The sequence below is a fragment of the Hibiscus syriacus genome, unplaced genomic scaffold, assembly GCF_006381635.1.
Source record: "Hibiscus syriacus cultivar Baekdansim isolate YM2019G1 unplaced genomic scaffold, ASM638163v2 tig00110847_pilon, whole genome shotgun sequence".
Classification (NCBI taxonomy): domain Eukaryota; kingdom Viridiplantae; phylum Streptophyta; class Magnoliopsida; order Malvales; family Malvaceae; genus Hibiscus; species Hibiscus syriacus.
In genome coordinates this window covers 398,685-542,863 of record NW_024062888.1, presented here as the reverse complement: position 1 = coordinate 542,863, position 144,179 = coordinate 398,685, and the positions used below count along the sequence as shown (strand labels likewise).

At 34.3% G+C, this 144,179-nt stretch overlaps 6 protein-coding genes and 2 pseudogenes across 9 annotated transcripts; 4 read left to right on the top strand and 4 right to left on the bottom strand.

The window, feature by feature from the left end:
• The first annotated feature begins 35,147 nt into the window (after window positions 1-35,147).
• On the top strand, window positions 35,148-39,912 carry LOC120143453 (mechanosensitive ion channel protein 6-like). 2 transcript variants are annotated; one of them, XM_039157773.1, is made up of 7 exons: window positions 35,148-35,207; window positions 35,334-37,104; window positions 37,341-37,464; window positions 37,978-38,271; window positions 38,368-38,570; window positions 38,741-39,034; window positions 39,721-39,912. In XM_039157773.1, exons 2-6 carry the CDS (start codon window positions 35,366-35,368, stop codon window positions 39,027-39,029), a joined length of 2,649 nt encoding a protein of 882 aa, XP_039013704.1. In that variant the 5' UTR covers window positions 35,148-35,207; window positions 35,334-35,365; the 3' UTR covers window positions 39,030-39,034; window positions 39,721-39,912. The 2 variants fall into 2 exon arrangements, with proteins under 2 accessions (XP_039013704.1, XP_039013703.1); XM_039157772.1 differs by having other exon boundaries at window positions 39,712-39,911.
• Window positions 39,913-40,234: 322 nt separating this feature from the next.
• On the bottom strand, window positions 40,235-41,526 carry LOC120143454 (peroxidase P7-like). Its single transcript, XM_039157774.1, has 3 exons — window positions 41,274-41,526; window positions 40,985-41,176; window positions 40,235-40,901 (listed from the first exon to the last, which is right to left on the bottom strand). Exons 1-3 carry the CDS (start codon window positions 41,490-41,492, stop codon window positions 40,350-40,352), a joined length of 963 nt encoding a protein of 320 aa, XP_039013705.1. The 5' UTR covers window positions 41,493-41,526; the 3' UTR covers window positions 40,235-40,349.
• Window positions 41,527-53,234: 11,708 nt separating this feature from the next.
• LOC120143450 (protein FLX-like 1) lies at window positions 53,235-77,627 on the top strand. 3 transcript variants are annotated; one of them, XR_005517938.1, is made up of 7 exons: window positions 53,235-53,338; window positions 53,721-54,370; window positions 54,550-54,716; window positions 55,424-55,512; window positions 55,978-56,100; window positions 59,384-59,447; window positions 77,557-77,627. XR_005517938.1 is itself a non-coding variant. In XM_039157769.1 (5 exons), the coding sequence occupies exons 2-5, from the start codon at window positions 53,763-53,765 to the stop codon at window positions 56,062-56,064; spliced, it is 954 nt and encodes a 317-aa protein (XP_039013700.1). In that variant the 5' UTR covers window positions 53,235-53,338; window positions 53,721-53,762; the 3' UTR covers window positions 56,065-56,148. The 3 variants fall into 3 exon arrangements, 1 of the variants encoding a protein (XP_039013700.1); XR_005517937.1 differs by having other exon boundaries at window positions 55,421-55,512; XM_039157769.1 differs by lacking the exons at window positions 59,384-59,447; window positions 77,557-77,627 and having other exon boundaries at window positions 55,421-55,512; window positions 55,978-56,148.
• A 6,054-nt stretch (window positions 77,628-83,681) lies between these two features.
• LOC120143449 (bromodomain-containing protein 1) lies at window positions 83,682-85,209 on the top strand. The gene is made up of 2 exons (XM_039157768.1): window positions 83,682-84,930; window positions 85,088-85,209. Exons 1-2 carry the CDS (start codon window positions 83,743-83,745, stop codon window positions 85,130-85,132), a joined length of 1,233 nt encoding a protein of 410 aa, XP_039013699.1. The 5' UTR covers window positions 83,682-83,742; the 3' UTR covers window positions 85,133-85,209.
• A 680-nt stretch (window positions 85,210-85,889) lies between these two features.
• LOC120143448 lies at window positions 85,890-94,723 on the bottom strand (annotated as a pseudogene).
• A 6,092-nt stretch (window positions 94,724-100,815) lies between these two features.
• LOC120143458 (polyadenylate-binding protein-interacting protein 9-like) lies at window positions 100,816-122,893 on the bottom strand. Its single transcript, XM_039157776.1, has 13 exons — window positions 122,432-122,893; window positions 121,801-121,908; window positions 121,657-121,701; window positions 121,260-121,332; window positions 121,058-121,170; window positions 120,839-120,898; window positions 120,663-120,710; window positions 120,507-120,575; window positions 119,499-119,560; window positions 119,274-119,397; window positions 107,803-107,810; window positions 101,606-101,612; window positions 100,816-100,827 (listed from the first exon to the last, which is right to left on the bottom strand). Exons 1-10 carry the CDS (start codon window positions 122,693-122,695, stop codon window positions 119,340-119,342), a joined length of 900 nt encoding a protein of 299 aa, XP_039013707.1. The 5' UTR covers window positions 122,696-122,893; the 3' UTR covers window positions 100,816-100,827; window positions 101,606-101,612; window positions 107,803-107,810; window positions 119,274-119,339.
• LOC120143359 lies at window positions 111,028-114,497 on the top strand. The gene is made up of 4 exons (XM_039157701.1): window positions 111,028-111,151; window positions 111,515-111,610; window positions 113,965-114,081; window positions 114,274-114,497. The coding sequence occupies exons 1-4, from the start codon at window positions 111,028-111,030 to the stop codon at window positions 114,495-114,497; spliced, it is 561 nt and encodes a 186-aa protein (XP_039013632.1).
• A 1,986-nt stretch (window positions 122,894-124,879) lies between the features above and the next one.
• On the bottom strand, window positions 124,880-130,393 carry LOC120143456 (annotated as a pseudogene).
• Between the last annotated feature and the right edge of the window lie 13,786 nt (window positions 130,394-144,179).

The following is a 144,179-nucleotide window of genomic DNA, read 5'->3' as shown; positions in this document are numbered from 1 at the left end:
ATGATAAGTAAGTTTTAATGGTAGATTTCATGTTTGATGTTATTAGTATTTTTCAAGCCTTCTTTATGGCATTTTTGTACCAAAAAGGGTATTTTTAAGGATTGGTATCGATACTGCATGAAGCAGTATCGATATTATTCTTGAGAGAAGCTTAAGATTGAGTTTTTGAGAAGTAGTTATGATACCCCTTAAAAGAGTATTGATACTGAGGGTTTGGTATCGAAACCAAAGGGCTTGGTATCGAGACCGAAATTCCAGTAGCCATTTTTTGTATCGCTACTCAAGGGAGTATCGATACCCAAGGTCCCAATATCGATACTCCCAAGGTCCCAGTATCGATACTCTAATAAGAGTATCGATACATCCACTTTTCTTAACAAGTAATTAAGCATTAGGGTATTGATACCTTGAGTAAGATATCAATACTGTACATAGGGTATTGATATTGTAAGAAGGGTTTGTTGAGGGTTGTGAAGAAAAAAAGATTTGTAAAGGCAAGTGAGGGTATCAGTACTGTAAGACCAGTATCGATACCAAAGTTATGTTTTGGGCTTTACAACAAGGAGAATTATAAAGGCAATAACAAAGCTATAAGGTCAGTATAGATACCAAGGCTTTATGTTGAGCAGTAAAGAAGATATGTTTAGAGTAAGTAAGGTTTCCTAAAAGATTATAACTACTTCAAAATAAGACTACAAGTGAGAACAGTAATTGAGTAATTTTAAAAATAGAAACGAAAATAAAGTAGGATGAAATAAGATAGCTTTGTTTGAATGCTCGAGAAACGACTAAGACACCCAACTTTATTTAGAAAGCTAGTGAAGTTGAAAGTATAGATGCAATCCATATATATCCTTAGGGAGTGCGCGAGGTACTTTAAGTTGACTAACTAAGACCGAGGCCTAACACTTGTGAGGGTTGGGTTAGTCGGGGGTATGGTGTCCGATGCAGAGATTCTAGGGGTCATATCCTCGGTAGACTTGAGAGGTGTGTTATCACCAAGATGTATCCCCTCAACCGCACCATGATGTCTACCATTAAGTAGAGAGTGAATATACAAGTATACTCACTAAAGTAGAGCAGAGCAGAATAGTGGACTTGATAGCATGAGCCTTTTCAGTGATCCACTTTTAGTATGTTTTAGTTGTTAGTGTGGCGCTGAGCTAGTTTGCTCAGCCTTCGGATGTTTCCGTTAGCAGGTTAGTAGATTGAGAAGTTTGAGAAGCATTAGAGAGACCGAGGTCCAGATCCAGTGTAGAGTACGTCATCAAATTTTGATGTGCATGTATATTCATAAACCCAATTGTAAAGTTAAGTTGCATAGTCAGTTAAGAGTTGGTCTGTAATAATTTGAATGTAAATGTTTTATTTTTTGGGGCTCCAGTGTAAAGTTTTAGTTATATTTTATGAGTGATTTTATTATGAAAAAGATTATTAAAATGGTCTTTTTCAAGTAAGAGATTGAGAAGTTTGGTCAGCCACTCTGGTGGTTCCGTGTGGCACTCAGATCAGTCGACTTTGTGTCGTACTGGTCTAGGGTGTTACACAAATAATTCAATATTAAAACAAACGAGTCTTTAGGGTTATAGGTCAATTATTGTGGGAAATTTGCATAATTCTTTTCCATTAATATTTGTGGGTGATTTGGGGATAACAACTTGACCGCATATACTTCGGTTGCATTTTAAATTTGAGTCGAGTTATAAAATAGAAGTTGAATAATAACTTGAAGACGGACACAAGATTTCATGTTATGGGACAAATTTCTAAAGTTTTATGAGGGAACAAACTGATAAAATTCTAAGAGGGCAAACACAAATTATCAATAGAGAATATAAAGAAAAAATCTAAAATATATGACCATTTGAAATTTTCAAGAGGGGCAACTGCATTCAACTGCCCCCTTCGATCCATCCCTGACTCAAATAACTCAAAAATTTTAATAGTTACTGGAATAATTTTTAAGTTTGAGTCGAGTCCCTCAACTTTGTATGATATATGTATATCACATATGAAAAAGTAAGAAGAAATATATATGTATTGTATATGATTATAGAAAGTCATTTAAATTGGAATCAAATAATTCCATAATATTATAAATATTTACAATTAAATTTAAACATAAACTTGAACAATTCAGCTAAACTCAAATTTTATAAACTTAAATCGACTCGAAAAATAAATCAAATAAAATTTGAGTTATAAAATAAGACTCATCAACTTAAATAACTCAAAAAAAATTTTATTCAACTTGATATCATAGTTAATATAAGACGAGGGGTGTGGTACATCCCTTTTCTACAAACAAATCCAAGCAAATTAATTAGCATTTCTAATATGAATTAATGAAGACTTGTCAAAGTGGGAATATAACAATATCATTCCCAGTAGGCTTAGAATTTTCTCACTAAATTTCCAACAACTTGACATAATTTCACAATCACAATTACTTGCATCCAAGACCACACGATTTTCTATTTTCTACCTAATTCCATATATATTTATTTATTTATTTTTCAAATGAAGACTGATAGTGAATTAATTTTTTTTTATAAATGCATACCCGCTTTACTTCAACACTATTTTTAAAACAAAATTATTATTTTACTCTATCAAAAGAAATTGTACTACTAAAAATATCATATGCATCCCTTATAAATTTAGTATATGTGTTAAACACCTACTAATATATAAACTTTTTATGGGAATATTATATATTAAAATTATGCTTAAGAATAATAATACTATTTTCTCAAAATAAAAAATTAATAGTTAATAAAAAAATAAGATAGAGTGATATAAAATAGTGTGTAAGAATAGTAGATCATACCGATATTTGTAAGAGAAATATCTTTAATATTCATTCAAAATTAAATAGAGATAGATAAAGATTATCCCTTGGTGGATTTATAGTCATAAACTGGAATCCTGCAACCAGTCTGTTGGACGGCTAAATATGTAATTGAATATTAGTTTGTTGGAGGACTAAATATGTAACTGAATACAACGTTTGATGAAATGTGTGTGCGGTTCTATTCATGTTCATTTATTAAGTTAAAAAATATTATGAATTGTTTGGTTCGTTTATGTTTATGAACGAGCTTATTTATTGACTCATTTATAAATTCATCTATCGACTCGTTATTGGTTTGGTTCTTCTTTTTCTATTATCTTTTTCTATTTTAAGGTTCACAAACGTTAAGCGAATATGTTCACGAACGATAAACGAACATGTTCATAAACGTTAAACAAACATATTTGTAAATGTTAAATGAATGCGTTCATAAACGTTAAACAAGTCGAATATGAACACTTTCAAAAACAAATAAACGAACACAAATACACTATTAAAATTTTAAACGAACATAAATCAAATATAAATATTTTTCAAAAAAAAACAAACAAACAAAAATATAACTACTCGTTCAAACTCAAATCATTTACATTTGCACAAAACATTCCTTTCTCTAAAAGGACGGGCCACACAAACAAGTCAATTTTAAAACAAACAGGGTTAATTATTGAGGGAATTTTCCACAATTCTTTCCCATCAATATTTGCGGGATAATTTGGGGATAACAACTGGACCGCATATACTTCAGTTGCATTTAAGACCACATGCTTTTCTTTTTTCGTTTCAGTCTTATCATATTTTTTTATTAATTTAGAATAAATATAAGGTAGTAATTATTTAAAGATAATTATTAATCTTTTAAGAATATTTATATCATTGATATTTATGATACTCGAACTTGAATATTTAAAAAATAATAACAATTCATTTACTTCGAATAAGAGACTACTTGATTCATGTATTATTCAATTCCGAAAATTCTGTTTGACACGTCCTTTTTATACGAACGATTACAAGGCAAATGAATTAGCATTCAAAATATGAATTAGTGAAGACTTGAAGGCTTTGAGAGTCAAGTCTCCAAATCAAAGCGGGAATATCACACCCATCATGGAATTACTTGCCATACCCCATTGGCTTACAATTTTCTCACTAAATTTCCAACGACTACACATAATTTCTTGATCACAATTACCTGCATTCAAAAAGCTAAAATTAATATTTTATTTTATTTTTAATAATAATATAATATTTTTATAAATAGAATATATTGACATTTTATAACCCTATTTCTTGAGAGAGATATTATAACAGCCCAGATTTAGAATAACCAACACATTTGTGAGTGTCATATTCAAATCGTCAAATTAGACCCATGCATACTAGTCCAAAACTTGACTAAAGCCCGATCCAAGAACTTTTACGACTAAAAGATAATGTGAAATACTCATTAAAATATGGTAAATTATATCATTGATCATCTCCTTATTTAGTTTTTTACTTTTGTCACCGATCTTTTAATTTTATCAATCAGACTACATAATTATTTAATTGTAGTCAATAAAGCTTCTAAGAGTTAATTGATGAAAATACTTATGTGACAGTTAAATATTTTGGTATAAGTACACATATAATCCCTTTTGTTTACATATTCTTTCAATTTTTCATTTGTTTATATTGGTCTAGTTGATAATATTTTTTCATTTGTGATTTTGAATATGAATATCTTCAAAAATAAATAAACGAATGAATATAATATTATAAATTTTAAAAAATACGAATTAGACATACTTTTAAAAATAAATAGACGAACATAAATATTATAATTTGATTCAAAATTGTTAGAGTTTTACAATTTAACCTTTAATAAAATTCTAAATCGTTATAACTCTTTTACCTTAACAAAAAATTTCATCTTTGAAATTTGTCTTAATTAAATAGGTGCCGCATTGAAGTTTCATTGTGCTATTCAACTCTTATGTGGCCTTTTACTGATAATACTTTGCATATAAATTAGATATATAATTATACAAGTATACACGTTCAACAATTAATAAATAAAATTGTCTTCACAATGATTGATTGAATGGCTTTAGTCTCATGCGTGCCAAGGGGTTTACCATTTTTCTTCTTCTTTTTTGGTGGTTGGGCTTAAGGGTGAGCATTCGATCGAGTCGAGTCGTGTCGAGTCAAAAAATTTTGAGTTATTCGAGTTGACGAGTCGTATTTTACAATTCGAACTTAACTTGAAATTTTTTCAAGTCGAGTCGAGTTTAAAAAATTCGAGTTTCTATACTACTTTTATTATAATTATTTATAGTATTATGGCAATTATTTGTTCCAATATTTTGACTTTATCTAACCATATATATATATTCTTTCATATTATAATGTTATTTAATATATCAAATACAATCTAAAATATGAAATATATTCATAATATTATATTTTAAAGAAAATATTTTGAGGGTAAAATATTGATGAGAGTAAAAATGAGTCAAAGAAAGAATTTGTAAACAATTGTAGTCAAAAGACCAAATTGAGTAAAATGCAAAGTTAAGAGACTAAATAAAAAAGTGAGTACATCTTTAGTAAAAAAAAAATTGAAGTTACATATGTTTTCTATTGTGGTATATGAGCACGTGGTTCAAATTTGATAAAAAAAAGGACTTGAAATAAATTACAAATTGAAGGAATAAAGAGATTATGAAAAATTGAAGACTACATTGAAAAATAAAAAATTTGTTATCAAAAAAGAGGAATTAAAAGTACACATGTGCTCTACTATGGTTTAGGAGCATGTGGCTCAAATTCGGTAAAAACGGACTTAAAATAAATAAAGAATTGAAGAAATAAGGAAATTGTGAAAAATTGAAGGACTAAATTGAAAAAAAACATTTTTTATCAAAAAGATGAATTGAAAATACACATGTATTCTAATATGTTTTAGGAGCATATGGCTCAAATTTGGTAAAAAAAAAAAGGGACTTAAAATAAATGACGAATTGAAGAACTAAGGAGATTATGAAAAATTGAAGGACTAAATTGAAAAATAAAAAATTTGTTATCTAAAAGAGGAATATAAAGTACACATATATTCTACTATGGTTTAGGAGAGTGTTTAAAAATTATTAAAAAATGGACTTAAAATGAAGGAGCAATTGAAGAAATAATGAAATCAGAGATTAAATCGTAAAACTGTCAAAATACTTAGTCAAATTTTTTATTTTTCGAGTAACTCGAAAATTCAAAATCTAAACTCGACTCGAACTCGAAAACCAAATTTATAATTCGAGTTGACTCAAATAATTTGAAATTTAAAAAAATGGATATTTTGAGTCGAGTTTTGCTCACCCCAATTAGGCTAATAAGTATAGAACCCATTTTGTTCGACAAAGGATCCTTTGTGCTTCCCTTACCATACGGGAAATCACAAGGGATTAACACTTGAAATATCTAAAGGATAAAAGAATAAACAAACTATTTAAACGGTATTGAACGTGTCGAGACGTTTATTTGCCCGACGAAAAAGACAAATAAAAGTGTACACATAAACGTAGTTGTCTCGAGAAAATATAAGTGTTTATCTTATGGCATAAAATAAAACACTAATTTGAATAGTCGCCACTAATCATTTAATGAGATGTGATTGGTCACCAAAATATTATGTTATTTTAATAAAATTCCTGAGAATAATATTAAAATAACACAACAAGGGTTTGCTTACCCGAGAATGAGTTCGGGAGTCGGTTACGTGTAGGGAATGATTAGCACCCCACAATGCCCAAAATTGGTATCTTTGTTTATTAATTAATTTGTCTTTGCAGTAAACTAATAAATTTGCATTTAATTTCAATTTATTATCCCATAAAAAACATTAGGAATATTATTTTATACCAACAAATCATTTAAAATATTTTCCTAATCAGTTAAGGAAATATTTATGATTTATTGTATAAAATAAAATAACCTAAGTATATGTAATAAATTTAATGATTAAAACATAAAAATACCAAAATTCTATGTTATTATTGCAAATACCTAATATATTAAGTAATATAATTGTAAATAATCCTAGAATAATATTAAATATTAAAACTTGGTGGTTAAATTATAAAATAATAAAATAATAGGCTTAGTTTGAAATATTATAAAAACTATGTGTTATTAGTGTAATTTTACCAAATATATATATAAGGATTAAAATATAAAATACTAAAATAATAGGGACTAAATATATTATTTACCATTAATATATGTAAATAGGCTGGCATGGACTAAAATAAAAATAAATAAAATGCATAAAAACTTGATTTCATGAAAAAATGTGAGATTACAAAACCAAATGGACCACAGGTGTAATTTACTCATTCTTGAATTACACATACAGTCCCTCCCCAAAACGATGTCGTTCGGGGAGGGTATAAATGGCCCAAAACCGGGATAAAGAGGTCATTTATCTCATTTCTCTCAAATTGCTTCTTTCTCTCTTAGAGAGAGAAGCTCTCACCTCTCTCTAGGTTTCCCTCACCGGAGGGATGGCCAGTTACCGGCCGGCCACCATGCACCGTAGTCAATGACGGTGGCCGAATTTCACTAAAATTTCCCAAAATTTATATCTAAATACCCTAAAGCCGACTCCGACCACCTTTTTTCCTAAAAGTCCCCAAAATTCTTTAGATCTAAATATATGCCTTCGACTTTTAGATTTTCCAACGACGATGAGGACTCCGACGAAAATACGATAAGCCTTCTTTCCTTTTCTTTTGCTTTCAGCTTGCTTTGGTTGTTGCGTTACTCTATTGATGTGTGTAGTTCTCTCTGTCTCATTGTCTCTTGCCCTCTTCCTCCATGTTCTTCTTTGCTTGCAGGATCGAGGTTTATATAACCCCTAAAAATCGATCGAAATGATGACCTTTCGGTGAGTCATCGGACCTACGGTGGTGACTCACCCTAGAGATGATGAAGTGTGCGACTACTATTCACCTTCTGGAGTCTTCTAATGAGGCGGTGGAGGCGTGGAATCGGCTGGTTAGAGCAGCTGGAGGCGGCAGCCGAAATAGGCCCTAAGGTGTAATGAAACCCTAGGGTTTCAGCTGGCTACATTTGGGTCGTCCATCTTCCTCTTGATCAAACGGCTGAGGATTGCTGACAGCGCTGAAGTTGTGTGCTGGAAACCCTAACTGGGTCTTGGCCTTTTTGGGCTTGTCTTAAGATGTTGGGCCTAGATGGTTATGGGCCTTCGGGTCTTCATTTGTAACTGGGTCCCAGTTTTGTAATATTTGTAATAATAATAAGAGCAAAGATAAAAAGAAAAGAAATTTTCGTCCAGTGGACTTCATACTTTGATCAGAAATTCGTTCCACTACTCTTCCGTGAATGCTGAATTTGAATTACTTCACTACTCTTCCGTGAAGGTTGAGATGCATTACTTCACTACTCTTCCGTGAAGGTGAGATGCATTACTTCACTACTCTTCCGTGAAGGTTGAGAATGATTTACTTCACTACTCTTCCGTGAAGGCTGAATTTGAATTACTTCACTACTCTTCCGTGAATGTTGAAATTGATTTACTTCGCTACTCTTCCGTGAAGATCAAACTTTGTATTACTTCACTACTCTTCCGTGAAGGTTGAATTACACTGAAAAGAATATGTTTCACTATTCTTCTGTGAAGATCAGATTTGAGGTTGATTTGCTTCCACTACTATTCCGTGGAAATCTTATGAATGTCCCTAAGGACTTATCATCTGGCTTGAAAGACTAACAGATGACCCGAAGGATTTAAGCATCATGCTCGAAAGACTGACAGATGACCCGAAAGATTTACAAATTACCCGAAGATTTTACAAATGACTCGAAGGTTTTACAAATGACCTGGATGTTTTACACATCATGCTCGAAAGACTGATAGATGACCTGAAGGATTTACAAATTACCCGAAGCTTTTACAAATGACCCGGAGGTTTTACAAAAATGACCCGGAGGATTTACAAATTCATGGGAAATGACTTACTAGGTAAGAAACTTCTTACTTTTCAAAAATTTCATCTTCTTGAAAAGATTAAATGAGAAACTTTGAAAATCGTTTTCTCATTTTTTGAAACAACTTGTTGATTGGGTAACATGCCCCAAAAATAAAGCTTCCTTGTGGATTGTGCCCATCTATTCTTCAGATGTTTGTATGACTCATGCATTTTTATGTGAAAATTGGTAATCTTGCTAGTCAAATGCAAGCCAAAGGACTCGTTGGTTTCACGTTAATGAGAGCTGCTGGAAATGTAGTTCTAATGGTTTTTGAAGACTCTACTTCGTTTGTATGGCCTTTCTTCCACCAATTATTAAAATCGATTCTCCCAATTCTTGCTCCTTCACCAGACTTGTTACCAGAACACCCCTTTGTGATTTAATCCTTGGTTCCAGCGCGTACAACATCTTCGGCAGGTTAAGTTGTTGATGTCTCTACTAAAGATAGATTTCCATTCCCATAATTCATTCCTTGAGAAGGAGGCATACCTTCATGCCTAGATTTATTATCTGCCTTTTTGCTGCCAAAAAAAATCTCCTTATTCGCCGATAGAAAGTCCATTCGGGATCTCGTATACCTGTCCTTACTCGATTTCACCTTATCACCTCCCATTCCACTACCTTGATAATTTCCGAATGTAGAAACACTTGCCGAATGCTTCAGATTACCACCATAACCACTATTGACAGTCTCCTTCACAACAGCTGGATTCTTCCATACACGACCCTCAGCAAGAGCTTGCATACGATCACAGTAAATACTCGCAGCAGTAATGTTATACTTGGTAACGATATCAATTTCTTTAGGAATACCATATTGTGCCAAAAAAGCATTGAGCTTATCTTTACTACCTGATTCTATTTTCTTCATCTGAATATCTGACCATGAATCCATGTTAACAGATTGAACGAACGAGATATGTACACCTAAGCCTTGGTGTTTGCAGGAACAGTCTGAGTACATGAAAACACCATAGGTTACCGAAGCCCACTGTGGATTTTTATTTTTACAGTCCACACAAATTTTGTTACTCTGCCGAGATTGTAGGAACTGTAATTTGCTTGTTGCTGCCAACCTTGAAGTAGTCGACCTTGAAGAAAAGTTCTCGGACCTGCTTGTTGTTGCCGACCTTGAAGTTGTCGACCTTGAAGCAAAGTTCTCGGACGGAGCCTTCAACCTTATTCTTGCCTCTCGTTTAGCTAAACCCAAAGGTGAGTAGGCGTAGAAAATCCCCTAGAACAACATACCTCAGATCCAAGACAATCCAATAGCTACCGAATGAGATCAAAACATTCTATGCGGAAATGATCTCAGAGTTTTTTGTTAAGATAAGTGTCTTTTTTGACGAATTCACGTTCAGATTTGCGTTACCAGTTTCGGAACGAGTCCACCAAGTGTTCTTGTGGCTCAACAACCACCGGTGATGACGGATGAGTCTGTGGGTGTCGGCGTAGATCTACTGTGATGAAGGCTCTCCCTCATGAAACAAATCCTATAACCTTGTTGTTGGCGTCGAGGCGAGCAAATCTTGACGATTCGGTGGTCAACGGCCACCGAAGGTGATGGCCGACACGGCTTCTGACGACATTGATGACGGTGGTGCGGCCACCGAAACTTCCAACCCAGAGATGAGGGAGAGGGAATCGGGTTTGAAAAATAGAAAACACCAAGAGAGACTAGCTTTTTGACTTTTTTATTTGGTCATGTTATCTTTTTGAAATACATATACAATAAGAAACGAATAATACTTACGAACTGCTATCTTCTGCGGTTGAGGAACCAGATCAAAGTTCCTGTTAAGTGATAATGAGATGATTTTGGAGAACTCAGAAGATTGCCACATTCAACTTTAAACAATTACTAAATTCTACAAAAATATTAAGAGGCTTACACATTTGCTTGTCCGCAACTTGTTTGAGACGATGTAAAATTGTTGTGAGACAAGTCTCTGCAATGAAATATTTATAGAAAGAATCAGTAAGTTTACGAACAGTCAATAAAAAACAATTAACATTCTTAACAAGGTCGATCAGAGATGAACAGACATGGTGTTATCGCTATTTAATATCCAAGAAGGCACTTCTCCGCGCAACGAATTGTTAGTGAGAAAATCATGAAACATGAACATCTCAGTTTTTGGTCATACATGAAGATAAAAGATATCAATGTAAAATAGCATAGCCTTACTGAAAATAAGCTTTTCAATGCTATAATCATACTTGAAGTTTTTGTTTATCGACTTACAAGTAATCTAAGCTTTCCAGATCCTGAAATGTCCCTGGAATTTGACCAGTTAAGCGGATGAAGCTCAGGTCCCTATGATAGAAATCAAAAGTAAAAAGTGTTTTATTAGTAAGCGTTAAGCATATGAAGATATTTTAGGAATAATTATCATCCAAACATCTTGCAGACATCTCATTGTTTACCTATGTTATCCAGACACGGAAGAGATATTTCGGAGATCATATCTCGACACCTATGTTGTTACAACCATTTTTTTAGAGCTTCTGGTTTTTGAAAAAATGGGACAAAATAAAGATAACACAATTGTGATGCCTTATCCCAATACAATATATGTCTGATAAAGGTTTGGTTAGATTTTTCTATATTTTTCCATGTATTTGCAGTATCCTTGAGGGTCATATCCCCATACCCATATGTCGAACACGTGCTTCAACAAAAACAAAGTCGTACGAGTAATCAATAGGTATGCAACTTACAACTTTTTCAATGAAGCCATTTCCCCTACATAGGCAGGGATTGAACCAATAATCAAGCAATTTCGTAGCACCCCTGAGTCACAAATTCTCTGATGAGCTCAAGATAATTAAAACAATGAAACATACGAAAAAAATCTTACAGCAACTCATTGTCAACTCACAATTCTCTCATATCTCTCATTCCGTCCAAATTTGGGAAAGCTGAAAACTTGCCCCACTCAAATCAGATATCCTCCTGAAAGAAATGATGAGATATTAGAAAATTAACAGTTAGTTGATACCTTTATCTTTGATAAATAATCTCTGTCATTACTCAAACATTTCATCTTTTTTTTTTACTAAAATACTCTTGTTTGCACTTTGGTATGACTGTAATCCACTAAATATATGAAACACTTGAAAAAGAAAAAAAAAACTCAGCGAGCTTCTCTGGTTTGATCAGCCTCGTCCATATCGATCTTGCTACAGGACATTCCCGGAGGATATGCGTTGTTGTTTCCTCCGTTGTTAAAATTGATGCTTCTCCTTGGTCGGAGAACTTTTAAGGTAGGTTATAGATTAGATAAAAACAACTTTTTCAAGCAAATCAAAGCTTGGTTCTAATATAATTGAGTTAATTGCACCACGTGTCCTCAAAGTATGACCTTTATTTTAAATTGGTTCCTAAACTTTTAAATATTTCAAATGCATCCATGAACTATGATTATTATTCTAAAGTACTCATCAAACTTTTGAACATTTCAATTTCATCCCCAAACTACGATCTTCATTCTTAATAAGTCCCTAAACCTCTTGAACATTCCAATTTCATCTCAAACTATACATATACACTAATCACATTCATTGTTAATAAAATCGTTAGGCCAAGTTATATTATTATATGTTTGTAAAAAAACAAAATTTAGGTTAAACTATGGTTGAAACTAATTACATATTTTTAATGAATTTGGGGATGAAATTGGAATATTCAAAAGTTAGGGACCAATTTAGAAAGAGTCATAGTTTAGGGATAAAATTAGATTGTTCAAAAGTTTAAGGACTGGTTTAGAATAAGATTCATAGTTTGAGGATGAAATTGGAATATTCAAAATTTTAAGGACCAGATTCAAATGAGGGTTATAGTTTAGGGACATATGGTGCAATTAACTCAATATAATTCACACTTCTCTATTTTAATATATATAACGCATATTATAAAGCTAAAGAAACGCTACAAAATGTATGAAATTATGCAACTGATAAGAAGCTTGCATGGTGAGACCACAAACCACCCATATCCCCTTTGAATATTCATAAACCCTTTCTCACCCAAATATTCTCCCCCATGAATTCTTGACTATCCATTAGTTCAAACCTTCTTCACTAATCCCATGTACAACAATGGTGAGCACATGGTTTAGATCAGTGCCACATTTTCCGATAAACACCAAAAATGGATCGAGGAGATTAACAGAAGTGGTCGCCCTTTAGACATTTTAAATTTACTTAGATATTTTCTATCAATAACCTATTTCCGATAAACTCTATTTCCGATAAACTCACATTTCCGACATTATTTAAGTTCTCCATACCTTCCAAGTTCTCCTTGAATATATTAAGAAGTTTCTCCTCCTATTCACTCTCATATTTATAATTCAATCTTCAAGCATGCTACAAAACCTGCTCGTAATCAGTTCATAGCACAGCCACCAATACTGAACAATTTTTTAAAGCCTAAACATGATTAATGCAAACTAGAAAGAGAAAATGCAACCCTTTATAATTTTTAGTCCTTCTCATAATTTCTTTTTGGCTCTTGATTTCTAAATTAGTGTATAAGTATTCGGGTTTCGGATAGTTACATGGTTATAGGGTAAACAACTCCCATGTAATTTGATTCTCTTCTTAATTATTTTGATCAATTAAATAATTTAAAGCTTAAAGGAAGTAATATACTACACAAGTTTAGTATTTCGTGGCGTTTTTAGCGGTATTTAATACACAAACGTTGTTAAATACATTAAGATTATAGTGGAAATCAGCGGCGTTTTTAGGAAAGCGCTGCAGTAGCCATCTCTTTGCAATAGTTTGTATGTAGTAAAAAACGCTGCCATAGAATAAAAAGGCGGCGTCTTTAAGAAAACGCTGCTATAAACTCCTACAATAGTGGCGTTTTCCATTCATTAGTAGCGGTTTTAGGAAAATGCCCTCAGAGAATCATATATTTCCAACTATTCTCCTCCCCGATCCCTAATTTCTTTTTAATCTCTTCTTCAACCTAAGTTCTTCCTCCATCCTTAGCAGTAGCACCTTCATCAAATGAGCACGCCAGTCACCATCGTTGCACCACCCGTCACCACCTTCGCGCCAATCGCTACGCCGGTCACTCCTCAAGACTCAAAATTCGGGTACTTTTTGAGTCCTCAGTTGTTGTTTGCCGCTGTTTTCTGCTATTTTTTCTGGCGTGGAGCCATTTTTCCTAGCAAATGACTGCAGTTCTCTATTTGCTTTTTGCTGTGTGATGAAATGGGTACCTAAACACAGTAGCGTAGGAAAGGGGGGAAATTAGGTATTTTAGTCAAAATAAAATTGCTGAGAAATTATAAATAATATTTACATAAAATTGATTATCCCACATTCAACAAGCCATCCGCTTGCGAGCTATGTTCAGATTCTGGTACGTTCTTTGTTGTTGCCTCTTTAATCTCTTTTCATTTGTTTGGATAATCGGATTCTATTTATTCGCTCTTTTGTTCTTTTAATGTTCTGAAATTTCGATTCATTTTAATTTTGAGGGATTATGATTTCTGAATTTGTCCAAACTCTCTTCAGACTTCATTTGTATTACTGTAATTGTGGGTTTGCTTGATATATATATGTTTGTCTATTAATCTCTTTAAGAGCCGCCATTTACTTCCTTATGGGCGTATTACAAGGCTGTTTGATCGTCAAAGAGACTAAAATTTATGCTAAATGGGAGTCAGGCTATTGTACTTTAATAGAAATAAAAAGATGTTTTAGTTGGATGAGAAATTGCAGCCAACCAAAAGTGCTCGTTCTTCTTCTTCCATCTTGTTGTTTAAAATAAAATAAATGAGAGGTGCTCTGCACACATGTCATAAATGGAACTTGCATCAGCAGTTTTGAGTAAGCATAATGTCGGATTTCAGTTGCTAACATCTATTTTATGGAATTGGATTTAAGGATGAGATGTCTTAATTGCTTATCAGTATTCATTTTAGGGTAAGTCTAAAGTGTAGACATGATTCATGTGTTTTTCTGCTATCACCTGGTTGCTTTAATATGCACCGGCAATATTTGCACCTTATGTTTAAAGATGGCAATTTAACCCGAATCTGACGGGTTCCAATTTGACTTAACTCGATAGGGTCGAATTGTTTTAAAAAATTTGGTTCGAGTCGGATCTTTTAAGAGGTGAGGTCAGGTCGGATTTGGGTGGAGAGTAAAAAAACTCCGACCTGACTCGACTGAGGATAATATTGTAATTTCCTTAAATTTTTTATTACTTTTTAATTAAGTCTTTAATTTATATCAGGTCTGATCAGATTTATACTCTAAAAATTCAGATCAGGTCAGAGTCAGTCGGAGGCATATATTTTTCTGATCGGGTCAGAACAGGTGGAGGATATAAAATTTTCGGGTTGGATAAGGTTCGAGTGGAGTGTGCATATTTTCGAGTGGGTCGGATTGACCAAAAACCCGATCCATTGTCATCTTTACTTATGTTGGATTTCAGTATGGGTTACTCTTTCAAATGGTCCAGAAATTGTATCGGTTTTAAAAGTTGTGAACGTACTTAAATCGTGTTGTGATCATATTTCTAACTTTAGTTGGAGTTATTTGTGCGATATTTGAACAAGCATTCTTCTTTTTAACTGGTTTTCTAATTTGTTTTTTATTAACTAATACTAATTTATATTTAATTATAAATTATGTAAATATTAATTAAAACCTTATTAGGTCTGTTGTACTAAAACTAATGTTTATTGCAGATATTATGCCTAGAAGGAAATTAAGTGATTTGTGGATTGTTTGAGCTCCTCAAAGGGAGGAAGAAAGAAATAATGAAGAACCGATTGATGTTGGATCTTCAAAAGTTTTGAATACAGATGAAGAAACTGTAGAAATTGAAGGTAATGTTCGACACTTTATTTAAATGGTGATTAATTTTTCATATTGACTTGATTCCAAAAATTTACACTGAATTATTTCTTATGTAGCTGAAAATGGTCAAAGGCGCAAAATCAGTGGTCGCACGATAATGAAGGAATTATACCAATTTTCTCTTAGGGATCATGTGAAAGTTTCAAGTAACTATTGGGACAGAAACACGTGTTCTATCAGGTTATTTAGGCGTGATTGCACGCAATCCTAATCTTCTTATGTTTATTTCTTATAAATTCTAATTTATATTTACTTTGAACACTTGTACTATTTGTAGGAGAAATTTTCTCTAAACGTCTCATATGATTATTTGAAGCATGCATTAGGAAAGAAATGGAGAGACCACAAGAGTTTCTTAAAAAAAATATTTTAACAACAATTTCAGCCTTGGAGAAAATATGCAAAATGTCCCGCTTGGAATGCTCAGGTATCAATGGGAATATACAATCAGGTTTTGGAGTTTAAAGAAAGAAGATGAATGATGCACTTTAAAAAAATAATATTATGTCACTATAATATTGACTTTATAAGTCATGTAAATTTTAAATTGTAGGATCGAGAACACGTTGGTATTAGTAATATATAACAACAAAAGTTTACTCATACAATTGGATCGAAGAGCTTTGCTCGTGTAGCTCATGATGAGGTATTCTTTTTTTTAATTATGATTATTCACATAGTAATTTTAAGTTCGTAGCACATAGTAATGAATATTTTTCCTATTATTTATTATTTTTTGTATGTATTAATTTATATTTTACATTGTAGGAAATTACGTTCGACAATAGAGTTGGACGAATAAAGCTCTTCAAAATGACACATACAAAACAGATGGTTCTCCTATGGCTCTTGAAACTGCATAAATTATGGTATATTTATTGAACATAAAATTTGAATTATGTTTTATTTATAGTATAACATTTTTATAATAATGTTTGAATTAGTTTTACATTTTTAATTGATTATTAGGGAAATTGAGTAATAAAATGGTGGAGTATGAAGTTACGTCTTCATCTCATGGTTCTATTAATGTGGACGAGATTGAAAATTAAGTTATTGTTGAAGTTTCCGGTCCTAAAAGATATGGTCGAGTTCGTTGTCAGGTATCATTCGTTACTGGAACCAAATATTATGGATTCAACTTGTCTCAGTACATGTCATCACACAATCATTCTTCTCAATAAGAAGTTAATCGATTAAAATAGAAGTTGAATCAAGTGGATGAAAAATTTTCTTGAATGAAAGATGAAGCTGAAGAGATAGAAGGAGCATTTCAAAAAATATATGAAGAACTTCAAAATCAACTTGAAGCTATGAAGCAGATGATGCAGCATAATCAAATGCGAAATTCACCATCATAGGTGATTTCTTAGGTTAATGCTTTGTTTATTTTATTGATCTACATTTCATTTCACTTGGATGTTTGTAAACTTTGATTTATTATTGTTTTTAAATATTTTTATTAAATTCGAATCATAATTAAATTTTAAGGTTATATTAAATATTGTTAGAGGTTAAACTTGAGTAATAAAGAGAAGGAAAAAATTTTAAAAATTAGTTTCGGTTAGTGGCGTTTAAGGAAGAAAAACGCCACTAATGGAATACATAACTTGCATTGTATATAACCTAACTTTTTGCGACGTTTCTAGCTACAATGTATTACGTATATATCACGACATTTAGTGGCGTTTTGTAACATAAAAGGCCTCTAACATTTGCGACGTTTGTTTTAACGACGCTTTCTACGATGTTTCTTTTTTCGACGCAAGGGTTTAACAACACTTTAAAACGTCATTATAGGACTAAAAAAGTATTATGTTGTATATGATAATGATTATTGTATATTTTCCATATTTTCACTATTGTGAATCAGTGTTAATGACACTCTATAATAATGACCAGATAAACCTAATTGATGATCGAGTTGACTAATGGTATGTCAAATATTTAAGAGGATAAATAAAATATACTATGTCCGGAAAAAAATACATGAAAAGAAATATTTTTTTAAAATATAGATTAAATGACACGGGATGACAATTGAGTGGGAAAAACTGAAAATCGTGGGGATCCGAACCGATGTGAATAGGGAATAATCGAAATCTTAACCTATGAGAATGGGGATGGGGGAAGTTTTATCTCTGAAGCTTAAATGGGAATGGGGACGGGGATTGCTATATCTAAATCGTGGGGATAACCGAACCGTACTTGTGTGAATAACCTTGAAGATCCCCGAAAAATAACTCTAAGGATCCCCGATATTTTACAAAAATAATCGTGGGGATCCCTGAAAATATCTGTGAGATTATGTGTTGTCATTGTTACATCTCAAAGGAACTAAAATTGAAGTTTAGATATTTTCTCATTTAATATACATTGATTTGTTGAGATTGAAAATGGTTAAGATTGTACATATATATTGAGTGTTAGATGAATAATGACGTTTGAAACTTTCGTATTATAGATAGAGACCAACTTGAAACAATATGATATATCTTACAAGTTTTATGTGTTTCATTGATTTCAAAAATATTTTTCTTTTTTGGGATGGGGATTAACCGAAACCCGCGATGATCCGTAAGAGATGAGTATGAGGACAAAAAATATCCTCAAAACATACAATGGGGACTCCCTAAAATCATACCCGCAAGTGTTGATGACGGAATTGGTAATGCAAAACCGTCCTCGCCCCGCCCCGTTGCCACCCATTTGAATCCGAATTCGAATATTCATAAATCCAACGTAATCCTATTTATTTTAAAGTTTATGATACGTTATTTTTTTATTTTATGTATTATGTGTTTTATATTGTATGATCTTTTTGGTAGTTGCCTTTTTAAATTGTATATTAAATTTCTTAAACAATTACAAAATAATCATTAATATTTATTAAATTATTACAAGATGGTCTTTAGACTTATTGAATTATTAAAAAATATTCTTAAATTTATCAAAATTCATTGTTATTTTAATGTTGTAAGAGACCATTTTGTGACTGTTTACAACATTTAATGGCCATTTTATAACATTTGAAAGATTTCCGTCTAAAAAATTAATTTAAATGCTATGCATACAAATAACGTTTACTTTTGAGGCTTAATAGTTTATTGTGAATGGGCTAAAAGATCCATCACGGACGACTCTTGTTGCCCAAAATAGTCTTGTTTTTTTACATCTTTTGGATTTTTTTATATTAGGATCGTATTGTCTTTGTTGTATCTTATTTTTTATTTTAAAAATATAATTTTATTTTTAAAAATGTTAATATTGATAAATAAATAAAAAAATTTGATTTAATAAATTATCCTCCCGAGCGTTAATTTTATTGAAATAACACTCATCCAACCATTTTCCGCGATGGTTTTGTTCTTCCTCTCATTTTGCTTTTGCAGTAAAGTGGTATTCAAGATTTGAATCCATTAAATGGTATTTGTAGAGGGTTCGGTTTTCGGACATTATGATTTTGGTTTTTGACTTCGGTTACCTATTCTGACCACGAAACTCCAAAACACATCTGTTACTCCAGGTGTATGTCTCATCAATTATATCCGACACATCCACGCCACTTCATCGTTGATGCGGATATTCCGCTCTGAGTCCCCACTTTAGGGGCACTACACATTTAAGGCTAAATCTATCGTGATAAATACAAATATACAATATTAAATAATAGAATAAACTACGAATTTAATATATAAATTATCAATTTTTTAAAATTATATCTAAATTTTATTTTATTTTATTTTAATATCTAAACTTTAAAATTTATTTCTTAATGTTCTTTTGAAACAACATAACAAGCATCCAAAACATATCATACCATCGGTGCATAGCATACTTTCCTGTACAAAGATTAATCCAATTATCAAAATTATAATTACACAAACCCTAACATTTACATATATTAACATGTACCTTGCGCAAATTTCTATCATATTTATAATAAACAGCACTATGAAAGCTCTATAAATTGTCGTCTTACGAACACATTTTCCACGACCGAAAGTACAAGACACTAATCCTTTCTTGATAAGAATAAACCCGGCATGAGCTGGGTACAAGCAAACTGAAAAGCTGGCCGAACGCAGACATTTTGGAAATGTTCATATCATAAAACAAATAACACTGATTAAATATCATATCACGCAATAAATTCTAGGGTAAACTATGTATTTAGTCATCTTATTAATCTTATAGTTCTATTTTGGTTTTTCAATATTTTAAATCATGCCTAAAATTAAAATTTTATTTCGTTTTAATCAGCCATCGTTAAAAATAAACATAACTATTAACGCGATATTTTTTCTTTATTTTTTCAATAATGAGCAGCATTACCTTGTGGTGATACATTAGCGTCACCTTTAATTTTATAAACGATTGGTGACCAAAAAGAAATAAAATTGTAACTTCATGTATAATTTTAAAAAAATAGATGACTGAAACGGAACTACGAAAATAATTGGGTGACTAAATACAAAGTTACTCTAAATTCCAGTGTTATTGTTAAAATATTCAAATAAATCTTCTTGGTTTTCACTTTTCGTTCCGAGCAGCTGCACCTCGTTAGGAATTGAAAATCCAGTAAGATGTGGCCACGTATACATTACATTAGCTGTCGTGATCATAAATGATATCATCATGTGGGGGCTTGGCTGTGGTGCAGTTGGATTTGTGTCACCCGCGGGTCCCTTGCTTTGTGCGTTTACAAAATCTGCTCCCATTTTTGTTTTGATTTGGAGGTGTAATGAAAATAGAAGGCGTTGCAACATCGGTGTTGGGGACCCAGAGATTGTTTAATTTTTAATTGTTGGTTCGATAAAAATATCATCATTGAGATTGAAAAAGATACTCTCAAACATTTATTACAAAAACTCTTGAAACACATATTTTCAAAAGTTGTATATTAATAAATACATTTTAAAATTTCTAAACGGTAGAAATTTTTTCGTTAAAAATAAATATTTAATGTTTTTTTTATGCTTTTAAGTGTATATAGTTAAAAAATTGTTAAGTGATAAATATTACATTTAGATTTAAAAAATTACTTTTAAATAATATTTTATTTTTGAAAAAATTAAAAAATATAAACGTGACACATGTCACTTAATATTTTTTAACGGTGTGCACTTAAAAATATAACAAATAAAATATTAAGCACATATTTTTAACAAAAAAAATTAAACACTAAATGTCAATTTAAAATATTGTTTAAGCATCCACAAGGCCAAAACTTTATTGAGTCTATTAATAAATATTGATTCTACCCTGAATAAGATGCCATTAATTTGATATGATAAAATGATAAAATTTTAAATAAAGTTTGAATTTTAAATTATAATATTAAAATAAAGGGTAAACTATATTATTGTGCACTTAACTATTTAGTTCTTTTACTTTAATCATTGATTTTTCAAAATTATCAATCAGACAGCCTAACTATTTAATTGTATTCAATCAGACCATTAGACGTTAATATTTGACAGAGACATTGATGTGATAACTAGCCGTTAATATTTAATAGAGACACTAATGTGACAGTTAATAAAATTAGTAAAATTATACATTTAATGTTCGTTACTTACATTTTCATCAATTTCACCAAGCGGAAAATTTGGTGCACCTAAACCACTGGAGTAAACCAAACATAGATCCTTTATATATCTGTCATTATTATTTTGTTTTTGAGGCTTACCAAACATTGGCCGCTTTTTTCCTCTAGAATTTTTTTAAAAAAAAAGCTTAACGCCGTTATATTAAAATAATCATGATTTTAACTTCATAATATTAAAATAATCATAATTTTAACGTCATTATATTTTTACTAAAATAATTTTTATATTTTTTATGTATGAACTTAGCAGCTTTTAAATTTATCTTTTATTTTTTTAATAATTTTGGTTTAAAGTATTTAAAATTATTTTTTTATAATCAACAGTTTATTAATAGATTAATTTGAATCAAATATAAAAAATATCATTTAATCATATATTAATTTGAATATAATATATTCACATTTAATACTATTTTATAATTAATCATATGAAATAAACTTATACATTTAATTTGATGTCATTAATGATGATTTTATATTTATACTATAATCAATCTCATCATTAATGATGAATAAACTTTATTATTCGTTGTCAGTTGTCAATGTTTTATAAGTTCAGAATAATAAGAAATATATAAAGGTTCATGTAATACAATTGTAGAAGTTGGGTTTACCCCAGTGGTTTAGGCGCACCCAACTTTCTCACTCGACCTTGGTTTTATCCCGGATCATCATTTAATTATCAAATCAATATACTATGATAAATTTAATTAAATCTTATAATTGAAAAATTAAATTAAATGTATAACAAATTTAAAAGATTTCATTGTGTAGACACTAATTTTCGTCCATATTTTTTATTATTATTTTATACATATATACCTATATATATTATATGGTTTGCAAACGGTTTTTGAAAATATATATATAATATATAGTTTTTAAAAAGAAAACATTTTGAAAATATGGGTAATATATAGTTTTTTAAAATATTTTTGAAAACTATATAACATATAGTTTTTAAAACATTTTAGAAAATATATATAACATATAGTTTTAAAATCATTTTAAAACCTTATATAATATATAGTTTTAAAAACATTTTTGAATAAATTATATAGTATATAGTTTTAAAAATATTTTTTAAAACATTTTGAAAACTATATAATATAGTTTTGAAAACTTTTTTAAATATAATATATAGTTTAAAAAATATTTTTGAAATATATGTATTATATAATTTATATTATATCAGTATTATTATTATTTATTTTCTTTTTATTATTTTCTTTTTATGTTTTTTTCAGGGTCCAAACAGTCCAATAAGTCTCGAGGGCCTGATCCAGCCTAGAGTTCAAAGTTAGGGTTTCAGCATATGTTAAGGCACCGCACGAATCAACGGCAAAAAAGGGAAAGGGCACAGGTCAATCTGGACCGTTGGATCTGACCCAATCCAACGGCCAGAAAGCAAGTCAACATCCAGAAGCAATTTCAACGGCCAGAAGCATCAGTCGTCACCGGAAATGAAACCGGTCAAACATGCAACAAACACGTTCCATAACAGAACGCAAATCTCGCAAGAATCGAGTCACAACAGCTCAGTCTCCCACAGGCCGAAAATCGCGCCACCACACGGGACTGACCCATCCCGTGAAGTTCGGTAACGCTCACCGGCCGAGAGAGTATAAATACCCCCAGACAGAACGGGACGAGGGAAGGAAAAAAAGCCAACAGGGGGGGACCATCATCGGTACTACAACAGATCGTCCACAGAAAACCAGAATCATCAAACCACATGACCAACACGGTCAAAAACATCAACCATCACTGAACTTACGAGAGAACCAACAAGCACAGTAACCAAACAAGACTCCATCGAGTCAACAGCACATCAAAAACCCGAAAACAACCCAAAATAACCAAACACAAAACCAACCAAACTAAGTCGTACACACAACAAAACCGACACAAAGCAACAAAAGAGACCACCAAAACAGTAAGGACGCCGGAAGTGGAACGGTCTCGTAAAAAAGGGGTAAAAAACCAAAGTCTTTTCTGTAGATCTACGCCGGAGGGGGTATCTTTTGGGTGTTTGGGTTTCGGTTTTGGGTTCGCGAGGCTGGGAGGAACGATTTGGTGAGTTTCAGTTTTTTCGCCGCCGCTTGCGGCGGACATCGACGGCGGCGGGAGGTCGGAAATCGCCAAGGGAGAGCCTGAGAGTGTTTCTCTCGTTTTGAGAGATGAGATTTCTGAGAATAAGAGAAATGAACTGAACATTGGTCTTTTGGACCTTTTATATACGGGGGACCATTGTGCAATTATAGGATTGTTAAACTCTCTCCGCCATCCCTAAGAGTTTGAATCGCTTTAGAATCCGGTCACTACATGCAATTTGGCCTTTGGATTTTCGAGTTGTTCAATTTGGTCACCGTTTATGCTTTTTTGCATTTTGCAAATTAACCCTCTGATTTCTGGTTACTTCAATTTGATCCTTTTTATATGTTTTGTTTTGTTTTGTTTTATTTTACTTTTGTTTTTTTTATTAATGTTATGTATATATTTTTTTCTCGTTTTTAAGGTTCAATTTTGTTATTATGTATATATTTTATTTTATTTTATTTTTTTATTTTACTATTTTTCATTTTGGCTTTTTTATTATTTGTTCTTCTATTTTTCTTTTTGGTTTTTCTATTTGTTTTTTTATTATATTTTATATACATTTCTTATTTTTTTAGAATATATATATATATTATCTTTACTTTTTTCCTTTTTATCTTATTTTTGTTCACGTTTGTCTATTTTAACTCCATTACTTTTTCCTTTGTTTTTTATTCTGTTTTTGTTTATTATTTTCTTTTTTTATGTTTTTTGTTGTTTATTTTATCATTCTATTTATTTTGTTTATTACTCTTTACTTTATCATTTTTTTATTTTTTATGTTGTTTATTTATTTCGTATTTATGCATTTTCCATCTTAAGTTGATTTTGCACTTCTTTACAAATCTAACAATTTCATCTTTTTAAGGGTCTTCGTTCAATCGATCAAAGGTAAGTAATTTGAATTGGGTTTTTAAATTTCAATTTAAATTTTTAATTTTCGCCATTAAAGACAATCGGTAAATTAATTGGTACCGAAAGGGCGGTTCAAGTGTGCTAATCCTTCCTTGACCGTAACCGACTCCCGAGCCCAACATATTTCTGGTACAACGCAGATCAGGTAAGATGGTGTCCGACCCACCTAAATTCATTTTAAAGTGGTCGGTGGCGACTCCCAATCCATTTTTCACATCGAAGCCCAATTCCGGGGTCCAACTGAAAGACGGTTGCGACAGTTTGGCGACTCCACTGGGGACCGGTAAGTGAGTCAGGCCAGAATTAATTTTCGGTTGTCTTTTTATGCGAAGATTGTAAATTTAAATTTTAATTTATTTATTCGATTCCAGTTATTTACCTTTGATTATTTTTCAAATAAATAGTTGTACTAACATTTTTAACGATTTCAGATTTTTCAAAGTTTTCATCTCAGGCTCTATACCCGAGCTCTAAACCCTATTTAAGTGGGGGTGAAAGCGACGCCTTCGTGTGAATTTATTCACCGTGCGGGCTTAGCAAGTAGCCTTCGGGATTCATATACCTTATGTCTTCGTGTGGATTTATTCACCGTGCGGGCATAAGGGAATGTGTCCTCTCGAGTTTAACTTAGTCCACACAAGCTTGTAATAGGCTTAGGACTAAGGGTCTGGTAAGCCCAAGGGGGCACCGGTAAGGAGAACTCGAGTACCATTTTTTAGAACCTAAACCGGGAGAGTGCAGGGAATTAGAGCTCATCCCAAGACCTCATTCCAAACCCTAGGATGCTTTGTTTCCTGCTTTATTTTCTGTTCAAAGCATGCGAACTAGACAAATATACGGTTAAGATTTGTTTGAAATTAGCATGCGGGATAGAGATCATGTCCGGGTAGGAATTAAAGCATGTGGGGTAGATATCATGTGGGGTAGGATTTTTTCATTTTTATTATTGTTTTGATTTACCTCACTAACTCTTTTATTTTTTGTCTTCTTTTATTATGTTTTTATCATTCGCATCATTTAAAACGGGGTGTTGATCCACCAAAAATGTGTTTGTTAAACATGAATAATCAGCATTAATGGACAAAAGGGTTGTAATACAAGAGATGAAAATGCAGAAGACAGTCTACAAGGCGACTATGTGTCACCTTCAATCCAGAGGATGTGGTGCCCGCAATTGAAGGGTATATCATCATACTGCATTATAAAGGACTCAATGAACCGGGTCTACATCAAGCACAATGAAAGTCCATCTTTGAAGAATTGACTGCCAAAGGTTGAAGAGCAAAACGAGAAAAAGGTTACAGACCCGGACGCTCCTTTCAAAAAAATACGAGAACAAGACGACGAAACCCTAGCTGAGCTGAATGTCATTGCTGACGAATTCAAGGAGAAAATTTCGATATAGGGCTCCAATGGTGTTGTTGTTAGGGAACAGACTCGACAGAGAGTGGAAGCTGGAGGTGCAGTCCTTCGAGACTCTTTTTGGGGGCAAACAACTCATCATCTGCATAAGTCGGAGCGGTTCGACAGGTTATCCAACCGGTGACAGACGAAGGCAGAAGACTAGTCAACATGTCAAAAGTTGTCAGAATATTCTTGTCTCTTAAAAGATAAAATACTTTTGTCCCCAATAAGGATTATTTTTAATAACAAATACATTTTTTGGATTAATGCCTCGATCATTTCATGCATCATGCATTTAGACATTTTGCATTTCTTATTTTCTTTGCATTTTGTTATTTTCTTTGCATTCACATTAACTAACATAAACATGTCTCATCAAAGGGAACAAATACTGGATACACCGCCTCAAGCATTGGACACACCCCATCCACATAACACTCGTTTGAAGAAGAAGAGGATGGAAGCCAGAATTACACAAATCGAGGAGAATATGTTAAAACTACAGAAGGAGCTAGAAGACAATATAAACCAGAACAGTCGAAATACTCTGGAAACAATCACAAAGAACCAAGAGTCCTTGGTTGATCAGATCGTTGCCAAGTTAGTTGGCCTACAACAAACCAGTGCGCCCGGGGCAGGTTCACCGGAAGGGGTAACTATACAACCTACCCCGCAAGTGGTTATCTCACCTGAAAGCCTACCAGAACTTCGAGGGGACTCATCTGCTGCAAAAGCAAAGCCCTTGTCCTCTGTATTTAACCCTAGGAACAATCCGGGTTATTACCATGTACCGGATTTGGACGAAGAGAAAAAGCGAGGAAGATGGAGGAAAAAATCAAACAATTGGAAGACCAAATGAATATAGTCAAAGGAGACCGTGACTACCATGAAATCGATGCAACGGAACTTAGTCTAGTCCCGGACTTGGTTCTTCCCCCGAAATTTAAGTCCCCCGAGTTCGAGAAGTTTGACGGGAATAGTTGCCCATCCGCTCACATCACCATGTTCTGCCGAAAGATGACAGGATATGGAGGAAACGACCAACTCCTGATCCACTGCTTTCAGGATAGTCTGTCGGGCTCAGCCATTCGGTGGTACAACCAGCTAAGCCGATCAAATATCAAGACCTGGAAGGACCTGGCCAAGTCATTTCTGGAACAATACAAGCATAACAATGACATAAGGCCAGATCGAGTTATGCTACAAAACATGGAAAAGAAGCATAACGAGAGTTTCAGGCAGTACGCACAAAAATGGAGGGACTTGGCTGTGCAAGTTCATCCACCGTTAGATGAAAAGAAAACCCGGAAACTTTTCGTGCAGACTCTGAAGGCTCCATACTTCGGGCATCTGGTGGCGATCACATCAGAAGCTTTTCAGACTTGGTTATGGCCGGAGAAATGATTGAGTCGGCCATAAAGCAAGGCAAGATTAAGGATGGGGAAGCCAGTAAGAAGCCTCCTATGAGGGAGAGGGATGGAGAGGTTAACAACATCAAACACTCCAGAAAAGGTGTTACAATCTCCAGCCCAAAATCAAATGCAGCTGTACCGTTAGGTACTTCTAAACAAGATTCCAGGAGGGAAAGGGAACATTTCGACCCAATTCCCATGACCTACAAAGAGCTTTACCAGCAACTTCTTGACACCCATGTGGTGTCACCATATCCAGTAGAACCCATGAAGCCCCCATACCCCAAGTGGTATGACGAGAATGCGTATTGTGAATATCACGGCGGAGTCACAGGGCACACAATTGAGAACTGTTACGCATTTAAGAGGGTCGTACAAAAGATGCGTAACCAGAACTGGATCGACTTCAACAACTTGGGGGCATCCAAGTGAGGAATATCATTTCATCATTTGAGGCATTCTGTTTGACTTTGTTTTTCTTCCATTTTTTTCTCAAGTTTTTGTAAGAACATTTTAATCAAATTTATGTTACTTTAAGCAATGGACCATATTTGCAAATTTGTAATTCTTTGCATATCATTTGAATTAAGAAACTCTGTAAACGATTCAAAGTTATGAATCTTGACGAAGTAACATGATTTAAAAACAAGGACTTTGACCTTATCCAGAATATACCCTCAAACACCATACCTCGCTCTTGGAATTAACCAATATACCCTTTTCCTTTCATAAGATGCGGACAACACGGGGCATCATTTGCATATGACAATTACTATGTTTTTTTATTTAAGACTTTCAATGACGATGATGATCTTTACAAATGAAAGAGTCGAGTAGGTGAATCCAGTTTAGGTCAGTTGCTTGAAAATTGAACTCTAAAGATGAAATTTTTGACTTTCAACAAATACCTAGGCTATAACAGGTTCTTCTTGACAATCTTAAGAAATTAAATCCGTAAAAACTGAGTTATTCCGCTAAGGCAATTGGTTATAGAGGAAACTCGAAAGCCCTGGCTTTATGAATAGATGTCATTCAAACCATGACATTGCTCGGACACTTGGCAATTCGGTGTTTGCTCCACTGCTTTTGTCAGGCCGAAGACTTTGTGATGAGATGAACCCTTCAGTTAACTTGATAAAAATGATTATAATGATAAGTTGTCCCTCTAAAGAAATTGGTTAAATGCCCCGGCTTTATGGATTCAGCTAGCCAGATAATGGTAAATTAAATCGAATTTATCTAAGAGTAAAGTTTCGGTAAAATGGACTAAGGGAATTAAGGAACACCTATTATAGTCAATTTCACACGAGCACTCAAGAATTTCATTTTTAGACCGATATTTTTGCACTGCCTTCGTTAGAGGAGCCTACAAAGCTTGAACAAATGGAAGATTTCAGAGGACCGAAATAAAAGGTCTAGTAATGATAATGCTAGTTGCGTCATTTTGTCCGCACCCAATTGAAATACCAAAGCATGTTGCGATATTTAAAAAATGACATTTTGGGTTACCAAAACCTTATAAAGGAGGCCAACCTAAGGCCAACTCATCCCTTTGAACATTTTCAAAGATTTGTAACTCTGAAAGCATTAAAAGAGCTCTTGATTCCTTTGATATTTTTTGCACTCACATTTACAATTTGATTCAATTGCGAACAATACTTTACAACATTTTTATCATTTCTCTCTCCTAAAACAAGAAAAAGGAGAAAAACGTTTTCAAAAGAACAATCTCAGATATGAAATGTCTGTAAAACCCAAGCTCGAGAAGCAAATGGGGCACGATTGATTCCAAGGACCAGATTGGTAGACAAAGCACGAGACTCCATCCAAGAAATAAATCATAATTCATTCATGATTGCATGCATCTTAGACATACCTAGGTGCATCACATCCATCATTTTAGCATGCATAATTTTGCAGCTTTCAGAGTCAAGCTTCGATTTCAGGATGAAGGATACTCGACTTGCAGGCACCTTTAAAGAACAATGGTGTAACTCAGCAGCAAGAAGCTACACCTCAATCGACTTTACATATATACAGATCTCAGAACCAATTTCAGATGGGTTCGAGAACCAATTTAGATCAAATTCAGTTCAGCTCAACTCAACAATGAGCAACATATTTTCAGTTAACACTTTCAAGCCAGATTTCAATTCCACGACGGAAGATATCCGGCTGTCAGAATTTATCAGTAGGTTTTCCCAGACCAGCTTAGGGGAACCACCTGAAGAATCATGATCGTTTTCGACCCGTAAAGGGAAGCCATTTTTAAACAAATCATTTGCAGCATAACTTAAGTCGAGAAGGGTTATCTGCCAACTAAAGACCCTTAAGTTCGATTACACTCAGCTTCAAGGGCATATCATTTACAGCATAACTCAAGGCTAGAAGGGTTATTGTCACCAAAGACCTTTGAGTTCGACTACGCTCAGCTCCAAGGCACATCATTTGCAGAATAGCTTAAGTCGAGAAGGGTTATCTGCCAAAGACCCTCGAGTTCGACTACGTTCAGCTTCGAAGGCACATCATTTGCAGTATAACTTAAGTCAAGAAGGGTTATCTGCTAACAAAAGACCTTTGAGTTCGACTACGCTCAGCTCCAAGGCACATCATTTGCAGCATAACTTAAGTCGAGAAGGGTTATCTGCCAACTAAAGACCCTTAAGTTCGATTACACTCAGCTTCAAGGGCATATCATTTACAGCATAACTCAAGGCTAGAAGGGTTATTTGTCACCAAAGACCTTTGAGTTCGACTACGCTCAGCTCCAAGGCACATCATTTGCAGAATAGCTTAAGTCGAGAAGGGCTATCTGCCAAAGACCCTCGAGTTCGACTACGTTCAGCTTCGAAGGCACATCATTTGCAGTATAACTTAAGTCTAGAAGGGTTGTCTGCCAACAAAAGACCTTCGAGTTCGATTACACTCAGCTTCAAGGGCATATCATTTACAGCATAACTCAAGGCTAGAAGGGTTATCTGTGACCAAAAGACCTTTGAGTTCGACTACGCTCAGCTCCAAGGCACATTATATGCAGCATAGCTTAAGTCGAGAAGGGCTATCTGCCAAAGACTCCCGAGTTCGATTACACTCAACTTCGAGGTCATATCATTTACAACATAATTCATGGCGAGAAAGGTTATTTGTCAATAAAATTGTCGAGTTCGACTCTATTCAGCTCGACGATACCTCAATCACACTACTGTTCGGCTACAATCAAGGTTTTCAAATCGAGAAGAAGACATGGGTCAGCCGTGACTTAGTGACAATCAATTGTTTTCCAGCAGCATAGTTTAAGTCGAGAAAAACTATATGTCAGTGAAGACCTTTCGAGTTCGTTTTCGTTCAGCTCAAGGGCATGGTGGAATCAAAGAACTACTTTCCAGTCAAATTTTAACAAAGGTCTTTAAACCGAGAAGAAGACCGAAGTTGACTACAATTTGGAAACGAGAAGCTACATCCAGATTCAAATTCTGAATTGCAGCTTCAATTACATATCATTTCAAGGTGGACTCGACTTCGCGACGGAGGAGCCATCTACAACTCAATTCGACAGGGAGTTATTCTTCAACTCCACCGAACGAAAATTTGTGTCTTTTTGTCTTTGTCCTATTTTTCGTTCCACGAAAAAGGATAAAGAGGGGCAGCTGTAGACACTAATTTTCGTCCATATTTATTATTATTATTTTATACATATATACCTATATATATTATATGGTTTGCAAACGGTTTTTGAAAATATATATATAATATATAGTTTTTAAAAAGAAAACATTTTGAAAATATGGGTAATATATAGTTTTTTAAAATATTTTTGAAAACTATATAACATATAGTTTTTAAAACATTTTAGAAAATATATATAACATATAGTTTTAAAATCATTTTAAAACCTTATATAATATATAGTTTTAAAAACATTTTTGAATAAATTATATAGTATATAGTTTTAAAAATATTTTTTAAAACTTATATAATATTTTTAAAACATTTTGAAAACTATATAATATAGTTTTGAAAACTTTTTTAAATATAATATATAGTTTAAAAAATATTTTTGAAATATATGTATTATATAATTTATATTATATCAGTATTATTATTATTTATTTTCTTTTTATTATTTTCTTTTTATGTTTTTTTCAGGGTCCAAACAGTCCAATAAGTCTCGAGGGCCTGATCCAGCCTAGAGTTCAAAGTTAGGGTTTCAGCATATGTTAAGGCACCGCACGAATCAACGGCAAAAAAGGGAAAGGGCACAGGTCAATCTGGACCGTTGGATCTGACCCAATCCAACGGCCAGAAAGCAAGTCAACATCCAGAAGCAATTTCAACGGCCAGAAGCATCAGTCGTCACCGGAAATGAAACCTGTCAAACATGCAACAAACACGTTCCATAACAGAACGCAAATCTCGCAAGAATCGAGTCACAACAGCTCAGTCTCCCACAGGCCGAAAATCGCGCCACCACACGGGACTGACCCATCCCGTGAAGTTCGGTAACGCTCACCGGCCGAGAGAGTATAAATACCCCCAGACAGAACGGGAGAGGGAAGGAAAAAAAGCCAACAGGGGGGACCATCATCGGTACTACAACAGATCGTCCACAGAAAACCAGAATCATCAAACCACATGACCAACACGGTCAAAAACATCAACCATCACTGAACTTACGAGAGAACCAACAAGCACAGTAACCAAACAAGACTTCATCGAGTCAACAGCACATCAAAAACCCGAAAACAACCCAAAATAACCAAACACAAAACCAACCAAACTAAGTCGTACACACAACAAAATCGACACAAAGCAACAAAAGAGACCACCAAAACAGTAAGGACGCCGGAAGTGGAACGGTCTCGTAAAAAAGGGGTAAAAAACCAAAGTCTTTTCTGTAGATCTACGCCGGAGGGGGTATCTTTTGGGTGTTTGGGTTTCGGTTTTGGGTTCGCGAGGCTGGGAGGAACGATTTGGTGAGTTTCAGTTTTTTCGCCGCCGCTTGCGGCGGCCGGCAGCGGCGGACATCGACGGCGGCGGGAGGTCGAAATCGCCAAGGGAGAGCCTGAGAGTGTTTCTCTCGTTTTGAGAGATGAGATTTCTGAGAATAAGAGAAATGAACTGAACATTGGTCTTTTGGACCTTTTATATACGGGGGATCATTGTGCAATTATAGGATTGTTAAACTCTCTCCGCCATCCCTAAGAGTTTGAATCGCTTTACAATCCGGTCACTACATGCAATTTGGCCTTTGGATTTTCGAGTTGTTCAATTTGGTCACCGTTTATGCTTTTTTGCATTTTGCAAATTAACCCTCTGATTTCTGGTTACTTCAATTTGATCCTTTTTATATGTTTTGTTTTGTTTTGTTTTATTTTACTTTTGTTTGTTTTATTAATGTTATGTATATATTTTTTTCTCGTTTTTAAGGTTCAATTTTGTTATTATGTATATATTTTTTTTATTTTATTTTTTTTATTTTACTATTTTCATTTTGGTTTTTTTATTATTTGTTCTTCTATTTTTCTTTTTGGTTTTTCTATTTGTTTTTTTATTATATTTTATATACATTTCTTATTTTTTTAGAATATATATATATATTATCTTTACTTTTTTCCTTTTTATCTTATTTTTGTTCACGTTTGTCTATTTTAACTCCATTACTTTTTCCTTTGTTTTTTATTCTGTTTTTGTTTATTATTTTCTTTTTTTTATGTTTTTTGTTGTTTATTTTATCATTCTATTTATTTTGTTTATTACTCTTTACTTTATCATTTTTTTATTTTTTATGTTGTTTATTTATTTCGTATTTATGCATTTTCCATCTTAAGTTGATTTTGCACTTCTTTACAAATCTAACAATTTCATCTTTTTAAGGGTCTTCGTTCAATCGATCAAAGGTAAGTAATTTGAATTGGGTTTTTAAATTTCAATTTAAATTTTTAATTTTCGCCATTAAAGACAATCGGTAAATTAATTGGTACCGAAAGGGCGGTTCAAGGGTGCTAATCCTTCCTTGACCGTAACCGACTCCCGAGCCCAACATATTTCTGGTACAACGCAGATCAGGTAAGATGGTGTCCGACCCACCTAAATTCATTTTAAAATGGTCGGTGGCGACTCCCAATCCATTTTTCACATCGAAACCAATTCCGGAGTCCAACTGAAAGACGATTGCGACACATTGATTTTAAAAAACAATTGTAAAACGTTATTTTACAAATAAACATTAAAAAAAAGGAATTCTATTTCTTTCTCAGCTCTTTGCATATGGCTTTGAAAAAGTTTGCAACTTTTCCACTCTTAAAAAACGCGCAACGACAGCAAAAACGAAGACACCGGAATTTATTGCAATTTCCTAGGAATTAAACACCACCAACTTTACATCTATCCTACAGCATTTTTTTTTAACTCAACCTATCTTCTTCGTTAAATATTAGGCTTAATACATTTTTATGCGACTGAATTATATTTTAAATTATTTTTTAATAATTAAAAATTTTAGTTAAAATCATGTGTCTAATATTTTTAATGTTACATTTTTAAGTGTCCGAATCGTAAATATCGTTAAATTTGGCCATTATCTGACACATATCATACATATAAAATTTCAAAAATTTTACTTAAAAAAGATCAAATATTATATTTTAAAAAATAAAAAAACCTAAAATTTCATCGTCGATATGTGACCGTCATCGTTGACACTACCAGAATTGTCTCGTGCTACGACCAAACCCCAATCCCCCAGCCACCATGAAACTGGGTCAATCGTCGTGAAAATCGTTGCGAAGGGTTGCCAATTTTCTAAGTTTTCCTTCAATATTTTTCTGGTGATTCAGACGGCTACAGCTGGTCGTACTTTACACGACTGCCCCATTGAGTTCCTCGTCATGCTTTGAACAAAATCTAGCCATTTATAACCCTTGTTGTAATCAGAGGTGGGGGATAATGATAGACAAATAAAGTTGTAACGGATAAAATATTAGACACCTATTTTTAACAAAAAAAAAAAAATTTAACACCAATAGTAAATTTAAAAGTATAATTTAAACTCTTAAAATTGTACTAAACCTAAACATTTTCTATCCCATCTATCATTAGAACATATATGTCATTTGATAATTCATTGAAATTTTGATTTAATATAAAACCTTTTAACCACGTCAATTATGGTATCAAATTTATTCAATAATTAAATATATATAAATTTTAGGGTTAAGTACATAAATGGTGTCTCGACTATACAGTATCATTCTATTAAGTCTTTCGACTATTAAAATTTATAAAATATTTTTCGACTATATATTATTGCTTTGTTGAGTTCCTCAAATATTAAAAGTTGTAAAATAGTCACTCGACTATTCATTATGTTCCAAGTTAGTCTTTTTCTATTAAAAATTGATTGTATTCTAAGTTAAATGTCAACCTATTGATTGTGATATAATAAAATCTAATATCAGAATCTCAAACGACTATCATATCTCAGTTATCATGTTAATTTCTGACTTAAACAACGGTCAAAATTTTTTAAAGGAAAATGATGAGTTTGAAACATATTGAAAACTCGAGTGACCATTTTGTAACTTTTAATAGCAAGGGACTTTATAAAACAACATTATATAGTTGAAGGATTATTTTATAACTTTTAATAGAAAGGGACTTATAAAGTAGTATCCTATAGTCAGGGATCATTTGTATATTTTACCCTAAATTTTATTTGTTAAAAGTATAGCAGAGGCGGTGAAAATTTTAAAAAATGTTTTCAAATGGACGGTTTCTATATGCTTTAGAAAAAAAAACAGGTCCAGGTAAAAGCTTGGGGGTAAAGTGAGTGAATTTTTCAAATATAAATATATTGAACCCCGCAAAATTGTTGTGTTAAGAGGCTTTAACATGGGTTTACCTTTTTTAACTCTTTATACCTCCGATCTCTCTGCTTAAAGGCTTTAACTTTTTTTTCCCCATATTTTCTTGCACTTTCTTAAGAATCAAACGTCACCGACTTTCATCTTTCCACCACCTCACTAAAAAAGTTTGCATTTTTTGTACTCAAGCCGTCTTCTTCGCCAAGTATTTCCGACCTCATTCTTTTAATTTATTTTTCCCTTCACATTATATGATTGATTCTCTGTCTGGTTATACTGGCTTTAGATCGGAAACGTCATGGCCGTTAACTCGGGTGACCGGAAAGAAATCATATTGCATATCGAGGAAAGAAACAATGACGGTAGTATTCCAGCTTCCGGCGGAGGTAAGATTTGGAGAGAGTCAAGCTACGATTTTTGGAACGATAGCGAGAAAATCGAAAGCAACCGGAAGGAAGCGAATGGTACTGGCAGTAGTGGTAAGAACAGTAACAGGGAAAGTGAAGGCTTCGATTTCATACAAAGCCAGCAAGCAGCAATGGACGATCCGCCTTCGAAGTTGATCGGTCAGTTTCTGCATAAACAAAAAGCTTCAGGCGAGTTCTCATTGGATATGGATTTAGAAATGGACGAACTTCAGCAAGAGCCGCCCCATCCCAGCGGTGTACTGCCAACAGTCGCCGAATCACCGTCTCCCTCGGCGGCTGCTCTTCCGAGGGTATCTTTTGATAACCAGCATGTAAGAAGAAGACCAAGTAAAGGGTCACCATCCCCGAGAAAAGAAGACGATGGGGTTGTAAAATGTAGCTCAAACTCTTCTTCTAAAAGAAGTGAAGGTGGTACTTTTCCAAGGACATCGAACCTGTTAGCAACCAGGACAAAGTCCAGGCTGATGGACCCTCCTACACCAGAGAAAGGGGAGCCAAAATCGGCCAAATCCGGAGCGGGTAAGTCAAGGCAGATAACGAGATCTGGGTTTCTTGGGAAAAGCACGGACGAAGAAGATGATGCTTCCTTGCTTGAAGAAGATTTGCCTGATGAGTATAAGAAAGATAAGTTCAGTGTTCTGGTTTTCCTTGAATGGTTAAGTTTGATTTTGATCATTGCTGGTTTAGTTTGTAGTCTTACAATTCCCTATTTAAAGGAGAAAAGCCTATGGAAGCTCATGTTGTGGAAATGGGAAATTATGGTTTTGGTCTTAATCTGTGGTAGATTGGTTTCAAGTTGGATTATAAAGATAATTGTGTTTTTTATAGAGAGGAATTTTCTTTTGAGAAAGAAGGTACTGTATTTTGTTTATGGAGTGAGAAAACCGGTTCGAAATTGCTTGTGGTTAGGGTTGGTTTTGATTGCTTGGCATTTCTTGTTCGATAAGAACGTTCAAAGGGAAACTAACAGTACTGTCCTTAGATATGTGACTAAAGTTCTGGTTTGTCTTTTGGTTGGTGTGATATTGTGGCTAGTGAAGACACTTTTGGTTAAGGTATTAGCTTCATCTTTTCATATGAGTACTTATTTCGATCGAATCCAGGATTCATTGTTCAATCAATATGTAATCAAGACACTTTCGGGTCCTCCTTTGATCGAGATTCAAAGGGGGGAGGAGGAGGAAGAAAGAATAGCGAATGAAGTTATGAGCTTACAGAAAGTTGGTGCCGTAATTCCTCCTGGGCTCAAGACGTCCACCGTTTCTTATCCTCTTGACGGTAAACCGACCGGGAGCGGACAGATCCAGAAAACTCCTCGAGGGAAAAGCCCTATGCTGTCGCCAGCTCGTGCGATTACTGCCGGGACAGGAGATAAGGATGATAAGGGGATTACAATTGACCACTTGCACAAACTGAATCATAAAAATGTATCTGCTTGGAATATGAAAAGGCTGATGAATATTATCCGCAATGGAGCTCTTTCCACTTTAGATGAGCAGATCCAAGATTCAACTTTTGAAGATGAGTCTGCAAGTCAAATTAGAAACGAATACGAGGCAAAAGTTGCCGCAAGGAAAATCTTCGAGAATGTTGCTAAGCCGGGGTCCAGGTATCTCCATGAGTCCCATTGGCTATGCAATATATTGTGCATGTATCTTTGCCTTAATCTTCTTTCAGTCAACTTTAAATTTCATATGGTTTTATCCCGAGACATGTTGCGAGCACTTAATTTGACAGATGACTTGCAGGTTTTATTATATTAAGTGTTTGGCTTGTATCCTTTTGAACACATGCACCGATAAGGTTTTTTTTCATCGTCATTACTGCTAATAATTGTCTTCTTAGGTTCATCCATTTGGAGGACATTGAACGTTTTCTGCAAGAAGACGAGGCTTTGAAAACAGTGAGTCTCTTCGAAGGAGCATCTGAAAGCAAGAGAATTAGCAAGAAAGCCCTCAAGAATTGGGTGGTAAGAATAGGGAATCCATGCTTTGCAGTAATATTTACTCTCAGCATTATAAATATACACAGATGCATGTTTTCATGAAGTAAACGACAAATAAGACATTCAATTGGCTTGAAACATTCCATATCGGATACTTTTCAAAATGATCTCAAGTAGTTCTTATTAAATAGGCATTCAAATGTCAGATATGCACATATTCATCCCTTAAGATCCAGTGAATAACGCCGAATGTGCTATAAAACTCTGTATAATATAGGTAACAAGATGATACGATCTTCATGAACTGAATTCTGTAGTACAGATCCCAAGTTTTTAGTTGGTTGAATTTTGGTACCCTTTTCCTACTTACAATAGTAGTGCAATCTCAACTGATTTTTCTGATCTCTTTTTGAAAAAATAGGACTTACTTTGCAGGATTTATTGCATTTAAGTCCTGAAACAAAACCATATATATTTTTAATGTGATACCGGAAGTGTAAGATTTGCATTTTAATGTGATAAATTTCAATATTTTAGGTCAATGCTTTTAGAGAACGAAGGGCACTTGCCTTGACACTGGACGATACCAAAACAGCTGTGAACAGACTTCATCGGATGGTAGACTTCCTGGTTGGCATCGTCGTATTTGTTATTTGGCTCCTCATACTTGAAATTGCCAGCAGTAAAGTTCTTGTTTTTATTAGCTCTCAACTGCTTCTTGTCGCATTCGTATTTGGAAACACATGCAAGACCATATTTGAAGCTATTATATTCTTGTTTGTTATGCACCCATTCGATGTGGGTGACAGGTGCGAAATTGATGGAGTTCAGGTACTTAGATAACCATACGAACCCTTCTTTATTCTTTTTATATTAATATTCACATAAATTCTTGGTGTATCAAATGTCTTATTGAATGAATTTCAGATGATCGTGGAGGAAATGAACATCTTAACTACTGTTTTCTTAAGATACGATAACCAGAAGATCATAATCCCGAACAGCGTATTGGCTACTAAGGCCATAAATAACTACTACCGTAGCCCTGACATGTTAGAGATAGTTGAATTCTGTATCCATGTGAAAACTCCTGCTGAAAAGATTGGTCTCATGAAGCAGAGGATATTGAGGTGGGTTGAAAAATGCAATTTTTTCGGTTCTTCGAACTGTGTTATAAGAGTTCATTTTTGAATATATTGCTTGAGTGCATCTATGAACTGTATTATTATTATTATTATTATTATTATCATTTGAACATAAACTGAACATGTCTGACCAATTCAGTTTTCTCTTACTGCAGTTACATCGAGCACAGGAGTGACCACTGGTATCAAGATACGATGATCATACTCAAGGAGCTCGAAGTGTTGAACCGAGTAAGGATAGCAATATGGGTGACACATACAATGAACCACCAAGACATGGGAGAGAGGTTTATAAGAAGGGCTCTCTTGATCGAAGAACTGGTTAAGATTTTCAACGAATTGGATATTAAATATCGCTTGTACCCAATTGACATCAATGTCTGTGGCATGCCTCCCAGGGCATCAGACCGCCTTCCTCCGACTTGGACTGGACCTGCCAGCTGAACAAGGTAACAACCAAAGTTAGGACACCACATTTTACAGCCATTCGTTTCCTGGATATGGTTAGTTTACAGGGAGATAATCTTTTGAATTAGATGATTAGATACTGAATTACTTGTATAATATTTCGTATGTTTTTGGTAGATTGAACAAAGTCCGATTTGCTAGATGATTCTTAATGCTCACGTTTTCTATTCCTCGACTTAAATGACCGGTATTGAACCTGATCGAGTCCTGTTTTGGAATTGCTAAGGCATATAAATTTATATATGCCCGAATCTTTGGAGTCCATTTCATAAAACATGAGCTGTTAGTTTTCATGATCACTGGTAATAGGGTTTGAAACTTCTGGTTTGAAGTTCAGTTAAAGTTCGACTATTAGCAAGTTTTAGTTGCTTCACTCAACTTTAAAAAATTACAAACTGACCACTCGAATTACAAGATAGTCCATTTCCGTTAAGTTGGTAACAGAAGATGATATAACGATTTACAATATTGGCAATTGGGATGACAATAAAAGTAACATTGTTATATATTTCGTCGGCGAATGCTTGAAGAGGCTGAAAGTGGCTCACTCGTTTATTGATGAGGTGCACACAGGATGTTTTATTTATCCCTGAGAAACTCGGGAAATACACCAGTAATTTTTATGATGATAAAAGGTTATAGCTTTTTCGGTGGCGTATGTATGCAGTGTCGCATGTTGATCGATGAGGCATGGTTGCTGGAGGCGTGGCTACTGAGGAAGTCGCAAGCTCAGTTGATACTACCAGAAATTGGTTGCTTCAGTTTTTTTATGGAGAAATTGAGGACCTGGACAGACGGATTCAAGCATGGCAAGTGAAGGTATGTTAGAGTGCAAGCACCAGCCCCTGGAGAAATTGAGTAGGCTGGTTTGGTTCTTTGTATGGCTGTTTTTCTTATTGTCAAAAGCAGCAGCTCTTTTTTGTTTATTTTGGATGCGGCTGCTTTGATTCATGTTCTTTTGTATCTCTTTTTTATTTTATATTTGGCTTTGGCAGTTCTCCAATTATTATGGATATTAGATCCGAGGGTTACAACTCTTTGTATAATATTATTTGATGCCTTGAAATATTATTGGTTGACTCCTTATCTTTTCATCGCTTAACGTGAGTGACTAAATATGTAATTTATTCTAAAATATATTAAAAATTATTAAAATTTGTAAGATTTCATAACAGAGAAAAGAAATCCAAAGGCTACACTCCTTTTCGATCTTATACAATTATAATATAGTTATTCAACTCAACTCGAGAAACTTATTGAAATCATCGGTAATTGGGATATTTAAGATCACAAAAATCAGTTGACAACCCTGCAGTTCCTTCTGATCTCCCCACTTGTTCCGGTGAGGGGACTAATGTTCCCCATCCTCACCATGGCAGCTACAAAATCGGCCGAAAAAGTGGCAGGGTTGTTGCTGTATGTTCGTACAAGAGCGTCCTGCGATCCTCCATTGAACAGCTCCTGGTCCGAGTGAAGCAGCCCCCTTTGTGCCACGAGGTCACGGTAGTAATTGTTGTCGAACCTGGTCGAGGTCAGCGTATCGAGTGGAGCCAAGTTGTTGTCACCACCGGAAGCAGGGCAGTTAGCACGTCTGGTGGCTGCGAAATTCGCATCGATGTTGGTATCATTGTAAATTCGGCTCCGGAATGAGGTGCATCTAGCCAGGCCAATCGTGTGGCCACCGGATAGGGCGGTTAGGTCCCGGGCACTCAGGCCTTTGGAAGCAAAGGAAGAGGTCAGAGCTGCAAGGTTGGCAAATGGTGAGGGGATTTGGTTGTTGGCTGCGTTTTGGCTGGCTGTTCTTGCATCTCTACGCCCCAGGAGTACTTGCCATGTAGGTCCTCCAAGCTGCCACAAAAAAACATAATAGTAAATATTTATTAACGAAAAATGATTTTCGTAAAATGAATTACAGCTTTAAGAACAATAACCCGGACTACACCATCTCTAGCAGCAAGTGCTAGAATATCTGCACAAGAAACAGTGGCACTGCAAGCAGCCTCCACATTAGACTTGATGGTATCAATCACTTCGTAGCCTCGAGCTGAGTTCCGGTTCGGTGCTGCATTCTTTTCGCCAGTGAACGTCGACGTGTCGTCCAGCAGTATCGATGCATCACAACCCTGCATCAATAATAACAAACACCATATATCTGTACCATTAACAATGTATACATCTTACAAGTTGATGTTTTGAAATCAACGAGACAAAGAACGTCACATTAACAAAGCAGTCATGGAAAAACAAACGGAGAATCGAGGCGCCGATTCGTGCCTCTCTATTGACGGCCCGTGTCATCGCATTGCTGACGATGGTTTGAAGGTTAGGGCAAGAGTTTGCATAGAAGTTGGCAGAAAGCTGAGCATTAGCAGCACAACTGGAAAGCAGCAGAATGAGTAGTATATTACAAAGTGTAACTGTGGTAATTATGGAGGCCATTAGAGGAAAAAAAAAAACAGAAGAAACTTCCAAATTACAGTAGATAACTGTGAATAATCCCTGATTGGAAAGTGTTTATATAGGCAACGTAATGTGCTTAAAACTTCAAACTTGGCTGCTAAACGCGGTTCTAGATGCGTTTACAGCCATGCATGCATGAGATTTGCATGGAAATACAACAAAAGTCTAAAAGCACTAATCAATGCAGATTGACTTTGTGCTAAATCCATACCAGTCCTTTTCTATACAAGATGACTCTGATTTTTCAATTATTTTGCATTTAATCCGAATTCCAATTTAGAATAATTCATCGTTTAAACACAGGATTAGATTTTGTATGAAGAAAAAAAATTGAACTTGGAGATCCCTTCAATATTATATGTGAACTCATTAAATCAAGGCGTGTTTTGGAGAATACAAAGTACAAATGGAATCATGCTCTATGATTGTTCAGGATGTATTTTGCGAGACCAATCATAGGATGACACATCATACTTAATAGACGAAATATAGAGTAGATGTTGAGAAAAAAATTATGTATTTAGGGATGATATCAGATTAATTAAAGAAATATAGGTGTTTCTATATTAATTGGTAAAATTATGGACGTATGAGTAGGGATGGGCATGAGACGAACTCGACGGGTTCCGATCCAATCGGATCAATTTTTTTAAAAAATTCTGGTCGGGTCGAGCTTTTTGAAAGGTTATGTTTGAATCGGATCAGGTTCGGATTTAGGTGAAAAATACCAGACCCGACCCAAAAATTATAAATTTTACTTTATATATTTAAGGATAATTGTAATAAGACATCTCTATATATTATTTTCTTTCAATTTTTAAATCCATATTTCTATTTAATAAAAATAATATTTTAATAAATATATTATTTTAGATCGGGTCTGATCCGGTTCATATTTTATCTTAAAAATCGGATTAATTCGAGTTAAGCGAAATATGTATTTTTTTAAGTCATATTTGAATCAAATAATTTTCAAATTAAATCGAGTGGATCGAAAATCTGACCCTACCTAATACCCATCCCTACATATAAGGGTGGCTTTCACAGAGTTGTCGATAAATGAGTAATAAAGTCACCAACAGCTTTCAACGACTTTTTTTATTTATATTTTGGTATAAAATTGTAAAAAAATTAAAAATAATATTTTTTTTCATAAATCAACATTAAATGAATTTTGGACACACTCCTTAAATCTACCATTTCATTTTATTATATTCATTTTTTAAAATTTCATTTTAATCATTTTACCTTTAACTTTCTTTTAATTTAGTCTTAAAAATATTGTAATAAAAATAAAGGGTGAACTACTCAGTTGACCACTTAATTATTAGCCCTTTTATTTTTTTCCATCAATCTTTCAATTTTGTCAATCACACCACTTAACTATTTAATTTTCCAATCATACCACTAGCCATTAACATTTGACATATATATAAATTTAAAAGCTTTCAAATTAAATAGTTAAATGGTGTGATTGATAAAATTAAAAGATTGATGAAAAAAGTAAAATGACTAAATAGTTAAATGGTCAACTAAGTAATTTACCCAAAAATAAAATAAAAATATCGACTGTTGATAATAACTTTGTCTAAGTCAGTTTCAACTGTCAACGACTCTCATTGTGTTGTAGAAACATTTAGGGGTGTGCATTTTCGGATATAAAATATTATCCGATTCAAAATTTTGAATATCCAAAAATTTGGATAACTAAAATTACAATCTATATCCAATCTGAAAAACCGCTGTATTAGATATCAAATCCAAACATCAAATTTTAAATTTTATATTTTGTGACATTATGCAACATATTTTATACATCTACGTATATATCTTATATATGCATATTTAACTATTCACATACAATAAACAATTAAATATCTTATTTTTTTGGGCTAGAGTCTTAGTGCATTAGTGAGTTACTCGCTTATTAGGTTAAAAGCTATGTGAACTCTAAAGACCTATTTCATTTTTCCGGATTTTTGCATAATTCGAAATGGGAATTTAGCCAATCTAATTATCCGTTTTTCTCAGACATCTTATTCAAAAATAAAAAACCGAATCAAATATCCAAATTTTGAAATCTTATCAACGAATCAATGGATCAGATCGATCGAATCGGTTTTTTTACACCCCTAAAAACATCCCTATTGTCTTAATTGACCTGATATTATCTATTTTTCTTTTTCTAACATCCATTTCTTCCAACTTAATCTGATATGTGTGTATGTATTAATCGGAAGCTTTTAAATGAAAGCTAACTAAATTTGAATAATTCAAGGTACTGACATTTTCTAGCGGAAGAGATCTAAAGGAGCATTAATGGCAGCACAAGGTGACCGTGACTGCGCCAACGATTAGAGGGGGGGAAAAAGCTCAGCAACCTGCATTTTAGACTTTGAAAATTATTCACATTTTAATTTTGGGTCTTCTTCAGATCTCATAAAGAAATACAGACTTTTAGTACATGATACTGATAGAATCCAAACTTTGAAAGATAAGGAAGGGGAGAAAATAAAGAATCTTTATCTTCATTATGTTTTAATTTTAAAAAACAATATTCATTTTGTAAATATAGTTGAATATGTACGTTCATGATGAAAATACGTTATGTAGGTAAAAATACAATTACAAAATTTTGTTTTTAAGTCTATTGAAAACATTTTATTCTGTCAATATTTCATTAAAATTTCTTCGATTTTTCTTATTTTCTCGAGTCATTTTCAATATTTCATACGGAATGATATCATAATAAAACATAAATAACTGTTATAAAAACATTTTACAAAACCAGATCTCCGTGACACATAATTTAAATCAAAATAATATATCTTGAAGTTTACAACTCAAATAAATAAGGTTCTATGAATACACATGCCCACTAAAGCTACAATATAGTACTTTATCAAAGATGCTGGAGGTCCTGCTACGATGGTGCTCCACGAACTGCCCAAGCTACTAACCTGCCAACAAAATCATCTAAAGGTTGAGCTTACAAAGTCCAACAGTATAATCGCTAATCTAGAGCAGCATAAGAATTTCATAAATATAAGCATGCTGAAAACATAGTACTAGTAGTAGGTGCATGCATGATCTAGATCGAGTGCTACATACTTAAGGCTTTATTGTTTTATCATTGAATTAGGGGTCCCACGCTTCCCTTAATCCTCTGCTAAGGGTCTCGCCATGAGTACACCTCTAAAGGGTCTCTAACTCTAATGACTGAACATGTTACACATTATCTAACTACGACACTGATGCTCCTGTGTATTCTCTTAATGCAAACATGACATATTGTGCATTGTCTGAATGCGAACCTGACATACTATGCATTATCTTAATGCAAGCATGACTAGTATATGCTCTCATATAGCTATCATACACTTGTTACTGAGGGAACCCGGTTTCACAAAGTGTAACATCCCAAAGTTCGGGTCGGTATTTAGGTCAATTCCCAGATTTTTGATAAATGAGAATAATATTAAATATTTTGAATTTTGTTTTGGTAAATATTTTTGGAAGGTTTTGAATGATCTTCGTTTATTAAATTTTTTATTTTGGAACTTAATTAGAGTTTTGATTTGTTGATTAAATTAAATTAATTGGAAATTATGATTTTAGTGACTAATTTACAAATTATCACAAATCCAAAGTCTATGAAGCTTATTTTACCAAGGATTGTTTTTGGAGTTTTTCCCTCCTAAAGTACCTGTATTTTAATCTTCCATTTTGCTAAATTCCATCTAGATTCATTCATTAATCCAAAAACCATTTTCACATCTTGATTTTCATTTCACGTGATTTCTATTTTCTCTCATTTCTCTATTTTGTAACTTCTCCCAAATTCTCTCATTCTCTTTCTTTTTTCTGAGCATTTTCTTCCTCTTTTCTTCTATTTCATTTCTAAATATCTTCTCTAAAAGCTTGATTTTAATTCTCTTTTCTCCTCTTTACCGAATTTTATTCTTGATCATGATGGAGTGCCATTGTTGATCTTTTTCTTCTCTTTTCAATCTTTAACAACAAGGTAATGTTACTTTACTTGGTTTTCTTTCATGCTTCAAGGGCAAGTGATTTGTTGTTAATGTTATTTTGATTAATCAATCTATTGAAAAGGATTTTATGAGTTGAAAATTGATTTTCGGAGTTAATTATTGAGTTAATTTTCTTGAGGTGTTTATGAGGGTTTCTTGATTTAATTGAGAAGATTTTGAGATGATTATTATCACATTAAAACAAATTTTCAATTGCTTTTGATTTGGATATTGATTTCTTGAAAATAAGCTTGATTTCGACATTTTTTGGGAATATGAGAATTAAGTGTTGTAGAGGTTATATTGTGCGGTTTTAGTTGGATTAGATGTTGATTTTAGTTATTTTTGTTGTTGAGGATAAGTGATGCAAATCAAATCAGAGGTTTTGGAGAGTCATTTCGGTAAGTATTTCAGTAATTTCGATATTTTTGCTCTATTTTAGAAACGAAAAATTCTGCTCTATTTTAGTATTAGTTTTGATGTGTTATTTTGCTTGTCAAGGTGTTTGATGTGTTAGATATTGAGGAGAGGATGTGCTTTATGTTTTGGCAAGCATTTGGAAGCGTTTTCGGTTATCGGTCAGCAAGGTGGGTGACTTTCATTCTTTGAGAATAAATGTGTTCAAGGTTAAGAAAAATGTAGAATAATTCAATATCTGGTCTTAATTTTGATTGTGTGATTCAATTAATGATGTTAATGATAATGTGTATTGAGTTACATTGTGTGTGACCCAATATATATCAGAAATATGAATATGAATGTAATGTGTTGCAAATGATGCATATGATTTTGAAAATGTGTCTGAAAATCTATATATAATGTGAATGTGTGATTGGATGAGCCGAACATTCTCGTTCTCATAATGTGGGTTGATCATGACAACCAATTGTGATTGTGTTTCAAAACGGGTTTGAATCAATATATGTTAAAAACTATGCATCATTGACAACCACTTTTGATGAACTTGGACTAATTAGTTATTTGTTCTTAATGGAACCTTTGGATATGAAAGGCATACATAAGAAAGCACTCTATGTGTTTTATATGTGTGTGTGATCGGGTTATACGGGGTTCAATTTGTGCGTTGAGCTATGCTCCGAGAAGACACAGGGTGAGGTTGGGTGTTTTTGCTTCACAATTTCGTGGTTTTGGACCTAAGTGAGTCTGTAAATAAAATAAGAGTCGTATGGAGTCCATTTATCCAATAAGTGAGTTCTGTTTTGAACAAAGGCCATTGATATTTTAATGAAAAATATGTGTGCATTGTGTGTGCCTTGCCCGAAGAAGGTAATCGTGCATGAGTGTGTGTGGTTACTATTAGATTATATAAATAAATGACATCTAAATATTCTGGAAACTATGTGCATTTAGTGTTTGATAAATGATAATATGTGCATGTTAAGATTCTATATATGTTGAGGTTAAAACAAGTGAGGTGTCTGCATATAGGACTTTGCTTCATCATGACTATGTGCATTGTCTTTAGAATGATTGTTATTCACTGGGCTTTCAGCTCACACTCTTTATGTAACATTTTTCATAGGATTAGAATCGAGTCAGAAGTGAGGGGCTAGCACTAGAAGTGATCAAGCAAGGTAAAGGCTCAAGTGAAGCGTATGTGGTTTTGAAAATAAATGGTGGCAATGTGGGAGACGTTTCAGGACTTAGACATTTGTTGTTATGTTGATCTGTAATAATTGCACTTTTGTTGTAGGTGATTGATTTTGTGTTTGGAGATATGTCGATGATATGATTTGTTGTTTTGGAGATTGCTATGCATGATCTTGATTAAATGATGCATGTGAATGCTTGAATGTTGACTTGAACCTTAAATAAGTATTTGAAGTGTTTAGACAAGTGTAATTAAGTAAGCCAAACTTGTTAAATTCTTAGGTAGCATGAAATGACATGAAATACAAAAGTTGAGTATGAGATTTGTGTCTAAGATGAACATTTATGCAATATTTGACTTTTGGTGCCAAATTCTTGTATGATGTGTTGATTCATGTTATGATGCATGCTACACATGTATTTAGACATATATGAAGTGGTTTGATAGTATCCAAGCATGATCTTAACTTCTAGTAACTTTTATGTGAATGTTAGGTAACTTAAAGATACATGTTCTTGAAAATTCTGCACTTTTCCAGCAAAAATATTGACCCCCTTAAGGGGAAGGACCGATCCTTTTTAAAAAATGATCAATTCCTTAGCTTGAAGGATCGATCTCAAACTTATTTTCCAGCATAAGATTGATCCCCCGTGAAAAAAGATCAAACCCTTTCCAAAAAGGATCAATCCCTTCACTGTTGAGCCCGATGGAAAAATATGGATTTGCTTTCATTAAAGGCCTAAAGTTTCCTTAGTTCCATAATGTTTTCTAAATGTTGTGTGAGTTCAAAATGGTCCATAAAATTAACTGCTAATTAATCTTAGACGGTAATTCAAAATTTGTTGGGACTTGTTTTATCACTATTTAAATATAATTAATTTCATAACGGGAACTTCAATTGAATGGTTGTTAGTCGTGTAGAACTTTTGAATCATTTATGTTTTAGTCCCTAGGCTTGCATGTTAAATTAAATACTCGATAATGATACGAATAAACTAAAAATTTACATGTTGTTAATTGAAGGCTAATAATAAGGAATGGTAAACTCAATTTAACTAATTGGCCTTGAATTCCTCAAGTATTAAAATGATCATTTTACCTTTGACTATTTATTGCGATATTTATGTTTTATTTCTTTTGATGCGTGATTTCATGTTATCTAATATGTTTCGTTGCCACATATCACATGTTGATATGATTTTAATTTGTAAGTTTGCACATAATTCACATGATTTAGGATTTTGTTTTGTCCAACATGATTGGAACTGAATGTATGCTCAGGTACCCGGGTCGGACTCTTAGATCGGGGATGGGGTCTTACAATAGCATCGACATAATTCCAACAAAACATACTGAATGATCTCTTTTTCCTCACATAACCATCAGGTAGATCACTGAGAGGAACCCGGTTTCATATGACATTGTTACAATTCCTGCACAAACTAAAGCATTGCTCGGTCTCACATAGCCTTCAAGCCAAGCTTTTACATATTTGACGTACTGAACTGATGAGACTATACATGCATGATTGACACAAACATGAGGTAGGTCTAGTGGTGTGGTTAGAGGAATTTCACGTGCATCTCAGTGTTGGGACCGTCCGCGCACCCTACGGCACAGCGGAAACAAAACTCGACGGTCTCACCAGCGATCCAAGTACGTAAAACCGAAATCGGGAGGTGGGGATGCGAATACTTACAGCAGGTTCCTTAAAAATAGCAACGATAGCAACGACTGATGGTATTGTCGACCAGTTTGAATCGTAAGCCTCTACGAAATCATGTCTCGGCCTTTACTCAGTTCACCCGATTGAGAGCAATATTTGTTTTCCCCAAAACTGTTTTGAGAAAAACGGCTGAAGATTATGTGTGTTGTAAAAAGGCTGCTAGACCTAACATATCCCTTTTATATCCATTACCCTAACATCTTGGGGTTTTTTTAAAGTTGTTTCGAATTAATAAATAAAATATTATTTAATTAATTCAACTTAAATATACATTAAAGACTTATAATCAGAATTACAATCTTTAATGTTTATTTAAAAAAACTTATTTAATTATTCTGAATTATATATATCAATTAAAAGAGTTGTAATCTAAATTACATTCTTTTAATGCTTACTTAATATATTCGGGATAATTAAATTCATATGTACATCAAATATACATATATTAAATTTATATATATTTTAGTAACGTACAACAAATTGTACATCTTTGCTCATTTCAATCCTAGGGTGTGACCCTGTAGGTTCTTGTAACGTTAGCAGTAATTATTAGAACAATTCTAAAATTACATACAATGAGTGACATCTAGAAATATATCATTGTCACCTAAGTTACAAGAAAATATGATTCAACATATCATCTTGGTGATTAACTCTTTTATATATTACATCCTTATGTCCTTTATATCTAGAATAGACACAAGTCTTGGAATAGTCACACTTGTATAACCCATTTATTGTTTCTTGATATCTAGAGTAGACTTTAATTAACGAATAGTTTGTGATATCTCATATCAACGTATTCGAGTATGACCATGTGTTTCTAGTCTCACTCAATCAAGTGGCTTGTGATATATTTCCTATTATGTAGGAAGGATAAATCCTATCTTAATCATACACACCCACTACATATATTGAGATATATTCAATAACAATCTTTATAGAGGAACCAGTTATGGAGCTTGTTTAACTGCATCAAAACATACAACAATAAATGTTGGGATAACATTGATCTCAAGTCTGAGGATCATACATATAGTTATCACCATGAGCAATGTTATGACTGTCACATAATAATCCAAGACATATGCTCATGGTGGGTCAATCCAATACATTGTTCTCTAATAATGTAATTATGTATCAATTCTGACATCTCTACATCAATGACAACTCGTTGTCATCAATCAATAACATGTTAGTCTTAAGCGTATTATTATTGTCTATACCCATAATAATACTTGACTAGGAATCTTTTAATAATAATTATTATATTATTATATAGACTTTATTATCTTTCAGTTTATGTTAAACACAGACATATAACTGAAAATAATATTAGCAATGCCTTTAATCAATAAAATTGGTAAATAAATGTATTATTACAATCATCATATATTGGTCTTTGGGCATACTCTAACACTCAGGACAACACACTAGCCTACCTTGCATACTTAAAAGTCTCGGGGCAATAACTGAAATTTACGTGCATCAGAAGCTTACCCAACCAAACTAAACTGGTGTAACTACCCATACATATATAAGGCCTACCAACCATATAACACTGATATCGCTAACCTACTCCTTGCGAGTGTTCGAGAATCAATCCCTAATTAGATCTTGAAGTACCTCGCGCACTGGTAATGTCTCAATAGGGCAACTAAGGTAACCTGGGTATACCTTAATATAGTTGGACTCACTAAAGTGAACTCAATGTCATACCAATTGTTATTTCGCTCATTCTCTCACCTAGAATGTAATGCGAAGGCGTACTTATTAATTGTGGAACTAGCTAGCCCAATATCTAGCTCTGGTTCAATTTTGAGTAGTGGTACTCTATTCGATCTAATCGTACTTCCCTTCAGAACCTCTTAAACTGAAAAGGGTGGCTTACTCTTCCCGGGTTCACTAACATTCTCAAAGCTCAAGCTTTTCGATGCCACTGAATCTGACATAAATATCACACCGCTTTATTGGATGTCTCCTATAACGATCCTCAGTCCCAAATATCCATATACATCCTCGGTTGAAGATATTTCGACGTACTACGCTTAATATGGTTACTCTTTATATAACCCACTACTATGAGTATTTCTAGGTGTTCTTGGTCATTTATGTCTCTCACAAACTACGTCTCACTATTACGAATCGTCCTTAGCTTTTACGGACATTAAACAGTCAAATCTGACCATCCTAAGTGAGTAGTATTGATACTCTACTTGTAGTATTGATACCTTAGAGTCAAGTATTGATACCCCTATGAGTATCGATACCAAAAATACATTTTTGTTGCGAAATTGGGGCCTCAGTATCAATAGTATCAATACTACAACCCAAAAACCCTAATTTTTGCCCCAATTCACCAGTATCGATATTGTTCATCTTAGTATCAAAACTTAAACCCTAAAATAGATATTTTAGGCTAAAAAAACTCAAAATTCATTCTAAAGGCCATGGTTTGATTCTAAAACATGTACCAAAGGTATAGTAGTTATTTAGGGTCTTAAGGTGTCATAAAACACATACTGCATAATAAAGTCGTGATTTATGGCATGAATCAAAAGTGAAACCCTAAATGCTCAACTATAAAATCTTAGCAATTTCTTGAAATTTATGAAAACTTAATACTCCAAAGGATTAGAAATACAATGACTTGATTTTAGAAACCCGAAATGAACCTCCTTTAGGTAGCAATCACTCTCCTCAAGGCTTGGATGATGAAAACTCATCTTTTTCTTGCAAAATAAAACTCAAAGCTTGAATCTTCATAAATGAGGTTGCTAAGGGGGTTTGATAGGACGAAAATGAAGTATAAAAGAGCTCAAAATCTTATATTGTTATGGATATTGGAGAGGGAATGAAGGAAGAAGAGAAAAGAATAAGATGGAGAGGAAATTGGAGAATCCACGTCCAAGCTTGCTATAAAACCCCAATTTTTAACTTAAATTTCCATCAATGGTAAAATTATACTTTTAGTCCTTCTCATCTTTCTACTATTCAAAATCTCCTTTTTTGGCTATTTGGGTCCAAATCCAACCCCAATTAAGCTCAACAACTTTACTTATGAATTTCACGAGGTCCACTTACCTCTTGGGTAAACCCAAAACTACTAGCCTGAAATTTGGGATGTTACAGAGATAATTTATCACTCAAACAATAGTCAAACATCTAACTAAGGACTAATTTGATATATATAAAAAAATTATAAATTAAATTGCAAAACAAGTTATTAAAAGGGACTAAATTCATAAATTTTCAAACTTGAGTCTCTGAGTTTCGAAATAAATTGATATGTTTTTAAACCCTCCTTCTAAGTATCGAAACTTAGTGTAAAGTTTTGAAACTCTATAAAATTTGAGAAAATTTCAAAACTCTTAAACATAATGGTTTAGAAGTTTCAAAACCCTTCATCTGAGTTTTGAAACTTAGTACCATCGATCATGTATTGAAATTTTAGCTTTCTTGAGCCATAAGGAACCCTTAAAAGTTACCTTAAACAACAAGCAACTCAAATGTACCAACTTAAATCGAATATACATTCAACATGAATTAAATCCTCAACAAGTAAGCCACAAACAAGATATACATCGAATTGATCAATTTACAAAATAAAAAGCATTCAAACTTACAATTGTAGATCATTTTTGGAAATCTCTAAATGTAGTTATCATTCCAATTATTTGTCTTCTAAACTTTCACTAAATATGCATTCTATCATCTATCAATCAATGTTTATAAGCATACAAATGAAGTCGAAAGTTATACAAACTTGACAAATTTAATACAAATACTTAAAATTACTTACACCTAAACGTATCAAAACATGTCAACCAAAACTTTAACATGATAACATATACTAAGACATATAACACTTACATATATACATGCCAGCATAAGTAGACTTGAAGGGGTCGTGGTGGATCATTTTTCTATTAAGTTAAGGTGATTATAAAGTAATATATGTTTTAAATACTCTCAATCATGTGATAATGAACGTTCAATCACCCTATGTTGCAATTGCTGGTGCTTGAACCCAGAACTCTTAGGAATAACAACTATTCCTTTAACCATTGAAGTAATTTGATTCGTGTTGCGTGATCATATGAAATGGAGAATGATGTATATTGTTTTCTATAAATCTACTCCTTGTGTCTTGGAAGGAATGCACCTACAATCCTTAGATATCTAATTACTGTTAAATCAAGCAAAAAAAATGTTCCATTGGTTATTTAGAAAAATATAATTACCGTTTCCCATGGTTTAAAGCAATAGTTTCTTTCTTTAATGAAAATCAAGGCATGTAGTTAAACAATTTATTAAATAACTTAATCAATTTGATTTTGTTAATCCAAGTATTAGGGTTTCCACCGAAAATAAAAAACAGTTCCTTTAGAACGTCCCCCCCCCCCCGGTCTTTTCCTCTCAAATCAATTCGTCGAGACTTACTGGAAATCCAAAGGTAAGAAATTATCGTATTGTTTACCTTTTCTGTTATCTATTTGTTAAATTAAATTTTATGCAAATGAATATGTCTACGTTTGGTACCCGAGAAAGTGATTCGCTTGCTTTTTGCTGATTTTTTTTCTTCGACCCCATATAGGCAAATAGTTATACTTACGTTTTATACTGCAAATTTTAATTGTCATCCATATATGTAGAATTTTTTATCTTCAATTTTCGAGGTAACGACCCAGCCCCTTTAGGTTCAGCCGTTCAGGTTCTAGATCAGTTGCAGTTTACTTTAACATTGGAAATTTGCCTGCTTTCTAGTTTCATTAATTTATTTGTTAAGTTTCAAACTTTTATTCATTATTTGATATAAATTACATAATTCTCTTCAGAACTCTCTTACATTGATCTAAAGAAGGAGAGTTAATTTAGTTATGTCTGGAAGAAATCGTGGACCACCTCCTCTTCCAATGAAAGGTCCTCCTCATCCCGGACTACGGCCTCCAGTACATGAACCTCCATATGCAAGAGGGCTAGGACCAATCCCCCCACACCCTGCCTTACTTGATGAATTGCGAGAAAACCAATTTGGGTTGGGTCCTAGAGGCCTCCCTCCTCACCCTGCCATCTTTGAGGAGCGTCTTGCAGCTCAATTGCAAGAGATTCAAGGCCTCCTAGCAGATAACCAGAGGCTGGCTGCGACTCATGTTGCATTAAAGCAAGAATTGGAGGTTGCTCAGCATGAGTTACATCGCATGGCTCAATATGCAGATTCTTTGAGGGCGGAGAAGGATGTTCAGATGAAGGAGATGTATGATAAGTCAGTTCGATTGGAGGTTGATCTTCGTGGGGTGGAGGCCATGCGAGCTGAGCTTGGCAAGGTTAATGCTGACATTAAGCAGCTTAATGCTGTGAGGCAGGATCTTACAGGTCAGGCTCAAGTCATGAGTCAAGATTTGGCTAGATTTACTGGAGAATTGCAACAGGCTCCTGCGTTGAAGGCAGAGATTGAAAATGTGAAACAGGAACTGCATCGTGCAAGGTCACAGTTTACTCTCTGTTTTTGTTTCTTCTATTTTCTTTTTACTGGAGACTCCCTCCTAGAATGAAAAATAGTTGCATGAATGGAGTAGATGTTTGTGTTTGAATCATTTATGTTCCTTTGAATTTGTTTTGAGGAGTTCAATTTACTGGTTTACGTGTGTCTTTCTGGACATGTAGAGCTGCCATCGAGTACGAGAAGAAAGGATATGCTGAGAATTATGAACATGGTCAAGTAATGGAGAAAAAATTGATCTCAATGGCTCGGGAGTTGGAAAAACTTCATGCAGAGATTGCAAATGCAGGGAAGAGAAATCATGCTGCTGCTGGTAGTGGTGGTAATCCTGGTATGTAGGCCTTTAATGAGATAATTGTCTCAGTTTGTTTTTTCCAGCATAAAGGACTTTATCTCCGTGTCTTTTGCTTCCTGTTTATCAGTTTCACGTGCTTCTCCTTCCAGTTTTCAGTTTTTACGAGATGAGCTTTAGTTACCAGTTTTTTAATTAGAGGTTTGGTTGCCTTTCAATGAATTGCATGTGTAGCTCAGTTGGTAGAGTGCAAGACTCTTAACCTTGTAGTCGTGGGATCGAGCCCCACCGTGGGCAATTCATTATTCTAACTGCCGGAGGTCTTCCACGGAAGCTGCTCTCAACCAGGCGTTGGGGGCAGCCTACTACCTACCTCCCCCATACCCCATTACATATGGGAATATGGGTTTGACATTTTTTTTTGGTTGGCTTTCAATCTGGCTTGAGGCTATTTTGTGTTTTCAACGTTGAAAGAACATAGAAAGTGCACAAATCAGTTGTCAGAAGTTTGAGTAAATTTACTCATTCAATCTGCATTTTTATCTTTTTAATGCTACTTTCTTTTGGCGGAAGCTTATTTAACATGGGATCTAGTTAATTGTCTGATTAGTACACCTAGTGAGTCAATATTATTTGAGTAGTGATGATCCTTAAGCTCTGGAGGCTTGATGTAAATATAATGATAAGGAGCTTTTTTTTCTGTCTATTTAAGTTAATAACAATACTTTTTCCAATTCTTTCAGTAGTAGCTGGTGCTGGTTATAATTCAAATTATGGGAACCCTGAAGCTGGATGTACTGGAAACACTTATCCTGTCACCTATGGCTTTAATCCTGTAAGTTATGCTGTTTTATATATTTGTTTGACTGTTTTGAATGTTGTTGTTTTTTATAGAAATAGGAGGTCTCATTTAAAACCTCCCTCATAGTAGTCCTTTACCCGTAAGGCAAGTACCTACTAGCGGAAGGAGGAAAAGAGTACCTCATTATATTAATGATAAACCAGTTACATAAGACTTAAAGACATTCCTATTACACCAGTATTCTAAAACATACAAAACAACTAGAACAAAGCTTACAATCACCCAATTCCCTCCTTTGCTAGCTTATCAGTCTCGCAATTACAGCATCTAGGAATCCATCTCACAATAATAGCTTCAATACCTGTTTTGAATATGTGCGAGTTTAAATTTTTATGGACTTGTATGGGAGCTGCATTTGCAAGTTGTATATTTATTGATTATCGTGTTAAAAGAATGATTGGTTATTTTGCTTTTTTCTTCCTTGTATTTGAGATACAGGGTGGTGTCGATGGTTATCCTCAGTATGGACCTGCTGCTGGTGCCTGGGGTGCATATGACATGCAGAGAGCTCAAGGACATCGCTAATGTGATTTTTACAATCATGCTAAGATGATTCATCTAGTATTTCTGGGAAACTTAGTTCTCTAGGCTTGGGTTTGAAGTGTTATATCATGGTAGGCATCCTGGAATTGTACCCAAAAAAATTGACAATTTATATTAGCTTGAAATTGCCATATGCTGTTTTCTGCTTGATATTATCTAGTGCAAATATTCTGTCAGTCCATTTATGATAAAAATATTTCAATTTCACACTTTGCTCTTCATAGATAATTTCACGAATTTTTTTTTTTGATAAGAATTTCAGGCCTCGTTAAAAACCCCCTTCTTGATTAATGGAGCTTATAGAACTCCTTAATCAGCGGAAGGAGGAAAAGAGTGCCTTAGGATTTTATTGAACCATAAATTTACATAAGATACAACCATTATACACCCCACCAACCAAAAACTCGAAACAACCATTAAACAACCTAACTATAAATATAGAATCAACCAATTCCTTCTTTAGCTAAGGCATCGGCTTCTATGTTGGCTGTCCTGCTAACCCATCTAACCAGCCCTCCGAACTCTATAAGCCTGTGAACAATGTCTCTAACCAATATTGCATAAACATCAGGACAAAAAACAACCCCCTTAATCCAGTCCACTGCGATTTTGCTGTCACTTTCAACAATCAACCGGTCCTGAAGTCTATCTCGAAAATTCGCAAAGAATATTAGCCCTTTATGAATAGCTTTTAACTCCATATAAGTCGGAGGCCCCGGACCAGCAAGCTCCTTGAAAGACCCTAAGGTATGTCCAGAAGAATCTTTTAAAACTCCTCCTAACCCGCTCTTCTTCCAATCCTTAGTCGTAGCTGCGTCAACATTAATTTTCACAAAACCCTTAGGAGGGGGATGCCAAGGAATAATAGACTTAATCCTATTAGGTTGAAAGTAACAACAGTCCCCTAAGGAGGGGTCTGAAATAAGAGAGTCTTTTGGAATACACACCCCTTTATTTTTTGCTAAAAACCATGAAGCAAGCCTAAATCTTGCTAAGAAGAAGAACTCAACCTCATCCAACTTCCCTCCTTCAAAAACAATTAAGTTCCTCAATTTCCATGTAGTCCACATAACCACCCCTGGAATGAGATACCAAATCTTTGAATTAGTCCTCAAAGCATCCCAAGCCAGGAGAAAAGATTTTGCATTAGAATGGAAGACAGTCTTAATTCTCCAAAAGTTAAGAAATTTGTTCCAAACAGACCACACCACCGCACAAGAGAAAAACAAATGCGTTGGAGACTCTTCCTCCACCATACAAAGAGGACACAACAGGTTTTGAATTCCTGAAACCCCTCTTTTCACCAGTTCAGTTTTAACAGCCAATCTCCCTAGAACAACCTGCCACATAAAGGATTCAACTTTTGGTGGCAACTGGCCATGCCTTTTTGAAGCTAGATGTTTGGTTTTGAAGAATAGGAATCATTAAAATTCCGGCGGTTGAAGCCTATCAATTTTGCTACTGCTTCTTCCCCTTCCTCTCTCTTTTGAAATGTGGGGTTGTTCAACTGTACTGCTTTTTATTTGCAGACAACCCCTACTGTCCTGTCTCTGGCATAATTTAGAAACACCTTGATCTAATTTAGTCAGCATTTCTGGATTGTCTTTTTTTTTTTCTCAAAGGTCTATTTGTCCCTACTGTCCTTTCTATGGCACAGTTAAGCAACATATTGATTTAATTTTGCCAGCCTTTGTAGATTGTCTTTGTTCTGTTTTTTCAAGGGTCTGTTTCATTCAGGGTTTCTGTTACACCTATGCTGACCTTTTGTGTTAGTTTGGGAGTTGCTCTACATTTGTTTTACCCTGTAGTTCAGCAATCTTGCTATGTTCATGCATTTTTACTCCATTAAGTTCTCTTAGAGTCACTTAAAAGGTTTCATGATGAACTATGCAAACAGGCTAGGGGTTCTAGTTTCTATCCAACTGTTTTATTCAGAGCAATCATCATTACCTTTTACCATAGGTGCTTAGCCTATTTTTCCTGTAAACTTAAGATGATGTCTGCCTTAATGCAGAAAAAAGGAATTGGGAAAAAATGAAAAACAGATTTGAAGCTTATCAAATAAATTTTTCTATTCTATTTCTTGATAATATTGAATCTGTTTTGATGTTTTCCTTCTCTCTATGCCACTGATCCAGTTTATTTAGGTTCTCTAAAGTTTTTGTAACTTGAGGGGAGTTAAATAATGTTTTCCAGTCATGCCTCTGGTGCTACTTCTAGCCAGCTTGAGTAGGATTATGTTTTCGGTCTTCATATAATAGTTTCCATATGGTTCTTTTCTTTTCTTTTCTTTATCAGGTAGAAGTACTTAATTTTTTCTCTGATTTGGAGCTTAGTTTTTTGTCTAATCTTTCAGTTTCACTGATTATAAGATAATAGAGGAATACTCTAGCAACTTTTTCCTGCAAATATGTGATTGGAAGATTTGCTGTATCTTCTCCATTTGTTCTGTAAACTAGTCTTAAGACCTTTTGTAAGACTACAGAGAAACAGCAAATTGTCGCTCCCAGTTCAGGAACTAGCCTTAAGACCTTTTGTAAGATTGTGCCATCAGATGATTTACCTAAGCTAATAATATGCCTTTCCTAAGTTTAGCATATCTAGATTTTGTCAAATATTAGATATTTTCTTTTAGTATTGGCAGATCTGCCTTTCTTAAGTTTAGCTTATGTAGATTTATATTAGATATGTTCTTTTAGTATTGGCAGATCTGTCTTCTATTTTTATGTTAAGACTAATTCTCTCCCTGGATTGCAACTTATACTTCTTTGGCATGAAAGTTGTTTCCTTTTGCTAGGCATTTTTCATTCTATTTTGAAAGAGAATATATCATTTTGCTGTCTTTAAGGATGTAATACCATCAGTTTTTCTGATCTGGAATTTTCAACTATAACACGCAATTTAAATTACATTTCCTGTGGTTACAATTCTGGCATCCGAGTCTGGTATTTCATGTTGTCATATTTTATAACTTCTTGTGCCTTCCCATGCTTGGTTCGAAGCAATTTTGTTTAGTGTTACTGATAATATCATCTATCCAGAACCTACATGACTGCTTTCTGGTCTTTCTTGGTAGTAATCAGTCCTTGTAAATTTTAGCTGTCGACTTAAGTAAATATAAATGTGGTTCTTATCTATCTAGTTGGCTACCATCTTGCTCTCTTCTCTCTCCCACATTTTGTATCTTATCCCCTCTTCAAAATTTTAATTTGTATGTGTCATATTCTTTCATTTTTTTTAACTTCAAATTTTTTATGCTTACTCATATTCTAGTAACTTATCCAAGTTATTTCCATTTCAGGTTTACGGATGAGAACCTGGCGAATTTTCTGTTTTTGCAATTATCCAGTGATGTTGGAGTTCCATGAGATATGTAACATTTCATTTTTTTTATAAGAATTTGAGGTCTCGTTAAAACCCCCCTCATACTTCTCGGTATATTGCAAAGTAAACCGATAGGTAGCGGGAGGAGGAAAAGAGTACATCAGATTTTATTCCAACAGAAATTCCAATTACAAAAGTTTTAGTACATCAAAACCGGGAAGCGATAGCTTCTTCGGACATCAACAAAGCTCCAGGGTCGGACGGATTTAATATGAGTTTCTTTAAAAGGTTTTGGCCGGATTTGAAGGTGGACATAATGAAGTTTTTCAAAGACTTTTATAAAGGAATGTATTCTTAGATTGATACCTAGGGGTTGTAATTGTGAGGCAGATAAGTTAGCAAAGGAGGGGATTGGGTGATTGTAAGATTTATTATTTTTCTGTTTTATGTATTTGTAAGGAACAATTGTTCAGCTGTTTATTTAAGTCTTATGTAATATGTTTTATTCAATAATATATTGAGGTATTCTTTTTCTCCTTCCGCTAGTCGGTTCTTTCCTTAGAGAATAGGATTACTATGAGGGAAGTTTTTAATGAGGCCTCCTACTTCTATAAAAAAAAAGACTTATAAAAAAAAAGTTCGGAGAGTGGAGTAAACCACTCCTTTGTAACTCTAATATCGAAGAAGATTAATCTGAAGTCGTTAGAGGATTACCGACTCAGTCTGGTGGGGGGATTGTATAAGATCCTATCGAAAGTTCTATCCAGGTATCTCAAAGCTTGCATTGATTCGGTCATTAGCAATTCACAATTTGCTTTTATTTCGGGGAGGCAAATATTGGACTTTTCATTTCTTTCATTTCATTTATTGCAAACGAAGGGATAGATGATTTGAGTAGAAGAGGATTGAAGGGTGTAGTTTTCAAAATAGACTTTAAGAAGTCCTAAATGAAATAGTTTTCAAGGAAGGTTGTTTCAATTCAATGCAATTGGAATTTCTAATCAGATTTAGATTGATTTCTTGGTTTGCGACGAAATTTCCTGATGCGAAGAAGCAGTTTGATAGCTTAGTGAGCAATTCATCCTTGGCGGATATTCAGTGGAAAGTTAAGTGGGTGATTTCCCTCTCACCTACTTGGTCCCCACCTCCCTCAGATTTTCTAAAGATTAATGTTGATGGGGCAGTGGAAAAAGGAATGGCTTAGAGGGGGTATTGGTTGTCTTATTCATAATTCGAATGGTAAGATGTTGAGTTCTTTCTCAGATAAGGTGGGACCTAATCCTCCTATATTGGTTGAATTGATGGCAGTTAAACCAGGATTAAACTTTTTCTTTGGGAGGGATTGGGATCTAAAGGAAGATTGATTCTGGAAACACATTGTTTGAAAGCATTGGAGTGGATTAAAAATCCTGGTTCTTGCCCAACCTTGTTCGAATCTTTGGTTAAGGAAATTTGCACAGTGGTGGCAAATAAAAATGTGATCCTAAGACACACTCAAAGATGTTGTAATTAGAAGGCTGATGAGCTTGCAAAGTCGGGTATTGAGTAATTATGTGTAGTTTTTTTTTACTGTTTTGGTATGTGTAGTTTACGTAGTTATACAAGGTGGAAAATTAATTCCAAATAGGGAATAGGTCTTAGATGAGCAGGTAGTTTAGAGTGAGTTATTTTTGAGGTTGTATTTTAGTTATGTATGGGTGTAATGAACTTTGGATGTACTTGATTTTACAGGAATAAAATTTTACAGGTACTCTTTTTCTTGTCGAGCTATCTTCGTAGCTTGATGGTTATGAAGTAGTTTTTAATGAGATCTCCTAAATTTATCAACAAAAAAAAAAAAGAAGAAGGCCTATGACTATGACACTGTCGATTGGCACCTTTTGCTGAGAATAATGAAGGAGATGGAGTTTGGGGATGGATGGGTATCTTGGATTTCAAAATTCTTTTCTTCTGCCACGCTGTACGTTCTTATAAATGGTGTTCCTACAGAAAACTTTTCTATGGCCAAAGGGCCCAGACAAGAATGTTCTTTATCGCCGTTGTTATTCAACATTGTTGGAGAGTTACTAAATCTGATGCTGAGGAAGGTAAAGTGGGGCTGTTTAGTGGTTTCCTAATTGGTAAAAAAAGATGATTCTGTAATGCTTTAGCACCTTCAATTTGCTGATGATTTGATCATCTTTTGCAATGTTTCTTTAGGGCAAATCAGAAACATAAAAAGGATCCTTCGTGTCTTTGAAATAGCCTCCGTTTTGCAGCTGAATTTAGGCAAAAGCAAACTGTTTAACATAGAAGAATTTGTTCTGGAAGTATGGGCAACTTCAATTGGAAGCTCAGCAGGTACTTTTCCAGCAGAATACATTGGCCTCCCGCTAAGCACAAAGAAAAATTCTTATTCACTTTGGGAACCTATTATCCAAAAGTTTCATTATAGGCTCTCTAGCTGGAAATCAAACATGTTATCTATTGCTGGGTGATTGGTTCTTATTAAGTCAATTTTAAATTCTTTGCCCATATACTTTCTCTCGTTTAGGATGCCAGTAGCAGTTTATAAGAAATTAAATTCTTTGATGGCAAATTTCTTATGGAAGGGGTCTGATGAGAGAAGAAGCATTCACTGAGTGAATTGGTCCTCGGTAAGCCTTCCAAAGGATGAGTGTGGGCTAGGGATTCTGGATTTTGATCTCCTTAACCGTGCACTATTAGGCCAATGGGTCTGGAAGTTCGCAAGTGGAGGCGACAGCCTGCGGAAGGGACTAATATGTTCTAAATATAATTTGGATAGAGGGTTTATTTTACCCAAAAAACCACAGTTTTCTCAGGCATATTGGCTATGGAGGGATGTTCTGAAATCGTTTATAAGGAAGGAAGATAAGATCAGTTGGTGTCTTAGAAATAAATTTTAAGTCCAAGTTGGGAACGACGAGACAATCCCGTTTTAGTGGGCCATTTGACTGGTAGATTCCCCGCTGAAAGAAAATTTTCCGAGGATATATACTCTGTCCTAAAATAAAAATGGTAGAATATTCGAATTTGGAACTAAAAATGGTGTGGTTGGGATTGAAATATTCTTTTTCGTAGGAGGCTTTAGGATTGGGAATTAGTACAATGAGAATAACTCCTCTTATTGTTAAGTGGTTTTAGACCAAGTGATTTAGCGTTTGACTGGCTAACTTGGACTGGAAACGGGAAGGGGTGTACTCAGGAAATCTTTTGGAGCCACCGTATCCAAATCAAAGAAAAACCACTTCGAATGGAGGTTTATCTGGATGGGGTTAGCTCCACAAAGGGTAGATATTTTTGTTTGACAAGTAGTCAATGGGAAGATTGCGCTTAAAACATAATTGTTGAAGCGAGGTGTGAAGGCAGTAACAGATTCCTTATGTCCTTTATGTAAGGCCGAACCTGAAATGGTTTATCATCTCTTCCTAGGGTGTAAGGTGGCAAGGGATGTTTGGTTTCGCATTCTTAGCTACTCGAACATTTTTACTATTTTTCCAGGTGATATCCCTTTTTTTAGCCTCATGGCATAATACTGCACATGCTCTATCTTCAAGTTCGATTTGGAAGTTTGTGTCGTTTTATGTCTTGTGGACTTCATGGAAATTTCGAAATGACATCGCCTTTAACAATGACTCTCTGGATATTGTGCAGATCTTCTTTCTATTGAAATTCCAAATAGTCTCCTGGTTCAAGGTTCGTTTCCCTTCGCCCTTCATCCCTTTTGACAACCTAGTTAGTGATCTTTCTTTGGCTGATGGTTTTTCAAGCCCCTCTCCTTCTGGTTCGGATCAAGAATTTTGGTCCCCACCTCCACCTGGGTTCATAAAGGTGAATGTTGATGGAGCCATGAATGGCTCATTGAGTGGTGGAGGAATTGGGGGTCTTATACGCGATCAGGGAGGTAACTGTTTAGCTTCGTTTTCTAAAGCAGTTGGACAAGGCCCTCCAGTGCATGCAAAATTATTAGCCATTAAACAAGGAATTGAAATGTTTTTTGATTTGGAAATTAGCAAGAAAAACAGGCTGATTGTAGAGTGTGATTACAAGACTACTTTGGATTAGGTGAAGGATCCTCTCTTAAGCCCTGGCTCTTTCTTGAATCTGGTGAGATAGATTGAAGTTGTTATTAGAGCACGGACAATGGTGCTACGCCATGTCAGAAGAAGTGTTAACACTAAAGCGGATGAGTTAGTAAAGCAGGAGATTGGGTAGGAGGGTCGGTCAAATAGGAGTTTTGGATATCTTTGGGTATCTATTTAGGTTGAGTAATGTAGTTTTTCGTGATTAGTGTTATCCTTTGAAGTTTAAATGTATTGTAACTCTTTGTAATTGGAATTCTATTGGAATAAAATATGAGGCATTCTTTTTCTCTTTCCGCTACTGTAAACACCATTTTTTTCATTTTTATTTTATTATGTGTAAAAAAAAAATATTAAAATGTAGTTGTTGAGGTTATTAATACCCCAACCACCACTTGTAAAAGGACTCAACCTTTGTCCCCTAAAAGGGAGGAATGAAAGACAGTTTGCTTTGACTCTTTTTTCTCTCCAATATTGCTTTTCCTTTTCCTTTCTTTTTTGGGCTTTCTCACTTGGTTTTTGCTTCGGTTTCAGGGGTTCATGAGTTGCAGGGAGAGTGGCTACCGTTGATCGGCGGCCGACGAGGGAGTTCCGGCTGTTGGTGGCCGTAGGTGAGCGTAGGGAGGGTCCTTGGTCGGGCCTTGATCGAAAGAAATGAGAAACGAGAATAGTTTGGGTCACTTAGACCCTTGGGTGGTTTGCTTCGGCCGGTTCGGACGTTGGTCGGAGTTCGGGTCTTTGTCGTTGAGTGGCCAAGGTGGTGGTCGTCGTTGGGGCTCGTTTTTGAGCCCTCTCGGCCGCCGAATAGAGAGGAGAAAGAGTGAGAGAGGAGGACAACGGGGAGTTTTTTTTTCGGTCATTCAAGGGTGGTCGGTCCTCCTACGGCCACGATCGAGGTCGGCGGTGGGTGTATGTCGGTCACCGGCTCGGTGGCCGACGTGCGAGGGCCGGCAAGCGGCGACCGAGGTGAGTTTTGGGAGGCTTTGTAAGTTCTCGGCAGTTTCACGTGAAACATGAGGAAAATATTATGTTTGTATGGAAAATGGTTAAACCACGTATCAGGTCCCATATTTCTAGGGGTTTTCTGTTTTGTTCATTTGTTTCAGGGTCAAATCGCATTCTAGGTCCTCCCTATTCCAGCATATCTTGCATTTTGGTCACTATCAGGGTAAAAGCATCCTTAAGCTCCTCATAGTTTAGCTTCTATCGCACTATGGTAATTTATTTTGTTATTTATTTTGAATATGCATATTGATTTTATTAACTTTTGAATTTAGTCACTGTTTTTTTTATATTTATTCATCTTAGTCACTATTTGGATTTTGTTTTTATTATATTATGATTTGGATGTGATATTTGTAATTTATTTATTTTAGTCACTTTTTTTTATTTCTCATTTGGCATATAATTTGTAATATTCTATTTTAATCCCGAGTTGTGGTGTAATGTATTATACATTATATTTGGCATGTAAAATTTGTAGTATGTATTTTAAGTGATGCATATTTTTATATTTTATTATTTATAATTTAGGTGAATGTGCAATTTTATGTTTTTTTTAACTTAAGTACTTTAATTTCTTTATTTACATTTGTAATGTTCATTTTTGTATTTATTATTTAATCTTTATTATTTAGAACTTTAAATTTTGTAATGTTCATTTTAATAATTATATTTTGTTTGCTTATTTAACGTAATATTTATGTTTTAAAGTATGCACTTGTTAATTTAGTCCAATTTTATTTCCATCATTGAATAGCATTTAATTTTTATCTTTGCTTTAATTTTCATTTATTTGTTCCTAATTAGTATTTTTAATTTATAATTTTTGCCATGAAAATTTGTTTGTGCATATAGATCTAGATATTTGGAATATGTATGAAAGCTTCATAAGCATAACTTAATCGATTTCATAATTGGATTAAGGGTAGTATTTATTTATTTTAAAATATTAAGAAGGGACGATCTTAAAGTAACTAGATGTCATATTCTGATATTTTAAAATAAATAAATATTCTATTTAGAAAAACCTAAAACTTTTGAATATGCCTATTTTAGTTTTATTCAATTTGGGTGAATCACATTATTTTAATATTGAGTTCTTGGGAGAAATTATTATATTCTTTTTATTTCAGTTAGAAAGAGAAATATTCGTCCTACAGTATTTTAGGGATTATTTTCTCTTCAATTGGAAATATTAGAATATTTTCTATTTCTCCTTAGAATTTTTCAGTAAATAAAAATTGTATGGTTGAATCTGGAATAATAAGATCGTAACTTAAATTTATATTAAAATTCTTAAATTTTCACTATTAGAGACAATTTATAATCGATGGGGTACCAATTATGGGCGTTGTGGGGGTGCTTATCCTTCCCCACACGTAATTGACCCCCGAACCCTTATTATTGCTTAAAAATGAATTTCTGGTTACAAGTGGATCAGTGTATCTTTTAAAATGACGTTTTTCTTAAAAACTCTTTTAAAAGAAATTTTTTAGGTATTCGACCTATCTAACCCAAAAGGTCGATGGCGACTCTAAAACATTTCAAAACCTTTTCAAAGAAAATCCTTCGTACTAAGTTTTTCCCCGCCCGAGCGGAAAACAGTGTCGACAGCTTGGCGACTCTGCTGGGGACGTTGTGGATCAAGCCCTAAATCGATTATATATTGTCTCTATAATTGTAAATTGAGAATTCGATTTTATTTAATTTACGATTATTTTGATTTCTTTCAATTATTTTATTATTATTTTTATCATTGTATATTAATATTTGTATTTGATTGATTTTCAGATGTTAAAGTCTCAGATTCGCTTTAGTTCATTTTTGTGTGGTTGTTTGTCAAAGGTTTGATAATTTCTCCTCACACACGACACTTGCATTGAATAACATAAGCTCTATACCCGAGCTCTTCCTTTTAAGTGGGAGTGAAAGCGACGTCTTCGTGAGAATTTATTCTCCGTGTCAGACCTAGCAATTAGCTTCCGGGGTTCATATGTCCTATGTCTTCGTGAGAATTTATTCTCCGTGTCAGGCATAGAAAAATGTGCCCCCTCGAATTGAACTCGATCTGCTTAAGCCTATAATGGGTGAGGATTGAGGGTCTGGCTCGCCCAAGGGGGCACCGACAAGGACAATTCGAGTACCTTTACTTTTAGAACTGAAACCCTGCATATAATAAACCGTAGAAACCCACCCGATTTAAGACAATGTCGAAACTCGTCCATAGGTACCCAAATTAGTGTACGCAAAGGAGAAATGAACTCTAACCTTTGTTTTTTATTTTTATTTATTTATTTTTATAATTGCATGTGAACTAGAAATTATGCGGTTAGGGTTTTATTTCCCCTTCTGTGTTTTATTCATTGTATTTTATGGTTTATTTACTAGTTGAATTTAAGCTTTTCATATTTCACTAACATACATTTTCTCTCTTTGATTATTATTTTTACTAACATCTTTTCCTTGTATTGTTTCTTTATTTGTGCATAAACATGTGGTTAATACCTGAGCTATTTATCAAAGTTAGAAGGCTTTTAAAACAACGTCACACGAAGGGGTAGATATTTTTTTATCCGCTTTGACATGTTGGGACGTTGTAAGTTCTTTAAAAGTTGTTCTAGGATAATTACCTTGGAATTAACACGTGTTTCATACATATCATGACATAGAAGGTATTGATTCCCGATTTAATAGTCTCATTCGAAGGCTTTCAATACGGCAATATCACTTGAAGAGGTAGAATAAAAATGCAAAAACGCATCAATGGTCCAAAAGGGTGCTCCAGGAAACAACTGAAGAGGTACATCAAGTTGGAATACATGAAGCTTAAATGATGCAGTAAAACAAGCTTTTCAAGGGTGCTACGACGATGTTGATACAAGTAGCAAATATATATATATATATGATTGAAGTCGTCAGGCAACAACGACAGTCAATAAGAAGCAGTGGATGATGTTAATCGCATATGGTCGCTCAACAAATGCATTTCTGGAAAAGAGAGCGTTGGAGTTTTCCATCAAGCCAAGGATAAAAGAAGATTGTTTCATTGCATGTTCGATCAAAATTGAAGAAGTTGAGCAATATGACGTGATTTGTAATTTCCATCTGCCTCATTGTATTGAGACATTGTGTGTTCTTTGGAAGTTGTTTTATGACAATTACTTTGGGATCAATCCCTTTGTTGCATTTACATTTTGCATTTTGCATTCCTATTTTTGTATCTTTTCATTTGCATGTGCATCTTCGCATATTTACATCCATACATCGTACATTGCATATCAACGTGCATTAATCACGGATCCTAGGAGTAACTCGTTGTATCTTTTGAGGTAGATTGAAGTCACCCCTTCGTACTTAGAAAAGAATTGAGAGTTAAAGACGTGGTGTTAGTTTCATCTGAAGTTCGAGGCACATCATTGAGGTATGTGGGGCACAAAAGAACAAGGTTTATAATTTGTTTGACCTAGGGGTATTGACCTTTAACGTGTCATGAGACGCTTTGGTGCCAATCAGGAAAAAGTTCTTCCATTCACAGTAAAACCATATTACACTGCATTATCCTGTTTGAACGTGTTTTTTTCTTTCTTTATTTTCTCAATAAATATTTTGTTAATTGAACTTACGTTGTTTTCTAAGGTTATGAGCAATAAATCAAGTTTTAATCTTGTAGTTCTTTGAATATTGAATGGATTAAAGGTTCTTTGATCACTTCATTAATTATATATCTTTGACAAGGGACAAGATTAGACCTTCCATACCCCATCCAAAGCCGTAAGAACCACTACTTGTTTCCTTACTCAAAATAAAAGAGACTGAAACTTGACATCATTTCCCTCTGAAGCAATAAAATCATGCCCTTATCCTCATTGAGGCCTCAAAATTTGTACTTTTATCTTCCCAGACAGAACTAACCTTTCCATAACATTACTTTTTTCAGAATCATGACTTTAAAGTCACACATTTCCCTTCTTATACACAGAACCACCATTCATTTCCCAATTTCAATAAAATCGGGAGGTATAAAGTACAAGATGTCTGCATATACGAGAACCATTTCTGTAAGAAGAAAGACAAGATGGAGTGTTGCAGATCAAGTTTTTTGAAAGAGGATTAGAATAATTGGGGCATACCAGGGGCAAATGGAAGAAGAAAAAATAAAGGGTATCATTGAAATAATTCTATCATGCATTAATTACATTTTTCATGTAAATAAAATTAATCTTGAATACTCGTCCCCCCTGGGGATACCTCGTTTACAAAGACTTCCATGTATGAGATGATGAATGGCTTTGTTTCATTTATCTTGTTATATGTATATATATACCCCTTGTTGTCCCCTTTTAAGCCTATAATATTTTCTTCTGATCCAACCCTAACCAAGGATCACCCTCCACACTAGGGGGTAAAGATGAAGGACATCTGCTCGCATGTGTGAAGATCATCAATCTAGATTTTGCTACAGAGGCGAGTCATAGGAAGAAATAACAAGATATTACAAGGTGGACCAAATACGAAGCGCACGAAGATCAAATTGACAACATAGAGAGAAAAAGAAAAGATATATAAAAAACACAAAAAAAAAAAGAAAAAAAAGGAAAAAAAAGAGAAACACAGAAAAAAATAGAAAAAAGAGAAAAAAGAAAGAGAAAAAATAGAAGAAAAAAAAAAAAGATTAAAAAAAGAAATAGACAGATCCAACACTTCAAGATGGGCAGTTCAAAGATTTAGAATCAATTCGCCAGAAGATTAGAGAACACCAAAAGAAAATAGAATAAAAGACGGATGAGCAGATTCAAATCAGGCCGAGCAATATTGAAGATGGCCGAACGAACTGATCCTTGGTTCGATAACCCTTAAACACTTGTTTGGGCCTATTTATCCTTTTCTTTCATAACCGTGAGCCTTAGCCTACGTTACGTGCCTGAAAAGTCCCTTCTAATCATACATGGATTTTTAAGTGAAGAGACTATCTTCAAATTTCATTCCGCCCCTTAGGGTTAATTTTATTTGTAAAAAATAGTTTTCTAAAATCTTTAATGCATGATAGGGAAAAAAATAAAAGGAGGGTTCAAGACGTAAAATTTTAGATTACGTCTTGAAACCAAAGGAGAATTCGAGTTGAAAACCTAAAAAGGCTGCTCGAATATGAAGATTATCAACTACTGCACAGAAGAAGATCTTATATATCTATTGATAAAGCATTGCACAGTCCAAAGACACTCACGAGGGCTGAGAACTAGTGAACATTTCCATAAGAGAAGTATGTCGGTTGCTTCATCAGATCAATGAACACCAGAATCAAGGAAACAAAAAGTCAACTTGAAACACATTACCTACCCAAGTCAGCCTAAGCTTTATATCAGCATTAATCTTTACCCTTTTCAAATGTATATAATTTTTCAAGGATTAAAATAAAATTTTATTTATTTGATATTCAATGAACTCTTGTTTTACAATTTCTTTTGATTGTGAGCCTAAAGAAAATGACAGCATTCTTGAAATTTATTCATCAATTTTTTTCACATTTCTAAAATTAAAATAAAGGAGAAAAACATTTTCAAACAAGACAATCTCAAGTGAAAAAGGTACTTGAAGCTGGTGAGGCTCATTATGCCTCAATCAGAGAAAAGAACAAACAATGTTAGAGTAATGAAGACATTTTACATAGTTCGAGAGATCGAAAAGACTGAAGGATAGAACTTCTAACACTTCTTTGTGACGTTGTCGATAATCTATCAAGAAGAAGAAGATCACCTTAATCGAAATAGGCACCTATCTCAGCTAATGGTAAAGATTCAAGACATTTTTATTAGAAGAATTGACCATTTCTTAAATGTCCATATAATTGTGGCATCATCCCTCAAGTTATTCGATAACATTACTGTTTGGCGATACAAGAGCAAGACCATTCGAGATTAGGATTTTGGCACAAAAAAAGCCACAAGTACCCACATTGGGGCATTACCAAACCAGATCTTGCTAAGATACATGATTCAAATAAAAAAATACATGGTGAATGAGCTTCGCCGTTTGGGAGTGCCAAGGGCAGAATATGAGGACAAGAAGAGCTTACCTCACTGTTTCTGATAGAACCATTGAATTAGAGCCAGAAAAAGGTATCAAGATCGTATGCCTGACTGTAGAAGATCACTTCTTCTAAGACTGTAACGAAGAAACCAAAGATAGAAGACAGAATGACACGATTGCACAAGGTAGTCAAATTACTCCTCAGAAGATGCAAGCTTAAGCTGATAAATTACCATTGAGGCAAAATTCATTCAAGGTGATCAAAGTAAGGGAAGACTGAGATCTCCACTTTGGAGCGAGAAGAAAAATAATTAACATTTTTGCATACAAGAAAGTCATATATTACATTTAGATTCATTTAAGTGCATTCATATATACATACATAATTCTTACAGATTTTCCAAGAAAGAAATAAAAGAAAAGTCAGAATTCAAGCCTAAAATGGAGGGAATTACATTAATAGTGGCAGAACCTCAAGAATTGAGGAAACCAATATACAGAACAATCATCATTTTTGAAGTGGGGCATGTTACCCAGCTAATGTGTTTTTAGGAACTACGTCTGATTTTCAGAGGTTTCTTGACATGGTATTTTTTATTAGTTTTTAAAGAAACTAAGTCTAATTTTCATAAGTTTCTTGACGATTTTCAAATGAGTTTTTTAGAAACTAATTCCGATTTTCGAAAGTTTCTTGATCATTTTAAATGAGTTTTTTAAAGAAACTAAGTCTTATTTTCAGAAGTTTCTTGATGATTTCAAATAAGTTTTCAATGAAACTAAGTCTGATTTTCAGAAGTTTCATGATGATTTTCAAGTGAGTTTTTAAAGAAACTAAGTCTGATTTTCAAAAGTTTCTTGATGATTTCAAATAAGTTTTCAACGAAACTAAGTCTGATTTTTAGAAGTTTCATGATGATTTCAAATGAGTTTTTAAAGAAACTAAGTCTGATTTTTAGAAGTTTCTTGACGCTTTTCAAATGTGTTTTAAAGAAATTAAGTCTGATTTTCGAAAGTTTCTTGATTTTTCTCAAATGAACGTTCAAAGAAATTAAGCCTAATTTTTAGGGGTTTCTTGATGTTTTCAAATGAATTTTCAAAGAAATTAAGCCTGGTTTTCAGGGGTTTCTTGATTTTTTTTTGAATTTTTGAGAGAAGTTAAGCCTAATTTTAGGGGTTTCTTGATAACTGTAAATGAATATTTTTGAAGAAGTTAAATTTATCAAAAGAAAAAATTTTACTGGAGAAAGATGTGCCCATTCACAAGTCAAGATTCAAAAAAATTCACTTAGGTGCGGCAGATAAAGAAGACAATCAAACCAGGAAAAGAATGAAGACTGATCTAAGAATGAAGACTGATCTAGCAATGAAGATTGCTCTCGCAACCATTTCCAACAGATCAAGAAAACCATCATTCATACATGACTAGCATCTTTGCATCATATATTTCATCATTTCATACACATGATAAATTTTGATTTCCCTCTCATGAGGATTCCTGTAAAGTTTATTTTGAAAAACTATTTTGTCCTTCTTAGGATCATTTTTTAGAGAATTGTTTGAGTCCTTCTTAGGACCGTTTTTCTGGGATATCACATGAGTATTTCTTAAGATTTTTCCCTAGAAGCATTTTCAATTATGTCTTTCTTCCAACTTGACTTTTCTAGGACACTTCAATGAGAATGAGCAGTTTCGTTTCTAGGATGGACCCAACAAAGACAAAAACACAGCAATTTGCAACATTAAGGATTTCAAAGAGCCAACAAAGATTTCATTTCACGACTTCAGCAAAGAATCAATCCATAGTTTTCACCATTAAAAGAAATGGATCTCAGCAAAATCCTAGGACCTTTGGATCAATACCTTCAGGTACTTCAAACGCCATTATTACTGACATATGATAATCTTTTGCAGGTTTAAAACTTTTCAAAGAGAAGATGAACCAATCAACATTTCAAATGGAGAGTTCATAATGAGAAGAACTCATCCGATGAGGGAGAAGAAGTTCATAATGAGAAGAACTTGTTCAACCTTAGCTCGATTCATCACATATGGAGTTGAATTAGCAACACCTCACTCGAGGGATCAACATTTCCAGTGGAGAGTTCATAATGAGAAGAACTCATCCGATAGAGGGAGAAGAAGTTCATAATGAGAAGAGCTTGTTCGATCAATCACTCGATTTATGACATTTCGAATCAGTGATGCTTCACTCGAGGGATCAACATTTCCAGTGGAGAGTTCATAATGAGAAGAACTCATCCGATGAGGGAGAAGAAGTTCATAATGAGAAGAACTTGTTCAACCTTAGCTCGATTCGTCACATATGGAGTTGAATCAGCAACACCTCACTCGAGGGATCAATCTTTCCAGTGGAGAGTTCATAATGAGAATAACTCATCCGATAAGGGAAACGAAGTTCATAATGAGAAGAATTTTAGCTTGTTTTCATCGCATAAGGAGTTGGAACAAAACCGACTTTTGCTCGTCCATCACATAAGGAGTTGGATCAGCATAATCATTTAGCTAGTCCCTCACATAAGGAGATGGATCAACATTACCTTAGATCAATCATCACAGAAGGAGGTGGATCAACATTTCCAGTGGAGAGTTAATAATGAGAAGAACTCATCCGAAGAAGGAGAAGAAGTTCATAATGAGAAGAACTTGTTCAACCTTAGCTTGTTTCCATCGCATAAGGAAATGGAACATCACCGACTTTTGCTTGTCCATCACATAAGGAGTTGGATCAGCATAATCATTTCGCAAGTCCCTCACATAAGGAGTTGGATCAGCATCACCTTGGCTCAATCATAACAGAAGGAGGTGGATCAACATTTCCAGTTGAGAGTTCATAATGAGAAAAACTCATCCGACGAGGGAGAATAAGTTCATAATGAGAAGAACTTGTTCAACCTTGGTGATTCCATCACAGAAGAAAGTGGACTGACATCATCAACGAAGAGTTCATAATGAGAAGAATTCGTCCGCTCAGAAGAAATTGAAGTTCAAGATTTTAGCAATTTAGTCTAGATAAAAAATGGTGCTTACTATCTTTGCTCTATTCATGTTCCACAGTAATGAGCAAAGAGGGGCAGCTGTAAACACCATTTTTTTCATTTTTATTTTATTATGTGTAAAAAAAAATATTAAAATGTAGTGGTTGAGGTTATTAATACCCCAACCACCACTTGTAAAAGGACTCAACCTTTGTCCCCTAAAAGGGAGGAATGAAAGACAGTTTGCTTTGACTCTTTTTTCTCTCCAATATTGCTTTTCCTTTTCCTTTCTTTTTTGGGCTTTCTCACTTGGTTTTTGCTTCGGTTTCAGGGGTTCATGAGTTGCAGGGAGAGTGGCTACCGTTGATCGGCGGCCGACGAGGGAGTTCCGGCTGTTGGTGGCCGTAGGTGAGCGTAGGGAGGGTCCTTGGTCGGGCCTTGATCGAAAGAAATGAGAAACGAGAATAGTTTGGGTCACTTAGACCCTTGGGTGGTTTGCTTCGGCCGGTTCGGACGTTGGTCGGAGTTCGGGTCTTTGTCGTTGAGTGGCCAAGGTGGTGGTCGCGTTGGGGCTCGTTTTTGAGCCCTCTCGGCCGCCGAATAGAGAGGAGAAAGAGTGAGAGAGGAGGACAACGGGGAGTTTTTTTTTTCGGTCATTCAAGGGTGGTCGGTCCTCCTACGGCCACGATCAAGGTCGGCGGTGGGTGTATGTCGGTCACCGGCTCGGTGGCCGACGTGCGAGGGCCGGCAAGCGGCGATCGAGGTGAGTTTTGGGAGGCTTTGTAAGTTCTCGGCAGTTTCACGTGAAACATGAGGAAAATATTATGTTTGTATGGAAAATGGTTAAACCACGTATCAGGTCCCCTATTTCTAGGGGTTTTCTGTTTTGTTCATTTGTTTCAGGGTCAAATCGCATTCTAGGTCCTCCCTATTCCAGCATATCTTGCATTTTGGTCACTATCAGGGTAAAAGCATCCTTAAGCTCCTCATAGTTTAGCTTCTATCGCACTATGGTAATTTATTTTGTTATTTATTTTGAATATGCATATTGATTTTATTAACTTTTGAATTTAGTCACTGTTTTTTTATATTTATTCATTTTAGTCACTATTTGGATTTTGTTTTTATTATATTATGATTTGGATGTGATATTTGTAATTTATTTATTTTAGTCACTTTTTTTTATTTCTCATTTGGCATATAATTTGTAATATTCTATTTTAGTCCCGAGTTGTGGTGTAATGTATTATACATTATATTGGCATGTAAATTTGTAGTATGTATTTTAAGTGATGCATATTTTTATATTTTATTATTTATAATTTAGGTGAATGTACAATTTTATGTTTTTTTTAACTTAAGTACTTTAATTTCTTTATTTACATTTGTAATGTTCATTTTTGTATTTATTATTTAATCTTTATTATTTAGAACTTTAAATTTTGTAATGTTCATTTTAATAATTATATTTTGTTTGCTTATTTAACGTAATATTTATGTTTTAAAGTATGCACTTGTTAATTTAGTCCAATTTTATTTCCATCATTGAATAGCATTTAATTTTTATCTTTGCTTTAATTTTCATTTATTTGTTCCTAATTAGTATTTTTAATTTATAATTTTTGCCATGAAAATTTGTTTGTGCATATAGATCTAGATATTTGGAATATGTATGAAAGCTTCATAAGCATAACTTAATCGATTTCATAATTGGATTAAGGGTAGTATTTATTTATTTTAAAATATTAAGAAGGGACGATCTTAAAGTAACTAGATGTCATATTCTGATATTTTAAAATAAATAAATATTCTATTTAGAAAAACCTAAAACTTTTGAATATGCCTATTTTAGTTTTATTCAATTTGGTTGAATCACATTATTTTAATATTGAGTTCTTGGGAGAAATTATTATATTCTTTTTATTTCAGTTAGAAAGAGAAATATTCGTCCTACAGTATTTTAGGGATTATTTTCTCTTCAATTGGAAATATTAGAATATTTTCTATTTCTCCTTAGAATTTTTCAGTAAATAAAAATTGTATGGTTGAATCTGGAATAATAAGATCGTAACTTAAATTTATATTAAAATTCTTAAATTTTCACTATTAGAGACAATTTATAATCGATGGGGTACCAATTATGGGCGTTGTGGGGGTGCTTATCCTTCCCCACACGTAATTGACCCCCGAACCCTTATTATTGCTTAAAAATGAATTTCTGGTTACAAGTGGATCAGTGTATCTTTTAAAATGACGTTTTTCTTAAAAACTCTTTTAAAAGAAATTTTTTAGGTATTCGACCTATCTAACCCAAAAGGTCGATGGCGACTCTAAAACATTTCAAAACCTTTTCAAAGAAAATCCTTCGTACTAAGTTTTTCCCCGCCCGGGCGGAAAACAGTGCGACAGCTACCTATCGACATACTTTTCAGTATACCAAGAAGTATGAAGGGGGTTTTCAACAGGACTTCCAATTCTTATAAAAAAAAAGTACATCAAAACCTCATAGGAAAACACCAAACATGAATAACTGCATCACTCAATTCAAAAAGGTGCCCAAAGACAACCAAACTCTTATATGGCCAACCCTCCTACTCAATTCTTTGCTTTGCTAACTCGTCCGCTCTTGCATTCTTCTGACATGGTGGAGAACAATTGCCCGTTCCCTAACAACAGATTCAATATCCATAACCAGATCCAAGAAAGGGTCAAAGCTTAAGAGAGGATCTTTCACCCAATCCAAAGCAGTTTTGCAGTCGCACCCTACCATCGGCCTGTTTTTTTTGTTAATCTCCAAATCAAAAAACATTGAAATGTCCTGTTTTATGGCTAATAATTTTTTCTGCACTGGAGGGCTTTACCCGAATGCTTTAGAAAACGAAGCTAGACAATTACCATCCTGATTACGAATAAGGTCATCCGTACCTCCACCACTCCAAGTGCCTTTCATGGCTCCATCAACATTAACCTTCAGGAACCTAGTCGGAGGTGGGGACCAAGACTCTTGATCCTTACCAGTAGGGGAGAGGTTGGAAGCATTATCAGCCAACGAGAGATCACTGACCAGACTGTCAAAAGGGATGGAGGGCGAAGGGGAATAAACCTTAAACCGAGAGATTATTCGGAATTTCGTCAAAAAGAAGATTTGCACAGTATCTAGAGAGCAATTGCTAAAAACTGTCATTTCGAAATTTTCATAGAGTCCAAAAAACAACAACCGGTACAAACTTCCAGATCGAACTTGAAGAAAGAGCATGTGCAACATTATGCCAAGAGGCTAGAAAAGTAGGGATATCACTTGGAAAGATAGTAGAAACATTCTAGTGGTTAAGAAGGCGAAACCAAACTTCCCTTGCCACCTTACATCCTAGGAAGAGGTGGTAAATTGTTTCTGGTTCAACCTTGCATAAAGGAAAAAATGAATCCATTACTATCTCCACACCTTGCTTCAACAATTATGTTTTAACAACAATCTTCCCAATGACTACTTGTCAAACAAAAATCTATACCTTTTGTGGAACAACCCCATCCTATAAGCTTACTCCATTCGAAGTGTTTTTTCTTTGACTTGGATAAAGTGGCTCCAAAAGACTTTACTGAATATATCTCTTCCCCATTTCCAGTCCAAGTTAGCCAGTCAACTGCTAATTCGCTTGATCTTAAACCGCTCAACAACAAGAGGAGATCTTCCCATTGTGTTAATTCTCAATCCTGAAGCCTCCTACGAAAAGGAATATTTCAATTCCAACCCCACTTATTTTCGTTCCTGAAGCTAATCATGTATATCTCTAGGTTTTCTTTTTTTCATTGAAAGATTGGCCTCTAGTAGCAAGACCATGTTGGCTGTCATTTAAGAATTTAGGTGGTATCCCCTCCTTGTGTATCCTTTTTAGTGACAAATAGCCTACAATTATAATCTCTATAGGTGGTTGGACTTATATTTGAATGAAGATCTTTGCATCCCCTAAATTAGTAATTATAGTTTTGCGAGCAAACCTGCCCGTGGTTAATATACAATGAATTCTAGCTACATTATGCATTTTATAGATAAAAATAAACCTAGGATATTTCAAGAAGAGTTGCAGCAAGATAGGAAATAATTAGAAGTTAAAGAAAGGAAGAAACCTAGAACTTCATATTTTGTTAATGAACGGAGACAGATACAAGATTTTATGTTAGGGGGTGAATTTATAAAATTTTAGGAGATGAAGTGATAACTTATAAAATTCCAGGGAGGGTGAAAATAGATTTTTGATAGAAAATACATTGAAAAAAATCTAACATATATGATAATTTTATGGGTAAAGTACATAAATAGTCCCTAAACGTTTAGGGCGCTCGTATTATGGTCATCCAGCTTTTAAAACATGCAATACATTCACTAAACTTTTAGGACGCTTGCATTTTGGTCACCAAACTTTTAAAACATGCAATACAGTCATTGAACTTTTAGTTCATTTTCAGTACGGTCTCTGACATTGACTCCAGTTAGTTTTATCTTACGTGGCACGTTACCTACTGTTGAAGAAGAAGTTTACGGTAGGTAACCGTGTTTATGAACCAGGATATCCTAACATATCCCTCCCCTTTGTATTATCATTTAGATTTGGGAAGACATTTGATTCTTCCAAGGGGCCACTATTGAACTTTATTGAGATATACAGGTATCTGGAGAAAAACGATGGTTCTGTGGATGGTAAGTAAGGTTAAGTTTCATTCAGTATATATAGATGATTAGAATGCACTCTTTGCATAGTCTTGGTCATAATGTCTCTGAAAATAGATTTTTGTGAGTTGCAGAAGTGCTTGTTGTTAATGTGGTCACACTCTACCCATCAGCTGAGTGGGCACAGGAAGGTGGTGACCCGTGCTCAGGGCCGTGGCTGAGGGGGCGCAAACTGCGCGACCGCGTAGGGCCCCTCAGTCACTTGCATAAAAATAGGGCCCAAAATCGTATAATTGTCAAAGAAGTCTTCATCATCCAGTTATGCTTCGGTTGGCGGTATAATGATGCAGGTGAGTTGAGTTGAGTTTTGAGTGAATCACTGAGTTGGGCTTTCATTGGACTTTACTTTTTTATTATTAATGTTTATATTATTGTACGGTTCTAGTCTAAGTGTAGAGTTAAGAGAGTGTTTGTTAGAGTTAAGAGAGAGTGATGGACTTTAAAAAATGACTTTCATATAACGTTTAATATAATATTACTCCCACTTGATTCTCAACAAAACAGTTAAACGTTATTAGAAAACTCTAATTGCTTATCCTAGTTTTGCAATTGGTTAACATCCATAAATCATAATCTTTATTCCAGTTTAGTGCCTATCATTTTATTTCGTGCCTAATTGAAAAAAAAGTATATTTATCAATTATTGTCATTAATAAGCATAAAATAGAGGCCCTGAAATCGAATATATCTATCAGTTATTATTATTAAGAAGCATAAAAATAGGGGTCCCGAAATCGAGTATATTTATCAGTTGTTGCCATTAAAAATCATAAAATAGGTATCCCAAAATCAAATATATCTAGAAAAATAGGGGCCCCTTTATAAAAATTTGCACAGGGACCCGATAACCTAGCCACGGCCCTGCCCGTGCTTGCCTGTTCCATGGTCATGGGTGTGGTGTAATTCCAATAGACAGACAAAGATAGTGTCAGTGTAAAGATTTACGCCACCTTAGATTCTTTCCCACTTCTGTTAAAGCAGTTCTTCACTAATATCTGGATCAAATATGAGTACCTTTTAACTTGTTTTATTTGTGGTGCTTGGCATCCTTTTATCCAGCAAGAATTTGACCGGGAACATACCTTTTGATTTTACGAAATTAAGCAGTTTGGTTGAACTGTGAGCTCCGAACTCCATTCTTGCCTTTGCTATCTGTTTAATTCAATTGATTGATGAATCCATTTTACCCCCAAACAAACTAATTTCTTATATTTTCCTTACAGATGGCTTGATGGGAGTTCCTTGACTGGTTCAATACCAGATATTATACGATGTGTGGAGCTAAAGATCATATAAACACAAAGTCTTCTTTTCCTAATTGTGATTCTTTTGTAAAGAATTTACTGACTAAGATTTTGTCTTACGTAGTCATCTTGAGAACAATCGCTTGACGGTTGAGCTGCCTTCATCTTCAATGAACCTTCCAAACTTGAGGGAATTGTAAGTCACTTGAATTTGCCTATTACTCCATTTTTATTTTCCTGACAGAATTTTCAATAGTTTTATGGTAAACTAAGTTCTTAGGCATTAGTTGCTCTGCGCATTGGATTAATGAAGAAGTTAACGGCAGGTAACATGCCCCCACGGTCCATCCCTGGAACTTATGCACATCCTGTTACCCCCACGGTCCATCCCTGGAACTTATGCACATCCTTTCCTTCCGGTAGTTGCAGATAAGAAGATACACAACTGAGGTATGTCAGGTAGAATTGCAGCAAGATAAGGGTTAAAAATAGAAATGTGAGGATTTCCACGATTTTGCTTCTGGATCTAAAGTTTTTCAAGATCTGCACAATTCCCTTGCTTTTGGTGTATGTCAGAGCTGTACTATTGGTGGTATGAAATTGGCAACAAGAAATACATAAAAAATAATGTGATATTGGTTTCAGTAATTTCACCAAACCACTGAATATAACTCAAAGTTTCTAGCTCATTGTATGTGATGCTGATGGCGACTATAACTTTGCTTTGGTGCGCAACGTCTTCTTCATTCGTATGACTGTCGATCCATTGAACGAGGAAGGTTTCTTAAGGTCACAAGCTTTTATCTACTTCGGCTATTTTAACTGGAGATAGTTTATGACGTTTTCTAGAATTTCCGAATTCAAGTATTTGGCCTTTTATTCCAGGTGTTACGGTTTGGTCAATCTGGAAATTTAGAAATTCTGTTGTCTTTGAGAAGGGGTCTGTTGACGCTGCACACCTCTTTTTCCTTTCGAGATTTCGCCTTGCATCTTGGTTGTCAGCTTAGTACCCTCATTCTATGATTCCTATGGACTCCTTGATTGGTGACCCATCGCTAGCAGATTCCTATACTGTTTCGAGGAGGTTACATCAATCCTTAGTGGCATCGTGGTCCTGGTCACCTCCACCGGCTGGTTTCCTAAAGATGAACGTGGATGGAGCGGTGAATAGGGATTGGAAAAAGGGTGGCATTGGGGGTTTGTTAAGGGACTCAAGTGGTAGGGTAATCGAATATTTCTCGGAACCCATTGGACCAGGCCCTCCGGCTTTGGCTGAACTAAAGGCAGTCGAAGCTGGTCTCTCTCTTATATCGAGGTCGAACTGGTGCGAGAAGGGGAGGTTGATATTGGAATGTGACAGCAGGAACGTTGTAGAGTGGATTAAGAATCTTTCAGTGTTCCCTCCTCTTTATGAATCAATTGTTAATGAGGTTGCTATGGCAGTTAATAGGGATGGAATACTTCTAAGGGTCATTAATAGAAGTGCAAATTGGGAAGAGGATGAATTAGCTGAAAAGGGTTAGGGTAATTATAGGGGAGTTTTGTGGTGTATCCTTGTTTGTAATAGGTTATGGTTGTAAAGGTTTTGATAAATTGGTGTCTGTAATTTTCGGATAATTTTAGCCCTATTATTAATAAAACTACTAGGTATTCTTTTTCTCCTTTCACTTTTTGTCGAATACCTTTCTTGGTGTTTAGTAATTATGAAGAGGGTTTTTAACGAGAACTTCAATTCTTATAAACAAAAAAAGTATATTCTTATTCCCATTTTTATATTGCAGATTGTGACCCCCTTTCTCATGGCCAAGCCGGACATTAAAACTGCTGGTGAATTCTTATCAACACATTGCTTTTCCCTCCAAATACAATTGATGGTTCAGGATTCTACTTTACCATGTTATTTCCAGAGGTGCTTCTTCCTGACTTGGTGGTTCATTCTTAAACAGGTATTTCCCGGAACTGGTTTAAGAATAAGATTCTCCCCATTGATGTCGCCCAAAAGGAACTGTTGGTTTTCTGTGTAAGTGCAATCGCTCAGAACGCTTGTGCAATTCTTGATGGGTCAGGATTTTTGTTCAGCTACATCCTATCAAAGGATCCAATGCTTGACGTGATTCATGACGTCAAACCGTCAACAGGTGCGCAAACTGTTACAAGCAGTTAAACTTCGGAGAATACTTTCCTTGGTTTCTCTCTTTCATGCATCGGTAGTTTTTTTTCCAGCTATATCCCTATCGAGGGTGCTCGGGCTTTGATATGACATCATCACGAACATGCAGGTATGCAGACTATTCCAGGAAGTTATATATCAAAGAAAGAATCGTTTCTTTGCTTCATCCCTTTCTTTGTGCATCAAGACCTTTCTTCGGCTATATTCTATCGAGTGCTCGGGTCTGGTATGGTGCCACCGCAAACCGTGCAGGTATGCAACTGTTTCAGAACGTAGATTGTAGTTGTTTAGCATGAAAACCGGGCTACCATTTATTATAATAGCAACTTGGCATCTCAGACGCCGAATAGTAGTTTGTATTACTCGTACTCCGATGAGAATACAGGTATGTGTTTAACATGGATATGTTCAATATATATATATATATATCTAATGCGTGTTGGAAACAGGCATTTCAGGAATAATCGAGTATATTGAAGGCCAAAAGTCTTCAAAATAAGAAAGGATGATTATGTATATTTATTTAAAGGTTTGGTTAACTGTGGCTTATAATTGAGGGACTATCTAACTGTTCATTTATTTTAAATATATTTTGGGTACACTTAGTAACTAAACTGTCATTTTTATTTCGTTTTATTATCTGAACTTTCATTTATTTCAAAATCACATCTAATGGTTATTTTTTATTTTGTTTTGGTACATTGTCGTTAAAAACTTAATAGAGGTGTTGTATGTACACTTTTTTATGGGTAAATTGTATCATTTATCACTCAACAAGTTTATTTTTCAATACTTACTTTTAAATTATTCCTAATTTAATTACTCTAACTTTTATTTTTATTTTAATTATATATTAATAAAATAATAATAATAAAAATATCATATTATTAAAATTATGAGTAAAATAAATTAGAGTGATTAAAACATGAGTAATTTTAAATTTGAGTAGTTAAATTGAAAAATTTTAAATTTTAATTATCAAAATAGAAATGAGAAGATAATTAAGTGATAAATTAATTTTCTTATAATAGTGCAGTGTTGTTAAATTTGTAACGATGATATATTAAAATGAAACAAGAAACAAACGTCAAGTATGATTTTAAAATAAATGAAAATTTAGGTATAAAATGAAACAAAATTGATATTTTAGATACTAAATGTGTAGTATATGTTTTAATTTTTTCTTCTATTTATGCTATGATTAGTAAAATTCACTTTTCTTGATAATTTTTAGTCAACAGCTTGGCTTAATTCGAAGGAATAGGATATATATATATATATATATATATATATATATATATATTGAAGAGTTATTTTTTAAGGGATTATTTTTATAAGTTATTTGTTTACTTAAATCGGTTCTCATATTTCTAATTTCAAATTTAAATTTATATTATTCTTTATATTACAATTTTTTTTTTAAAATTAAATAACTAGAGCAATAATTGAATTTGTTCTTATTTATATACCAAACGTGACATTAATACCTAATTTTCACTAAATAAAAGAAATGATAAATTAAAATAATGGTCACTAAAATATGAATGTTTTTATTTTGGTTATTAAAGTTTTAAGAAAGTAATCTTAGAACTTATCGGAAAATGAAGGTATGACTCAATATTACGAACTATACAAATAATTTACGAGCCTAAGGCAAGACTCAATTTAGGAAACTATTTTTTTGCCATTAAAAAGTGTTCCACCTCGCCTTTTCATTTTTTTTCTTTGATTCAAAATAATCAATTTCGAAAAATGAATGATGAAACTAATTTTTTTAAAAGAAAATTTGAATGGTCAAAATAAAAACACATGAAAAGTTGGGTGACTAAAAGAATAGTTTTTACTCCCAGATGACTGTGTCTTCTTTTGCCGCCACAAATCGAAAACAAAAACAAAAGATTTACCCAGTTCCCGGCTTCTCTTCCCACCAACTTCAAAACCCTCTCATTTTTCAATTCAAATCTGAAATGAAATACCCTTTTAAATTCTAAAACCAAAACCCAATCTTTAATTCTTCCACTAGATCTCCAACAAAACCTAAAGAAAAAAATTTCAATTTTCTATTTGCAGAAAATCTGTTCAATAGAAAATGGATAGCAGATTTCAAGTCTTACCACCTCTCAAAAGATTTAGGCTTTTGCAACAAGAAGAAGAAGGACGAGACGATGAGTTCAGTGGCAGCAAAGCCAATTCTTTTTGTCTCCCGACGAAGAAAAGGAAGGAGTCCAGGGGTGTTCCAGTGGGTGAAACCACCACGTATTGCTTGCCCGCCAAGAAAAGGATACGGGCTTTACGTCCTGATTTCGATTCTGGTAAGCCTCTTTTGCCTTTTGATTTGAATGTTGAGTATGCGAAGCAATTAGAACCAGAGGAAAATAGTGTAAACCCAATTTGTAAAAGTCCCAAAATATGCACTTTTGACGCTCAAGATGAGATTTTGGATAGAAGCAAGAAAACCCCATTTGAAAATTCTCCCCCCAAATGCATCAAAACTAGGCAGGAAGAAGAAAACAAGGAAAATGAAATCCCTGTTGCAGAGAAAACCAAGAAACCCCCACTTCCTAAAGGCCCCAAAAGATGCATTCTTGATGTTGAAAAAGAGGTTTTGAGGGAAAACGAGAAAACCCAAACTGAAAAAAGTTACAAAAATTGCATCAACGTTAGTGGTGAAGAAAATAAAGAAAATGAAATGCTGCCTTTAGAACAAGTTAGCAAAGAAGAAGAGGAGGAAGATGGGATTCTGTGTGATATCTGTAAAAGTACGGATGGGGATCCAAAAGATCCAATTGTATTTTGTGATGGATGTGATTTAATGGTACATTCCACATGTTATGGGAATCCATTGATAAGACAAATCCCAGAAGGTGATTGGTTTTGCAACCTTTGCTTAGCCTCCAAATCTGATAAAACTGATGAAGATAGGCCCTTTTCTTGTTGCCTATGTCCGAGCAAAGTAGGTGCGATGAAGCCCACGACTGATGACGGTAAGTGGGCTCATTTGGTTTGTGCTCTTTTGGTTCCGGAGGTGTTCTTTGGGGATCCTGAAGGAAGGGAAATGATTGACTGTTCAAGGGTGCCGGAGAAGAGATGGAAAGGCAAATGTTATGTTTGTAAAACCAGGAAGGGATGTGTTATTGAGTGCTCGGAGTCCAAATGTGGGTTGGAGTTTCATGTCACCTGTGGGTTGAACGAAGATCTCTGCATTGAATATAAAGAAGGAAAGAAGGGTGTTGTTGTGGCAGGGTTTTGCAAACCCCACACTGAGCTATGGAAGAAGGTACATTCTTTTAAGCTTTCTGCATAATTTGGATTACTTTTTTGTTATCGTTCATGGTTATTGCAGTATATATCATCAAGGCATCAACTGTGGGACTGTGAGCAGTGTTGCTTGCTGAAATTTTGTTTTTGATTGTGTGGCTTTCTTCTGTTTGCAGCAACAACAGACAGGGAAGTTCAAGATCGTAGCAAGAGATTATTAGCACAAGAAATAATCAAGTATTGCTAACTTTTTTGAAACTTGGATCATAGGTTTTATATGAGGTTTTTGTATCTTTGTTGGTGGTTTCTTTAGATCATAGATTTCAGAAGTCTGTTCTCTTAATTGAAACTGATGCTTTTGTACGGAGTTATATTATCCATTGTTTAGTGGGTCAAAACTCAAGAAACTGTCATTTTATCCTCCTACTAACTTGAATTTGAATTTGGAATAAAATTGGACTTTTCCCTTTCCAATTTCCACATAATGGTTCCCAGCGCAGGTAATTCTGTTATGTGGCAACTTAATTTGAGGTTATTTTCAACTTATATGTTCAACTTAAAATATTATATAAATTTATAATATTTTCGATTGTAATAAAAAAATATACATTGTGCATAACCAAAAATATTATGAAAAATATAATATTTTCTACTTCGTAGTCTTATGCAAAGGGCATGTTATATTTACTCTCCTATGCATAATACTGCAAGAGGTGATGCGATGCCTAAACCACTATTATTAATTTTACACTGCAAATGTATTCAGGATGCAAAAATAAATCAGAATTAACTAGTATGCATTTGGCACTTGGATAATACATCGATTACATATGAAATTTTATCTCTTTTGGCTCTTCCATGGTTGAATCATACTCCCATCCATTGAACATTCGTAACAAAAACAAGTCAAATTATCCATAACCATGGTATTGGAATCAAAGTTTGTTTTAGATTCTCTACAACTTGCGTTTGTGTTACCTGTATCATACGACCGATTCCAACAACCCACTTCCAAGCAAATATACCGAAACCATATCATGTTAATCGGCATTATCATAGCTTCTTACTGGCTGAAATTTCAAGTTTTAGGCTTCTTTGGTGCGCCTGAATTCCCATGCTCAGCCTTGCGCTTGATTCCCAAGAAATGCTCAACCTATTGAATTGGAATGGTAAACAAAAATTACTAAACATAATAACTTGATAGCAAAAGTTCAAAAAATTTGAGACACCGATAAAATCATCCGCATTAATAAAGAGTTACAGTATCATAAACATCTATAATAAATAAATAGAACTATGCCTGAAAACCAATTCCATGGCAATAAAATATGACAGGTTTTCATGTATCTTGTAACGCAAGGTAAGAAATAACTTGCCTTTCTATCACCAATCATAGGTGTCAAGCTTCCTGGAAAATCCTTCTCAACAGTAGCAAAGCCGCTTGCAGGATCACTAGTTTGCCTGAAATTAATCACATAAAAGAAATGATGAACAATTGCAACCTATTAAAAATGTAACGAACAAGCCCTTTAGTAAGTGATTAAGAATTATAAGCAGTGGTAAGCCATATCAGCAGCATAAAATGGTAAACCAAACTTCATTTCCTGCAAGAACAAATTCCGGTTACTGCATATCAGACTAACAGCAACAAGGTCGCACACCCAGAACGAAAGATATATTACCAATGATGTGGACAAAGTTGTTTTAAGGTACCAAGATCGTTGAATGTCCTTCCATTCAGAATAATTTAAGGCCACTATTTTTAGACAAGAAAGAAGAAGAAACTTAGTACATCCCAACTCTGGGTACATGACTTGAACTAAAATTTAGTTTAAACCCAACAAGCAGAAATCGCAAATTAACCCAAGGAAAGATGAAACATACCCTGGTTTGACATGACCACTAAGGACAAGGTAGGGTGTTTTCAGCTGAGCTTGAGCATCCCTCATCCTCTCCACTGAAAGTGAAGGTGTATCTGAATTTTTCATTTGCTTCAGCTTCAATTCTTCCTGATATTGCTTCATCCGTTTTTCTTGCTTTATTTTGCCTGGCCCCTTGCCATGAAATTTATGGGAAAGATTCCGGAAGGCTTCCTTGGGAGTCATCTGGAGATGTGAGAAATTCATAATTTGTAAGCTCAGATGCATATATAATAGGACATAGTTATGTTTTTTCTGTTACCAAAAAAGCAATACGCTTCAGCATGCACATTAACTTGAAGCATTTCTAATCCTTGACAAAGGTAGGTTTTTTCTGTTATTTGACATTAATAGAATAGAACTATAATCCCAAGGCATAAACTTAAGAAAGAAATAGATGAGATTGAAGTACTTACAATTCGACCAAATTCATCTGTCCTTTCGATGCGAATATCTTTAAATCTATCATTTTGACGATCTTCGTCTACAATGCCAACAAGTTTGCTCTTTTTCTTGTCCATGTTCCGGCCACCCCATTCAATAGTTTCTTTAAGTGTTCCTCGATCTTAAGCAGCTTCAATGCACCTGATAATCCTTTCCCAACTGCAACTTCGTGAATGGTTTCATCTGGAACAATCTCATCCTCGTTAGCAGGCTTTTCATCAGCACTAGTATCAGCCACTTCCGACCATCCACCCTTCTCATTTTCTGCATTTTTTTGGTCTTGTTCAGAAGCTCCAGGCACTTCATCCTCTTCCATGAAAACATCTTCACTGTCGGGCTTATGGGCTTCTGAAAACCAAACCAACATTAAACATTATTATTTACCAGAAAGATATGATGTAGATAAAGATAATTCTTTTATTATTATTATTGAAAAAAGGGAAGTTGGCTGGTCTATGCATGTGTGGCCAAACGAGAAAAAAAAGGACTACCCCAGCACAGGAATGCGTGACTAGTGTAAAATCTAGAACCTAAAATCCATGAGACTACCCCAGCACAGGAAACTGTGAGGCTAAAATATATAATCCAGATTTTCAGCGGATGATACAGTAGCTGGCAGTACAAAAAAAAGTGATAATGTTTAGAACAAGATCATAGTGACATAATTTGAAAGAAATCAAACCTTCATCAAGCTGAAGACCCCATACAAACTCCTCCATCTCTGTGATTACAACCTTGTAATCCTGTGCCTCTCCAGTGGAGGTGTTTTGATCATCTGCAGTTTGATTGCTGGCGGCTTTTGTAGCAAGAAGCGCAATAGCTTGTGGACCTGATTTTTCTTCTTGCTTTTTAAGAGCCAACTTCCTTGCTTTTTCAAGCGATTTATAAAGATCCTCTTCATCATCAGCAAAACTTGATTTTCATCTTCTTCAGGTTTTACTGTAAGAGTTTCAAGCCGGAGAAGCTTAGATGCCTCGTCTGCTTTGGCATATGCTGCTTGGTATGCACTATTTCTCTTTTCAGCCTCAGATCTGGCCTCCTCCTCTTTAATTGCTAGCCTTCTAGAGTCATTTCTAGAACCAAGATCTCCAGCACCAAGCCCGGAAGAGATGGCTTCTGCTTCAAGAGCATTTATATCCAACTTCTCTTTCTTTCGCAACGCTTTCTTCTTTTTGAGCTTTTTAAACCGTAGCATTTCCTCTTGGGTATAATAATCCGATGAAATCTTAGCAGCATTATTAAGATCTTCAACACGGTTATTAGGGGTAACTCCTTGTAACCTTTTACGGAGCTGCCAAGGGAATGAAAGGAAAATAAAAGGAGGAACATCAGAGTAGAAAAATGTTTGTAACACCCTGAATCTCGGGTTAGTAGTTTAGGTCTACCCGAATCCTAAAGTTGAGCCATTGGATCTTATTATATTAGTTGGACCAAGTTGTTGTTAGTGAGCTTGAGTTAGGGCCCAGAGAGTTAATGAGGGAGATGAGTAATTCATGATAATAAAAGTAAAGGGACTAAAAGTGTAGTTCACCCATAACTATTTTGGAAGCTGAAAATCCCTCCTTATATTATGTTTTCACAGTGAAGAACCCCCTAACAACACACCAAACACTCTTCCTATCTTCTTATCTTTCTCTCTTCTTCTATCTTTCTTTAAGTAAGAATCTCAAAGAAATTCAAGCCTAGTTGGATCCATCCAAGGTAAGATTATTAAACCTCATCCTTCTAGCTTCATTTTGAGTTTCACTAGTTTTTATCCATAGAACAAAAAATGGGTCTTGAGAGATTTGGGGAATCTATGGACTCTTGCTAAGTTTTGAGTTATAGGGAGTTTGTTTAGATGTTATTCAACCCCTAGATGGATTGGTAATCCATTTTCTCATTTTGTTTAGTGAAGGAGATAAGAGAAAGCTCAAGAGCTAAAGAAAAGAAAAGTTGAATCTTGAGTGAGTTGAGAAAGTTTCTAGCCATCCAAGAAGCAAGGTAACACCTTTACAACTCTTCCATGCTCTTAGTGAGTCATTAGAAGTTCAAATAGTTTAAATGGTTGAGTTGAGCATCATAAGCAATTTCATGGTGAAATTCTCATTTTAGAGTTATAAATGTGTTTAAAGCCTCTATTATGACCCTTGTTGATCAAATAAAACTTTAAGCATGTTTGGGGAACTCACTATGGTCTTTGGGATTGAATTATAGCATTTTAGTATGTGTTATATGATTACTGCAGGTAAATTATCGATACTATTGGGATAGTATCGATACTAGTTCTTTGTTTTGGAGAAATTCGTGAGTTTCTGGGCAAAAGTATCGATACTCTTTCAAGAGTATTGAAACTTTGGGTCTTAGTTTCGAAACTCCCATAAAGTTTCGAAACTAGGCATAACAGAAAATTTAAAAGTATCGAAACTTTTGCAGTAGTATCGATGCTCTTGGTTAGTATCGATACTTTCAGTCAGTTTTGGGCAAAAATGTCGGTTTTCAAGGGAATTAGACTCGAGATACCCAAACACTTCTTTTTATCATCAAATAAGACTGCAAGTGAGAATATTAATGATATTAATTACACTTAGAAACAAGATTTATTAGGATGACATAAAAATAGCCTTGGATGATGCTCAGGAAACGACCAGGACACCCGAGTTCCTTTAGAAAATGCTAGCATTATCGACAGTATAGATTCAGTTCATATATATCCTTAGGTAGGACCAAGGCCCTTCTGACTAACTATGTTTGCTGAGGCCTCAACACACTTTAGAAGAAAGGGTGGGTTAGTTAGGGGTATGGTTTCCGATGCATATAATTCCAGGGGGCATATACAGGATGGACTAGAAGGGTGTGTGAGCTCCGAGATGCAGAACCCTCAGCCGCACCATGATGTCTACGATAGCGTAGAGGGTGAGTATTCGATAATACTCACTAAAGTAGTTTTAAAGCAAACTAGCTTGGGTGCAAGGTCCACACTTGAGGAGTGGGCTAGTAGAACAAAACATATAGTAGAATAGATAGCAGTAGACTTGATAGCTTGAGCATGTCATGAACACTTTTAGTATAGATTAGTTGTTAGTGTGGCACTAGGCTAGTTAGCTCAGCGTTTGGAATTTGTTTTCTTACGCATGTTAGTCGAGGATCAGTCCAAGGACTTTTGACAACAATAATCCAGACCCAGCTAGTGCAGAGTACGTCTTGAGTTCATCTTTAGAGAGAATGTCTATTTGTAAACCCCGATTTATATTTTTGTATGAGTCGTAACTCATTATTTTGGGAGCTCCTAATGTAAACTATTTTATTTAAATTATAGTTGATTATTTTAGCATTAATGGTTACAAATGGCCATTTTAAAAGAAAAAAATCGGTTAGCCACCAGAGTGGTTCCGTGTTGCATTCTGATCAGTCGACTGTGTGTCTTACCGGTTTAAGGTGTTACAATGTTAAAATAAGTTTCTAACAGCTCAAAGACCAATAAAAATTACCTCTTCTAATTTCTTTTCAGCTTCACCAGTAAACGCCCCCTTTCATCCAGAGTTACGCCCTGAAAATAGGTAAAAAGAAAAACAACCACCAATAAACAAATGCTGCTTTTCTTCCAATAAAATACAAGGAAACTTTGAAAGGTAAGATTTTAATTGAATTTTGAAAAAGAAAGATTAAGCATGAGTGCAAGCTTATAAACAAACCTCATCAGTGATTGGATCATCATATTGTGGCAGTATTTTTTTCTCCGAACCAGGCTCATCATGGAACCTAGATTACAGAATTCATATTAAAGGTAGATAATAAATTGGCTAATACGTAATTTCACATCAGAAAATTGAGTACATTGTAATATAGACTTAAACCTAAACTGGTATCTAAATAAAAACAAGGCAACAAATGACCTATTATATTTTGTTCAACCTATGATTACATATTAAGGTAAATAAAAAATATGCCAATAGCGAAATAACACTCCAAAATAGTGCATACACTGCAATATAGAGATACACCTAGACCAGTATCTAAACTTTGATCTATTCTTTTGTTCAATATAGGGTTAAATATTTGATAAACTATAGCTAGAAAATGATGAGATTTAAACCTTTTAGGTTCTTAGTTTTGTATTAAATGCAAAATTATGTGCATATGCTAGAATGGAGCATATTCACACTTATCAGCAAACACATACAAATTAACACATTACAGATCAGATTCTTACTTGTCATCGTAAACCCCGGTTTTCTTCTTTGCAGCCTTGTAAGCCTCATCTCGGCGCTTCTGCTCTCCAATTTCAGTATTTTCAAGCATATCAATATCTGTTGGATCATACCAGAAAGCTCTGTTACACAAAAATCTACGTCACCTCACAAACATAGACAAAAAGATACATGAGTAGCACCCCAACACTTGTATACCTTCATTAATGTCACCATTAGCAAGTATGCTTTGATCTTTGAGCGTTAAAACAACTGCTCCACCATCCATCACTTTGTCAAGGCCATGAAGAACTTTCATCCCTGCTAGATCATCTGTTAACAGATTGTCAATTAAAAAGAAGAAGCCAACCAGTCAGGTGCTGAGATAGAAGAATAAAAACAGTCATGACAATAGAAATGAAACATTAACTCCTATTCAGAACAATGAACACTACCCTAAATATACTAGGCCATAAGCAGGGATTTAAATAGCGGTCCACGACCGAGATATAGTGGTAGTGATGCCCTCTGAAAACGCTATTATTTGACTGCAACACCCGCAATCACCGCAATAGCACCCTCTGAAAACGCTATTATTTGACTGCAACACCCGCAATCACCGCAATAGCACCCGCTATGCCCACGATATAGTGGTAGCGTGCCCTCCGAAACGCGACCGCGACCGCAATTTGAATCCCTGGCCATAAGTAGACCATTTGACCTACCCATGAAGTAATTTTACAGATACAGTAGTAACAACATGGTTTGTAAATAACAATAAACTTAAATCAATGAGAATAAAAAATATTCTAAATTATCTGCTCTATTTATAATTAATGATTCAGTTATTTACGTGATCAGTTGAAGTGTTTGGTTTGGTCATCTCAAGAAAGACAAAGAAGGATAAATATGGCACTAACAAAAACGGACTACAATAAACACATAACGGATCTTACAAATAGAAATCTTAGGAAGGGAAGAAACATACGAGTAGGGTGATTATTAGCCTCCTCATCTTCATCTTCTCCCTGAACGAAATTATCCTGAGAAATTTACTCCATAGCATTAATTATTACCGTCATTCATATCACTTGCAAATAAATATTACAGTGAAAAAAAGCCAATTTTCCAAGTATTGTAGGAAAGAAAGAACAAAGAAATCAAACCTGCTCTTCAAAATTTTTTGATAGCTGCAAAGCTTTCTCCTTTTCAGCATTCATTTTCTCCTCAATTTTACGATTTTTACTAACCCATGCTGAAATCTCCGAAATACCTTCAGATTTCTTCTTCAATCTTTCTTCTTTCATTCTGAGCAGACAAATAAAGGAAAAAGGCCAAGATGGATACTTGCATTAGGTTAAGTTTTATAATTAAGAAAAACAAACAAGATTTCAAATATGATATCCCAAAACAAAGGCAAAATATGTCATCAAATTGAGAAATAAAGCCTGAGTCGTGCAACTAGAGAGCCTTCTAGCTTGGTCACCAAATATTTTGACTCTATAAAAATTAAGTTCAAAATCACTGCATGACCTTAATATTTCCATCTAAAATATATGATAGCAGAATGCTTTTCAGAGTATTAATTTTACATGACAAGTAACACTTGATAAGAGATGGAATGAAGCAATAAGAATTTGTCTAATAGGTAAACAAGTTAAAGTCAACTGTGACTAAAGGATTCACTTACCTCACAATGCGCTCCTCAATCTCTGAAGAAGCTGCCTGCACTAAACCCAAATTGTGTCCAGCATTCAATTCATCTCCATCCTTACCCCTACTCTCTTCATAGTCTAATGCTAGCTCACCATCTTTGCTTCCTTCATAATCTTCCTCCCTATTTTCTGTTTATTTCTCTCCTTTCCCTTCTCTCGATATCTATCCTTCTCACCTTCCCTCTCCTTCTCTCGATCCTTAATTCTCTCTCTATCCTTCTCCCTTTCCTTTGCCTTGTCTCTTTCCTTTTCTCTGTCCCTATCTCTACTTTTATCCTGTCCCCTCTCCTTCTCAGACTCTCTATCCCTCTCCCTATCCTTTCCTCGATCTTTTCGATCCTTCTCTCTCTCACGCTCATGTTCTTTATCTCTATACTTATCCCTGTCATGATCTCTTTCTTTTCCCTTCCCTTACTATCTTTACTTCTGTCCTTCCCATGCTCATCTCTGTCATCCTTCCTCCTCTCCCTGGCTGACACTCTATCCTTCTCTGAGGATTCATTCTCCCTTCCTTTCAAGACCTCATTGTTGCTTCTCTTAGAACGGTCCCGCTCTCTATCCCTACTTCGGTGATCCTTTTCTTCTTCTCGACTGCTCTTCTTCTTGTCCTTACTGTGATGCTTTTCGTTTTGCTCTAATTCATCACTGTAGGCTCCTACATCCCAGCGTTCTCTGGAGGCATTGTCTTCCCTAACATACCTATCCTTCTCCATTGCAAGTAATAGAAAAACACGAACACTTATCTGCAAATAAACCATCAATATGTTGTCATTCCTTCGATACAATGACCCAAACATTAACTCAGATGCACAACCCAAAATCATGCCAGTGTTATGGAATCAATACATAATCAAAACCAGAACAAGCAAGGTTCTAGTTGGTTATCGCTTTCAAATATTCACCCCCACCTTTTTCCGAAAATTGCACAAAAAAGGGGGAGAAAAGCTGCAGAGTAGAAACGCAAAATCATAGGTAAATTCAAATTAAACAAAAATAAGTACAAAAATACAATACTTTTCTACACAAAAGTAGAATCATATACTTTGCTAAATCTTGAGAAACTACTAATTGCTTATATCCAAACGCGCTCATTTTTATGATTTTACCTCCAAAAACAAAACAAAAGCGGTACTAATAAACCAAATAGTGCCTATGGTGTGTTCTGCACACGAAATCTAAAAAGTTCACAATTTCGAAAGAAAAAATAGCAAATTGCATAGTTAGGGTAAAGTACGCAGATTACAAGAAGCTTCCTTAATAAATTGAAAACCAAACCCGCCATAACATACTCAAAATATTATCTAAAACACAATACCATAAAATTTCACGAACCCATAACGACAGAGGATGAAAGATAAAAAAATTTAAAAAAAAAATGATAGAGAGAAAGGGGAATTGAAAAAAAACAAGCGAGATGGAAGTTACCGGAAGTTCGAATGGAGGTCAAAATATAGGGTAACGGCGGCGACTGAGAAGATCCGGCGGCCGGAGATGAAATATAGGTGACCAAGTTTGGAGAGTAAAACTAGTTTTGCACAAAGAGAACATGCGCAATAGTTTGCACTCTTGATTCCATGAGACAAATTTCGATGGGTCGAATCAGTATATAATTGAAGTGTTCAATTCTTGGAAGGAAGATACTTCATATGGGTTGGGCTTTCGGAGTTTTGGGATTTTCAACATCCTATTCAAAGCCCGATATATAGGTCTTGAACCGTACAAAAATTTAAACAGTTAATTCGGTCACAAATTAAATTGAATTAATTAAAATCAAAATAATCATTTTTATCCAAATCAATTTTTTTTGAAATTATTACCTAAATTATCTAATATTTTTATTTTCAAAAATAAATTAATTTAAGTTTCATAGAAATATTTCTTTTTATTCAAATTAAAATTTGATTTGACCTTAGAAAGTTTAAAATGATTTTAATTTTCGATCTATACTTTTTAGAGGTTGTGAGTTTTTAATGCGTAACTATTTATGATTTAGTAGTTTAAGGATTTTGTGTAATTTTTTTTATTAAGCTAATGTGTTTATAAAAAGTATATGTTATAAAAACTCTCAACCATTTGACAATGAACGTTTAATCATCCTACTACAGCCGCTAGTACACGAACTGATTACCTCTAAGAACAACAACGATTACTTTAATCACTGAAGTAAGTTGATTTGTGTGGGATTTGTGTAATTTAAATATTGTATAATGTATTTGGTCAAATAACATAATCTTATCTATCTTTTTTTTCAATTTATTTAAATTTTTTATGTTTTACATATTGAGATTTTATGTTATTTTATTTTAGTTACTCTTTTTAATTAAAAATAATGGACGTTTTTATGATCTTATAATGTGTTTCTTTAATGTCGTAACACATTTTTTTTCTTTTCCTTTTCATGATTAAATTTGACTCCATCTATTAAATTTGATTCCATCTATGTAATTGATATTGATTTGGTTATATCGATAAGAGCATGTAATTATTAAAAATAGATTACGGTTCAGTTGTGATAAACTTAAACTCGTAATTTTTTAAATTAAAACAATAAATAATTAACTAGGTATTACTTTTAGGTATTGTGAGTCATAATTATTTTCAGGGCGATTTTCCCAATATATCACCGTTAAATAGTATAATTACCGATCAACCACTGTTCAGACTATATTTCTCGATTTAACACCCTTTGCAGAAAGGCGCGCCCCCTGAAACTCGCTTTGCGCTGATTTGGTACCACGTGGGGTAAGGCGTCCCTTGGAAGCGCTCCTTATGCTGACATGTATACAAGTGTGTAAAGCGCGGCCCCGAGGGAGCGCCTTAGGCCACCTAGGAGTATAGCGCCTTAGGCCACCTAGGAGTATAGCGCAGTTAAATAGAATATGGAGGAATCATATTATTTTTTCGAGTATAGCAGCTTGCTCGCATACACGTCAAGACTATAACCATTTTGTGGATCATGTATACCTACTATCTGAAGTTTTTAAGGTATACGAATTTGAGTTCCCCCCATAGGTAATGACAAGATTGGCTTCCGATTGTACCAAATCCGAGTTTATTGAGGGAGCGTGATCGTCCAAAATACAATCGAATTCATTGCAATATGGATATTCGAGAAAGATCTAGACAAGACAAAAAATGTGGTCATTGTAGAAACCCATGACACACTAGAAAAACATGTACACTTCTGTTGTCATCAAGTAACAATTGATGAGGAAATGATGTAGTTGTTTATCAATTAATAATTATTGTACTTTAATTTGCATTTACTTCAAGTTAATGTTATTCGATAACCGCTGATGAAGATTAAAAAAATGATACAATTATACGAGATTGGACGTTGGCGTTATATTAACAAATAACTGATATTAACGATATAATAAGTATTAAATGGTAAATGGTAATCAAATTACAATAACTAATTAAATGGTAATAACAAAATTAAGCAAATAATTAACAAAAAGTCCAACAAATTTATCAAAATAAATTAAAATAAATTCAACCATATTAACGAATTAAAGTAAGTATTAAATGATAAATAATAAAAAAATACAATAAAAATGTTCAATAAACAACTATAATAAAAAGTAATAAATACAAATATAATAAAAATTTTGTTGATGAGGAGTTGATGAAGATAAAGCACCTTCATAGAATAATGACCTTGGAAGTGTATGACTGACTATCCCACCGGCCTGCGAAAATTGGGAAAACTCATAAAACCCAGACATCGCTGAGTGTGAAAATTGTACATGAGGTGTTTGTGCTGCGGCCATGGGTGATGAGGCTGAACCCGTAAAATATCTAGTATATGAACCCCAAGTTGGATCTACAAACATAGACCCATAATAGCCTCCAGGAGGAGTCATATAACTCTGTGAAGGTGGCGACGGCGGGGTCATAAAACCAGGTGATGGTGGCGGCGGCTGATCGGGTAAGGGAATGGTGGCGGCGGCATAACATATGGTTGCGTTATGTAAGTCGTTGTAGACGGTGGCTGCTATGAAGGTCATGCTGGTGCAACTGAGGATGAACCGGAAGCACCTGCTCTTCGTCCACGAGTAGGGGGACGATGGTGCTGTGTCGGTGAACGTCTCTATCGACGCCGTGGAAAGGTCCGCCCTTGTGCATCCTCGGGAAGCAGAAACGGTTTCCCGTTTCTGTTGAACCACTCATAATAATAATCACCAACCGTCAAGTCATCAACATAAATGGGCTCTCTACGGGGAAGGCGCCGATGTCGATCCTCCCACAACACGACCCACTCATGATGCCTCACCAACCAATCTGTATCGATCTTGCCGCGTCTATCTATGGCATGCAAGTCGTCCATATTGCGAGGTGCTTCCGGAATTGGTTGAAAACAACCAAATTGTCGGAGCACGCGATCAGTGGAGTGCCACTCGACGGTTGCATAACATATTAAAGGGACCATCGCCATCCAAACATCTATGGGCCCCTCAACTCAGGTGGTATCACCGTCCTCACATCATCATTAGAATATGGCACCCATTCAAACTAAAACAAATATATATATTTTTTATCAAAATAATAATCTAATTATATAACTATAATCTAAAATCGATTTTTAAACATTTAAATTCATACATGTGTGCCAGCCTTCTGATCGATGAGTACCCTAATTTTTTCTAAATCATCAGGTAGCTCCTGATGATTTTTCCTATCAATAGACTACCTATTCAAGAAAAAAATTTATTATACGCTATATAAAATGATTAATATACGAAATCATTTTTATAATTACCTCAAGAGTAGCAGAAATACAAATGGGTTCTTCACAATGGGACATAAAAAGGGCAATCGATACAATGCCCAAGACTGCAGCAGGAGGAGACATCCGCCGATAGCATTTCTCCTGTAGTCAGTGGCTCAACCATCTCCCTATACAATACACCAAAACTGCTGAGCCCCAACTGAGTATCCGGCCAGACGAAGTCGACAAGATGTCGCAACCACATACAGTGAACTTGGTTGCACGATTTATCCGGCATCAACAACCCTCCTATCAGCTGCAGTATGCATGCCCGTGCATACATTTTAACTTCATCATCTGACTCGTCCTCGCTCAACTCCTGAAAATTGGCATCTAACCAATTTAATGGTATCCGACCACCGTTAAAACTTTCCGGGACACGTCCTAGATTATCCCGACACAAAGCAGTCCATGAACCCTACGTGATCCCTAATATCACATCTCCATCCACCGGAAGCCCCAGGTGCATAGCAACATCATCAAGTGTAATCGTGCACTCTCCGCACGGAAGATGGAATGTGTGGGTCTCCGGCCTCCACCGCTCTACTAAGGCAGAAATAAGGTCTGGTTCTATCTTACAGTGACTCTGATATCTATCTATGTAACCTAATTTAGCCTCTACTAAATACGGCAAGACACGACTAGGTATCACTAACTTAAGATTCCTAATAAATGGATCTAATACACGGTCATTCTCCTAAAATTAAATAATTACAAAAATTAATTCTTAATCTAATAATCATGCATTAAATAAATCAAAAAATAATTACTAATAATTTTAATTAAATTAAAACATTAAAATGTTACCGTATCAGCAAAGTGTCGAGATATATGATTTTCATCCAAGAGAAGTAGACCGTCTTCCATTTTATATCTGAAAAAAATTAATTAAGTAAAATATTAAATAAATTAAATACTTAAATAAATTAAATACTTAAATAAATTAAATACAAAATATTAAAAATGTAATAAAATATATCTTAGACAGAGATTATAAGAGTATTTGAGAGAAGTTGAGAGAAGTTGAGAGAATTTAGTGTGATGAAAGTGATTGAGGATGGGGGTATTTATATGGAGGGATTGGGGTGTGAAACGTCGGGGTAGGTGGGTAATTATAGCTAAGGTGCGTCGTAGAGGGCGCGCCTTTCTGTCGTGTGGCAGATTTTGGGGTAAGGTGTGGTCCCTGCACCGCGCTATAACTCCTTTATACACGTGTATACCATGTCAGCGTAAGGCGCATTTCACGGGGCACGCCTTACCCCACGTGACACCAAATCATCGTAAAGCGTATTTCAGGGGGCGTATTTCTGCAAAGGGTGTTAGATCAAAAAATATAGTCTAAACGATGCTTGATCGGTAATTATACTGTTCAACGGCGATATATCGGGAAAATCGCCTATTTCCCACACATAAGTGATATTGAACTCGTTTTGTTTTTATTTATTTTGCAGAGCAAAACCATTATTTTAGTAAAATTTGGAAGTTTTTTAAAACAATATGATTTTAAATGATCCAATCTTACCTCAAAAATAAATTGGTGATAACTCTCATTTTTACATCATTTTAAAATCCGTCAGATATATAGATCTTTCTAAAATAATTAATTTTAGTACATAAAATTAATTATTATTATAATTTTATTAGTCTATATTTTTGTATTTTAAACTTTATGTACTTTACTGATTGATTGTGTGATAAAAGAATTGTATTCAAATATATTATTCATGTGGTTAAATCTCCTGTAACAAGTTTTAATAGTTTTATTAAAGATTATATAAAAAGAATAAAAAATAAAAATAATATTAAAATAATATTATAGACACCCATTTTCGTCCAGAGCCTATTTAGTATATAAATTAATATAGTATAGTTTTTGAAAATATTTTTAAAAAAATATAATATATAATTTTAGAAAACGATTTTTGAAAATATATACATAGTTTTGAAAACAATTTTTTGAAAATAAGTATATTATATAGTTTTGAAAACAATTTTTGAAAATATATATATTATTTAATTTCGAAAATAATTTTTGAAAAATATATATATTATATAGTTTTAAAAATGTTTGTTTTAAAACATATTATATTATTATATGCTTGCATATTATATAGTTATATATCTCATTACATTATATATATTATATTAACATTATTTATTATTTATTTATTATTTATTTATTTATTTTATGTTTTCTTTTTTCAGATTCAATTAAGAGTTATATAAATAATGTTATCATCAGGGTTTGTGAACCTTAAAGTAATATGTCAGGGGCATCGCAAGGGAGTTATCATCAGGCGCGTGAGACCATGCGTTGGTGCTAAACCGACCATTTTGGTACCCAAACAGAACATCCCCTATTTTCCAGCATGAATCATGAAGCAGCCAACGCCAAACCAAAAAATTGACCATGCAAAAAAAATCCCGACTAAATCGGGACTGACCCATCCTGTTTATCCAGTCAAGCAACAACCCACAACCCCGAAATCACCAAAAACCAACTTTAATAAGGGGGTTATAAATACTTCAATTAACACTGAGAGAAACAATCAAGGATCAGAGCCAAATACCCAACAAATATACAAAAAAAACAACACAACAACCAAGGATACGAAAAATCGAAAGCATACCACAAAAATTGAACCACATCACAAGCATACAAAAAAATATAATCATCGGAAAAAGCAAGGTGAACACTAGCGTTGGATCAAAGGAGGAACAACTACCAGAAAGTTAGGAAATCATCATTGGTAGAGGTAAAAACCCGAAACTTTGGGCGTAGATATACACTTTTCTGGGCTTTTTTGTGGGATTTAGCCTCGGATTCGGGCTCACTAGGTTGGGAAGGTGAACACTGGCGTTGGATCAAATGAGGAACAACTACCAAAAAGTTGGAAAGTCACCATCGGTAGAGGTAAAACCCCGAAACTTTGGGCGTAAATATACACTTTTATGGGCTTTTTTGTGGGATTTAGCCTCAGATTCGGGCTCACTGGGTTGGGAAGAACATTTTGGTGGAGTTTAGATCTTTCGATGGCCGGAGCGGCGGATCAGGCGGTGGGTGATCGGTTTTCGACCGGTTATGGGAAATGTTGAGAGAGTTTTGGATTTTTTTTGGAATGGGGATAAAATGATTTTTTAGGTTTTGGGCTATTTACAGGGGAGAGACCACATTGTAATTAGAAAATAGTTAAATCATTTTCGCAGTCCCTGTAGTTTTGAAGCATAATTCATTTTGGTCACCTATTGTAAATTGGCTCTGGAATTTCAAATTTTTCAATTTAATCCCTGTTTAAATTTATTACATTTTGCAATTTAGTCCCCTAACCTTTTGTTTTTTTGGCAGCTCATTTTCAAGTATCAATTAGATCCATAAATTTCAATTTAGCTCAATTTGATTTTTTATTTCTTTTTTTTATCTATTTACTTATTTATTTATTTTTCTATTTGGTATTTTATTAACATTTTTTCCTTTCTCTTAACATTTTTTTCTTTTTTTCCTTTCAAAATTTAACATTTTTTTCGTTTTTTAAATTTTAATATTTTCTTATTTTTATTTTTATTTTTTCTCTTTTTGTTTATTATTATTATTATTATTATTATTTATTTTTATTATTTTTTACCCTTTAATATTTTTTTGACTTTTTAGGGGCAACTTTAACCAATCAAAGGTAAGTAATTTGAATTGAATCTTTTAATTTTAATTTTAATTTTCACAATTAAGATAACCGACAAATTAAAATGATACCGAAAGGGCAGTTCAATGGTGTTAATCCTTCATTGACTATAATCGACTCCTAAATCTGACATATTTATAGTAAAACGCATATCAGGTAAGATGATGTCCGATCAACCTAAATATTTTTTAAATGGTCGGTGGCGGCTCTAACCCATTTATTTAAGTCGAAGCCAAATTTCGGATACACCCGAAAGACGGTTGCGACAAATATGTATAAAAATACTATTAAAATAATATGTATTATAATGTTAAAGATAATTTAATAAATTTTTAACTGAAATAGTGTTCAATTAACCTATGACTCTAAACTCAAACAGTAAATTAAATATTAATATAAATATATATTATCAATAAAGTCATAATTAAAGTAAGAAGTTTGATGGTTTTAATAAAAAAAAGTTAAAATTATTGACAAAGATTTGACCTTGTATCACTCATGTTCCTCAAAATTATAATTATCGATACATGCATACATACATACATACATAATTTTTGTTGTTTGTTATTCTTTATATTATAATTGAACTTTAGTTTATTTGATATACTTCATATTATAATAGCTAAAAATATTAAATTCAAATACATATTATTCTCTAATTTAGAAATTCGAGTGATTTGAATAATTGAAATATTGTATAAGAAGTCTTCCTTAAATTAAAGAGTTAAAATATTTAATATTTAGATATCTAGTAAATATCTTTTTAAAAGTAACAACAAAACTAAAAATAAAATAAAATGAAGACATATATTACCAAATTCACCACTATGAATATATAATATTAAAAAAGGATAAAATATACATGGTCCTCTAACTATAGAGTACAATTTTATTAAGTCTCTTAACTATTAAAAAAATTATAAAATAATCCTCCAACTGGAGATTGTTGCTTTGTTAAGTCCTTAGACTACTAAAAGTTATAAAATGGTCACCAAACTATTCATTATGTTCCAAACTCGCCATTTTTTGTTAAAAATTTGACGGTATTATGAGGTGAACGTTAACCTACTGGTTGTGATATGATAAAATATGATTCCAAAATCTCAAACGACTATCATAACTCAATCATCATGTTAACATCAAACTTAGACAACCACAAATATTTTAACTGAAAAGGACAAGTTTTGTAACATAATGAATAGTCAAGTGACTATTTTGTAACTTTTAATAGTCGAGGGACTTAACAAAACAAGAATCTATAATCAAATGATCATTTTATAACTTTCAATAATAGTTGAACTTACTAAAATAGTACCATATAGTCGAGAGACTATTTGTCTACTTTACCCTTATTTAAAACTAGGGTAAATTACATTGTTCCTCACTCTTCTTTACTCTCTCTCCTATTTTGCTAACCGAACTTTTAATTTTTCTAATTTGCTCACTGAACTTTATAAATTGAATCATTTTGCTCACTCCGTCATTTTCTCCCTAACTGCTGATTTTTTTATTATTTAATATAAAGTAATTAAAAAATAAAATAAAAATAAAAGGTGGATGGATACCATTACTGACCACCATTGATCACTATAGATGGTGGTCGTTTGGTCCCAAAATAGGATGGCTCACTTCGCCTCGACGTCATGAGTTCGAATTCGACCTTCATTTTGTTGGACGTTACTCTGAAGTCCTCGAGTTTGAGATTGAAAGTGACGAAGTCAAAATGTTTCGGTCCAAATTCAAGGGTTTTTGGATATTTTTTGGTGAAACAACCACTAGATCCAGACTCAAGAGGTAGAGACGAACAGACCCATCCCATTTTGGGACCGAACGACCACTATCTATAGCGATTGACGATGACCGTAATGAAAATGACATAGTGGCCGACGAATAGAAAATGGAGAAGGATAAAGGGTAAACCCGAAACTGCTAGCCTGAAATTTGGGTGTTACATTAACTATTGTTAAAAACAATTAAATATTTTGATATAATCACACATTTGGTCATTGTTATTTACATATTCTCTCAATGTAGTCATACTTTAATAAATTAAAATAAATTTAATCATGCAATCGAATGATGTCATATATCATGCCATGTGTCACCAGTCGGTTGGAGGAATAACTTTATTTTAATTTAATATATTTATTTCCACCAAACAAAGAGTGACATGTGTCATCCTCTGATTGAAATAAAACAAAGGAAAATAAATTGGGCCATAAAAGATTCAAACCTTGGTCACTTAGAAAACTAAATGTGTTTCCAACAATTAAGCCATTGCTTGGTCTAAAGTAGACAACATGGTGTATATATTTTGTATCTTTTTGTATAAATACTTAAATTCATAATATTTTATATATGTTAACTTAAAAAATTTATATTAACTTATTAAATATATTTTATTATTAACTTAATTTAAAAATATTTTTTTTTATTTTTATTTAGAAATATATATTTTATGTTAAAATTTATTTAAAAGTACGACCAAATTGAGAGAATATGTAAATAACGGGGACCAAATGTGTGATTATACCAACTATCACATCACATATTTTTGACCACATCTTAATTAAATAAAAACGAAAGTGGCCATATCTTAATTAAATAAAAACAAAAGTAACCATGTCTTATGTTTTTTTTCAAAATCAGTGACAAAAAATGGACAAAACACAAACATAAGTGATCATCTATCTTGGTAAAAAACTAATATTTTAGAAGCAATTTTGTTTGAATGGGTGTAATAACGATAACAAATATTATCCTCTGAAATTAACACAATCTTCCAAACATCGTACACCAGAAATAGAAATGAGGAAGTGAATTTGTGTTACTCCATTAATTAATTTAATTAATTATATCACTAATTTTTTAAATCAATCGATTTGATCAGTCCCATTTTCACAACCATAAGCCCAACTAAACAAAGTGTTATGATCGATGAAAAGAAAGCAAAGCACCAATATTAGAATGAGTGGAACATAAGAATCAATGTATTGTCATCTCCATTTAAAAGGATCAAAAGTGTTATACCAAAATTGCTTAATTTCAAACCCTTCTTTCGGCAGAGAGTTAGTTTCAATCCAAATCAATCAAAATTCAAGCCAAAAGGTTTGATTTGATCAGAGGTACTCATTAAATTGCTAAATATAGGTGGTATATAAGAATGTGGTTAATATTATTTTTACATATGCAAAATTTAGCTGTTTATATAAAATTTTATTTAATACTTCAATTTAAATATATTCAGAGATTAATTTACATGTCCAGGTATAAAGTTTTATCCTAAATTTGTAATATTAATTTATATTAATCTCTGGATGAGAGGCATTTGAGCTATGCAGGCAGAGTTCAGTTCATCAAAGCAGTTTTGCTTAGCTTGACTAATTATTGGTGTAGACAGCTAATTCTTTCTCGTGCTGTTGTTATTACTAGGATCGAGCAGTTGTGCACTCGGTTCTTCTGGAAGGGCTCTGATGTTGCTACTAGCAATGCTCGTGTCAATTGGAAGCGGGTTTGCTTATTAAGATTCCAGGGAAGTTTGGGAGTTAAGAGCATTGGAGAATGGAATAAGGCTTCTGTCCTTCGGCTGATTAGAAGCATTTTGGCTAATGAGGGGTCTCTTTGGGTCGCCTGGATTAAGGCTTATGTTCTAAGGGGTGTCGATTTTGGCAGATTGGCATCCTAAAACTGTTGTTGGAATCTTAAGATAATCTTTAAGACGAGGGAGGTGGCTCAGTCGTTAATTTTTTTACTTCTGCTAGCAGTAGTGGAAAAGTTGACTGGATTTGGAGAGAGATCAGGGTGAAAGGGCCGAAAGTCCCTTGGCACAAGCTTGTCTAGTTTCATGGTCATGTTCCAAAGCACAACATTGTTGTGTGGATGGCCATATTGGAGAGCTTGCCTACTAGTGATAGGCTTTTGAGGATGTTATTGATGATAAATGCATCATCTGTGGTAATGAGGTGGAAACAAGGGATCACGTGCAGTTTGGTTGATGTTTTGTGAAGGAGCTTTGGGAGGTCATTCTAAGGCTTTGTGGCCTTCAGAGAAGTGGTATGTGCTGGGAGGAGGAGTTTGCTTGGGCTCCGCTGCATTTCAAGGGTAAGTCTCTCCTTGTTACTATCCTCAAACTTGCTTGGAATGGGCATGTGTATTGCATGTGGGAGGAAAAGAATCGTAGGCAATTTTCAAGGGTTACTGTTTTTGGGTAATAAACTGTAAACACCACTATTTTAATTCATGACTTTGGCCTCGACTCAATTTTCTTTTTTACAGTTACATCTCAACTTGTATCACAATTATAATATATGTAAATTTGGATATTAGTTTATAATCATTTAGTCTGTTTAAAAAATTGATATATATATATATCAATTTTAATTTATTACAATCGTAGTAATATATTAACACGATTGTGCCATATTTGTAATTTTTATGTCGTCCGATGTTAAAAAAAATTAAAATAATTTCATAATATAATAAATATACATTTTAGAATAATTTAATATAAACTCTATAAGTATATAAATAATTATTTAATTATTTTTAATTTTCAAATAAAGTGAAAAATTATTCTTTAATTTAACAATGATATAAGTAATTATTAACTTTGATGTAATAAAAACAAATTTTTATTATAATTGAATGACTAAGCTTTAAATCATTAATTTAACAAGATGTGGTACGTTTATTTAATTACTAGTTTAACACAATGGTTGAGTGCTTTGCATTTCATGTAACAGTGTAGGTTCAAATCATGCTAAGAGAAAAATTATTTTCTTTTATTTTCTCCTCATAGTTAGTGACACATGCCACCATTTAATTGGTTGAATAAATTTAATTAAAAAATACTGACAGAGAAATAGAAAGGAGATGAGGAAATTAAAAGAAATAAAAAAATTGACATGTCATGTCATATCAACATTGTCGTTAATGGTTTTAAAAAAAATTAGGTGCTAAAAACGAAATAAAAATGATAATATAAGTACTAAATATATAATTTATCCTTTTAATGTTTACTTAATAAAATCAATATTTAATTAGTGATGTACTGTGGCACACCGTAAATTCATCCATTATCATAATATGTTGAAAATAATTGAAGTGAGGATGATGTTATATTTATGTAATTATTTTGACAAAGATGATTAAGACAATTAAAAAACCCAGTAATAATTGAGAGGCATTGTTTTCGTACAATTATTGATATCACACGCAGATAATTAAAAAATTGTCATCAGACCATCAACAAGGAGTTTGTCCATTGAAATTTTTAATAAAAGGTTATGACCCTCCAATTATTGGCTAAAGTTATTCAAAACCTACAATAAACACATATTAATAAAAAAATGTATTAATAAAAAAGTTACATAATACTATAACCAATAGTCTTTTGTAAGAGTTGGTAAAGGATAACATCATGAATTATTAATTATAAATATAATTGTACGAAGTGACCTTTCAACTCAATTTACTTCATTTATAATGTCAAGATTTGAATATATGGTATTTCTTAAAAAAATCTAGAGGAACCGATTATTAGTATTGAATATCCATATTTAATTTCACGTTACATAAATAATGTATGAGACTGTCTTGTATTTTATCACAGTTTAAATCTCATTATGGTGATAATTATATTATGTTTCAACATATTACTTATAAATAATTATATTTTATACTTATAACTAAACTTATTTTAAAATATAATACCATTAAATAAAATATAATTATGAAGATATGCATTATGACATTACATTTAGTTTTTAGGGTGGGGGGATATTGATTTGAAAGCACATTATATGAATTTGTCTTTTCAATGAAATATTTGAAGCATATTTTTTCGTGAACATAAGTAGTGAAAGTCAAAAAGTTTAATGGATGAATGCAACTTTCTTTTTAAAGAAAAAAACACTTCACTAAAGTATGTTTGAAACTATTGCCAATATAGTTGGTTTGTTTTACTATTGTCAGGAAACTAAAATTTGTTAATAATTTTTATATTTGAATATAAAATACAAGTCTGATAAATTATATTTTTTATTAGTTTGGAATAAAATTATAAAATATTATTTGTTCAGAACTTTCTTAGTTTATTGACAATGAATGTACATACACCTTACAAACGTAGTTGTTCAAACTAGAAAACCTATCGATAACAACACTGCCCCTTTTTTTTGTACATAGAAGTTTAGGTCAGGGATGGCTCCATCAGTCCATGACAAGGGCATACCTAAGACCCAATTGGGATTTACCTAGAAATTTACATATTGCCCACTAAGAGGGATGGTGGTGGGATTCGAACTTGGTCTTACATAGGAATTTACAGATTGCGCATTCTCTTTTATCATTGAAGTCATTTAGTTGATTCGATTAATAAATTATATTAAATTAAAATAACCATAATTTTTCTTAATGTAATTTAATTAAGTATAAATTATTGATTTTTTAGCTCAGCATAAGGTGTTGGCTATATTTTTCTCTTTAAAACACTTGATTTTGGGGATAACAAAGAATTGTTTTAAGATATATAAATTATTTTATAAATTCTAATATAATAAAAAAAGCTCTAAATATCAACTTCATGCAGTTGGTATACTAAATTAAAGAATTATTATTTGGTATACTAAAAGTGGAACATATTATATACATTAATCTATTATGAATTAAAAAATTATTTCATAATTTTATTGTACTGATTATTAAGTTTAATGACTATTTTTTATTTTTTAAATTGTGCTGTAGCTAAGGGACAAGCAAAATCATTAGTATTGGTCTTTGACAAGGTAGTAGTACTGCTTTGAATTCCCACAACAAATTTGCTTTATCAAGAGATGAAATAAACAGCTTTTTGGTACATTTAATTGCTTTTTTCAACATAAGATAAAGCATTTTCACCCTCACAAACCCCAATCCATTTGACCAATTGAGAGTTAATTTAAAGTGCAATGTGTAGAATTTATCAAACCACATCAATTGAGTACATATGTATTATTAATGAAATATTTGATAAAAGAATATCATATAGAATATTAATTGTTAATATGTTAAAATATAAAAAAAATTCAGAAGTGATTTTTTACGAATTTCTTTAATTAACTGCTGATACTCAGTCTATTGGTTAACTAATTCAGATTAAATTTTACAGAGATTCATTAGTAAATATATAAAATGTTTTAGTTACATAGTTGATATGGAAAATCTTCCCTCATCAATCATAAACTAGTAGCATAAAAAAACATAAAAGGACAAATATTACTCAACAACTAGGGTTTATTAATTTATTGATGATATTAATCATTACAAGATAATATTTCTCCATTATTGATTTGCAATGATTTTATGGATTTTGAGTGATATTTTCTTTTAAACTCTCTAACTAGAAGCAATCTATAATTCCCCAATAAAAAAACATTTTTGCAGCTATTTTGTATTTTTTTTTTAAAATACAAAGCAAATTAAGCTAAGGTAATAATTTCCTCAACTTTGTTTCCCGTCTTTGCTTTGGGACTGAATTGCTGATAGGGTTTGGTCCCGAGTGAACTTCATGCAATTCTTTCCTTTGCAAAACATGGGCACCACCTTCGTCTCCACCTGCTCCCATAAATGACTGCATTTTCACCACAAAATAATCATTCTTCCTTTTTTTTCAAAACAAAGAGAAAAGAGAAAATAAAAGAAGATTAATCATCTCACTACATGCTGGTAGTAATCATGACCCATAGCTGAATATTCCTTAGCTTCCTCAACCCCAAAATCTAAAAACACAAACCATTTAAAGTTAAACAACTTGTTATTTACTATATCATATATTTACGCACTAAATTATATATATATAGAGAGAGAGGGAGACCTTGAGGTTTTGAGAAGGGCAAAGCAGAGTGAAGAGAGGGAGAGGAGAGAAGTAAAATAAGGAGAAAAGAGGATAAAAAATTCATAGTTTTAATGATTGTGTTGTGGTGTCAAGAGGGTTGATTATATATATATATATTATATGAAAGAAAGGGTTTAATTATTATTTCAATGAAAAGAAGAGGATCCAATTTGACATGGGTTTCTGAGGCAAATAAAGAAATAAAGTGTTTTGAGGGATTAATTCTAGTTACTGCCAACCCATCATTGATGTGGCTTAAAAGTTGATTATCAAGATAAACATGTACATCACCTCTCAATATTAGCCCCTCTTGTTACATCAAATAAATATCAATTATAACAATCTTCTAATGATTTAACACCAAACAAAAATATAATATTTTAATATTTATTGGGTAAATTATAAATTTCATCATTCAACTTTCTTCTCCTCTAATTTTGGTCATTAAGTTTAAAAATTTTAATTTACTCATTGAACTTTTGAGTTACTCCTATTTTGGTCACTCCACCGTTAAATACTTAACGATGTTATGAGTGGACATTTTCCTTTCTAAAATGTTGAAATTGCCCCCCAAAACTTTAACTTTTTTGTGAAAAACTCTTAGTTTTAAATTCCCTTTGATTTTCCGATGATGAAGCATCATCTTCCAAGTTCCAATGACGCGGAGGTGGAGAAGAAAGAAGCGAGCTTTATAACTTTATTTCATGTTGTTTGGAAGGTGAATATCATAGATTATAGTGGTTTATGGTTTTATGAGTTATGGGCATAAGGTTGAGTTTTTTGAATTTTTAAATGATTTAAGTGAAATCTAAATTGATGGTGTGGTAGAAGACAATTATGATGAGTTCATCAATATATTGAGTGATTGAAGAAGTCACCAAAGAATGATAATTACCATCCCGACATGACATATGGATGGAACTGTAAAACTTTCATCTTTGGAGGAAGAAGATAAAATAAAATTAAAAGAAAAAATAGCGTGGATGACACATGGATTTCATGTTGCAATAAAAAATAGTCCACATTAGCACACATCGTTATCATGTCACATTTCCATTATGATTTAACACTCAAGTGACTAAAATGCTAGTAAACTAAAAGTTTAATGAGCAATTTTTTTTTAATTTAATGACTAGAATAAGAATGAGAAGAAAGTAAAGTAATAAGTTTTATAATATACTCTAATTTTAAAAAGGTTTAAATATACATTTAGTACTTGAAGTAATTCAAGTTAGTATTTAAATAATTTTTATTCCAAAGCTAATACTTAAATTACCCATATTCCAAAGCTACTTATTCTACATGGAAGCTCAACAACTCAATAGTAATGGTTTGGCTAATCAAATCGATGAAAAGCCACATAAGCCATACTTATCTTCTTTTCAAGACTGCGAAAGATATGTGGGAGGCAGTCAAGGAGAACTACTCTGATTTGGGAAACACTTCTCAATATTTGAGATCAAACTCAAATTAAAAGATATTCGATAAGGGACGCTCGAAGTAACTCATTACTACAACAATCTAAAGATCCTATGGCAAGAACTCGACATGTATGATGAGACTGACCGGGGTGAAGGCTTGGAACACTCCAAGTTTATGACACATCTCAACAAGGAACGACTCTATGAGTTCCTAGCAAGGCTGAACCGAGAGCTAGATGAAGTCTGCGGGCGTATTCTGGGGAGAACTCCTCTCCCAACTGGGGAGAACTCCTCTCCCAACCATTGGTTAAGCATTTGAGGAAGTTCGAAGGAAGGAAAATCAACACTGATTCATGATCGGAGACGTAAAATAATCTAAAATCGGGACAACCCTTGGTCACCATTCGGCTGAAACTTCTTCCTTCATCTCCAAGAGACCTCAATTCCAAAAAAATTAAGCTGGGAATGATACATGGTCAACTTGTCTATGGTGTAACCAATGTAACCGTGTTGGTCATACAAGGGAAAAATGTTTTAAACTCCATGTCTATCCTGAAAAAAACCTAAAGATAACAAGACTGCAATGTTATCCTCTAATATCCCTAATGTTGCAGATGATGCTCTCGATGTTCGCCTGACCAAAACCCAACTTGAGACCCTCCATAAGTTGTATGGTACTTCTAATGCTCATGGATCTCTAGCTACCCAAGGTATTGCCCTCAACATTCCTCTTGGATACTTGATTCGGGTGCTTCGGATCACATGACAGGTCAAACCTATACACTCTGCCATGATCAGTCCTGAATTCGCATAGCTGATGACTCTTATTCACGGGTGGCTGGAGTGGGAAAATACAACTAACAGAGAATTTTTCTCTTAATAAAGTCCTACATGTCCCAAACTTGTCCTGCAATTTACTTTCAATTAGCAAACTTACCGAGGATAAAAACGTTCTTGCTAAATTTTCTGCATTTGGTTGTGTGATACAATAACAAAAATCGGGGAGGATGATTGGCACTGCTAAAGTTGACGATGAACTCTATGTTTGGAATAAAGATTGTTCACAATAAGGATTGGCTCTATCCACTTCAAAAGAGGACACAATTATGGTATGGCACCGTAGACTAGGGCATCGAAACTTCTTGTACTTGAAGAAACAATTTCCACTGTTATTTCGAAATAAAAGTGTTAGTTCCTTGAAGTGTGAGATTTGTCAATTATCCATACATACCCTTGTACCATACCCATTAAAACCATATATCCAGTCCCAACCTTTTTCATTAATCCATAATGACCTATGGGGAGCCAGTCGAGTGAAGAATGTTACGGGGGTTAGGTGGTTTATAACTTTCATTGATGACCACACTAGGGTCTGTTGGGTCTACATTCTCAAAGAAAAATCTGAAACACCCAAAATATCCAAAACTTTCACTCAATGGTTCAAACCCAATTTAATTTTACTATCATACTCTCTACACTGACAATAGGAGAAAATATTTTAACTATGTCCTAAGTCCTTATCTCTCTTACCAAGGAATCATTCACCAAAGCTCTTGTCCTGACACCCATCAACAAAACGGGATCTCCGAGGAAAAAACTGACATATACTTATTGCAACTCGAGCCCTCATGTTCACTATGGGTGTACCTAAAAATTTGTGGGGAGAGGCTATCATTACTGCATGATATCTCATAAACTGACTACCATCAAAAGTTCTAAATCTCCAAACACCTCTAAATACCCTCCAAAAGTCTTTTCCCTTATTTCGTGTTCCCAATCTACCACAAAAATATTCGGATGTAAAACCTTTGTCCATAATAATAAACCCAATCAATCCAAACTTGATCCTCGAGCCCACACTTACGTCTTAATTGGTTATTTCCCCACATAAAAAAGGCTATAAGTGTTATTCACCAATCTTACACTGAATGTTTATCTCTCGGGACGTCACATTTTTTTAGAATGAAGCATATTTTGCATCTCATTTTCAGGGGATACACTCAATGAAGATGAGTCCCTTAATACCCTTCTCATTATACCACCTGATCCTACCACTACTGCCACAAACAACCTAATAACCAAGGTGCCATTGTAATCCCAGATTTAGACACTATTTCCCCTGTGTAGTAGAAAATTAACACGGTTGATCACACTACCAAGGAGCATCAACTACCTGATCCAAGAAAACAGCAAAAACTGGCTCCAGAGGATCCATAAATTCGTCCAGAAGTTCGATTTTACTCTCGGCAGGGGCATCCTCCTAAAATTGATACAACAGTGCCAATTTCATCCCCAACCGAGGACTGTTCTGAAACAGAAGACTCTCTTATATCCATCTATCTTCCAATTACAATTCGAAAAGGCAAAAAAGTTGCACTTAAAACCCTATTTCTCAATTTATGTCATATAAAAACTTGTTTAAGTCATACAAAACTTTTGTGTCTAATGTTGATTCTGTAGAAACTCCAAAAAAATATAGAAGAAGCTCTTGAATCAAATGAGTGGAGGCAAGCTATGATGGAATAAATGAAGGCACTAAAAAGTAATGAAACTTGGGAAGTCTCGGATCTATCTAGTGGGAAGAAGACAATGGGTGCAAATGGATATTTACTACAAAATTTAAACCTGATGGTAGTGTTGATCGACACAAGGCTCGGCTTATGGCTAAGGGCTTCACACAAATATATGTTATTGACTACGATAAGACGTTTGCATCGACTGCCAAGTTAAACACCATTCGTGTTCTTCTATCCCTAGCGGTCAACTTGGATTGGCCATTGACTCAATTGGATGTAAAAATGCATTCCTCAATGGAGAATTAAATGAGGAAGTGTACATGGATTTTCCACCAAGGTTTGAAGAAGGAAAGGTAAACTGTGTAAGTTGAAGAAGTTCTTGTATGGGCTGAAGCAATCTCTAAGGGCTTGGTTCAACCGATTTGCCAAAGCTATGATCAGTAGAAGTTATGTTCAAGGACAAACCGACCACACCATGTTTTATAAACACTCAGAAAGTGGAAAATATTGCATCCTAATTGTTTATGTGGGCGATATAATATTAACAGAAGATGATTCAAGCGAAATTGAGAAGCTAAAAGAGTTTTTTAGTGCAAAATTCGAACTCAATGACTTGGGGAATCTTAAATACTTCCTTGGAATTGAGGTAGTAAGGTCTAAGGCAGGTATTTCCATCTCCAAAAGAAAATATGTTCTTGATCTACTATCTGAAGTCAGTTTGTTGGGCTGCAAACCAGTCGAAACTCCTATAGAATTTAATCTTAAATTGGGAACTGATAATGATTGAGAAGAAGTTGACAGGGGGATATATCAATGACTAGTAGGGAGACTTATCTACCTATCTCACACTCGTCCAGACATAGCCTTCGGTGTGAGTGTTATCAATCAGTACATGCATACTCCAAGGGAGAAGCACCTGGAAGTTACGTACAAGATATTAAGGTATCTAAAAGGGACTTCTGGTAAAGGCCTGCATTTCAAGAAAACTAGCAACTGGAATGTGGAAGTATACACTGATGCAGACTGGGCAGGATCTGCTAATGATAGACATTCTACAAGTGGTTATTATAGTTATGTTTAGGGCAATCTTATGACGTGGGGAAGCAAAAACAATCTATTGTAGAACGTAACAGTGCAGAAGCAGAGTATTAAGCACTATCCCATGGTATATGCGAATGAATCTGGGTACAAAGAGTAATGGGAGAACTAAAAGTGCCCTACATAGGCTTATATAGATGAATTGTGACAACTAGGAAACTGTTAGCATATCTCATAATCCTGTACACCACGATCGCACCAAACATGTGGAAATAGACAACCACTTTATCAAAGAGAAAATTAACTCTGGAGAAGTGTCTGTCACCTACCTATCTACTAGACAACAAGTTGCAGACTTGTTAACCAAAAGTTTGAGCAGAAACATGTTTGAGGAACTTATTGGCAAGTTGGGTTTGATAAATATCTAAACTCCAGCTTGAAAGGGAATGTTTGAATCCCTAAGATTAAGGACAGATTTCTTACCTTAGTCCTAGGAATTGCCTTGTAAAGTAAGAACTAATTTAGTTATTGATTCTTAAGAATTTTACTTATTTTTAGGGATTACTTCTTTATGTGTACTTAGTTCTCTCTATAAAGGTTGTAAATTACTTAGTGAATGATAACAACCTTCTTGCTAAGTTTGTTCATTATGCACTCATCCAAAATATCTCTTATATGCCACACACTTAATGAAATAATTTGATCTCAAAAACACATGTGAATGACGAAAAAATAGTCATTTGATATTAGTCCTCAATCATGAGCTGAACAAGAAACAACTTTGATGATGCTGAACTGGTCACTACTAAGTACTGACAGTCATTGCAACACAACTTTCAACAAAAATTCATCTTCAGATCCACTTGCACAATAACCCTATCAGTCCTATCATCCCATCTTAAAATCAAGAACAAATATCAAAGATAATTAAGATTGGAGGATCATCTGCATGAAACACTTCTGACAAATCTATCATAGACATACTTTTACTCCTCACCGTGCCAACTTGAAATGAAAATACTCAAACCAATATTATGACATGAGCTCCAAGATTTGAATAAAAAATTAACATCGATATGGACTAACAACTAACCTATGCACATCTCTTTCTCGTAACTTATGATTATGAACAGTAAATGATATAGAGGATAACAAGCTAAATAAAGCTCTTCCCACCTGTTTGTCCTAATATGTGATGGTTGTTGAATCACCAAGGTGACATGCAATTCCTGAGAAGAAATTTTTTCCTCCTCAACAGGGGATTAAGCTGCAAATAACAAAGAAAATGTATGGGATAAATTTAAAGATAGAACAATGTCAAAGGAAATGAAGAGTGTCAATATATATGATAAAATATCCCAATAGATTGATACCTTCAACTGAATAATATTGAACTTCCCCCAGTGCTACAGTGGTCCTTGAAGAACTCAACTCTTATCTTTTCTACGTTCTCTCTTCATCATCCTGAAGTTTCTGCTGCCTCATTCTAATTTTTGCTTCTATAACACGTTGTTCTTCCTGCAAATTTTAAATTGCAGAAACAACTATATAATTCACTTTTTCCCTAAAGAAAATCATAGGATTTAAAACCCTCCATTGTTTTGGAAAGAAAGTGTGAACTTACAATTTCCTCAATCCCTCTTTCCTCCTTTGTTTTCACACCTCGATACTCCACAACATAGTTTGAGGTTTTGCAGAAGGGACACCTCAAAATGTCGAGGAATGCAAACATTGGAATACAATTACATGGAAAAAATCAAACTGAAAAGCTCTACTGTAAATTTCATTATTTGGAAGGATATTGGGTAGGGCGCGGGTTGAATTTGGATTCTTCATATGCAGAAAACACTCTAGTGCAAATAAAATCCGTCAAAATTTCATGCAACTAGCAATATCAATAAGTATTGGAAAATTCATATAGTTCACCTGTGCAAATACTTTTCAAGCAACATCTTGATCTGTTGAGACTCGGATAATACTAAAATAAAATAGGGAAATATCATATTGAGGTAATTACAAGGTATTACATGCAATCACAACTAAATTTAAAAGATAACTAGACATGAAGAACATTTAACAAAGAATCAGTAAACAAGTAGACAATGTAGGATTCCAAATATGCAATGATTGATAAAACGAAAGGATGAAAGAGTATGAAATTACAACTGGAGTGTTTTAACATAAGATGAATCAAAACAAAATAAATACAAACCAAAAAGCAAATTGGGCATTCTTCAAGATTATAACAGCATTCTTCATTGCCAGGATAACATGGAGCCAGCTTTGATTCAAGTATCAGCTTTCTTAGCATATTAACATCCACATCGTTATGAACATACAACCCTTGGGGACGCATATACCTCTCATCCACCACTTGCTTTCTCCTCCCCAATGTATTACCCATAAAATTCTCTCAAATTTATGTTATGCTCCAAAAAATATTTTATTTCCCTTTTTTTCCTACTTACAATTTGCTTGTTCTATTTCTACAAAATCAAAACCAACCAAAATAGTTATACATTTGGTTTTGATTATTTGGCTTACACATGATAACAAACACGATCTAAAGCCCTAATTCAAACTTTTCCAACACAAGAAGTTAAATGCACATAGGAAAAACTGAATTCTAATCGAAATAGACAACAGTCAGTTTATGAAATCATTCCCCAAGCATCCTGCAAATGCCACCAAGTAAAAGCTCAAAATTGAACGAAGGAATTCGAATTAACAGTTAATGTATGCTCCCGAATTTCGAATTTACTGACAAAAAATTCATATATAAAACCCTATGTTTTGGATTAGTAAGAGAAATGAAGTTACTAAGTCCAATTTTCCACAGTGCATTCAATTCAGAAACATTTCAATGCCTATAATTCAAGTATTCAACCCAGAAAACAGTTAACACTAAAAATGAGGAGGAAAAGTAAATCATTTTCGAAAAACAAAGAGATAAATTCAAATTCTAAAAGAAAAACACACGAAGTTAATCCCAGAAAAATGACCGAACAAAACAAAAGAAAACTTTAGTAAATATAAGTCATTTGAGAGATTAAAAGAAACTTACCTTGAAATTTGAAATCTTGAAAGGGATTCGATGAAGTGAAATTGGAGACTTGAAAAAGAGACTAAATAATCCGAACTTTCTCTCAGAAAAGGAAAATCAAATTTATTTATATTATCATTTTCTTTCTTTAAACATTTATACACCGTATATTTTTTTTATTTCTTCTCCTTTTTCCCATTTTGTCTTTTTCAAGTTTAAATCCTTTGTTTAGTAATGCGGTTGGTATATTTTCCTATTTATATTTAAAGTATTATATATTTTTATATAATTTGTTATATATTACTTTTTATATTTTAAGGATTTATTTTATGTAATTACTTATGAAATATATATACTATATATATTATATTTAGGATTTTTATCAATTTTCATATTATATCATATAATATGATTAGATCATTTTTAACTAGTTTAATTGTCAGTTAAAATATTTTATAACAAAATTTCGGTTAAAATATGCAGAATTTTATAAAATCTCTGCATATTTAGAAATTAAATCTCCTACTTTTAAGAATATAGTTTAATTTAATTTTTAGATCTTAAAATTCATTTAACATCATAATTTTTTAACAACTAAATGAACTTAATGGTTAAAGAAATAATTGTTATATCTAAAAATTTTATACTGAAGCATAACATTTGCAGAGATGTTTGAGAATTTATTATTAAATAATTTAATATATTTAAAACATATACAACTTTGTAATTACTCAAACTAATAAAAATACATGATGAAATTTTATATTACATCCTATTTCCATTAGAGGGGAATAAAACTTGATTTGATTTGAAAAGATTGATTTTTTTTCAAATTTTGAATTATTCAAACCAACTTTAATCTTATGTTCGAGTTTATTTTGAATTTGTAAAGTTCAAAAATTGAAAAAACTAAAAATTTAGTTAATTAATTTGACAGTTTTGTATTTTGATCCTTAATTTCCTTATTTTCAAAATTTCTCTTCTATTTTAAGTGATTTTTTTTTATCAAATTTGGACTATAAGATCTTAAATTATTATATAATGACTATGTATTTTGAGAGGGATAGTTAAAAATTCAACCCATAATGTCCTTATACTTCATCTTCGACATTAGACTTTATTTTCTTCTGGTTGCTTTCAATGTTGCATGACGTTTAATGCATGAATATTGACTAAAGCACGGTCATATAGATTAAATACGTATTTTGGAATTTTTACATGTTATGATCTTTTAAATTAATATGTTTATTTAGAATTTTTTTTGATAATATAAAGTGATTACATGACGATATCTATTTTAAGTGATGTTCAAGCATGTAATTCGACTGGAGACGTTAAAATCTTTGTTCGTGTAAATTTATTTATTTGGACTTTTAATCCAATTGACATGCTCAAATATGTGCATGATGATACGATGTTTCCATATGTATGGCATGTTATAACTATGTTCATCTATTTTCATTAATATCCATACTGTTTTTTTGCAAATTTTCAGAAAAAAAAATGACCGACCTTTTGTGAAAAATGATCGATCCCTTTGCGTAGATGCCTAGGTAGATTTTTGAGAGCATACTGAAAAAATTTGGATCGATCCCTCAAAGTCGGGTCGGATCTTAAAATGCTTGGTTGATCAGACAATGCAAGAAAACTAAAGAAGGCATGAAAGGATCTAAAAAGAAAGGGAAAAAAGAACATTTCCCTCAAAGTCGCTTCAATCCAAAGCATGATCGAAATCTTTCAAAGATGAAATTAAATACTGCAACAGATAAAGGACAGTTTCAACATCCCTTCAACACAACAAAGTTTCTCACCATTTGGAAGTCACCGAACTCGGTTGATCAGTTAATGCAATGTCGGACGAGTAACTCGCGGCCTCACCGGTGTCTTTGAAGGACTTACCCTGAAAGTTCGGAATTTAAACGCAGTAGGGTTAAGCTTTTAATCGACGACGGACATGGAAACGAAAGCAACAATTTAGGGGGAAGCAATTCGGGGACACACCTGATAGGCTGAGTTCCTAGCACCATACCACTACAATTCAGTGCAAGTATGGCACTTTCCGCCTGTCGACAAAACGGAAGAAAATTATCGGTCCGATTCAAGGCACAAAACATCATGCAGGAAATACTAGTAATTGCGGAAACAAGTAAAAGTATTTTCATTAGCACACTAAATCTTATTGCGTATTATATATGTAAAAGTGCGAGTACAACGACGTTGCTTTCTGCCGGTGATGATTCAAGCATGTACAACAGATTTAATGCAAAAGTAGATGGATAGTTACTTGTCGTAGTTACAACCAAGCCATAATATGGTAAAAAAGTTCAATGGTAAACGAATAATCAAACGAATAGACATTTATGGTAACGATATGCAACATTTGAATGAAATACGGAAGAAGTCATTCGACTCACATACATCCTTTGTAAGCAAAAAGAACGTAAATACCTTGTCGAATCATCATCGATGACAGCATAAAATCAGTAAGAAAATCAAAGAAGACAGAAATCCTTTCCTAAATTTAGCTGGTCCGTGGAAAAGTCAAAGAGGTTCAAGGAAAAAAAGAAAACATTGATCGAACAAACATAAAATCAACTGTCTCGCAATTGCATACTTAAAACCCGACATCGATATTACATGTGGAATAGCTGAATTATAAAGGTTGTGAACTCAGTCATATGGTTGGGACAAGGTTTCAACACCGAATATAATTTTTTTTTTTTTTGAAAATCCGAATATAAAGAAACATAAAAGGAGTTAATAAAAAAAGCATGGTTATATATGTCAATGGCATTCATAGATCAATATATATATCGAAAACTTGTTCCAAGAAGAGCTCGTGTTTTGATACAGACGTCACTTAATCATTTGCACAAACAGTTTGCAAAGAGTCGACCGTGACATATGAAATATACTAAACCAAAGCCAGAAACATAGTTTTTAAATCATCATAAATAAAGTTTCAACTCCAAATCTATTTCGAGATGAATCCCATAAACATCAACTCACCATGGCAAATTCAACAAAAGCTATACGAGTTGAATGGACTTGATCCCCTAAAAGCCTCAAGCAAGTGACCTGAGAATTAAATAAAATGATCACGATAAGCCCCTCTACCTTTAATCTTCTTCAAGAGAAGGTGTGAGGTTTTGATAGTGTACTAACCTCACCACAGGTTGATTCAAAGAAATTCTTCACTTCAGCTTGAGAAACCTTCAGTTGAAGTGAAAATGTTGTTCGGATTAGATCAACAAAGTTATATTAATAATACAGATGCTAGATGAAGAGATGATAACAGATTACTTCAGCTACATTCATATGAGTAAACATGGGGGAGTTACCTTCTTGTCAATATTTGTGCAGTAAACCGTCCTGGTACACATTTCTCTTTCATCTTCTGACTGCAATTGTAGTTATTACCCGTATCAACTATGAGACTCAGAACAAATATATAGAGAAAAAACCGAAAAGCTAATTAACAATGATGAAACAGTATTGGATAAAGTGAAGCCTTGTGCAAAACCGAGACAGATAACAGCCAGAAAGTAGTTCATTCATACCCTAGGGAGAAATGTAGGGTTCACAGGAAGGATGGCAGTTTTTGATGGCAAGACCCTAACGGGATAAAACCCGAGCATTGTCCCATCAATGTTCAAAGCAGCTCTTGCACCATCTGTGAAAACAAAGTTCACATAAAACGTGAAAAAATGTACATCGATTTTAAAAAAAAGTTTTTAAGTTCAGTCCATAGAAGCTGCTTGCCTTCATCTGCAAATTCCACAAATGCAAAGCGAAGAACTGACTGCGGATCACCACAAACTCGGCAATCAACAACCTTCAATAATAAATTCCCAAACCACTTGAGAAATGCCATATATATAATAAGTTGTCACATAAGCTATCATATTTACAGTAATAACGTCGCCTTTTTAAACTCAAGCAAAGTGGAGATACCGACCAAAAATATGAAATAAATCCATGATTGAAAAACGAAGAAAAAAAGGGAGAGCTCAAGTCTTGTGCATACCGCAGCAAGAGAGAGAGAGAGAGAGCACTATAGAAAGACATGATAAAGCTTTAAAGAATGAAGTTACGCTACAATACTCCATTAGCCAATTGTAAGTGAAATTACAAGTTTAAAGCCATCACTATAACTTACTTGTCCATAATAACTAAATAAGCCAGCAAGTTGCTCTTCGGTAATCTAACACAAAGAAGGAAATGAATTTCACAAGTGAGCTATCCAAATCAGAATAAAACAACAAAAAGAAAATCACTAGACCATATTGTTGTTTGAACTTACAGTCAGATCAATATCGGAAACATAGACTGTTCTCTTGATGCCATCATCTCTTTGAGCTCGAAAACCTCTACCATTAAGCCTTCTACCCCGGTTGAATTTATTTTTACCCTGAAAACACAACTATAATCATTTACCAAATTTAACCAATGTAAAATTATAAACAAATATAAGACATTCATGTGTCGATAACTCGATATTCAGCATAATATCGCATATGACGACAAGTAGAGGGAGCAACCAAATCCAAATGCATCCAAGTTCCAACAAGTCAATCAAATTAATGATTAGACGATAATTAGGTTTATTAAAGCTCTTGGAGTCATAAATTCCAGCAATACAGTTTTTCAATCATAAGGGGAAGAAATATCAGAAACCAATTCAAAATGCAGACTTGAATAAACATATGAACAGGAAACAAACTGCCAATTTAACCATTAGGATTACAGAACAAATAGTAAAACCCCCATTTATCTATACAATCAAATTCATATCATCAATAATTTCCCACGAGAAAAACAAACAAAAATGAAAAAAAAACTGAAAATTAGCAAACACCCATGATCCAAAACAAAAAAAAGAAGTAAGCAAGAATGCCATTAGAAAATGTAAGTGGTAAGTGGGAAGAAATTACCCTTTTGTTGGAGAAATTCTCATTCCCAGCTGATTGCTTGTTAACAGGAATCTGATTAAAATTATCTGTTTTTTGGGTCTGATCATGATAATAAGATGACGGGAAAAATTCTTTGGCCAAAGGATTCAACTTTGTAAACATATCAACCAGATTTTCCACATTGAAATCCTTTGATTCTGATTTGGCTGTTTCCAGTTCCACGACCAAATCGTTGTTTTCAACAGAATCCACTGCTTCACCTGAATTGTCAACAACTGTAGCCATTGGAGCAAAACCCAAAACCCACCAATAAAATCTCTTTTTCTTAGCAAAAAAGAATACTGATAATCAGAAGAAATGGGAATTTAGCTTTTTGTGAATTTATTCTCGACGTTTCATCTTTCTTACCAGAGAAGAAGAAAGTTGAGAACTTTACAGAGAAAATAAAAATAAAACCTTTGTTTTTTTTATGATTATTGATGCCTAATAATAGACACCCCCATTTGGAACAAACAAATTTCTAGAAATGGCAGTGGAATCGAAACACATAATGGTTTCCTTTTTTGCTCCTTTTTGGATGTGTTTAAATTAAATTGATAAATATCTCAAATTAAATAAAAAGGATTCTGGGTTTTGAATGAAATTGAATGAGCATGAAAAAAGAGAGAGAATCGTGAAGTAGAATAACATCTTTTATGGTTTGTTTAGTAAGAATATAATTACTAATCGGAATAAGATTATTGAGAATGTTATATTTTATGTTTGATTCATTTAGCAGGAATATAAGATTACACTGTTTGGTTAAAAGAATAAAAAATTATTGTAATGTATATTTTATAAATTTGTCCTTATTATATATTTATTTTTTTAACAAGTTAAATTTTACTATAATATTACTATAATTAATTTATATATTTTCTTTAAAAAAATTAAATTCATAAAATTTATATAATTGTTTTACAAAATTGAAAAGATAAATAGATTTAATGAAAGGGTCTAAACTTTATATAAAATTCTAATTATAGATTTTTTTTTTTTGTAAATCTAAAATAGTTTAAAGATAAATTTATAATTTAACCTTCGTAGAATTTTTATTATTCAATGACAGAAGAATGATATTTTGAAAAAAAATAAGGGCATTTTAGTCCAAAACGTCTATAATCCAACAATACTTAAGGGAAAAAAGGTAATCACATTCTCAGTAATATACCTCTAAAATACCACTGTTGAAAATAAAAAATTATCGAGAAATAAGATTACTGGCCAACCAAACGAAAGAATGACATTTCATTCCCCGTTAATCCCATATGACTCCAACCAAACGCCCCCTTATAATTTCCTTTTCTTTTCTCATCTTAATTTTTCCTTTTAAATTTAAAAAATGGTGAAAATAATCAGGGGTTGATATCCGGATATTCTTATGACATCAATTAATAATATACTAACGTAAATATCAAAGTAGTTGATAAATGATAAATCCAATTATTTTATGTAAAATAAACAATTATATATATTTTTATTATTTGTTTTTGTATTTTTGTGGGGTTTATATTGAGAAGTCAACCATGGTGGGTTTGACACTTTAGTTATTTTTTAATGTTTATGTAAAAGAATTTCAACATTCCACCAAAATATTTTATCTGCCATAATAATTTAATTAAAAACTAGTCGGAAATTTTGTTATATCTTTGATTCTTGGAGCAATAAAGGAAGAATAATTTCATGAACTAATTTAACTCAATAGTTAAAAGAAATATTATTGTTACTAGAGGTTATAGGTTCGAACATCAACGACTGCAACAAGATGATTGAGCGTTAAACGTTTATTTATATTATTGTAGTATTAGATAGATATAACAATAATAACAACTAATCACTAAGTCTATAAAAAAACTAAAATATTATTATTCATAAAAAAGTGGTTATACTTTCACAAATAAATTACATATATAATCGCTTAATTATAAAATTATTAGAATTATTTTAATTTTATTAATTAAATTATTTAATTATTTGAATAATATCAATCACATTATTTATCAAGAGCTGCTATAATAATTAATAAAATACTATAATTTATATATTTTCTTATTCTTTATTTAATTCGATATGTTATCAATTATACGTTTCACAATCTAATTAAATAATTAAATTTAATATATTAAATTAAAATTAAATTGATAAATATTTAAAAATATAAATTAAATATATAAATGATATAAAATTAAAAATAATTAATAATCAAATCACAATCACCAATAAGTAAGATGACCCTATTTTCAATTATTCAAGCTTTTTTATCTTTTTCATCTTTTATTTGGCAAGCTTTTTTATTTTACAAATACTACTAATAGTATAATTTTCATTTTTTTTAATATTTATTTTATATAATAATGATAGATTCTTTTAATTCCATGAAAACGTCAAAACATCTCGAAATTTGAATCGGAAAGCAACTCGACCTTAATACATGAAAACGTCAAAATATCTCGAAATTTGAATCGGAAAGCAACTCGACCTTAATACATGTTTCAGGATCAGACCGATAAGGAACAGCATACTATTCGCCGAACTTTTCGTATATTACATTCATTCAATAACGTGTATCTGACTCTTTGCGAAACCAGTGGTCTGAATTTTGTGGTATGTACATGGATTACACCACCAGCTTCCTCCTTTTTTCCGGCGGTTGCCAGAAGATTAATCACCGGTTGCCGGATACTCTTCAGGGTTTCATATCCCCTCGAAAAGAACTCGGTTCTCCAGAAGATCTGTTAGAACACTTCTCATTTTATCAAGTGAAATGGGTTTCAATATAAGACCATCCATGCCGATCCTCATGCAGTTCTCCTTCGTCAGCTTGTCTGTATTTCCGGTGAGCGCCACTATTAACGGCCTTTCATTGCGTTTTGCTAATTTCTCGTGTATTCTGCCGGTGATTCTGTGACCATCTGTACCGGGAACACTAATGTCCACGAAAACAACCTTGTGTTCATGAGAAACCAACCGCAAACACTCGTCCCTCGAGCCAACTGTTGTCGCGTCACACCCTAAATGCATAAGAAGCTCCTTGGTTACCGTCCTGCTAACCCTGCATTACCCCATAAAAGATTTCAATGTTCTTTCAAATCAAAGGAAAAGCTGGAAAAAGAGTTGCTTGCCAATCCCCGAACTACAATATGCAAGTGTTCATAAAACCCGATCGAAGAATATTGCAGGAAAAATGTTAAACTTCACCGATTTTAATCACAAACTAGACATTCATGATAAACTGGACGGATAATTTCATACGTTTTCCAGCTCGTTCTCTCGCAAAGAAACATGTAACGAAAATGACCCCATAAAATACATTAAACGGATTTGTAAGCTAACGAAGTACGAAACAAGACTATCAGACAGATTTTATTGTTTTATGACCCATGACCCGAGATATGGTTTAGGAAATTAATTAATCAAGGATTAAATTGAATGTAATAGAACTGACCCGTTTTCATCCATAACCAGAACTTTAAGCCCCGGAAAAGCTGTATGCCCGTGATTAATTGGCATCTTCAACATGTATGGAAGTTTATATTCGTTCATGTGTTCCGGGATCCCAAGTTTTACAACGAAGATAGCAGTACATCCCTTACCAAGACCTTCGCTCTCTATCCAAATATGTCCCTCCATCAGATTTACAAACCTGATTATATCATTATTTGTAGAAAATCAGAAAGATGGCTAAAAGTTCATAACACCTACATGTTAAACCGGTATATTGGTTTTGTCAAAAGCGGTACAAGGGGAAAAACGTACCTCTTACAAATAGCAAGGCCTAGTCCGCTGCCACCTGAATTTCGTGTTGCTGTTGATTGATTTTGTGCAAACTTGGCACCGGGAGAAATTCCGGGGTTCGAGAATCTCTCAGCGTTTCTGGTTTTGCAACAAAAGCAGTGATTGCTATGCTGCCTTCCTTTGAAAATTTCACAGCATTACCAACAACGTTCAAAATTGTTTGCATCAAGCGCTTCTCATCACCAATGACATATTCCGGCAAGTCCGGAGCCAAACTTAATGAAACATGAAGCTTTTTAACAGATGCAATCGGCTTGATCAACTTTAGGACCTATGACGAAATGAACGTGCATTGTTAATTTGAAAAACGCTCATCGGTACTCTAGAAATTTCTAAAAGCATCAAAAGAAATGAAATTCTACCTCTCTGAATACAGCGTAAAGATTAAAAGTCCCAAGGTCTAGTTGAAGACTACCATCTTCAAGCCTTGAAAGATCCAGTACATCATTTATTAGAGTTGCAAGAAGGTTACTACTCTTGAGAATAGTTTCAACCATCAGATGCTGTTCAGGTTTCAACTCGGTTTCCTGCAGCAACGAAGACAAAGCGATAATTGCATGCATTGGGGTCCTCATCTCATGATTCATAACAGCCAAGAAGTCGTTTCGAGCACGGATTGCTGTCTCGGCTTCTCTTCTGGCATGATCAAGAGCAACATTCTGCTCCATAAGAAGATTCCTTGCCCTCATCGACTCTTCTAAGATTGCAGCGTGTGAAAGAGCAATTGCCACCTGAGTTCATTACACAGATTTACAAAATAATTTGCTTTAACTAACATTGATATCCGCAACATAAGAAGTAATCCAAGAGGGATGAAGTTATCTACAGCAACTAGCCATGAGAGAACAACAGAAGGCAGCAACAAGAGATAGGAGAGAATGGAGGGAGCTCCCAAATGAAGAAAAATATGTAGCAAGAATCCTGATTTTGAATTACAAAACTAAATCTAAAATCCAATGATCACAATAATGTTTGTATTTATTGTTGCAGCAAATGTTACTCAAACTTGGTTGTCAGTATTTAATATGAGTATGTTATTAACACAAATATGATAAATTTTTCCCACGTTCTTCCTAGTCTTTGGAGGGAGCTCGCAAACAGAGAAAATATGTAGCAAGAGTCCCGATTTTTAATTACAAAACTAAATCTAAAATCCAATAATCACAATAATGTATGTATTTATTGTAGTAGAAAATGTTACTCAAACTTGGTTGTGAGTATTGAATATGAGTATGTGATTTACACAAATATGATAAATTTTCCCAAGTTTTTCCATGTCTTTGGAGGGTCATTAGCATATATCCATGTTCGAATATTGATCGGACATGATTACTCAATTAAAGAAGAGTCAAAAGCTCTCCAATTTCCATAAATAACTTGAAGGCGTCAATATCGAAGAATTAATAGCAAATTATACATATTAGCCTAACAAAATAAGTCGACTACAAAATATTCTTGTAACTACTCAAGTAGCTATTTATCAATAGCTCAAATCAATTACTATAGGCCATCGAAATATGTATTTATATACAAAAATGACATTGCGATACTATTATTGTACATGCACAAACAATGTATGTATTTAAGAAACATAAAATATTAGAAATGTTTACTGGACAATGAAGTATTTAAAAACATAAAAGATAGGAAAGGGCAGTAGGAAATAATTAACACATGGTGAAGAAGCAAAACAAGGCAATTTTTACCTGATCAGCAACCGCTTCAACGAGCTCCAACTCGTGAACATGCCATTGCCTTGCACTATATGAAGGGAGCATCAAAACCATCAAAGCATATCTTTTCGTTGAAAGTTCAGGCCAATCATTTATATGAAAATTCGAAAGATGCAGGAGTGGGACACGAACAGCAACAACCTCTCCAGGCAGGTACTTCCCTGCAGGCCGTAGTCTTGCCACTGGACAATTTGGGGGGATTTTTACGGTACTCAATTAAAGAAGAGTCAAAAGCTCTCCAATTTCCATAAATAACTTGAAGGCGTCAATATCGAAGAATTAATAGCAAATTATACATATTAGCCTAACAAAATAAGTCGACTACAAAATATTCTTGTAACTACTCAAGTAGCCATTTATCAATAGCTCAAATCAATTACTATAGGCCATCGAAATATGTATTTATATACAGAAATGACATTGTGATACTATTATTGTACATGCACAAACAATGTATGTATTTAAGAAACATAAAATATTAGAAATGTTTACTGGACAATGAAGTATTTAAAAACATAAAAGATAGGAAAGGGCAGTAGGAAATAATTAACACATGGTTAAGAAGCAAAACAAGGCAATTTTTACCTGATCAGCAACCGCTTCAACGAGCTCCAACTCGTGAACATGCCATTGCCTTGCACTATCTGAAGGGAGCATCAAAACCATCAAAGCATATCTTTTCGTTGAAAGTTCAGGTCAATCATTTATATGAAAATTCGAAAGATGCAGGAGTGGGACACGAACAGCAACAACCTCTCCAGGCAGGCATTTCCCTGCAGGCCGTAGTCTTGCCACTGGACAATTTGGGGGGATTTTTACGGCATGACTGGTATTAAAAACTTGATTGATCACTGGATGATGGATCGGAACAGTATAACCAACTGGATTCTGTTGACGAAGGGTGTAGGAAAGTTGCAGCTCTAACCCGGTACGAGTTGGCATCCACAACGCACATTCTTCCAAAGACAAAGTTCAACCCAATTCAATAAGCGTAGTTCTTAGTATTGTATGTCTGTCCAAAGTACTTTGGATCTCGTGTGTAAGCATCCGAACATGTCGACCTGTTTCCTCTTGTGTACGAATCAAACTCATTTCTCTATCAAGTTCGGCGGCCTTATTCTTTAAAAACAATTCTCTTGTTTTTACACTCAACAGATCTGGTATAATATGTACAAGCATCAAGGCCGTTACACAAGACACCAGAGCTGTCAAAACCTTTGCAGTGGTCATTACCGACGCCACAGTTCTTGAGTGCGGTGTAAAAGTTCACAAGTTAATAAGACGAGTTGCACCACAAAGTACAATAAAGGCACCAAACTGCACGAGGACCCATCTATAAGGAAACACAGCAGATTTCTTGACGAAGTATATAAGCTCTAAGGGGATTGAGAAATAAGCAAGTGCGACGAAGAAATCAGAAATATATTGATATTTCATCAACAGGTCATCCGGAGGCAATTGCGGCTCAAAACAGTTGCACCCCATCCGACTGAGTCACCTAAGCTCTAGCTTCTTCTTCTAAACCTGAAGGGGAAAGCAGTAGATTATAAACATATTTAAAAATCCGCTCAGTTAAAAAGGCAAGATTTATTGGTTTAGGGTTTGATTTTACCCCAAAACAATGATGCATTAACGCTAATGATAATATTTCTTAGATTCAATCATAAGCACACCGAATGGAACAAGATAAAAATTACAACTATATACTATTTTTAGTATCGACCGCAACCCTAAGATGATATAATCCCACCCACTTACTTGCTTACCAAACACAGCCTTATGCATAAACAAGAAAGAAATTAAAATTAAGCAAAACAGTCAAAGTTTGAGTTGAGCAAGAGGATAGCTTAAACCTAAGAAATCAGATAGAGAAGAAATGCCAGAAAACAGTAAATTAAAAATAAATAAAAAAGAACTTACCCAAACAAAACAATCAAGCTAGCAAAATTTCTAGCTGGATCATCAAAATAGATTTCACAAACAAGCTGCCCACAGCACAAAAATCAGATGTCCAAAACAATTGTAATTTTAAAAAATCAAAAGAGCTAGAAAATCAAGGAACGGGAAAACAAATATAAAAGAAAATTTAAGAACAAATCACCTAGCTGGGTTTTCTTTTGGCAGTTTAATTGCAAAGTCTTCCCTTTCATACAACCTTTGACGTTCTGCGTTCAAGGGATATTTTTTCCCGCTGCAATATAGGGAATGGAAAGTAGGCACGAGAAACAAATATGCGGCTTATGATGCTGTTACCGATCTGTGACTTGTAGTAACGGACGGTTTAATCAAGGCCGTTGCAGGTTATCAGTTCGTGATGGTGGTGGGATTCTCTCCGGCGCCACAAAGTGTGGTGTGGAGCAAGTTGATCGTCACAGAGGTGTAGCTTTATCAATCTTAGCTAGAGTAATCCGACATGGATGACAGCTTGTGTTTCTTCATCTTACCCCCTTCTAAGTGTCAATATCAAGACAAACCAGGTAATTGGCTGGGAAAAGATGAGAAAGTAAAAGTCTTCTATTAATGTAAATTATTAATTTAATTTCTATAATCTAATTTGAGTATTTTTTTTTAACAACATGAAAATTTTAAAATAATATTTAATTGAAATTTGAAGATTTAATTGTGTTATTGGTGAAAATTTGGGGATTAAATTGAAAGATTTTTTAAATTTGTAACTTGTTTTAGAGTTAAAGAAAATTCAGAGACCAAACCCTGAATTTATCCAAAAAAAAATTGGTAATGTTGGGCATTATATACGGCAATTGGTTTCTGATTTCAGAAACCAATTGCTCATATATTCTCCCAAATTTCCCTCTCTCAACCTCAACTTCCGACGACGATTCCGACGCCGTCCGAATTTCGATCGTCATTTTGAAACTATCATTGTGTTCGTTATCGAGTCAGGAACAAATCCCTTAAGTTAATTGAAGTGAAACGCTGCCAAACGCCGTGAATTTCAAGTCAAAGCATCGACGTTTTTTTTAGCACAACCGCCTAGAAAATCCTAAATTCATCGCCGATCGTCGCTCCGTTTTCGACACCTCCCCGTACCATCGTGTTCCTTGTGCCGTTCCGAGTCCAACGGTGTCCTCCTTTTCTCCGGCGACGGCGGCGCGTGTGGTGGTAAAGCGGTCAAAGTTTTCGATTTGTTGGAATCGAGCTCTCCGCCGTTCAAAAATTTGAACCGAGCTTTGTAAGTATCTCGAAATCACTCAAAATAATTTTTAGGAATTTTTTCATGATTTTTAGGACGCCGGAAGACGTCTCACGAGCCCCCACGCGCCGTCACGCGCGTGGGGAAGGCAGAAATGACCGGTTCAACCGGTTTTTCAAAGGGTTTGACCGGTTTTGACCCGACCGTTAACCGTTGACCGGGTGATATTTTGAGAATTAATTCGAAATAGATGCTATTTTGCGAATTAATTCAAAAAGGTGATATTTTGGGAATTTATTCGAAAAGTGCTATTTTGGGAATTTAATTCGAAAAGGTGTTAGTTTGGTAATTATTTTTAAAATTGTGTTATTTCTGTAAAATGATTGACAGTTTGTTGACCACCTTTGACCAGAACTTTGACCGGCTTTGACCGGCTATTAAATAGCCGTTAATCTTTTACGAGAATACTTATCCTGACATTTTTCGACGTTCCGAATCCGTTTTTAGGGTCGGTTTCACAAAATTCAAAACCAAAAGTCTCTGAATCGTCAGTCAAACCCGTTGACTTTGATTTTGACCAATAATTCAAATTTTTGGAAAGTCATACTTTATGTTTTTCGACGTCCTGAATCTGATTTCGAAGTCCGTTTTGCCGAATTCTGACCCGAAATTCCCGAATCGAGCTTGTAAACCCAAAAGGCTTAATATTTTAATTATTTAATTGAGATTTGGTCAAGGATTTATTCAATAAAAATATTTTATGAAGGTACTCGTGTTTCACCTGAGCAATGATCAATTAGGTCCGGTGTTATCCGTTCGTTAGATCAGTCTGAACCGCGTACTACGAGAATTACCCATAGGTTTCCGTATATTATTTAAATAATATTTAGATTATTTATATTAGGATTCCAATATAGATTTTTCTAATTCGTATGATCTAGCGCTGCAGCAAAACGTGATCGACAAACCCAGTAATAAGCTTCCCTATCTGATTTCTCAGACTGTTACAGGTGTGTTTCCCGACAGTGTTAATTATTTCTGTTTTAAAATATACATCTGAACATTATGTATCCGATATCTGATTTACCGCATATTTCTGATATGATCTCTGGTTACGGTATTTTATACCGATTTTCTGAATATTGATTATCTGATATCTGAAATTTTGTATACTACTGATTTGTCTTCTGATTTCCGTATTTCTGTATATGATTTTTAAGCATGAACATTTTTATGTTTTAAAGAATTAATCATTGTTTTCATTCAAATACATTCATGAACAATCATTGGAGGGGTATTGTTGAATGAAGTATATCCGCGGGTTCCTCGGCTTTGTGCTCAGGGCCTTATTTGATGTGTGGGCTGGGTGTATGGTTCTGGGAAACCTACACATTCTGATGTGATGGGCTGAGGGTAGTGTTCATATTTTTTTTAAACGACATGCTTGCATAAACCGACATTACGGTAATATTTTTATCAGTATGTTTTTATATACACTGTATGGAACACACTGGGCTTTTCGCTCATTCTATAGTTTTTACCCTTTTTCAGATAACAGCAGACCGTAAGCTAGCAGATTTGGCATAAGGGAGATCAACTACTTATTTTGTACGAACATATATCTCTATATGTTTTCCGTTGTATCTGGTGACATGTATTTGCTATAGTTTTTGGATATATCTGTATTATTATTATAATGTATTATAAGATAAAAAAACTCTGAATGGGACATGTGACCACTTAGGTTTAGGTTTAACTTACAGACCTGGTCTGGGGGGTTACATTTGGTGGTATCAGAGCTTTCGGTTTTAAACACTCGGACTATATGTGGGTCCTAAGCTTTGGATTTTTAAGAAATTTTGAAAAGAAAAAAAAACCGTGTCACCTTATGTTATGATTTAAAAGTTTTCTCGAGATCCCTAATGCTAATCTGACATATGTTTTAAATTCTTTCTGTAGAGCCTTATAGATCCAACGATGACTGCTGCTAGAGGTCGTAGGATAGGATGTGGACGTGGTCGAGGGCGAGTCACTCGACCTTCTGTTACGATAGACGATCCGATATCATCACGTGATCCTCCTATTCCGCAAATAGATCTGACTCTTTCTCATGATGATCAGTTTACTCCTGTGAGAGACCCTCTCGTCACTGAAGATGAGGATACTGAGATGAATGAAGACGCCATTAACATAGCTATCTTCCGCATGTTTTAGAGAGTTGCTAGAGCCCTTAGTAACATGACTGCAGTGGAGATTTCAAATTCTCTGGTTGTTGCTGGTGTAGTTCCATTCGAGGGTATTATTGGTGGACCTCCGACAGACGTTGAGTATTGGCTGGAGGACACAGAGAGGATTATGGATGAGATGGACCTCAGACCTGAGAAAAAGTTAAAGGGGCCCTAATAATGTTGAAGAAAGAAAGCTTTAGATGGTGGCAATCCATTTCTGGTAGTATTCCAAGGAACCAATTAACATGGGATCTTTTCAAGACGCGCTTCCGGAGTCGCTACATCAGAGAGAGATATTTGCAGGAGTGACGCCAGGAGTTTCAGAATCTGGAGCAGGGTAATATGTCTGTTATGGATTACGAGGTGGAGTTCATCCGATTGAGCCGTTATGCTCCTGGACTTGTTGACACTGAGACAGATCGATGCTTGAGGTTCGAGAATGGACTCAGGTATGAGATCAGGAGTCGAGTCGCTACCCACTGAGAGAGGAATTTTGATGCTTTGGTTGAGATAGCCAAGACTGCTGAGGAAATAGAGCGACTGGGTATGGAGCACAAGAGAGATAGTGATCGAGCCCAAACCCGATTCAAGAGGCCTTCTGGTTCTGTTGATTCTTCTGCATATCCTAGCAAGATAGGCAGGGGTGATTCCTTTCAGAGAGGCGGTGTGAGTGTCAGACCTGCTGCATCTGGTTCTTCAGTTGTTCATCCTTCTAGACATGGTGGATATGGGTTACAATCTTTACGGACATGTAATTATTGTGGGAAATATCATCTTGGGGAATACAGGAGAAAATCTGGCACCTGTTTTAAATATGGTTCTGGTGACCATTTTATAAAGGATTGTCTAATTTCAGTTACTGCAGTTCAGACACCAGCTCGTATTCCCGCTCGTACTCAGAGTACTGTTCAGACTCCTGCGGGTGGTCGTACTCAGGAGAGAGCACCTGAATCGGCTAGCAGAGGCCGAGCATATCAGAGTAGGGGTCCAGTCATATTTGAGGCCAGACAGCCTGCATTGGTTTACACTGCCAGACTTCGACAAGTTTGTGATAGGCGTAATGTGACTGCATGTACTGTTACTATTCATTCAGTTCTATACTTTGCATTGTTTGATAGCGGCTCTACCAATTCCTATGTATCGCATTCTGTTTCTAAGGGTCTAAATATTCCTATTGAGAATACTGAGCATTCGGTGATAGTTCAAAGTCCCTTAGGCAAGTCCATTGTGTTGGATCGTATTTATAAAGAGTGCCCTATTGAGATCAATAGAGAGATTTTTCTGGCTGACCTGATGGAGTTACCTTTGGAAGAGTTTGATTTTATTCTCGGCGTAGATTGGTTGGACAAACATCGAGTAAATATTGATTTTGAGACTAAGAGAGTTGTTATGAAGTCCCCGGATAATCAAAAGATTGTAATGATTGGGAAACGTCGTGGATTTCTGAAAAATGTTGTATCTGCTTTGATAGCTGAGAAGATGATCAGGAAAGGTTCTGAGGCGTTTCTTGTTTATATATTGGATACTAGGAGTTCTCAGTCTGATATTGAAGGTATCCGGATTGTCAAGGAATTTTCCGATGTTTTTCCTGAGGAGTTGCCTGGATTACATCCGGATAGAGAAGTTGAGTTTGAGATTGAAATCTATTCTGGTTCCACTCCAGTTTCAACGACTCCTTATCGTATGGCCCCAAAGGAACTTAAAGAACTGAAAGTCCAACTCCAGGAGTTGTTGGACAAGGGATTTATCCGACCCAGTGTATCACCGTGGGGAGCCCCAGTTCTCTTTGTCAAGAAAAAAGATGGGACATTGAGACTTTGTATCGATTATAGGAAACTGAACAAGCTCACGGTTAAAAACAAATATCCTTTGCCCATAATCGATGATCTATTTGACCAATTTCGAGGGGCTTCTATATTCTAAAAAAGAGACTTGAGGTCTGGGTATTATCAACTCAAAGTGAAAGATTCGGATATTCCAAAGACTGCTTTTCGAACTCGGTATGGGCATTATGAGTTTTTAGTGATGTCGTTCGGGTTAACAAATGCCCCTGCTGCTTTTATGGATCTGATGCATAGGGTGTTTCGGCCTTATTTGGACCAGTTTGTAGTTGTGTTAATCGATGACATACTGGTGTATTCTAGAAGTGAAGAAGAACATGAGGAGCATTTAAAGATTGTTTTACAGACTCTAAGGGGGAATAAGCTATACGCTAAGTTGAGCAAGTGTGAATTCTGGCTCAGCGAAGTGACTTTTCTTGGACATATCGTTTCTGCTGATGGTATTCGGGTGGATCCAAGCAAAGTGGAGGTTATTCTGAACTGGAAGCAACCCAGGAACGTTTCTGAGATTCGTAGTTTCTTGGGCTTAGCTGGTTACTACCATCGTTTTATTGAGGGGTTCTCCCTTATTGCAGCTCCTCTGACGAAACTATTGAGGAAAGATGTTCCATTTATCTGGTCTGAGAACCAAGAAGCTAACTTTGAGAAACTGAAGACTGTTCTAACTCAAGCCCCAGTACTGATTCAGCCTGAATCTGGGAGGGATTTTTCTGTCTACAGTGATTCTTCTCACTCTGGATTAGGCTGTGTTTTGATGCAAGATATGAATTTTGTCGCTTATGATTCGCGTCAATTAAAGCCGCATGAGCGTAACTATCCTATCCACGATCTGGAGTTAGCTGTCGTATTTTTTGCTTTAAAGATCTGGAGACACTACCTATACGGAGAAAAGTGTTATATTTACACTGATCATAAGAGTCTGAAATATCTGTTTACTCAGAAAGAATTGAATTTGAGACAGCGTCGCTGGTTGGAGCTTCTAAAGGACTACGATTTGGAGTTAGAATATCATCCAGGGAAAGCTAATGTAGTGGCAGACGCCTTGAGCCATAAGGCGATATCAGATCCCAGAGCCTTATTCGCCAACTTGAGTTTATTTGATGATAATAGTTTGTTAGCAGAGTTGCAGGTTAAGCCTACTTTGGCCGAGGAGATTAAGACCAAACAACTTCTGGATAGCTCATTGCTTTCCATTATTGAGCAAGTTAAACAAGGATCGAGTTCAGAGTATACTATGGATCAGGATGGTATTTTGTGTTTTCATGGTCGTTACTGCGTACCTAAAGATGATGATTTGAGGCGAGTTATTCTTTAGGAGGCTCATAGTAGTTCTTATGCTATGCATCCTGGCGGGGACAAAATGTACAATAATCTCAAGGAGCGTTACTTTTGGACTGGTATGAAGAAAAATATTTCAGATTTTGTGGCGAGTTGTTTGACTTGTCAGCAGGTTAAGGCAGAGCACCAGCATCCATCTGGATTGTTACAGTCAATCAAGATTCCTGAGTGGAAATGGGAGCGCATTACGATGGACTTCGTTACTAGTCTTCCTCTGACTCCTTCTAAAAAAATATTCTATTTGGGTTATAGTTGATCGACTCATCAAGTCAGTGCATTTTATCCCTATTCGGGTTAATTATTCTCTACACAAACTGGCTAAGTTGTACATTTATGAGATCGTTAGACTTCATGGTGTTCCGTTGTCTATCATATCTGATCGATATCCGAGATTTACTTCCAGGTTCTGGAAAGCTTTGCACGAGGCTCTGGGTACTCGTTTGAATTTCAGTACAGCTTTTCATCCTTAGACTGATGGACAGTCTGAGCGAGTGATTCAGGTGTTGGAGGATATGTTACGGGGTTGTGTGATTGATTTCCGTGGTAGTTGGGAAGATTTCTTGCCATTGGCTGAGTTTGCTTACAATAATAGTTATCAGGTGAGTATTCGCATGGCACCGTACAAGGTTCTGTATGGACGTAGATGTCGTACTCCTATATGTTGGACAGAGTTACATGATAGAAAAACTTTGGGTCCAGATTTGGTTCGAGAGACTGAAGACACTGTCAGACTGACCGTAATCGCTTAAGAGAGGCATTTGATAGGCAGAAATCATATGCAGATAAGCGACGTAAGAATATCGAGTTTGAGGTTGAAGATCAGGTTTTTCTTAAAGTATCTCCATGGAAGAAGGTATTGAGATTTGGACGTAAAGGTAAACTGAGTCCGAGATTTATTGGGTCGTATCGTATTCTGAAGAAAGTCGGACCTGTTGCTTATCAACTTGAGTTGCCTCCACAGCTCAGTCGTATTCATGATGTTTTTCATGTGACTATGTTGAGGCGATACCGTCCAGATCCGGATCACATCATTCAAGTTGATGAGGTAGAGCTGAGACCTTATTTGTCATATGAGGAAGAGCCTATTCATGTTTTAGAGAGGGATGAGCGAGTTCTTCGGAATAGGCGTATTCCAATGGTCAAAGTTCAATGGAGTAATCGTAGCCCCTCAGAAGCTACTTGGGAGACTTTGGAGTCAATGGAGGCTCAATTTTCTCATCTATTTTCATAAGGTAAATTTCGAGGACGAAATTTCTTGTAGAGGGAGAGAATTGTAACAACATGAAAATTTCAAAATAATATTTAATTGGAATTTGAAGATTTAATTGTGTTATTGGTGAAAATTTGGGGACTAAATTGAAAGATTTTAAAACTTGTCGAAGAAAAGTTGGTAATGTTGGGCATTATATACGGCAATTGGTTTCTGATTTCAAAAACCAATTGCTCATATATTCTCCCAAATTTCCCTCTCCCAACCTCAACTTCCGACGACGATCCCGGCGTCGTCCGAACTCCGATCGTCATTTTGAAACTACCATTGTGTTCGTTATCGAGTCAGGAAAAAATCCCTTAAGTTAATTGAAGTGAAATGCTGCCAAACGCCGTGAATTTTAAGTCAAAGCATCGACGTTTTTTTTAGCACAACCGCCTAGAAAATTCTAAATTCATCGCCGATCGTCACTCCGTTTTCGACACCTCCCGTACCATCGTGTTCCTTGTGCCGTTCCGAGTCCACCGGTGTCCTCCTTTTCTCCGGCGACGGCGGCGTGTGTGGAGGTGAAACGGTCAAAGTTTTCCATTTGTTGGAATCGAGCTCTCCGCCGTTCAAAAATTTGAACCGAGCTTTGTAAGTATCTCGAAATCGCTCAAAATAATTTTTAGGAATTTTTTCATGATTTTTAGGACGCCGGAAGACGTCTCACGCGCCCCCACATGGCGCGTGGGGAAGGCAGAAATGACCGGTTCAACCGGTTTTTCAAAGGGTTTGACCGGTTTTGACCCGACCCGACCTGTTGACCCGACCCAACCTGTTGACCCGACTCGACCCGTTGACCCGACCCGACCCGACCGTTGACCGGGTGATATTTTGGGAATTAATTCGAAATGGGTGCTATTTTGGGAATTAATTCAAAAAGGGTGCTATTTTGGGAATTTATTCAAAAAATATGCTATTTTGGGAATTTAATTTGAAAGTGCTATTTTGGAAATTTAATTCGAAAAGGTTCTAGTTTGGTAATTATTTTAAAAAATGTGCTATTTCTGTAAAATAATTGACAGTTTGTTGACCACATTTGACCAGAACTTTGATCGGCTTTGACCGGCTATTAAATAGCCGTTAATCTTTTCCGAGAATACCTATCCTGACAGTTTTCGACGTTTCGAATCCGTTTTTGGGGTCGGTTTCACAAAATTCAAAACCGAAAGTCTCCGAATCATCAGTCAAACCCATTGACTTTGATTTTGACCAAGAATTCAAAATTTCTGAAAGTCTTACTTTATGTTTTTCGACGTCCTGAATCTGATTCCGAAGTTCGTTTTGCCAAATTCTGACCCGAAATTCCCGAATCAAGCTTGTAAACCCAAAATGCTTAATATTTTAATATTTTGATTATTTAATTGAGATTTGGTAAATGATTTATTCAATAAAAATATTTTATGAAGGTACTCGTGTTTCACCTGAGCAAGGATCAATTAGGTCCGGTGTTATCCGTTCGTTAGATCAGCCTGAACCGCGTACAACGAGAATTACCCGTAGGTTTCCGTATATTATTTAAATAATATTTAGATTATTTATATTAGGATTCCAATATGGATTTTTCTAATTCGTAGGATCTAGCGCTGCAGCAGAACGTGATCGACAAACCCAGTAATAAGCTTCCCTATTTGATTTCTCAGACTATTACAGGTGTGTTTCCCGACAGTGTTAATTATTTCTGTTTTAAAATATACATCTGAACATTATGTATCTGATATCTGATTTACCGCATATTTCTGATATGATCTCTAGTTACGGTATTTTATACCGATTTTCTGAATATTGATTATCTGATATCTGAAATTTTGTATACTACTGATTTGTCTTCTGATTTCCGTATGTCTGTATATGATTTTTAAGCATGAACACTTTTATGTTTTAAAGAATTAATCATTGTTTTCATTCAAATACATTCATGAACAATCATTGGAGGGGTATTGTTGAAGGAAGTATATCCGCAGGTTCCTTGGCTTTGTGCTCAGGGCTTTATTTGATGTGTGGGCTGGGTGTATGGTTCTGGGAAACCTACATATTCTGATGTGATGGGTTGGGGGTAGTGTTCATATTTTTTTTAAAACGACATGCTTGCATAAACCGACATTACGGGAATATTTTTATCAGTATGTTTTTATATACACTGTATGGAACACACTGGGTTTTTCGCTCATTCTATAGTTTTTACCCTTTTTCAGATAACAGCAGACCGTAAGCTAGCAGATTTGGCATAAGGGAGATCAACTACTTATTTTGTACGAACATATATCTCTATATGTTTTCCGTTGTATCTGGTGACATGTATTTGCTATTGTTTTTGGATATATCTGTATTATTATTATAATGTATTATAAGATAAAAAAAACTCTGAATGGGACATGTGGCCACTTAGGTTTGGGTTTAACTTACAGACCGGGTCTGGGGGTTACAATTTTTCATATATTTATTTATTTGAATTTAAAATTTCGGTTTGAATTTATTTAGTTAAAGTATATAATTAGTCTTCGTATCATGTATAATTTAAATGTTAACCTTTTTGAAAAAATAACTTTTATTTTCTTAACAATGACAACTAGATTTTACTAATAATAGAAGGAATCGAAATTATAACGCATCAAAATATAGAGAGAAAATTTAAAACACTAGTCACTAAAATACTCATACAAAAATGACAAGGTCATAAGAGCCTTTGTGAATCCATCCCACGAAAAATCCGCCTCTATGATCCACGCAAAACACACGAGTTAAAATATTAAATCTAAAGAAAAATAGCACATTCTATTGAGGATGGCGATTAACATCAAAACTCAATAACCTTCATAAAAATTCATTGTCTCTGTCGAATAATACACTTTACGAAGTGATAAAATAGTGGTGAGCTAACAAAACAATTTGGCAGGTAACTTTCACTGCACAATTTTGATTACATCAGCAAACAACCTTTTTACCAAAAAAAAGGATTTGATTATACGTGACCACCAACTAACTAATCAGAAAATAAATTTCGTGACAATTTTTTTGCGAGTACCAAAACAATTGCAAAGGTATGCGAAAAACTTACCAAAAACCACAAGTATTGTGTCACAAGAGCAGAGAAAACACGTGTCACAACAATAAAGAAAAATGTGTCACAATGATAGAGATCTTATTCAACATTAAAAAGACTCAAGAAAATAAAAGAAAATAAAAGACATAATATAAAAAAAACAAGAGAACTAATAGTCATCGACGGTCGATAACCAATATTAAGATTAGTGTCCTCATCGACTAAACAAAAATTAAAGAGAAAAAAACAATACAAAAATATTGAAAAAATAGGTTAAAAAAAGGGAAAGTTAAATTTAATAATTCTTTTTTTATATAAGCAACTAATTTTATTTAAAATAGGAAATATCCTAAATTATAATAAAGATTTACAATCATAATCGTAAATTAAACACATAATTAGGAAAATTTTCTATAATCATTGAAACAAAACTAACAACTTAAGATCATATAAGGATCATACAAGGAAAGATTAATTCTAACCAAGAAACTAGAACAAAGATAGATACAAACAGGTTTGATTGCATCGGCAAACGAACAAACAAAAGTGGATTAAGTTATTGAAAGATCACCGACAAACCGTAAATCATACTCGATCGATGTAACACCCTAATTTCGGGTTTACCTGGAGGTAAGTAGACTCCGTAGATTTTATTGATTTAAGTTGTTGGGTTTAATTGGGTTGGTTTTAGGCCCAATTAGCCTTAAAATAGATTTTTTATTACGAGACAAAAGTGCGAAGGACCAAAAGTGTAATTATACCATTGATGAAATTTTAAGCTAAAGGTTGGTGTTTTATTTCATTTTGGACAAGAGCTTCTATTTCCACTCCACCTACTTCATTTATTCTTCCTTCATTTACTCCAAGTAGCCATAGCTCCAAGGCAAGATCTTGAACGTTTTTCTTATTTCATTTTCATCCTAAATGCCCTCAACAACATCATTTTGGAGATTCAAGCTTTGGGTTTTATTTTGCAAGCAAAAGGTTTTTCATTATCCAAGCCTTGATGAGGGTGATTTCTACCTAAATGAGGTTTATTTCGGGTTTCTAAAATCAATGTACTGTATTTCTAATCCTTTGAATTGTTAAGCTTTCATAAATTAAAAGATTTTGCTCATATTTGAGTATTTAAGCATTTTAGGGTTTATATTTGATTTTATGATCAACTAACATATTAGAGGTTTAGAAGACATTTTATGTCACTTTAAGACCCTAGTTAACTCCCTAAGGCTTTAACACATGATTAAAAACCAAATTATGGCATTTAGGATGATTTTTGGGTATTTTTCTGAGCCTAAATAACTATTTTAGGGTTTAAGTATCAATATTGGGATAAACAATACCAATGTTGGATGAATTGAGGCAAAAATTAGAGATTTCAAGCATGGATTATCGATAATAGGGGAAGGAGTATCGATACTGACCCCTTGGTATTGATATTGAGGGTTTAGTATCGATATTGAATACTCGATATCAAGATTAATTGTTCGGTCTCGAGATCGACTAGTCTCAATACCGAAGAACTAGTATCTATACCAAAGAACTGGTCTCTATACTGAAGAACTAGTCTCCATATCAAAAGACTGGTATCCAAACCAAAGATTGAGTATCCATACCGAAGGCTTGATATCAATACCCAAAGTGTTTGAGTGAGGATTTTAATATCATTTAAGATCGGACATCTATCTCGGGTATGAGAAAATGAATAAAATGTCCTTGGGGATGAAATTACCAATTTACCCTTATGGGCATCAGAGCTAGTAACTAAGAACGAATGATCATTATAGAGGACATACCAATAATCGGTATAATGAATTAATTAGACTATGAAATATAAGAATCATGTACTACGACTCTACGAGGATGTCAGTGAATAGTGGACGTACAATCGTCCCTCTAACTCGAGGGTGAATTAAAGGAAAGTGTAGTAAGAGCGACTAGAGTGTCGCTACTCAAAGTTAAACCCGAGTTAAGTATCGGGCTAGTGAATAGTACAACCAACGAGAAACAAACTCAGTAATCATCATGAAACCCCGAAACACATATAAACTTCACTAAAGATAGAAATTGACTAAAATACCCTTACGTAACGAACGACCTGAATAGAGCAGCTTAATAAATAAAAGCAGTAACAAACTAATAAGCCTTCACATAACGTTCTAGATGAGAGAACGAGCGAGATAGTAGTAAGTGAGAGGATGTACCTTAGTTGCCCTAGTAGGGCATTGTCAGTGCGTGAAGGCTATATGAGACCGAATACTTCAGATAGGCGAGAATTGTATCGATGCTATTTGACATCGGGTTCCCATTCATTGATCTACCTGATGGCTATGTGAGGACTAGGAGATCATTCAGCATGTTTAGTGAGAATTGCACCGATACTATGTAACATCGGGTTTCCTCAGTAACTAGTGTTTGTTGGCTATGCGAGATCAGATACTAGTCAGGTTTGTATTCAGATAATACGCAGTATGTTCATTTTTGCATTCAGATAATGCACAATATGTTCGGGTCTATATTTAGATAATGTGTAGCAATTACAAGTATTAGGGTTAGAGACCCTTTAGAAGCATACTCATAGTGAGGCCCTTAGCAAAGGACTAAGGGAAGCGTGGGACTCATACTTCAGTGATAGAACACTAAAGCCTTAAGTAGGTAGCACTTGATCTAGATCATGCATGTACCTACTATTTAATACCATGTCTTCAGCATGCTTGTGTTTATGAATTCTTATGTTGCTCTATATTAGCGATTATATTGATTGGCTTTGTAAGCTCAGCCTTCAGATGTTTTTTGTTGGTAGATTTCTAGTTTGGGTCATTCGTGGAACACTATTGTAGCAAGACTTCCAACGTCTCTAATAGAGTATTGTACTGTAGCTTCAGTGGGTATGTGTACTCATAGAACCTTACTTATGTATTTGAGTTGTAAACTTCAAGATGTATTATTTATTTTTAAATTATGTGTCACGAAGCTCTAGTTTTGTAAAATGTTTTATATTAATTATTTATGTTTTAATTATGATACCATTCAGTATGTTTGAAAAGAAAATGAATATGTTTTAAAACTTAGGGGTTGCCTCAACAGCCCAGTGTGACACTTTATGCCCAATCAGGCTTAGGGTGTTACAAGTGACATGAAAAGTCATCCACAAATGCAAATTGGGTATCCAAATTCAATCTGAGTGTCCAAAACAGGGATGATCAATAAGATATCAGATAAACGCCATATTGATCAGTCGTGGCGATATCAAATCAACCCTTAGAGAAAATATAAATGAAAAAACAGCCAAAGAACCAAAAAACATGCCAAAAAATATAAGAAAATGTGTCATAAAGGCAGATGA

Coding starts and splice junctions, on each gene's coding strand:
- LOC120143449 (XM_039157768.1), top strand. CDS start 83,743: ATGGATAGCAGATTTCAAGTCTTACCACCTCTCAAAAGATTTAGGCTT. Junction 84,931..85,087: donor ACACTGAGCTATGGAAGAAG/GTACATTCTTTT, acceptor TTCTGTTTGCAG/CAACAACAGACAGGGAAGTT.
- LOC120143359 (XM_039157701.1), top strand. CDS start 111,028: ATGTATGATGAGACTGACCGGGGTGAAGGCTTGGAACACTCCAAGTTT. Junction 111,152..111,514: donor GCTAGATGAAGTCTGCGGGC/GTATTCTGGGGA, acceptor CTAATGTTGCAG/ATGATGCTCTCGATGTTCGC. Junction 114,082..114,273: donor GGTAGTAAGGTCTAAGGCAG/GTATTTCCATCT, acceptor ACACTCGTCCAG/ACATAGCCTTCGGTGTGAGT.
- LOC120143450 (XM_039157769.1), top strand. CDS start 53,763: ATGTCTGGAAGAAATCGTGGACCACCTCCTCTTCCAATGAAAGGTCCT. Junction 54,717..55,420: donor TGGTAGTGGTGGTAATCCTG/GTATGTAGGCCT, acceptor CAATTCTTTCAG/TAGTAGCTGGTGCTGGTTAT. Junction 55,513..55,977: donor TCACCTATGGCTTTAATCCT/GTAAGTTATGCT, acceptor TTTGAGATACAG/GGTGGTGTCGATGGTTATCC.
- LOC120143453 (XM_039157773.1), top strand. CDS start 35,366: ATGGCCGTTAACTCGGGTGACCGGAAAGAAATCATATTGCATATCGAG. Junction 37,105..37,340: donor GTTGCTAAGCCGGGGTCCAG/GTATCTCCATGA, acceptor TTGTCTTCTTAG/GTTCATCCATTTGGAGGACA. Junction 37,465..37,977: donor AAGCCCTCAAGAATTGGGTG/GTAAGAATAGGG, acceptor TCAATATTTTAG/GTCAATGCTTTTAGAGAACG.
- LOC120143454 (XM_039157774.1), bottom strand. CDS start 41,492: ATGGCCTCCATAATTACCACAGTTACACTTTGTAATATACTACTCATT. Junction 41,177..41,273: donor TCCATGACTGCTTTGTTAAT/GTGACGTTCTTT, acceptor TTATTGATGCAG/GGTTGTGATGCATCGATACT. Junction 40,902..40,984: donor CTAGAGATGGTGTAGTCCGG/GTTATTGTTCTT, acceptor TTTTTGTGGCAG/CTTGGAGGACCTACATGGCA.
- LOC120143458 (XM_039157776.1), bottom strand. CDS start 122,695: ATGGCTACAGTTGTTGACAATTCAGGTGAAGCAGTGGATTCTGTTGAA. Junction 121,702..121,800: donor TTTCCGATATTGATCTGACT/GTAAGTTCAAAC, acceptor TCTTTGTGTTAG/ATTACCGAAGAGCAACTTGC. Junction 119,561..120,506: donor CTTTTGTTGAATTTGCCATG/GTGAGTTGATGT, acceptor TTTTGTCGACAG/GCGGAAAGTGCCATACTTGC.